At 49.2% G+C, this 118,155-nt stretch overlaps 3 long non-coding RNA genes and 1 pseudogene across 4 annotated transcripts; 2 read left to right on the top strand and 2 right to left on the bottom strand.

Annotated features, from left to right (window-relative positions):
- Nucleotides 1-6,088: 6,088 nt before the first annotated feature.
- LOC139359337 (uncharacterized) lies at nucleotides 6,089-42,063 on the bottom strand. Its single transcript, XR_011615261.1, has 4 exons — nucleotides 41,919-42,063; nucleotides 24,530-24,621; nucleotides 8,385-8,480; nucleotides 6,089-6,230 (listed from the first exon to the last, which is right to left on the bottom strand). It is a non-coding gene; the product is annotated as an uncharacterized lncRNA (long non-coding RNA).
- On the top strand, nucleotides 9,627-12,229 carry LOC139359491 (uncharacterized). The gene is made up of 3 exons (XR_011615529.1): nucleotides 9,627-10,123; nucleotides 11,336-11,413; nucleotides 11,759-12,229. It is a non-coding gene; the product is annotated as an uncharacterized lncRNA (long non-coding RNA).
- A 39,280-nt stretch (nucleotides 42,064-81,343) lies between the features above and the next one.
- On the top strand, nucleotides 81,344-87,851 carry LOC139359492 (uncharacterized). 2 transcript variants are annotated; one of them, XR_011615531.1, is made up of 5 exons: nucleotides 81,344-86,156; nucleotides 86,398-86,579; nucleotides 86,796-86,960; nucleotides 87,365-87,482; nucleotides 87,709-87,851. It is a non-coding gene; the product is annotated as an uncharacterized lncRNA (long non-coding RNA). The 2 variants fall into 2 exon arrangements; XR_011615530.1 differs by lacking the exon at nucleotides 87,365-87,482 and having other exon boundaries at nucleotides 81,346-86,156.
- A 26,897-nt stretch (nucleotides 87,852-114,748) lies between these two features.
- LOC139359338 (coilin pseudogene) lies at nucleotides 114,749-115,626 on the bottom strand (annotated as a pseudogene).
- Between the last annotated feature and the right edge of the window lie 2,529 nt (nucleotides 115,627-118,155).

Consider the following 118,155-nt stretch of genomic DNA (forward strand, 5'->3'; position numbering starts at 1 on the left):
GAGAAGAGTGACAAGGAGAGTGGAATCTAGGATGATGTATATTTTAGCTTGGGCTGTTGAGCTAATGAGGAATGTATACTTTTTGAAATGCAGTATACTGTCACCTTATTTCTAAGTAGGGTCAAGTTTGAAGCCAAATAAAACTTTCCAATATTTGTTCTTCTAGCACATTAATAAAATGTACTTTGTGATTATGGGCAGCTGATTTGAAGATTGATTAATTTCTACTCCTGTTACCTTGATAAATGAGAAATAAATTTCATGGACAAGAACTCATCATTTGAAATAGATGGTAACAGTTGGATTGTCATTGATTACATGAGGTGATTTACAAGGAGGTCCAGCACATGCATGTAGTGTGCTATTCCTTGCTATGTCTGTTTTCTGTTAATTAATACAAATGTTGTTGTGTAGATTTTGGTATTTTGACTCAAATTGAGAAAATGTATACACTTTTATATACACGTATTAGTGTAAAACTTGGACCTGGAAAAGCAGAGGTTTCTAATAAATTAGCTAACATTTTCTTTGAAGAATTCAAGGTACCCTGAAGTACTTTCCTAATGATTGAATTGTTATTGTTAGAGGTCAATTTTCCACAGACTTTTTGTATTTCTGCATCTCTTGTGAGTGAGCAACTAACTGCCCTTCATTCTGAACTATCTTTTCAGGGATATTGGTATTGTGAACAGTCTTGGAACATAGAGACAGTGTCTCTGTCTGGAGCAAAGGCCAGGCATGCTCACTGCCCATTATAAAGGATTCGGGTTCCCTGAAGTCAAGATTCCTCTTCTATAGCACAATCACTGAAGGTATCATCTGGTTCTCTTTGTATCACCTTGCAAAAATGGAGGCCTGGTTAACTGGTACAAAAAAATGCTAATACTTTGGCTACTGCTATTGTCGTGAGCACTAAACTGTTATTTTTCTGTGACCCAGGAGTCTTGCGTCTTCTACCAGCATTCATGAAACTTTTGTCTGGCTAACTGGTTAGTTTGTGAGAAGGGTGAACTCTCAGACCCTTCGCAGTTGTTTGTTTGTTTGTTCGTTTTGTTTTTTGAGATGGAGTATCGCTCTGTCACCCAGGCTGGAGTGCAGCGGCATGATCTCAGCTCACTGCAGCCTCTGCCTCCTGGGTTCAAGCGATTCTCCTGCCTCCTCAGCCTCCCAAGTAGCTGGGACTACAGGTGTGTGCGACCACGCCCGGTTAATTTGTTGTATTTTTAGTAGAGACAGAGTTTCACCGTGTTAGCCAGGATGGTCTCGATCTCCTGACCTCGTGATCCACCTGCCTCGGCCTCCCAAAGTGCTAGGATTACAGGCGTGAGCCATGGTGCCTGGCCTCCTTCACAGTTTTTGATGGTTAATGCACTTCAATGTCTTATCTTCCAATCCGTAGACTTTATCCTACCATAAAATATGAAACATTCCAACTTTTCCAGCACTGAGAGGATGGAACTCTAAGTTGTAGATTGACATGATTTGGCTGTGTCCCCACTGAAATCTCAACTTGAATTGTGTTTTCTAGAATTCCCAAGTGTTGTAGGAGGGACCTACCAGGAGGTAATTGAATCATGGGGACCGGTCTTTCCTGTGCTATTCTTGTGATAGTGAATACATCTCACGAGATCTGATGAGCTTATCAGGGGTTTCTGCTTTTGTTTCTTCCTCATTTTTCTCTTGCTGCCGCCATGTAAGAAGTGCCTTTCGCCTCCTGCCATAATTCTGAAGCCTCCCCAGCCATGTGGAACTGTTAGTCCAATTAAACCTCTTTGTCTTCCCAGTCTTGGATATGTCTTTATCAGCAGTGTGAAAACAGACTGATACAGAAATGAAATGACAAAAAGTCAAAAACTGTTACATCTGCTTTTCCTTGTGATTGCAAATGAATATGGTGCCTGTGATACCTCACATTTATTACATACCATGATTTTTGAAACCTCTCACTGAGAAATATTGGAGTGTAAGTGTACATTTAAAGCAATGACTTCTGTGAAATGTGAATATTTACTATCACTCATAGTTCATTTATTTTCAGTGCACTTTTATCTAGGGATCATAAACAAGTGTTTTGCTTTCTTATTGTAATCAAGTTTATTGAGGTGTAATTTATGTGTAATAGATTGCATCCAGTGTACACTTTGATGAATATTGACTGTTTAATATGCCTGTAAGATCACCATCACCATCAAGATACAAAACACTTCCATCACCCCAAAGGCTTACATGTACGCTTTGACTAAATGAATTTCGATAATGTGTATAAGTCCTTGATATTGAGCAATTTGGGAATAATTTCTGCTGAGGAGTTTTTGCTAGTTTCCTTATTTTATTTACTTTTTAAATTATCATAAGCATTAATATCTTATTTTTTTTCCTTGGTTATTTGCTTTGATTTCTGTTTTCCCGTTAAGGGTCCTCTGTTTGGTCTTTCCTTCTCTTTCATATTTGTTGGAGCAGAAAGACCAAATAATGTTTTCTTGAGCTCACATAAATGAGATAAATAGAATACATTTGAAAAAACATCAAGACTAAGTTGTCTCGAAGGGAAAAAAAAGTCACACCAAAAAGAAGGTGGGAATTAGTGTACTTGAGTATGGAAATTGATTAAGCAATAAAAATATGATGACAATTACTTTTGTAATTCAGTTATGAATTATGCTTAAAATGTGTACTTTATTCACTTTAATTATGACATTTAATTTTAGAGTTTTTCCTTCTCTCAATTATTGATACATTTTCTAGGGAAGACTTTCTCAAATATTTGTTTTTGTCTGACTTTTTATAATCATGGCTCTTAAAATTGAAGGATGGATTTTGAACAGTTAATTTCTCTCAGCCGTGTAAAATGAGTCACATGGGTCACACTTGTCTTGAGTCCCTTCAAAGACTGGAATGTGAGTAGAAATTGCAGTGCAACTTTCCCACGGCACTAATTGCATGTGAAGGACAAGACACTTCCATATTGTAATACCAAATATAAAATAGTGCAAAAAAAAAAAAAGTCTCTGGTTAGAACTGTTCCATTTGTCACATGCCTTCTCATTTATAAAACAAGAATTTTCTCTCTTCTCTCACCCGGTTGGAGGATCAGCTTTATTTTTCAAAATTTGGATGGAAATCAGTCTTCAGTCTGCTGTATCTGAAAAGAGAAAAATGCTTGCAACAGTTTGAAACCCTATAAATTAGAATACTTGATGTCAGTTATCTAGGATTTTTCTATCACTCCTCTTCCAACCTCCCACTTCTCACTGATGAGGGTTTCTCACTTTGGGGGGAAGAATACATAGCAACTGTCAAAATGTAAAATAAAGCGAGTTCATCTGATTAGTCTGCAATCTCTCTCTTTTCGTTTGCATCTGGAAATTCTCAAGTAGACACATGGAAACTTGTAGCATGCATGCTTTCTCCCTGTGTGTCTGCATATTCCATGCCATTTTCCAGCCATGCTTGTCTTTTATTAGGAATTAGATGGTCTGAATGAGAATAATTTAAAACATTTTTCAAAAACTTTATTTTTTTAGGAAGAGTTTTAGGTTCATAGCAAAATTGAGATAAAAAAACAGAGATTTCCCATATATCCCTCCTGTCCCCCTCAGCTGGCCTCCCCTATTTTCAACACCTCTGACCAGAGTGGTACCCTTGTTGCAATCCATGAGCCTATACTGACACATGATTATCACCCAAAGCCCAGAGTTTACTTTAGGGTTCCCTTGGAGTTGTATATCCTAGGGGTTTAGACAAATATGTAATGACATGTAGACAGAAAAATAAAAATTTGAGGTCAACATCTCACCTTTCCTGTTCAGTATTAAACATGAAGCAACTGTTGTGCCTTTTCCAAAAATAGTCTGCCACAAGGAGCAATAAGTAATCAGAATTTAAAGGGGAGGAAAACGGAAAACTCAAGAGGCCTGCTTTACATGAACACACACATATTTTATAACTTCTCTTATACTTTAGAACATTATTCCACTGGATTCTGGATTTCTAGATATCACATGAAAGTTCAACTGTAATTAGGAAGTACTTAGCTTAGGGTGAGGCAGGGTAGCTTGGGTTCTGTTTGATAGAATTGAATTGGGTCAACTTGCGATGCATCAAACACTCAGAGCAAGTATTTTTTTGGGAATCATCCACCTGAACAGGGAAATTTTCTAATTTGCACTAAAGTGCAGTACACGCTCTCAGAACATGAGGAATTGAAGACAATCACACTTCCCCTCTTTTGTAGCAAAAGGATTTTTTTACACCGGAGATCTCTGTTGAATTATGCCTAGTCAGTATTATCCATGCAGGTTATAAGTATGAGATGTTTTGATCCAAGAAGAAAAGCATTTTTTGCCTTTTTCTTGTTTTTGTTTTCTTGCTTATTTTTACTTGCTTGTTTTCACTACTGTACCAGTCCAAGGAATCACTGGCCAAAAAGGAGGACACAGTTATAATTAGGAAATAAAGGAGGCTGGCGGGAACTGGAAAGACGTGAATAAGTGGTTCATTAAACTGAGAAAACTGAGAAAGCAAAGCTCAGGGAAAGCAAAGCTCACTACTGAGAAAGCAAAGTTCACTACTGAGAAATTGTAGTGGGGTTGGGAATGGGGTTGAAAGAGATGCAACTGTATCGTAGACAAGAGAAAGGCCACTTCAGGCACTAACTCATAAAGGCAGTGCATCTGCCCTGGTTTTCCTTTCACGAACAGCTAAAATACTAGGTGGCACTGGACATGGTGAAAGCACATAATAGGATGAGGAGGTTGGTTTTGAAATTTGGACTAGGTCAAGATTTCTGGCTCATAAAAGTTAGTTGATCATGGAGCAGTCAACGTTCACAATGGGTCTCAGCAGCTAAGTCAGGCAACGGGGAAGATATTCTTTACTTCTCTTGGGGAAATATGTAGAGGTGCATTGGCTTGCTTATACGGTTGGCATTTGTTTAAATTTTTCATAAACTTCAATTGTTATTTAAAGTGCTGGCATAATTTGACACTCCTATCAGCAGTGTGTAAGACCTCAAGTTGCTCCATATACTTAATAATACTTGGCATAATCAGTCTTTGATATTTTAAACATTCTAATAAGTATATAGTGGTATTTTACTGACATTTGTTTCTCTCTCACTATTTTCCTCTTGCTTTTTTTTTTTTTTTTTTTTTTTTTTCTTGTGAGACAGAGTCTTGCTCTGTCGCCCAGGCTGGAATGCAATGGCGTGATCTCGGCTCACTGCAACCTCCGCCTCCCAGGTTCAAGTAATTCTCCTGCCTCAGCCTCCCGAGGAACTGGGATTACAGGCCACCACGGCCGGCTAATTTTTTTGTATTTTTAGTAGAGACGGCGTTTCACCGTGTTAGCCAGGATGGTCTCAATCTCCTGAACTCCTGATCCACCTGCCTCGGGTTCCCAAAGACCTGGGATTATAGGAGTGTCCACCGTGCCTAGCGTTTCCTCTGTCTTTCTTTCTTTTTCTTTTTCCAGCACTGGCACAACATGCACAGACTTCGAGGGCACAGGAGGACAAATGCTTAGGGTTCCATTCATATGAAATGCCCAGCACTGGCAAACCCATACAGACGGAAAGCAGCTCAGAGGTTTCCAGGGGCTCGGGGGAGAAGGGCACGTGGGGAGCGAGTGCACCGCATTTTCACAGGGTCTTCTTTTGGAGCGATGGAAGTGTTTTGGAACTAGAGAGCTGTGATGATTGCAAAACATCGTGAGCAGAATGCCACTTTGTACGCTGTAAGAAGGGCAGTTTTAACTTACGTGAATTTTACCTCAATAAAAAGGGGTGAATCCCCCACCAGGGACAAGCAGAAACAGCAGCCCACGCAGAGACACGAGGGAGAGGCCAGGCTCTGGATCTGCCTACCGGGAGGGAGAAGGACACCCATGCCCCTGGGGCTGCTGTGAGGGAGGAGCGCTCAGCACAGGGCCCAGAAACGGGGCAAGTGAAATATTTGCTGCATTCATTACCATCCCCAGACCAGCAGGGCGGCCCATGCAGCTCAGGCTAGCAGCCCTGTCAAGGGAGGCCCCGGGACGACCCAGGCCACGCCTGTGGCCACAGCTCCTGCAGTGGCCAAGAGCAGAGCCAGAGTGGGGAGTCAGGTGGGTTCAGCCCTCCCTCCCTGGCTAGCTCATGTCTCCTCCCTGGGCCTCACCTACCTCTGGGAAGGGGATAGAGACCAGTCCTCTAGGAAGCTTCCAGCACCAGAACCTTTCTGCACCTGGAGTCTCTGGGGAAGACAATCAATCAATCAACCTATGGATCTACCCACAGGACCAGTGGAGAGGGAGGCAGGAGGGTGCATTGGGTAAGCCGTGGTGATTAAGCTGACAGACAGGGGTTCAAATCCCAGCTCCTCCACCTCCCAGCCCCCCACCCTCAGGCCCCAGCTACCCTAGCCAGCCCTTCCGTGCCTCAGTTTACCCACCTGTAAAAGTCAGGTAATAATCGCCACTATCCCGTAGGGTATTGTGACGATGGAATGAGTAGTCTCACTCTGTCGCCCGAGCTGGAGTGCAGTGGCGCGATCTCGGCTCACTGCAAGCTCCGCCTCCCAGGTTCACGCCATTCTCCTGCCTCAGCCTCCCGAGTAACTGGGACTACAGGCGCCCGCCACCTCGCCCGGCTAGTTTTTTTGTATTTTTTTTTTTTTTTTTTTTTTTTAGTAGAGACGGGGTTTCACCGTGTTAGCCAGGATGGTCTCTATCTCCTGACCTCGTGATCCGCCAGTCTCGGCCTCCCAAAGTGCTGGGATTACAGGCTTGAGCCACCGCGCCTGGCCGCCCTCTGTCTTTCTTACTTGATTTTGTCTTTTGTTGATTTTCTATTTAATTTGATTATTTTCTTTCATTTGATTATTTTGGTTTTCTTTTGCTTTAAGTTTCTTTCTAATTTCTTAGTTTGCTTTTCTAGCTTAAGGTGGGAGCCAAGGTGGAAGCTGACTCAGATCTTTCTTCTTTTCTAATGTAGGGTTCAGTACTATAAACCTCCCACTAACTACTGAGTTACCTGCAAAGTACAGATTTTCATTTGTCGTACCTTCATTTTGATCTACATTCAAATGCTTTCAAAAAATTTCACTTTTGAATTCACCTTTGACCCATTGATTATTAAGAAGAGTGTTAGTTTCCAAATATTTGGGAATTATTAATACTTTGTTAATGATTTCTATTTTAATTGCATTGTCATCAGAAATATAATTTCAATGGCTTAAATCTTTTCAGATTTATTGAGAAAGTTTTGATAACTCAGAGTATGATCTATCTTGGTAAATGTTTTATGTACACTTGGAAAAGTTGTAAATCCTGATGCTCTTCTTGTTTGGAATATTCTATAAATACAAAAAATTGGTCTAGTTGGTTGATAGGTTATTCAAGTCTTCTTTATCCTTTTTGATTTTCTATCTCTATTTATACTATTTGGCATGAGAGAGAAGTATTAAAATCTCTAATTATAACTAAAGATTTGTCTACAACAGAATTTTTGCTTGCAGTTCTATCAGATTTTGCTTCAAGTATTTAAAAACTTTCCCTAAGTACATAAATGGAAAGAACTGTTATATCATCTTGATTAACTAACTTTGTTGCCATTGTAAGATTATCCTTTTTATCCCTATTAAAAGACTTTGCTCTTAAGTCTGTCTACTTTATCTGATAATAATATAGTCCCTCTAGCTTTCTTTTTGATCAGCGTTTGCATGATATATCTTTTTACAACCTTTTACTTGTATTGGTGTTTTTATACTTAAAAAACATAATTTTAAAAGCAGTGTATATGAGTCTTGTTATTTTTATCCAATCTGATAATCGCTGCATTCCAACTAAAGTTTTTAGACCACATAAATTTAACGCTATTATTGATGAGATTGGGTTTAAATCTACCTTCAAGCTATTTGCTTTTTATTTATACTATCTGCAGGCAATTATTTTTTTTCTTTTTTCATTCTTCTTTGGTATTGAGTACATTATTCAATTTTTCCCTTTTTTGCTGACTGATTAGTTGCTATTTTTGATGTTTTATTTTAATGGATACTTTAAGGTTTTTAGTACACATTTTTAACTCTTTACCATCTACTTTCAAGCAGTGTTATGTTTTTCCCATAGAGTGTAAGAACTTTAAAATAATGTATAGCTGACCATTGAATAATGTAGGATTTAGGGATGCTGACCGCCTGTGTAGCTGAAACCAAATATAACTTTTGACTTCCCCCAAATTTAACTGCTAATAGCCTACTACTCACCAGAAGCCTTATAGATAATATAAACAGTTGATTAACACTTATTCTATATGTTATATGTGTTAGATACAATATGCTTACAATAAACCAAGCTAGAGAAAAGGTAATGTTATTAGGAAAATTATAAGGAAGAGAAAATATATTTACTCTTTATTAAGTGGGAGTGGATCATGATAGAAGTCTTCATCTTTGTCCTCTTCATGTTTAGTAGGTTGAGTAAAAGGAGGGGTTAGTCATGCTGTCCTAGGGGTGGCAAACGTGGGAGAAAATCCATGTATAAGTAGACCCGCAGAGTTTAAACCCTTGTTGCTCAAGGGTCAACTGTGCTTCTACTCCCCACCCACCAGACCTTTATGCTATTGTCATGTATTTTGTTTCTATATATGTTTGAAACAACACTTAAAGTATTATTATGTTTATTTTAAATGGTTTCTTATTTTTAAAATAAGATTTTAGTAATAAAAGTCACTATATTTATCTACGTAGTTACACTTTCTGTGTTTTTTCATTCCTTTAGGTAGATCCAGGTTTCAACATAGTTTCATTTTCTTCTGCTTGAAGTACTTCTTTTTTTTAAACATTTGTTTATGCCACAAGACAGCTGATGATTATTAGTCTTCGTATGTCTGAGAAACTATTTTACTTAAATATTTGAATGATATTTTTTCTAGGAATAGAATTCTATGTTGACAGTTTCTTTTTTGTCCTTTCAGTACTTTTAAAGACATTACTCTACTGTCTTCTAAGCTAGCTTTCCTAGGAGAAATCTAGAGCTATTACCTTTGATCTTCTGGACATAACATGTCTTTTTTCCCTGAGGTGCTTAAAGTTTTTCTCTTAAACATATATATGGTCACATTCTTCAGAGTACATGATGTTATGTTCATTTTTCCTCAGTCTTTTTTTTTTCCTCTGGCTCTTATTTTGGATATATTTATTGCTATATTTTTAAGTTTACTAGTCTTTTATTCTCCAATATCTAATCTTGTGTTAATCACATTGCATCTTTTTCATCTCAGGGATTGTAATTTGTAATTTTTGACTTAGATCTGAACCTTTCTTATGACTTTTATGTCTCTACTGAATAAGTTCAAGATGACTTTTAGATTTTTGAAAGTATGAAATACAGTCATAATAAATGTTTTAATGTTCTTGTCTATGAATTCAATTATGATAATCATTTGAGTTTGTTTCAGTTTCTTGATTTACTAGTATGAGTTGTATCTTCTTGATTTTTTGCATGGCTGTAATTTCAGACATGAATTTTACCTTGTTTGATATTGGATGTTTTTATATTTCTTTAAATAATTTTGAGGGGCATATGTGTGTGTGGGTGAGAGAGAGAGAGAGAGAGAGAGAGAGAGAGAGAGAGAGAGAGAGAGAAAGAAACAGATTCACTATAGAGAAACCATTGAGTCCTTCATGTCTGGTTTTAAGTTTGTTAGGCAAGACAAGAAATGCATTTATCTGGGTTTAATATATTTTTCTAGCTGGTGAGGCAAGACCTTTCTACTCTACACAATGTCCCCTGAAATAAGATGGTTTGGGTCTGAATAATGATTACAGATGCTGTTTTGGCACTGTGTGGTTTCTGGGCATTTTTTCTTCTAATCCTTTTGGATGGTTCTTCTCCCAGTCTTTGAGTATTTTCTCCCATGCACGTACTGAGCAGTACTTAGTTGAATTCTCTAGGAGATGTTTTTTGCAGTATATGAAATTCTTTCTCTGTGCAGCTCTCATTTTCCAGTGCTTCCGTCTGTCTACTTTAATCTCCTTAGCTTCCCCAGACTTTGGCTCTATTTTTTCAACCCAGGGAGGCTGTGGACTCTGTGTGAGTTTTCCCATCCTGCACTGCTCCTGAAAACTTTTTCAGGCAATTAGCTGCGGTAAGTGTAAAATTTAACTGCTTTCTTTCTGTCTTACTGTCCTTCATTGACTGATGCCTAATGCCTTAAGTGTCATTATTTAATATATTTTGTTTAGTTTTTCTGTCCCTTCTTTGTCTTGTTTTTTAAAATCTTTGTTTTTATAGAATTTGAGTTTTGTCTAAAACACAAAGTGTGATTCCTAAAATCTTCTCAGTTGTTTAACAAACCATGTAAAAATTATGCATTTTTAGCATTTTAAATGTGATGTTCTGTCTTTTGTATTGATAAGTATTTTCATAAGCTCATCTTTTTCCCTTATGTATTCACTCCTAAAAAATGTCTAGTAAAGACTGGTGTCTCCACATGTATGTACCCAATGTATTTTCTTTTTATTTTATTATGGCACACCTGATTGTTGTTATAATTATAATCCTGGACACAGAATGATAGAATCAAAAGCACAGGGTATCTCAATCAGGTGTTTCTCTGCACAGTGGTTTTCTCTATCTTAGGTGAGGCCACTTTACTAAGGCAAGGGTATCTATTTGACACTACCTTTGTGCCAGGGATATCTTACAAATAAGCCCAGATTACTTTTTAGTGCCATTGTCCCCTGCTTCAAAGATAAGCCTATACTGTGTTGACAGGCTTAGATACTGCTGGAGTAGCCAAATAAAGTCCAATTATGATTCTGTCTATATCTCCATTTGTCTTTTTATCCCAATTATTTGAGAGGCATACTCCTGTCTCTTATGAGAGAATATTACATGATGTATGAGAGAATATAGTCTCTCTAACTTTATATATAGAAGAGATTTAGCATTATGCATTGCACATCAGAATCTTCAGAGCTGATACAGGTATTGCTAAATTATTGGTAATTAAATCTGAATCTAAAACAAGGGTGCATATCCAAATACACATCACTTTCTTTTTTAGGAGCTATTTAAAGCTAATTATATTTGAAACTGCAGAGGGAGACAGGCACTCATTTATTTTCTCTCTTTCTCCCTCTCTCTCTCTTTCTAAGATTCTACAAGCTAAGACAGAAAAGGAAAGGACAACAGAAAACAAAATAATTGTTATATCATTAAAACACAAATTTCTATAACAAAAGGAAAATGTTATTATAGAAAAAGCCAGTGGTGCTTTGAAAGAGTACAGTAATTAAAGAATATTAACCTTCAGGCAAATTAGAACAAGAAGTTTTTTCTATTTCCACTCACTCAGAACAAGAACTCTCCTAAGAAGAATGGTATAATTGAGGAGACATGTGAAACAAAAGCATGCTTCCTTAACCAAGAAATGGTAGGTACAGTGTATAGAACCAAACATTACTCTTTTGGCCAAAGGCTGCTTCTAGGGCATTACAGATAATGAATCTACTTCCCACTAATCGACTATGATTCATCAACTTCATAACATAGGGGGACAATATTTTCTTGTTCAAAGAGAGAATCTCTTGAAAGTTTAAGCCAGAAACAATTAAAAGTTACACCAGACACAAGTAAAAGCCAGATATCTCATAAGAAAACCAGAATATGCTCACCATGTTAAGGCATTACTTTGATTTGGATTTCTCCAACTCAGGAAACAACAATCACAACTTGTGGCATATTGGATAAAGTGAAAACTTTCCTTTATGATTTGCAGAGCTCTTCGTAATCCGGCTCCACTTCACCTATCTATTATTCTACCACTGTCAAGCTCTCAAGGAAGAGAAGAATTAACATGAGCTTTGTAGTGTGACCATCCTGGTAATGAATCATGGCAGCCTTTCACTTCAGCCAAGATCTCAGTGACGATGGGTGTCAGGCTATTATCTTCAATGTGAAGACAATGATAGATGACTTTCTAGGTTCTCATCAGCATGTGATTTAGGATACTTTTCGACTACCAAGACAGAGTAGTAGAAAGATAGGATCTCTTTTTCCTGGGGTAAGACATTTGGTATAATCTGGGCATGATCTGGAGAAATAACTAAGAGAGGAATGTCTGGCTTATGGGAAGTAGAATTCAGCTCACGATATTAGAAAATATCAGGGTGAATCCCATGGGCTGAAGGTTGAGGGCTTCGAGTCCGATTGGGAAATATGAGTTAGTGGCAGTGAAATCCAATATAAACACAGTCAGTTGGCCTGTTATACTTGTGTAAAAGAGTAGATAAGAACAAATTATATGGAAAGGCTTCAGCTGCAGATGTCTGGGGATCACTCATTGTGCATAGAGTCACTGGGGCTGACTCGAAGGATGTGCACACCTGAGGTTGCTGATAACCACAATTCTGTCTTTGTCTTTGACTTTCAAACTAAAATAGATTTGGATCCTGTGGGCTGCTTGGGAATAAAGGTGAAAATATAGCTGTGAAAAATAAGTGAAGAAGAAACAAGACAAGCTAAGAGCAGCACATTTTTGGACAGATGATACTCAAAACCTACCTACCAATATATTAATACAATAATTTAGAAAGCGACTTGGGATTTATTTGAGCAGTTGTATGTTTCATAGACAATAGAAATTTTAAAGCTAGCTGCTGATTCACTGACCTTTTATTTTAAAGTCAGGTAGCACTTATTTGTAATGAGAAGCGTATAGATTTAGTCTCTTCTTATCTTCCTATCAGAAAACTTAATGTTGAATCCTTCTAGCTCACAGCTGGACTGTGAACATTGATTACTCTCATGCCCTGCATAGATTTGAGAAATTGTCTTGAATTTTTATTGACTTTATGTGGAATGGTGAGTTACACTAATTAACATGACAAAACTTTGCACTTTGTGGCTTCTTATTTCTGTTTGTTGTAGATCACCTACATTGATACTTCTACAGTTTTCTAGCATTGCATTTGTGTTTTATGGCATTCACTTAGAAAGCCATTAATATAGAGGAAATCCATCTGCCTTTGAAAGGATGTGTCTGTTTTTCTTTTTTTGTTTGCTGTCATTTTTTCCCTCTTTAACTTTTGTGGGTACATAGTAGATGTTTGTATTTATGGGTCACATGAAATATTTTGATATAGGCAAGCCATGCCATCACATAGGGGTCTATTATTCTTAATGTACAGCTTTTAAACATTTTCTTATATAATTTTTTTTTTTTTTTTGAGACGGAGTCTCGCTCTGTCACCCAGACTGGAGTGCTGTGGTGCAGTCTCAGCTCACTGCAAGCTCCGCCTCCTTGGTTCATGCTATTCTCCTGCCTCAGCCTCCCGAGTAGCTGGGACTACAGGTGCCCGCTACCACGCCCGGCTAATTTTTTGTATTTTTAGTAGAGACAGGGTTTCACCATATTAGCCAGGATGGTCTCGATCTCCTGACCTCGTGATCTGCCCACCTTGGCCTCCCAAAGTGCTGGGATTACAGGCGTGAGCCACCGCACCCAGCCATTCTTATATAATTTTAAAGCTGACTGTGGTTTATAGCTTTGTTCTGTTTTTCTTTGTCCTCTCTTAACAAATACCTTCTAGATATTGCTTTAAAATGGAAAGTTCCTGCCCATTACTGACTTAGGTTACCCAAACATTTACTCATACGCTAGTTGGAAAGTTGTCATCATTGTTTCATTTCAGGAAATAGAGGCAAACTTGGCAGATTAGTCATTGCATTAATAAAATGGAAGATTTAGCCAGCTTTTAAAAAACTGCCCTGGAAACTATGGAGCACTGGGCACCCTAACAATGAAAAGTGAGGGCAGGGGAGGTGGAGACATTGAGATTTGTTTTCTCTCTCTGGCTATTTGAAGCTGCATTTTTCTTTGAAATTTTTCTTCTGGAAATTATATTTTGCTTTATTATACTCTCACATTACCAGACTAATTTAAAAAGACTTCTTCTTTTTTTTTTTTTTTTTTTTTTTTGCATTTTACATATTTGCCAGGTATGTTCATGGATTACTTCATAAATTATTCCATGAACATTGCATTTTAAAGCTAATGCTGTTGTTTTAATATTTCATTTTTCTATGTGGAATGCTAAATCCCTTCTGATAATAATGTATATTTTATATATTAAAAATTAGAACATATATATCATATATTTTTAAAATTTTTTATTGTGTCCTCTGTAGAGTAGCTATTTTGATGATCAAAAAACTTGTAAGATTAGCAGGGCAATTATTTTATCTCAGTTATATAGATAAGAAAACAGACACATACACACTACATTAATGACCTGCTGTGTTCATACAGCTATTATCGGATGGAGTCAGAACTCAAACTCAAGGCACAATGCGGTCTGGTAAGTGCCCCCAGTCATAATCCACTTACAAATGCTATGATTAATTTGATTGTGTAAGTTTGTCATATTTGCAAACTGAGACAAAATATGTTGAACATAGCAAATAAAGAATAGTGTAGCTGTTGGAGTATAAAAGATCTGAACATTAACCCTGTCTTTGACACTTGCTAACCAGCTCATTACTAAACTACTTTAAGTGACTCATATCTTTCAAATGAGCATAAAATTCTTTCCAACCTCATAAAATTATTATGAGAATTATAAGAAACAGTGCACATAAGGTGCTTAACGTAAGTACCCAACATTGGTAAACAATTAATTATAGATTTCATTAAAGTTTGAATCTAATATAAATGGGCATGTTATAATTTACTGGTCATTGTAGACTAAGATCTAGTTTTTTCCTTACCTCCACTAAAATCCTCCCAGCTTGGTGGACCACTTTGCGTGTCACATTTCCAGCACTCTCTATGATTGGTAGTCATTTTTTAGGTACCGGCTGTGAACTGTGTGTTATCTTTTCATGTATTCCTCCCTTGTCTCCTCAGTTAAATTTTGCTTTCCGGGCCATGGCTAATTCTGTTTTACTTTCTTTCATTGATTATAGTACAGGGAAGGGACCTTGCCTCCCTGATATTATACCATTCTATGGTAGAAGCATGACAATTTTGTGGATGATAAATGAACAACTAGGCCTTAGGAACCAAGTAGTAAGTGCCAGGCAATGTGTGATTGCATGGTCTCATACCACATGTTTCCATACTACATGTTTTGTCTTTCCTCACAGAGGGTAAAGATGCTAATTTGGCTCGGTTTGAATCTCTAATGTGTAACACAATCTGGAAGTGATTGAGTTTACCTATAATTAATTGATTCTTTTTTTTTCCTACTAGGCAAAATGGCAACTTGAGATAGTATGCAGTTCAGTAATTGAAAAGAAAAAATAAATTTCTCTATAAATAAGCTTTCTGATACGTGCTCTTAGCACACACAGTGTGTATGTGTGTGTGTGTGCACGCGCACGTGCATGTGTTTATTAAGCAATAACTATGGTAATTATGTGCCTGATTGATAAATATTTCTGACCCTCAGTCTTCTGGGAATATAGGATTGTACTTTCTGGCCTTTTAGTGGCTGACTGAGACCGAGAATCATAATTGGAATTGACAGGGTTCCCTTCTGAGACACAAGACTTAATTCGTTGTGTAAGATTTGCACGAGTTCCCTTTTGCCTCCCACCATGACAGCCATTGACACTGAGTAATAGCTTTTCCATTAGCCTGACTCTCTGGGTGTCCCATTCCAGCACAACCTTGCCCACCCTGACTAGTACAAAAACTTAGAGAAGTTGAAATTAAATTTCTCTTCAGAGCAAGGTGTTAATGTGTACAATTAAGTGTATTCTGCCTACATCCCCCGACACAGGGTATAACGACACTGAAGATCAATCCTTCTCAGACATGCGCCACTTACAAATTCTTCCTCAGGGAAAAGTGAAAGCAGAGCTGCCTTGCCTGAACTGAGAGGTGGAAGATGCACTATTCAGATTTGAAAACAATCCTTTTTTTCCTAAAATAATTGAAAAGTGTTGTTCCTGATAGAAACATAAGGATATATATTGCTAGTACTTGAAGGCCACCTTATTAAGCTGTTCACATTATTCTGTCTTTTTATCTGTACTACAGATTTACAAACTATATGTAATTATCATCTTTTCACAAATCAAGAACCTATCGATCTCAAATATGTTAACAATTTTGCTCTTCTCAAATGACCAGTACATTTTTAACCACAATCCCAACACATACCTATCTTTTAAACAAAAGTCTTTGATTTCTCTATCAACTCATTTGGTAACTACTGTCTCCAGCCAGTGGAGGCCCAAAAAAGAAGAGCATCAGCAGGGGATCCATCTGCATTGGGTTCTTTTGAGGCCCTTAACTTCAGCGTTCAGATTGGTTGGCAGGCTTTAATGTTTCACAAACAATGAGAAAGTTTAAGAGTTCTTAGTACTTACAGACCCTGAGGGGGTACACTGTATGCCTGGAGGCCATTCACAGGAGGTCAGGGGGGTGTAAACAGGGGTGAGGGTAGAGCCTAGCAACTAGCAGTATCTATTTGGAATAGGCTGTGGGTCACTTTATGTTCACCAGCAAATGCCAGAATGATCCATTGAAGGGAAGCTGCAGCAAAGCTGGGAGCCCAGTCTGTTAAGCAAGAGAAATGTATTTAAGTTGTGTCTTTGGCCACATCTTGAGTCTTTTGGGTGTGAGGTAGAACTGGAAACTGTGTCAAGGGTCACTGAGCCCTGCCTTTGGCACAAGAAAGCTAACCAGTATTCAAAATGCATGCAGAGGCAACATAGAATTACAAGCATCTGCTACAACTTGTCTGACTCTACATTCAACAGACACATTTTACACCACTCCATGTGGTCTCTCATAGAATGGAAATATTTCTGGAAAGAAGAGATCCAAGGTTAAGTCATTCTCCTAAAATATAAAACATCCTTTGGAGAGAAAATATTTAAAGATTATTAATAATCACCTCCAAGCAACACTCTCATCAGTAGGCAAATTAACTTAATGGAAAAGGGGTGTGGTTAAGAAAATAGAATGCGTCGGTATACCACTGAGTTCTACTACAGGTCCCAGGCTTATGATATTTTCTTTAATTTATTGCCTTGAATGTTTCATTCTCTGAATCCAGATCATTAAATTTTCATTGCACTATGATAATACTAGAGATGAAACAAGGCTCTCTATTTTAAACTCGAGTTGTTTATCTTTGATCAGTTTATCCTTTGCTTAGAACAAACATGGATCTTTCTGTTTTTTTTTGTAGTAGTTGTCAAATAAACTTATTCTGTTATTAAGGTATACTTTATAGTTTACATATCCATGTATGTTTGCTCTTTCAAAAAGTATACATTCTTTAGAAACACACTTTCTAAGTGCTCTTCTGGGCATTTAGTGCTTAGTAGCTGCTTCACTTTCCTGGACTTATAAGTAAACTATGTTATAAAACTTGAGTAATTGCATAAGTTTTTTAAAGGGTAAAAGGGGTACCCATCACCTCAAGCATTTATCAATTCTTTGAGTTACAAATGCTCCAATTATACTCTTTTAATTACTTTAAAATGTACAATAAATTATTGTTGACTCTAGTCACCATGTTGTGCTGTCAAATACTAAGTCTAATTCATTCTAACTGTATTTCTGTACTCATTACCTGTCCCCACTCCCCCCACCGCACCCACCACCCTTCCTAGCTTCTGGTAATCATCATTGTACTCTCTATCTCCATGAGTTCAATTGCTTTAAGTTTTAGTTCTTACAAATAAGTGACAACATGTGAGGTTTGTCTTTATGTGCCTGGTTAATTTCACTTAACACAGTATCCTCCTGTTCCATCCATGTTGTTGCAAATGACAAGATTCCATTCTTTTTTTTATGACTGAATAGTACTCTATAGTGTGTATGTACCACATTTTCAGTATTCATTTATCTGTTGACAGACAAGTAAGTTGCTTCCAAACCTTGGCTATTGTAAATAGTGCTGCAATAAACATGAGAGTGCAGATATCTCTTTGATATACTGATTTCCTTTTGGGGGAGTACTGATAAAAGAAAAGCTTCAGCCAAATTAAATTTAAAGGCATTTAATTGAGCAATGAATGATTTGCAAATCAGGCATCTCCCAGAATCACAGCAGATTCACAGAGACTCAGAGCAGACACATAGTGGAAGAAGATTTATAGACAAAAAAAGGGAAATGACGTACAGAAATTGGAAGTGAGGTACAGAAAAGCTGGATTGGTTACAGCTTGGTGTATGCCTTATTTGAACATACTTTGAACACACAGCAGTGTATGAAAGGTTGAAGTATGGCTGCTGGGATTGGCCAAGAGTTACCTATTGTTACAGGTGCATACTACTAAGTTAGGTTTTCAATTTTGTCTGCCTATTAAGCTAGGTTACAGTTTATCACCAAGGACTCAAATATAGAAGTACAGAGTCCTTTTCAGGCCATATTTAGTTTGTTTTAACAGTATATACCTAGTAGTGAGATTGCTGGATCATGTGGTAGTTCTATTTTTAGTTTTTTGAGAAACCTCCATACTGTTCTCCATAGTGATTTACTAATTTACATTCCCACCAGCAGTGTGCAAGTGTTCCTTTTTTCCCACATTCCTACCAACATTCATTATTGCCTGTCCTTTGCATAAAAGCCATTTTAACTAACATGGAAGTGTAGTTGTGATTTCATTGTAGTTTTGATTTGCATTTCTCTGACAGTCAATGATATTGAGCACCTTTTCATATACCCATTTGCCATTTGTATGTCTCCTTTTGAGAAATGCCTGTACATATCTTTTGCCCATTTTTAAGTCAGATTATTAGGTTTTTTTTCCTATGGAGTTACTTGGACTCCTTATACATTCTGATTATTAATTCTTTATCAGATGGATACAATGTAGATATGTTCTCCCATTCTGTGGGTTGCTTTTTCAGTTTGTTGATTGTTTCCCTTGCTGTGCAGAAGTTTGTTAACTTAATGTGATGCTATTTGTCCATTATCACTTTGATCACCTGGAGTAATCAGTTTTGTTTCTTGGAATTATCCAGATCAGTTATTCATATTTTCTGTATTTATGCTAATTTATAAAATCCCAAACATCTAGATGCTATAAACCATCTTTCATGGAAAGTGAATTGATTTTAGAATTGAATTAATGGGGAATCATTGAAAGGTCTTATGTACCTAAATGATCAATAGTTAAATCTCAATATCCAACCCTTAAAAATGAACATTTTTGTGTATCAGCCGTTACACAGTTTCAGCAATCCTTACTACTATTCGACCCAGCAATCCGATTACTGGATATATACCCAGAGGAATATAAATCATTCTGCCATGAAGACACATGCATGCAAAAATTCTTTGCAGTGCTATTCACAGTAGCAAAGACATAGAATCAACCTAAATGTCCATCAGTGACAGATTAGATTAAGAAAATGTGGTACCTATACACTATGGAATACTATGCAGCCATAATAAAGAATGAGATCATGTCATTTGCAGTATCGTAGATGGAGATGGAGGCTATTTTTCTTAGCAAACTAATGCAGGAAGAGAAAACCAAATACTGCATGTTCTCACTCAGCAGTGAGAGCTAAATGATGAGAACTCACAAACACAAAGAAGGGAACAACAGACACTGGGGCCTACTTCAGGGTGGAGGGTGGAAAGAGGGAGAGGAGCAGAAAAAAAAAATGGATACTAGGCTTAATATCTGGGTGATGAAATAATCTGTACAAAAAACCCTTATAATACAAGTTTACCTACATAACAAACCTGCACACGTACCCCTGAACCTAAAAGTTAAAAAAGAAGACAGTAGCAAAAGGAAAAATAAAGAGTTAAAAAAAAAATACTGAAGCAGCCCTCTAACTGGCCTGTTTTCTTTACTCCCTATGATGCCAAATAAAAGGCATTCATAGGCTGGATCCAAGTGGATAGAATATTGAAATTCATAATTTATCATTCACTTCTGGTGTTTCTCTAAACTTCATGTGATAAACCGTCAGGTATTTTCTCAACCATATTTCTTTCTCTTTGTGTAATACAAGTTATCCAAGTTTCCAAAATCCTGCTTATATCTTTGAAAGTTCACTTACACAATCTCATTAACTCCTCTCTTGTATTCACAAGAATTTAAATGATGATAAGTTCAATTCCTCAACATAATTATAAATGAATTTTTGAATTATAAATATCTTGTTCCCAGACAATTTTAACAAGGACCAACAGAGTCCAAACTTCAATGAACTTGACCTTGTCTTTAGGTTACATTAAGAATAAACATATTCTCTCTCTTATTCATGATCTCAAATCATGTTCGATTTACCATTATATTGTCTCACCAGACAATAATATGGAATGAGCATGAATTGGCAGTATAAACTCGAACAGTCATGACTTCAAAGACATTTTAAATGTCCCATTATGTTATCACTTTTCCTGAAGTAGTAAAGCCTAGGAATATTTCATCTAATGATCTGTTTTGATTACCGTCTATGGTTTTCCTGCACTTTCATGCAGACTTAAGTACGTTTTTAGAACTCTCAACCATCTCTCAAATAAATCTTCCGTCCTTTTTCTCTCATGGAGATAGCATAGTTTTCAGATGAAAGCCCTCATCCACACACAACCCTTTTTTCTTTTGTGTTTTCCATTTTATTTTAAAAATCAAAACCTTGTACTCATGTGTGAGTGTATGTGCTATATTAAAAGTTGATCCAATTTCACTCTTGGAAGCTTGTTTCCTTTCTAGTGAATGCACAATAGTTTTTTCGTCGCATACAAAATTCTGAGACCATCTTACTCTTTCTGTGAGTCAACCTAATTTTCACTATTAGAGTATTCTAGGCACAAGACACTTTTATTTGTTTCAGATTTTTTAGAATTTATGTTTTTTTCTTTTACAAACCAAAAACTGGTCAACCTTTAGAATTACTTCATCAGATTTCAATATGGGGCACTGATATTACTCAAAATACAACAATAGGCCAAGTTGCTTAAGATTTCTATTTAATTTATCTGAAAAGCAGGAGTGGTATTATTATCTACTTTATATTTTTTGTGGAATATTTGGTCTCTTTAGTCTTTTCAGAGGCAATAGAGAAGTACAAGAAAGGTGGAATAAAGCAGAGTAAGAAATTATTGCAAGTATAGAGGTCTGTATTTCTTGTCTCTAGAATCAATTATTAGATTGCCATGGTGGATAATTGTTTTGAATATTATGATTTCAACATCATATCCCTTTCCAGATATGTTTTCATATATAATTTATAAACTACTCAGAAATATATATTTCTATAAAATTAACTTCTGGCTGAACTAGCTGAACACCACTTTGGCGGAAATGAGCTTTGTTTTTTAACATCATTATTCCTATTTTCATCATAGATAATTATCTTTGATTTTTAGCAAAATTCACTGTTTGCTTTAAGTAAAATTAACTATTTCTTACGGCAGTTGATACAAACACTACATTGACAGTTAATATACTTTATTTGTTAGAATTTTTTTTCTCCTTAACATGACACACATGTAACAATTAGTATTGTGATACTGTACCAAGGAAGTTATGATTTGGATTCCAAAGCATTCTTCTACTCAATTCATTATTTAGACCTTTGGAGTATCTGTTCTTTGTTCTTCAATTGGTATTTGTGATGACAAGATAATAATACTCAAAAATTGACCCAGTATTGAACTCAGTAAACTTCGACCTCAATGATATGCCATATGCCTAAAATAGGTAACATTTGACAACCATCGTGTGCTCATAAAAACCACAGAATTTGAAGAAAGAATATCAGGATGACAAAAGCAATTTAGGAAAACATTCAGAACATCATATTTCAAATAAACTAGAAAACCATTTTGAAATATATCAAGTGCAGGCCAGTCATGGTGGCTCACACTTGTAGTCCCAGAATTTTGGGAGGCCGAAGTGGGCTGATCCTTTGAGCCTAGGAGTTTGAGATCAGTGTGGGCTATGTGGTGAAACCCTGTCTCTACCAAAAACAAACAAACGAACAAACAAAATAGCTGGGCCTAGTGGAGCACACCTGCAGTCCCAGTTACTTGGCGGGCTGAGGCAGGAGAATCACTTGAGCCTGGGAGGTAGAGGTTGCAGTGAGCCAAAATCATTCCGTGGCACTTCAGCTTGGTGATGGGAGTAAAACTTTATCTCCAAAAGAAAAAAAAATCTCTCTCTCTCTCTCTGTCTCTCTCTCTCTCTCAGGGGCAATTATGTTGAGAACAAGTTTAATCTTATTGTGTCAAAACTGTGCTTCATTTGTAGTTTTATTTTTTCTGTTTCTTTTGTGTACATTATAATGTAATTCATAAATATACTAAATATATCTTATTAATAAATGTATAAAATTGTCCTGTATATAAGTGAAAAGGCATGTAACTGATTTTCAAATGAATTAAGTAGTGGTCACAATTCTATATCTAATTAGTTGAATCTATGGGAAATAACATAGTTGTGATTCCTTTATATAGAAGATGACAACCTGTCTCCCATGATTGCAGGGAGAGAAAGCCAATGAATGTAAAAATACTATGTGTGTAAATTATTGAACTTAACTCTTCTCTTCAGAACAGTATGCGTCTCTTTTGTCTTTAAGTTCAATTTCAATCACATGACTAAGCAACTTTCTTATAGGTTGTAGGTGCCAAATTGTGGGGAAAAGGCAATGCTTGCCAACTTCTGTGATCAATTCCATATCTTTGATCCTCAGTATATGGCTTGGTGGGGGGAGAATGTTGGATATTTTGACTGTAAAGAGTAATATGAACTGGTTCTAGCTCATAGTAATCCACAGAGGGACCTGATACAACCAGAATTCCAAGATCAACTCTGCTACTTACAAGTCATATGCCCTTGAAAAGCTAACACAACCTTTTTACATTTTTCTTTTCATTTCTTAATAAAAATGGACGAGCTTTGAGGAATAAATAACAAAATAAAAATGTGTATAAAACATTTCATGATACCTGAAATATTATAGCTCTAAGCCAACTAGTAGGTGATTTCTTGTTTTTCTTTATTTCCCTTCCTTTCTTCCTTCCTTCCTCCTTTTTCTTTTTCTTTCTTTCTTTCTTTTCTTTTTCTTTCTTTCTTTCTTTTCTTTTTCTTTCTTTCTTTCTTTTTTCTTTCTTTCTTTCTTTCTTTCTTTCTTTCTTTCTTTCTTTCTTTCTTTCTTTCTTTCTTTCTTTCTTTCTTTCTTTCTTTCTTTCTTCCCTTCCTTCCTTCCTTCCTTCTTTCCTTCCTTCCTTCTTTCCTTTCTTTCCTTCCTTCCTTCCCTTTCTCTTTCTTTCTTTCTTTCTTTCTTTCTTTCTTTCTTTCTTTCTTTCTTTCTTTCTTTCTTTCTTTCTTTCTCTCTCTCTTCCTCTTCCTTTTTCTTTTTCTTTTTCCTTTCTTTCTTTATTTCTTTCCCTCTTTCTTTCCTCAAATTGATATGTTTTTAGGCATTAACCATATTTCATTTTATTGTGATGTCTTAAGACAAGAGGAATATTCTTGTTTGGTCCTTAACTCATTTGAAATGCAGTCCTTATACTTGTACATTCATTGTTCCTCTCTTAAAGTTCTTGAATTTCTATGCTTTATTTTATTCCTTCCTGAAATCTTTGGATTACATAGTTGTTAACACAATCCTTGTCACCTGTGTGTTGCCTGCTGTTGATTATTTCAAAATATATATGTTGCAAGCAGAATACTTACATTCTTCATAAAGGAGAAGATGCATATTATTCATTTTATTCAAATGTCTTATTCCTTTATTCTCTTACAATGGTAATATTTTCCATTCATCTATGACTGTTAGAAAAAAAATTAATACTGAGTTGTAACTGCCCTACCTCTATTTTTAGGACTTAAGTTATGACATCACATTTATTTACTTGATGGTATATTTATACTGCATGGTTTTGAGTCCATCACCGTTTCAAATTCACTATTCAAGTCATATATCAGTTTATATATCAAATTTGCTGTTTGCCACCTGTCACTTAGATAAATGACCTCTCTGTTGTTACCAAAGAGCTATAAAAATAGATTAGGCAGAACAATCTTTATATGGAATCTTGAGATAACCATGAGAAATCACCTAGCCAGTTGATCACAATTCTATTCACATTTAGGTAAAGTCACCCAATTGATTTCTGATTCAATAAATTGCTGTTACATTTCACCTTTAATTTTCTTGTAGCTACAAGTATCTCATAAGAAATATGATCAAATGCCTTTCTGATAAGGATGACTACCACAGTTAGATCTTTTATATCTACCAATTTATTTCCCAAGGAAATGAATGGGTTAATGTGATAGTATGCATTCATACCAACCCAGCTTATGCCTAGTAGTTCTTGATTCTAGAATATTTTCCAGGATCTACATTAAATGATACAATCCCCAGTTTATTTACTTTATTTTTAGTATACACTGTGAAAAATCAAGATTTTGTTTACCAATTTTACAGAGTTTTTTATCCTATTCTCAATAAAAATCAATAGTCATCAACAGCCATAAGAAATCTTGCTTACTAGGTCTTTTGTTCTAGCATCAAATTTGTCGGCTGAGGGACTTGAAACAGTTAGTTACTCACCTTACATCTCCTGACCAATCTTGAGCATGATCTTGGGGCACTTTCTCCTATATTAGTGTTTGCACTACTATTTTAGTCCAGTGGTCACTTCACTTGACAAATAAGACAAAAGCAAAAGATGAGTTAAAGTGTTCTGGTTTTCTATTCAATTCATCATTTAGTAGCTTTAATCCCTCTTTGAAAAAAGCTTGAACATAAATAAAATAAGAAAATCATCACTGCTATGCCCCAAGCTGAAGAACTATATTTTCCTTGATCTTCTTTTGTGCTGAAAATAAAAAAAAGATGGATTTATGTTTAACTAACGATTTTGTGACTTTACTTCATTTTGAAAAATTAGCATTAATGCTGTAATTATTTTTATTTTATAAGTCCTCATTATATTTATCCTTGATTATCTTTCTACCTGTTTAAATATGGTTTTAAAATGTGAACTGATTAACATGCAAAAGCTCCTAGTATGCTGTATATCACATTAGATCTGAAGAATAAATTCAAATTTCCTTCATACTGATTCATTGTCTGGTCCTGGAAAAGTCACTGATTCTCTCAGAGCCTTAGTTTTATTATCCGTGAAATAAGCATAATAAAACATCTACCTCAACTCTTAATTTAAAGTGGCATCTAAGACTTCCTTTCAAAGGCAGACAGAAACCATCAGAAGCTCCTTTCTCCAGCTACCCTGGATAAAGTATAATAATATTTTATATATGTGACTAAACACAAAATCCAGACAGATGAGTTTTACAGTATCTGATATTAAGATCTCAAAACCATACAGTGAGAGTTTTTAAAAGCCCAGCAAAATCACAATGGTAATGAAACAGGGTATATAACATAGAGAATTTTGTTTTATACCACTGAGGAAAATATGGAAAGGGAAGAAATAAAGTGTCTATCCTTTTTTTTTTTAAATAAAGCATGGTAAAATGATTGGGAAAGCTATTTTATTAGATTAAATATTAGCAGTTTAGTCTTATATACTACGGAATATTTTTTCCTAAAATTAAACATTTAATTTGATTTGATCCAATATAATTTCATTGTTTTATTTTGACACTTGATATTTTGATAATGTTTGTATATTACCTATATAAAACTATATGTGCATGGCTGAAATGATGAAATTATTATATTCTCATATGCAATTTTTCATCTATACATATGACAGGGTTGCATTATTTCACTTAGGATTTTCTTAGAGTGTCGAATTGCTTACAACAGGTTTGCAAAATGATTTCTACAGCTTCCACAGTTTTATCTGATTTATATTAGTATGTACAATATTGGGATGATGTGTTCCTTAAAGAGTAAAAAATAGTTACATGAGTTTCCTGATGATGACAGTGATGGGCTGTGATGTTTTAGGAAGATTCCTGGCAGTGATAGTAAATAAAGTGTTTTCCTTAAAGTCACACACCTAGTGATTGTAGAGCCAGAATACAAACCTTTGTGACTCGAAATTCCATGCTTCCAACAAATAAGGTCAAAGAGTAAAAGAAACTAAACTCAGAAAGTAGGATGTATAAATGGAATAAAGAAGACAGGCATGAGAGGTATTATGGTAGCTGTATTTATAAGATACAGAACCTGATTGAATATGATGGCATACAAGGAATTCATAAAATATTGGTTGATGGGAAATTATTCATTACAGAGATAATCAGAAAACTGATAATGTATCCTACATTATTTAAAAGGAAATTTAAGAGAAATGTGACTGAGCAAAAAGGGCACAGAGTAGTGGTCAAACACATCCATAGTTTGTCTTTCTGTATTTTGTCCTGCAACTGACCCTTTGGAAAGAGTTTGGTCTCTACTAAACATTTCATGGCAGAAAGTAGATGTGATTCACCCGTATGTCTTCTTGGTAGTAGAACTCTCATTGAAAAATTTTCAGCTAGTCTGTAATTATTGAGTCTTAAAAACAAAATGGAATAATTTGACAATAGTGTCAAATTTGAGAGGTGCTTTCTTTGAGAAAAATATTAGCTACCATATATCTGTTTCTAATCATTAATCCTTGAATATATGCCTATAGTATCATAAGATGGTGATAGAAACTTCCCCAGAATCTTATACCCACTGAAGTATCAGTAGGATTAAAAAGCATGGCAGCATTTTGAAGGACAGTGAGCAAATTACATGACATTGTGATAAGATTGTCAGGACTACTTGTCCCCAACTTAAGGACATGTAAGAATACCTAATGTATCCAACCAATATTTGACTTAAAGTAAATGAATAAAAGGTTTAGAAAAAAATCTCATGAGATGATCAATTGTATTACTTCTGATCAAGCTACACCATAAACCTTTGTGTTGAGATAATGAACTCCTGTCCAAATGGGCTTGGAGAAGGCATGTCATATGGGCAAGATAAGGGTTGGTTTACTGGAGGAGACAAAGCTTGAGTAAGACTTACTTAAAGGAGGAATCTTTTTTTTCTTCATTTTTTCCCCTTCTTAGATTTTTAAAAATGAGATGTAATTTACATACCATAAAATTCACTCTTTTAAAGTGTGAACTTCAGTGATTTCAGATATTCAAGAGTTGTGTAACCACCACCACTATTTAATTCAAACAAAATTTCACCATCCCAAAAAGAAACCGTGTACTTATTAGCCATCATTTTCCATTCTGCATTCCCCACTCAGTCATTAGAAATTACTGATCTACATTCTAGTTATATGGATTTGGCTATTCTGGATATTCCATATAATTTAAATAATACAATTTGTGATCTTTTGTACCTAATTTCTTTCACTTTCTTTCAAGGTTTGTCCATGTCATAGGTTGTATTAGTAACTCATTCTTTTTATTTCTGAATAACATTTCATTTTATGAATGTACCACATTTTGTTTATTCATTTGTCATTTGAAGGACATTTGGGATATCCACCTTAGGCCAATTATAAATAATACTGTTATGAACATTTATGTCTTTTATATTATTATTTTCAAATACACTTTAACTTTATTTTTTACAGCAATTTTAGGTTCATAGGAATATTGAGTAAAAGATACAGGGATTTCCTATATACTCCCTGCCCCCACGCTTGCATAGCCTTCTCCATTATGAATATTCCTCATCAGGGTGGTACATTTGTTAAAACTGATGAACCTACATTGACATATCATAATTATCCCAAGTCCATACTATAAATTAGGGTTCATTCTTGATGTCATACCTCAATAATTACAGGCTACCTGAAAAATTCTTTGAGTTTAGACAAATGTATAATAATATTTATCCACCATTCTAGCATCCTACCAACCAGTTTCACCATCCTAAAAATCCTCTGTGTCTACCTATTCATTCCTACCTCCTCCTCAACCCCTGACAACCACTGTTTTTCTTTTTTTGTCTCCCTCGTTTTGCCTTTCTAGAATGTCACATAGTTAGAATCATGCAGTATGTAGCCTTTTAAGATTGACTCATTTTACTTAATATACATTTTAAGTTTCCTTCATGTCTTTTCATCCTTCATGAATAGCTCATTTGTTTTTGGTGCTGAACAATATTTCATTGTCCAGAAGTACCACAGTTGATTAATCTCTTCACCTACTGAAGGGCATCTTAGTTGGTTCCAGTTTTTGCAAATATTAATAAAGCTACTATAAGCATCTATGTGTAGATTTTTGTGTGTACATAAGTTTTCAACTTCTTTGGGTAAATTTGAAGGGATGAGATTGTCAGATTATATGGTAAGACTATGTTTAGTTTTGTAAGAAACTGCCAAATTGCTTTCCAAAGGGCTGTTTCAAAGTGATGTTTGGAAAATGGCTTTTTCAAAATTTTGTTCTTACCAGTAATTAATGGAAGTGTATCTTGCTCCACATCCTCTCCAACATTTGGTATTACCAGTAGTTTTGGTTTTGGCCATTCTAATAGGTGTGCAGTGGCATCTCATTGTGCTTAAATGAGAATTCTTGGGTTTTTTTGGTTTTTGTTTTTCAAATATTCTCTCCCATTCTTTGAGTTGTCTTTATACTTTCTTGATGATGTCCTTTGAAGCATTAATATTTTAAATTTTGATAAAATTAATTTATCCTTTTTTTGTACAAAGCTTGTGTTTTGGTATCATATGTAAAAAACTTATTTTAAGGTCATGACATTTTATGCCTATATTTTTAAGAGTTTTATAATTTTAGTTTTTATGTTTATATAAGTGATACATTTTCAGTGAGTTTTTGTGTATAGTGTGAGGTAATGGTCCAGTTTAATTTTTTTCCATGTAAATAGCCAGGTTTTCTAGCACTATTTATTGAAAAAGAATGTTCTTTTCATTTTGAATTGTCTTGGCATCCTTTTGAAAAATCAATTGAATGTAAATATAAAGATTTATTTCTGAACTCTCAATCTTCTGCATGATTTACATATCTATCTTTATGTTAGTACCACCACTGTAGCTTTGCAGTAGGATTTAAAGTTTAAAACTGTAACTCCTCCAAGATTTATTTATTTCATTTATTCAAGATTATTTAGGCTACTCTTGCTTCATTGCATTTCCATATGAATTTTAAGATCAATTTATCAATTTCTGGAAAAAAGTTGAGATTTTAAGAGGGTTTACAGTGAATCTGTAGATTAATTTTTAACATTTTCTAAACAAAATTAAGTCTAGACCATGAACATGGTTTTTCCTTTTAATAATATCATCTTTATTTTCATTAAATTATGTTTTCAAGTTTTCATTGTGTAATATAAGTCTTTCATGTGTGTCAACAAGTTCATTCCAAGGTATTTTATTCTTTTTGATGCTATTTTCTTAATTTCATTATCAGTTTGTTTATTGCTGGTTATAGAAATAGTTTATTTTTATCTTGATATTTTGTCCTGCAACCTTGCTGAAATAATTTTTGTGTTTTATTCCTTGGAATTTTCTACATACAGGATCATGTCATTTTTAAATAGAGGTAGTTTTACTTTTTGCTTTTCAAAATCTGGATTTTTTTATTTTTGCACCTATTTTTTACTGAATGTAGTCTCCCACTACAATGTTAAATAGAAGTGGCAAGTGTGAACGTCTTTAAACTTTTTATTTTTTTTTCCTGTTGTGAGGAGGTAAGCTTTCTGTTTTTTTTGTGTGTGGTGTTTTGTTTTGTTTTGTTTTGAGACGAGTCTCGCTCTGTCGCCCGGACTGGAGTGCAGTGGCGTGATCTTGGCTCACTGTAAGCTCCACCTTGCGGGTTCACGCCATTTTCCTGCCTCAGCCCCCCAAGTAGCTGGGACTACAGGCACCGGCCATCACACCTGGCTAATTTTTTTTTTTTTTGTATTTTTTTTAGTAGAGATGGGGTTTCACCGTGTTAACTAGGATGGTCTCGATCTCCTGACCTCGTGATCCGCCTGTCTCAGCCTCTCAGAATGCTGGGATTACAGGTGTGAGCCACTGAGCCCGGCAAAGTTTATATTATTAATATATTATACTAATATATTTGTCCGCATTGCCTCACCTTTCCGTTTAAGGAATAATGCAAGGGTGATTCAATGGACACATTCAATGTACCCATTTGCTTATAATATGTAACTTCTTCTATGTTGCTGAACTCCCTTGGCTAGCATTTTATTGATTTCAGCATCTATGATCATAATGAATGTTATTCCGTGGTGTTATTTTCTTGTGATGTCCTTTTCTGTTTTTGGTGTTAGGGTAAAACTGGTCTCATAGTTGAAAAGTGCCTCCCTCCTTTCTCGTTTTGGAAGAGTTTGTAAAATATCGGTGTTAATTCTTCTTCAAATGTTTGGTGGAATTCACAAGTGAAGCCATCTGTTCGTGGGTTTTTATTGTGGGAAGTTTTTATTTTAAATTATTTTTTATTACTATTTAAATTGATCTACTTCTCATAAGTCTATACAGACTTTTTTTATTTCCCCTTAATTTAGTTTCAGTGGTTTAAGTCTTTCCAGAATTTTTTGCATTTCATGTAAGTTATCTACTTTGCTGGTACAAAAATGTTCATTTTATTCACTTATACTCCATTTTATTTCATAAGTTTGGAAATGATTTCCTATTTTCCACTCCTGTTTAAAAACTGACTTTTCTGTTTGTTTTCTTTTTCAGACTAGTTAAAAGTTAATGATTTAAAAATAGTTTCACAGAACCAACTTTTATTTTTATTTGTTTTCTCTATACTATCTTTCTATTTTCTATTGTATTAACTCCTACTCTAATTTTCACTAGTTCTTCTACTTGCTTTAAATTTAGTTTTCTCTTATCTAGAAAAAAACTCAAAAGGTTTTGTAGGTAGAGTATTAGGTTATTGATTTAAAATCTTTCTTTAAAAAAAAAAAAAAAGAAAGCTCTAAATTTCTTTCAGCCTTGCTTTAACCACACCAAATAATTTCTTTATGTTGTGTATTTGCTTTCATTCATCTCAAAATATTGTTTTAGCAACCATTTTTGTACTATTTTTTATTTTTAATTTTAGTAGGTACATGGTAGATGTATATATTTATGAGGTACATGAGATAGAGGCATACAATGCATAATAATCATGTCATAAAAATGGGGTATCCATCCCCTCAAGAATTTATTCTTTGTGCTACAAGAAATTCAATTATACTGTTTTAATTATTTTTACATGTACAATTAAATTCTTATCGACTATAGCCACTCTGTTGTGCTATCAAATACTAGGTCTTGTATGTTCTTTCTGTTTTTTCAGGGGTACCCATTAACCATTTCCACCTCACCCCACCCCCCACTACCCTTCCCAGCCTCTGGTTATAATCATTCTACTCTCTGTCTTCATGAGTTCAATTGTTTTGATGTTTAGATCCCACAGTAAGTGAGAACTTGTGATGTTTGTCTTTCTGTGCCTGACTGATTTCACTTAACATAATGACCTCTAATTCCATCTAGGTTGTTGCAAATGACAAGATCTTATTTTTTTAATGAATGTATAGTACTCCACTGTGTTATAAGTACCATATTTTCTTCATCCATCCAACCTTAGGCCACTTAGGTTGGACCCAACTTTTGGCTGTTGTGAATAGTGTTACAATAAACATGGGAGTGCAGATATCTCTTTGATATACTGATTTCTTTTGGGTATAAACATACCAGTTGGATTGCTGGATCATATAGTAGCTGTTTTTAGTTTTTTGAGAATCTCCAAACTGTTTTCCACAGTGGTTGTACTAGTTTATGGTCCCAACAACAGGCTATGAGGGGGTCCCTTTTCTCCACATCCTCACCAGCATTTGGTATTGCCTGTCTTTTGGATAAAAGACATTGTAACTGGAGTAAGATGATATCTCATTTTAGTTTTTATATGCATTTCTCTGATCATCAATGCTTTTGAACACATTTTCATGTTTCTATTTGTCATTTGTACATCTTCTTCTGAGAAACGTCTATTCAAATCTTTTGCCCATTTTTCAATATGATTATTAGATTTTTTCCAGAATTGTGTATTCTGGTTATTAATCCCTTGTCAGGTAGGTAGTTTTCAAATATTTTCTCCCATTCTGTGGGTTGTTTGTTCACTTTGTTGATTGTTTTCATTGCCGTGCAGAGGCTTTTTATCTTGATGTGATTCTGTTTGCCCATGTTTGATTTGGTTGCCTGTGCTTGTGGGGTATTACACAAGATTTGCCTGAAATGATGTCTTGGAAAGTGTTTCTAATTTTTTTGTAGTCCTTTCATAGTTTGAGGTCTTAGACTTAAGTCTTTAAATTACTTTGATTTGATTTTTGTGTATGACAAGAGATAGGGGTCTAGTTTCATTCTTCTGCATATGGAAGTCTAGTTTTCCCAGAGCCGTTTATTAAAGAGGCTATCTTTTCCCCATTGTATGTTCTTGGCACCTTTCTCAAAAATGAGTTCACTGAAGATGTGTGAATTCATTTTTGGGTTTTCTGTTCTGTTCCATTGATGTATATGTCTGTTTTTACGCCAGTACCATGCTGTTTTTATTACTATAATTCTGTAGTATAATTTGAAGTCAGATAATGTTATTTCTCCTGTTTTACTCTTTTTGCTTTAGATAGTTTTGGCTATTCTGGGTCTTTTGTGGTTCCATATCAATTTTAGGATTTTTTTCTATTTCTGTGACCAATGTCATTTGTGTGTTGATAGGGATTATATTAAATCCATAGATATCTTTGGATAGTATGGATATTTTAGCAATATTAATTATTCTAATTTATGAATATGGAATGTCTATTTTTGGTGTCCTCTTCAATCACTTTCATCAATGTTTTACAATTTTTATTGTAGAGATCTTTCACTTTTTTGGTTAAGTAAATTCCTATATACTTATGTATTTAATTTTATTGTGGCTATGGTAAACAGGATGACTTTCTTGATTTCTTTTTCAAATTGTTTCCTGTTGACATATACAGATGCTACTAATTTTTGCATGTTAATTTTTATCCCACAATTGTAATGAATTTGTTTTTCAGTTCTAAATTTTTGGGGGGTATTTATAGGTTTTTCTAAATGTAAAATCATATCGTCTGCAAACAAGGATAATTTGACTTCTTTCTTTCCAGTTGGATGTCCTTTAGTTCTTCCACCTGTGTCATTGCTCTAGCTAGAACTTTTAATACTATGTGGAATAACTATGGTAAAAATGGGCATCCTTGTCATTCTCCAGATCTTAGAGGACAGCATTTCAGTTTTTCCACATTTTGTATGATACTAGTTATGGGTCTGTCCTATATGACTTTTAGTATGTTGATGTATTTCCTTCTATATCCATTGTTTTAAGGGTATTTTTAAATCATGAAAAGATATTGAAAGTTATCAAATGCTTTTCAACATCAATTGATACAATCAAATAGCTTTTGTCATTCATTCTGTAGATATGAGTTATCACTTTGATTGATTTGTGTATGTTAAACCATCCTTGCATCTCTGGGATAAATCCCATTTGGTCATGATGAATAATCTTTTTATTGTATTGTTAAATTCAATTTGCTAGTATTTTATTGAGGATGTTTACATCAATCATCATTAGAGATATTGACCTTTAGTTTTCTTTTTGTGATGTGTCTATGTCTGGTTTTTTTTTTTTTTTTTTTTTAAATCAGGGTTATATCTGGCCTTGTAGGATGAGTTTGGAAGTGTTTTCTCCTCCTTCATTTTTTGGAAACAGTTTGAGTATGAATAGTATCAGCTCTTTTATAAATGTTTGGTAGAGTTTTGCTTGTTTGGGAATGCCTTTATTTCTCTTTCATATTGGAAGGATATTTTCATCAGACATATTAGTGTACGGTGAAAGTTTTTTTTTTTTTTTTTTTTTTTTTCCCCTTCAGCACCTTAAATATGTCATGTTACTCTTTCATGGCCTATAAGATTTATACTGAAAAGTCTGCTGCCAGATGTGTTGGAACTCCATTGTATATTTGTTACTTTGCTCTAGATGCTTTTAGTATCCCTTCTTTACTCTTGACTTTTGAGAGTTTAATTATTAAATGCCTTGAGGTTGTCTTCTTTGGGTTAAATCTGCTTGATGTTTCATAACCTTCCTGCACTTGGACATTGACATATTTCTCTAGGTTTGAAAATTTCTCTGATATAATCATTTCGAATAAACTTTCTACCCCTATCTCTTTCTTTACCTTCTCTTTAAAGCCAATAACTCTTAATTTTCTTTTTTGAGACTGTTTTCTAGATTCTGTAGGCATGCTTAATTGTCTCGTTATTCCTTTTTCTTTTTACGTCCTCTGACCATGTATTTTCAAATGGCCTGTCTTCAAGCTCACTTCTTCTTTCTTCTGCTCAATTAATTCTGCTATTAAAAGATTCTGATGCATCTTTCAGTATGCCAGTTGCATTTTCTATCTCCAGAATTCTGCTTGAATTTTTAAAAATTAATTCAATCTCTTTGTTAAATCTATCTGACCGCATAAGATAAATTTTCTCTGTGTTATGAATGACTCTGAGTTTTCTCAACACAGCTATTTTGAATTCTGTTTCTGAAAGGTCACATATCTCTGTTTTTCCAGAATTGGTCCCTCATGCCTTGTATAGTTCATTTGGCAAAGTCAGAGTTTCCTGGATGGTATTGATGCTAGTAGATGTTCTTTGGGGTCCGAGCATTTAAGAGTTAGGTATTTATTGTAGTCTTTAGGAGTTAGGTATTTATCATAGTCCTGAAAAGAATGCTTTTCAATATCCTTCCTTCTTAGGAAGGCTTTCCAGATTTTTGAAAGGACTTGGGTGTTATGGTCTAAGCTCTGTTGGCCTTATGGGGCACCCCAAGTCCAGTAATGCTGTTGTTCTTGCAGATTTGTAGAGCTACCCCGTTCATGATCTTGGGCTATGTCTGGAAGAATTCTCTGGATTACCAAGTAGACACACTTGTTCTCCTCTCTTACTTTCTCCCAAACAAATGGAGTCTCTCTCTCTCTGTTATGAGCCACCTAAATGTGGGGGTGGAGTGCAACAAGCACTGCTGTAGCTACCACCAGAAGAACTGCACTGGGTCAGGCCTGCTGTCAGTACAGCACGGAGTCTTGCCCAAGGGCTTCTGTAATCACTGCCTGGTTACCACATATGTTTGCTCAAGGTCCTGGAGCTCTACAATCAGCAGGTGGCAAAGCCATCCAGACCTGTGTCCTTCCCATCAGGGCACCCCCACCACAGTCCCATGGGAAGTTCTGCCAGACTACTGCCAATGTTCCCTTGATGGCCAAGGGCTCTTCAGTCATCTTGTGGTAAATGCTGCCTGGCCTGGGACTCACCCTTCAGGGCTGTGGGCTCCCTTCTGATCCATGGCAGGTTCAGAAATGCTTTCCAAGAGCCAACACATGGAATCAGGGACCTCAAGAGCCCACATGGTGCTCTAGCCCCCTATGACTGAGCTGGTGCCTAAGATGCAATGCAAACATATCCTCTATGTTTCACTCCACCTTTCTTAACCAGAAATATCTGAGCCAGCAAGTCTCAGAGTCTCACCGAAGGCTTTCAATGTACCACCTGGGTATACTGCTGGTCATTTAGGCCCCAAGGGCTCTTCAGTTACCAGGTGATGAAGCCTGCTAAGATGGGGTCCTTCCCTTCAAGGCAGCAGGTTCCCTTCGGTCCTGTGCTGTGTCTAGAAATGTTCAGGGCAAGGGCCTAGAAAGGGGGCCTCAGACTCTGACTGGCATTCTATTCCACTGTGGTTGGGCTTGTATCTAAGATGCAAGGCAAAGTCCTCCCCACTCTTCCTTCTTTTCTCCTCAAGTGGAATAAAGGGTTCTCTTTTGGAGCTGCAACTTGTATTAATAAATCCTTGGGTTACAGGAGAAATGATGTCAGCACTCCCTTAGTCACCCCAGCCGGTGTTTAAGTAGCTGTCGGGCCTCCTCAGTGTTCTGGCTTTGGGCCCAGTTCAGCACCAGGATTCACCTAGGCATTGCAGTCCTTGTGGTCTAGACTGCCTTTCAAATTTATTTAAGACTCTAGAGTATTTTCTTTCACAAAAAACAAAGACTGTTTCTCCTATGTCTTTGGTGCATCTATTAGCAATATGACGTTAATGCCAGGTACTGTTAGTTCTCGCTTGATTTTTGGTTCTTATGAAGGTGCTTTTTTTTTTTTTTTTTTTTTTTTTTAATTGAACAAGTTGGGTTTATTGCTCACTACCACAGGGAGAATACACCTCATGGGGAACTGTGAAGTAGCTTAGTCAAAGAGTTTAGGAAAGAACTTACAGAATTTGAGTTAGTGGTTTAGGGAAGGTTTAACAAACAACAGCTTTATTCTGGATTGGAAGTTGTTGAGAGGCCAGGACAATTCTAGGATTGAGTACCTTAAAAAATCTTACCTAGAAGAAAGGGAGAATAGGCCTAGGCTAAAGCTAAAGCTATAATTGGTAAAGAAGCAGCAATCATTCATTTTAATCAGGATAGGGAGATGTTTGGTTATGTTGTGTTTTGGGCAGCATTCATGTTTTTGTCTGGCTCCAGCATGATTATGGAAAGTTTAGTTTTTGTCTTTCTCCATCATGGGGATGGAGTGACCTTGCCTTATGTTAGTATTCTGTGAAAATTTTCTTTGTTTAACAGAAAACACTAAAGTTCAGCTGTGAGTACCAGGCCAATTTCAAGTAGTACAAGGCCAGGCTGATAGCACCAAGTCAGCTCTCAGATGGCAGAGGCTACTTTTTTCTTGCTTAGAGTGCAACCTAGAAATTAAGCTGTTATACTTCAAAAACATCTTCTTAACAATGGGTCAACTTGTTGGCTAAGCAAAGAAAAATCTATTATAACACATCTTGTGTTCAAAGCAACGTATTTCTCAGCTGTCTTATCCAAAGAATGGTACTTAATGTATGCAATGTACATGCATTCCATAAGTTTATTTTTCTCTTTAATTTAACCCCAAATCTGCCTTCTACTTTTCTTTATCTCCCTGATCAGTTAGAGGTAAAATTCCCAGGAGCTCTTTTGAAGACATTCAAGTCTTTGCTCATCTCTCCTACGGAAAGCTTTCCGTAGGAGAGAAGGTGCTTTTTTATGTAGATAGTTGTTGAATTGGGGTTCTTGAAGATGAAAAATATTGGTGAAATCTTCCATTCTGCCTTCTTGCTCTGCCTCCCTGAATCTCAAAATATTTTTAATATCACTTGTGATTTATTCTTTGACTAATTTTTCTTTCAGGAGTGTGTTGTTTAATGGCCACATATCTCTGTATTTCCCAAATTTTCTTATTGTATTTACTTCTAGTTTAATTTCATTATTGCCAGAGAACATATTTGCACAATTTCAGTTCTTTTAAATTTGCTGAAACTTATTTTATAGACTAACATATGGCTAATTCTGGAGACTGTTTTACATGAGTTTATGAGTGTGTATACATTAATGTTGGATGGAGTATTCTATAGATTAGAATTATTAGGTCTAGCAGGTTTCTAGTGTTGATGAAGTTTTCTATTTCCTTGTTAAATTTAAATCAAATTTCTCTATACATTATTGAAAGTGGGGTACTAAAGTCTATGTTATTGTTGAATTGTCTTTTTCTTTAATTTTGTCAATTTTTGCTTTAAGTGCTTTGGTTCTCTGTTTTTAGATGCATAAATATTTATTATTTTATATTTGTCATGGCTTGACTGTTTATGTCTCTGTCTCTTGTTACCTCTTTTTTTTTAAGAAAAAAATTTGTATTAGTATAGTTGATCAGTTATCTTTGGTTACTGTTTGCATGGCCTACGTTTTTTCATTCTTGTTTTTTGAAACTACTGTAGCTTTAAATCTAAAGTTTGCTTTAGTAGACAATATATAGTTGAATTATTTTTTAAAAATCCCTTCTACCAGTTTGGTTTCATTTGAAATCTTAAGTCTATTTACATTTAATGTGACTACAGACAACATAAGATTTACTTCTGCCACTTTGTTATTGTTTTCTATATGTATAATGTCTTTTTAGTTTCTCTTTTTGCCTATTACTGTCTTCTTTTGTATTAAATATATATTTTATAGATGACCATTTAAATTCCTTTTTTCTTTTACTGTAATATTTGAGTGATTTTCTTGTGATTGTCCTGGGAGGATAACAATTAACATCTTAGTTTATAACAGTGATATGTATATTAATACCAGATTTGCTTCTGTCTAGCTTATTTCCCTCTCCCATCTTTATGCTCTTATTGGTATACAAATTCTAGTTTAAGGAGTTTTGGGACTGAGATGACGGGGTTTTGTAAGTATAAAATTATGTCATCTGCAAACAGAGACAACTTGATTTTCTCTCTTCCTATTTGAATACCCTTTATTTCTTTCTCTTGCCTGATTGCCCTGGCCAGAACTTCTAATATTAGGTTGAATAGGAGTGGTGAAAGAGGTCATCTTTGTCTTCTACTGATTCTCAAAGGGAATGATTCCAGTCTTTGCCCATTCAATATGATACTGGCTGTGGGATTGTCATAAACAGCTCTTGTTTTTGAGGTATGTTCCATCAATACCTAGTTTGTTGAGAGTTTTCAACATGTAGGGATGTTGAATTTTATCAAAGGCCTTTTCTGCAACTACTGAGATAATCATGTGGTTTTTGTCCTTGGTTCTGTTTATGTGATGGATTATGTGTATTGATTTATGTATGTTGAGCCAGCCTTGCATCCCAGGGATTAAGCTGACTTGATCATGGTGGATAAATTTTTTGATGTGCTGCTGGATTTGCTTTGCCAGTATTTTATTGAGGATTTTTGGATCATGTTAATCCAGGATATTGGCCTGAAATTTTCTTTTTCTGTTGTGTCTCTTCCTAGTTTTGGTATCAGGATGATACTGACTTCATGAAATGAGTTAGGGAGTAGTTCCTCCTTTTCAATTGTTTGGAATAGTTTCAGAAGGAATAGTACCAGCTCCTATTTGCATTTCTGGTAGAATTCTGCTGTGAATCCATCTGGTCCTGGGCTTATTTTTGTTGGTAGGGTATTAAATACTACCTCAATTTCAGAACTTGTTATTTTCTATTCAGGGATTCAGCTTCTTCCTGGTTTAGTCTTGGGAGGGTGTATGTGTCCAGGAATTTACCTATTTCTTCTGGATTTTCTAGTTTATTTGCAGAGAGGTTTTTATAGTATTCTCTGATGGTAGTTTGTATTTCTGTGGGGTCAGTGGTGATATCTCCTACATCATTTTTTTTATTGTGTCTATTTGATTCTTCTCTCTCTTCGTTTTTATTAGTCAAGCTAGCAGTCTGTCTATTTTGTTATTTTTTTTTCAGAAAACTAGCTCCTGAATTCATTGATTTTTTAGAAAGTTTTTCCTGTCTCTACCTCCTTCAATTCTTCTCTGATCTTAGTTATTTCTTGTCTTCTGCTAGTTTTTGGATTAGTTTTCTCTTGTCTCTGTAGCTCTTTTAAATGCGATGTGAGGGTGTTGATTTGAGATCTTTCTAGCTTCCTGATGTGGGCATTTAGTGCTATAATTTCCCTCTTAACACTGTTTTCACTGTGTCCCAGAGATTCTAGTACATTTTCTCTTTGTTCTCATTGGTTTCAAAGAACTTCCTGATTTCTGCCTTAATTTCATTATTTACCCAGGAGTCATTCAGGAGCAGTTTGTTCAATTTCCATGTAATCATGTGGTTTTGAGTGAGTTTCTTAATCCTGAGTTCTAACTTGACTGCACTGTGGTCTGAGAGATTGTTTCTTATTATTTCAGTTCTTTTGCATTTGCTGAGGAGTGTTTTACTTACAATTATGCGGTCGATTTTAGAATAAGTGCCATGTGGCACTGAGAACAATCTATATTATGTTGATTTGGGGTAGAGAGTTCTGTAGATGTCTACTAAGTCCACTTGATCCAGAGCTGAGTTCAAGTCCTGAATATTCTTGTTAATTTTCTGCCTTGTTGATCTAATACTGACAGTGGGGTGTTAAAGTCTCCCACTATTATTGTGTGGGAGTCTAAGTCTCTTTGTAGGTCTCTAAGAACTTGTTTTATGAATCTGGGTGCTCCTGTATTGGCTGCATATCTATTTATAATAGTTAGCTCTTCTTGTTGAATTGTTCCCTTTACCATTATGTAATGCCCTTCTTTGTCTTTATTGATCTTTGTTGGTTTAAAGTCTGTTTTGTCAGAGGCTAGGATTGCAACCCCTGCTTTTTATTTTTCTTGCTTTCCATTTGCTTGGTAAATTTTTTGTCATCCCTTTATTTTGAGCCTATGTGTGTCTTTGCACATGAGATGGGTCTCCTGAATACCGCGTACCAATGGGTCTTGACTCTTTATCCAATTTGCCAGTCTTTGTCTTTTAACTGGGGGATTTAGCCCATTTACATTTAAGGTTAGTATTGTTATGTGTGAATTTGATCCTGTCTTCAGGATGCTATTTGGTTATTTTGCACACTAGTTGATGCTGTTTTCTCATAGTGTTATTGGTCTTTATATTTTGTTGTGTTTTTGTAGTGGCTGGTACCAGTTTTTCCTTTCCATATTTAGTGCGTCTTTCAGGAGTTCTTGTTGGGCAGGCCTGGTGGTAATGAAGTCCCTCAACATTTGCCTGTCTGGAAAGGATTTTATTTCTCCTTTGTTTATGAAGCTTAGTTTGGCTGGATATGAAATTCTGGGCTGCAATAATTTGAAGTCAGGTAGCATGGCGCCTCCAGCTTTATTCTTTTGACTTAGGATTGTCTTGGCAATGCGGGCTCTTTTTTGGTTCCATATGAACTTTAAAGAATTTTTTTCCAATTCTGTGAAGAAAATCATTGGTAACTTGATGGGGATGACATTGAATCTATAAATTACCTCGGGCAGTATGGCCATTTTCACAATATTGATTCTTTCTGTCCATGAGCATGGTATGTTCTTCCATTTGTTTGTATACTCTTTTATTTCACTGAGCAGTGGTTTGTAGTTCTCCTTGAAGAGATCCTTTACATCCCTTGTAAGTTGGATTCCTAGGTATTTTATTCTCTTTGAAGCTATTGTGAATGGGAGTTCATTCATGATTTGACTGTTTGTCTGTTACTGGTGTATAAGAATGCTTGTGATTTTTGCACATTAACTTTGTATTCACCTATTTCTAAGGCTAAAGTCCATTGCCTTCGTTGCCCTCAATAGACTCTTAAAAAAGGCTAAATTGGGCCACGTGCAGTAGCTCTTGCCTGTAATTCCAGCACTTTGGGAGGCTGAGGCAGGTGGATCACAAGCTTGGGAGTTCAATATCAGCCTGGCCAACATGTGAAACTTCTCTCTATGAAAAATACAAAAATTAGTAGGATGTGGAAGCACACAACTGTAATCCCAGCTACTCGGGAGGCTGAGGCAGGAGAATCACTGGAATCCAGGAGGCAGAGGTTGCAGTGAGTCAAGATCATTTCATTGTACTACAGCCTGGGTGACAGGGTGAAACTCTGTCTCAAAAAGAAAAAAAAGGGGGGGGGGTTGGCGAGCTAACACTTGAAATGGTGGTCCAGAGCTCTTAAATATGTCATCTTTGTAAATCTGAATATATTTACTAAAATATTTTAATCAGATCATTTTCTGATTATAAGGGATAATGCAATTTATGGTAACTCTAATTTATTTTAGCCTATTTTATAAAGTTTATAAAGTTCAACAACCATTTTTATTTCAAATCAAGATGTAGTCTCACCATGTTACCCAGGCTGACCTTGCTCTCTCTTCCCTGTTTCTCAGGGGCCTACATGCTTCTCGGTCTGACTGAATGTCTTCAACACAGATCGCTTCCCAGTCCCTCAGGGAAACACTCCTCGGAGATCCCTGTCCTGAGGGTCTCTCTCTCCAAACCTGTTTCTGCTGGCTTGGGCAGGTTCCATGACCCTGGAGCTGTTGGCTTCCATACGTGTCTCCAACAGGGAAGCTGTCTTGCTCTCCCTGTTTCACCTCAAGGCTGCGTGGCTTGCCTAGCATGAGCGGTAGGCAACCGTGACTGGCCTGGTCTTCGTGGACAGGCGGTGTGGCATTTACCCTCTGCACTTACCGTCTCATTCTTCAGAGCCTCTCCTCTGCTCCTGGGTGGACTGACTCCCTGAATCTTCTGGCCCCCTCGAGGATACCGGGCGTTCTTTGATTTCCCTTGGAATCGATGGACAGGTCCCTTGGGACCCTCTTCACCGGGCACAGGCCTAGACACCGCTGTTGGATTCGCCGTCGCCCCATACGGCCGGGCTGGCACACATTCCCATCGTCGGCTCGAGGACACGCCAGTGCCACGCATGGGGTCACTGGCTCCGCCGCGGAACCGCCCCTGTCCCTGTTTGCACGGGTCCTGGAAGGCAGTAGCACCCTGCAGGAGCCCCGGGGTTTTTGCAAGTGGGGGCAGGCCTCCGCTCTTTCAGAGGGGGAGGGAGGCCGAGGGTTCATGGGTCTGTGAATTTTGAGCTGACACCATGCCTTAAGTCCCAGGGGTTGATTCTGTGCTACAGCGAAGCCCCACCAGCCTGAGCAGATGATGGCGAGCCCATCTTTTCGCACCGGGAGGGGTCCAAATTCCAAGTGAAGAGGAGCCCTGAGAACCCAGCAGAAGCCCTGAAGCTCCCCATCTACTGGTGGAAGTCGGCTCAAGGAGGTCCTGAAGACAAGACTCCGGGGATCTTGGTACTGGGATGCCCGCGGCCGATTCTTCCACGCCACAACCTGCTGGAGCCCGGATCCGGCGGCCGACGGGGCTGCAGGGGCAGGCCCCAGCGACCCCCCCCGCACCCTGGCTCCCCCCCTCCCCAGCGCGTACACGACCCCTCCCACCCCATCGCCGGCCCCGGCGCCCCGCGCAGCCGCCGTTGTTTAAAGGGGCCGCAGCCTGACTTCCAGGTGGGGAGCGCGAGTGGGCCCGGCGCGGCAGGGCCAGGGCGCATGCGCGAGGCGCGAGCGGCCTCTCGCGTCACAGCGGTTCCCACGGTTGTCTTAGAAACAGGCCCCCGAGGCTTGGCAAAGCAGGAGCCCTAAGTGGCGGTGCTTGGGTGTCGGGGCTGCGAGGCTACTGCCTCACCTCTCCACGGGGTCGACAGGAACGTCTCCGGACGGACGCCGGGAGTCGCAACGCGCCGGCCGGGATGACAAAAGCGCAGGCGGAGTCCGGGGGAAGCGGCGCGTCGTCCCAGCCTCAGGCCTGCCCGGACGGTGTTGGGGTGAGTCTCCCCAAAAGTCTTGCCCCCGTGATCTCCACGACAGGTCCGCCCGCCTGTCCGTGGGCTGCTCTCTCCCCCGAGGGGCCTTCACGCGCGGAGCGGGAGCCTGCAGCGTCAGGGGGGCTGTGTGCCCGCGGGGGCTGCGTTTCTGTGCCGCTGCTGCCGTGTGACTGTGTGTGTCTGCGTCTCTCCCATCCTCTCTTGTCTCTCTGGCCCTCACTCTCCGTGTGTGTCTTTCCCTCTTTCTGCCGGTTCGTGTGTGCGTGCCCGTGTGCGTGGGTGCGTTCGGACGAATGCGCCCGGTGCGCCCAAAGGCGACTTCTTGCGCGTCGGCCTGGCTCTGCCGAGCCTCTTTCTTCTGCCTCTGTGCCTGGGTCTTGCGGCGGGCTCGTCAGTGGTTTTCGCCGCCGTTCCACTTGGGGTCCCTGAGGGCCTCGGCCGCGTGAGGAGATGCGTCTTCCCCAGCAGCAGTGGAAATCTCGTTACCCTTGCCGAGCGGACTCTCTCCTGGGATCAAGATAACCCCAGTCCAGCCAGGGCCAAAAGCCCCAGAGGAGCTCGTCGCCCTGCAGGAGAGGAGCAGACCCGCCTCAGAGGAGACGCTTGGACCTTTTCACGGCTCTTCTCTGAGAAATGAAGCCGCACCACGGCAGAAGCTTGAAGAGGAAGCCGGGAAGGGGAGATGCCAGGCCTCCCGGTCCCTGGAAGGCTGGCCTCTCCGGACAAGTCAGCCGTTGGGCAACCCTCCCCTTAGGCCCGCGGCGGTGGCACCGGGCAGTGTCGGGCCTGGGCTCCGGCCTCTGCTCTGTCCTCCCTCTTGCTCTGTCTCCCCTGTCTCTCGGGGGCCTACACGCTTGTCGGTCTGGCCGAACGTCTTGGACGCAGATGGCTTCCCAGTCCGTCAGGGAGACACTCCTCGGAGATCCGTGTGGTGACGGTTTCTCTCTCCAAACCTGTTTCTGCTTGCTTGGGCAGGTTCCATGACCCTGGAGCTCCCGGCTCCCATACGTGTCTCCCACAGGGAAGCTGTCTTGCTCTCCCTGTTTCACCTCATGGCTGGGTGGCCTGCCTAGCACGAGCGCTAGGCGACCGTGACTGGCCTTGTCTTCTTGGACAGGCGGTGCGGCACTTCCCCTCTGCACTTCCCCTCTCGTTCTTGAGGCACAGCCTCTCCTCGGCTCCTCTGAGCAGGTGGACTGACTCCCTGAATCTTCTGGCTCCCTCCTGGATCCCAGGCGTTCTTTGATTTCCCTTGGAATCCACGGGCAGGTCCCTTGGGACCCTCTTCCACCCGGGCACAGGCCTGGACTCCGCTGTTGCTTTCGCCGTCGCCCCGTACGCCCGGGCTGACACGCATTCACATCGTCTGCTCGGGGATCGGCCAGTGCCACGCGTGGGGCCAATGGCTCCGCCTCGGGACCGCCCCTGTCCCTGTTTGCGCGGGTCCTGGAAAGCAGAGGCAGCTTGCGGGAGCCCCGGGGCTTTTGCAAGCGGGGCTAGGCCGCCGCTCTTTCGGAGGGGGAGGGAGGCCGAGGGCTCGTGGGTCAGTGAATTTTCGGCTGGCACCACGCCTTAAGGCCCCAGGGGATGATTCTGTGCCGCAGCGAGGCCCCGCTTGCCTCAGCCGATGATAGCGAGTCCATCCTCTCTCACCCGGAGGGGTCCAAAATCCCATCTCAAGAGGAGTCCTGAGACCCCAGCGGAGGCCCTGAAGCTCCCCCTCCACCGGTGGAAGTCGGCTCAAGGAGGTCCTGAAGACAGGACTCCGGGGGTCTTGGGACTGGGATGCCCGCGGCCCCTTCTCCCACGCCGAACCCCTGCTGGAGCCCGGATCCGGCGGCCGCCCGGGCTGCAGCGGCAGCCCCCATCCGGCCCCATCCCCTCCCCCGCTCCCCTCCGCGTCACCGCGCACACGCCCCCTCCCACCCCATCCCCGGCCCCGGCGCCCCGCGCAGCCGCCGTTGTTTAAAGGGGCCGCAGCCTGACTTCCAGGTGGCGAGCGCGAGTGGGCCCGGCGCGGCAGGGCCAGTGCGCATGCGCGTGGGGCGAGCGGCCTCTCGCGTCACAGCGGTTCCCACGGTTGTCTTAGAAACCGGCCCCCTGAGGCTTGGCAAAGCAGGAGCCCTCCGTGGCGGTGCTTGGGTGCCGGGGCTGCGAGGCTCCTGCCTCACCTCTCCACGGGGTCGACAGGAACGTCTCCGGACGGACGCCGGGAGTCGCAACGCGCCGGCCGGGATGACAAAAGCGCAGGCGGAGTCCGGGGGAAGCGGCGCGTCGTCCCAGCCTCAGGCCTGCCCGGACGGTGTTGGGGTGAGTCTCCCCAAAAGTCTTGCCCCCGTGATCTCCACGACAGGTCCGCCCGCCTGTCCGTGGGCTGCTCTCTCCCCCGAGGGGCCTTCACGCGCGGAGCGGGAGCCTGCAGCGTCAGGGGGGCTGTGTGCCCGCGGGGGCTGCGTTTCTGCGCCGCTGCTGCCGTGTGAGTGTGTGTGTCTGCCTCTCTCCCATCCTCTCTTGTCTCTCTGGCCGTCACTCTCCGTGTGTGTCTTTCCCTCTTTCTGCCGGTTCGTGTGTGCGTGCCCGTGTGCGTGGGTGCGTTCGGACGAATGCGCCCGGTGCGCCCAAAGGCGACTTCTTGCGCGTCGGCCTGGCTCTGCCGAGCCTCTTTCTTCTGCCTCTGTGCCTGGGTCTTGCGGCGGGCTCGTCAGTGGTTTTCGCCGCCGTTCCACTTGGGGTCCCTGAGGGCCTCGGCCGCGTGAGGAGATGCGTCTTCCCCAGCAGCAGTGGAAATCTCGTTACCCTTGCCGAGCGGACTCTCTCCTGGGATCAAGATAACCCCAGTCCAGCCAGGGCCAAAAGCCCCAGAGGAGCTCGTCGCCCTGCAGGAGAGGAGCAGACCCGCCTCAGAGGAGACGCTTGGACCTTTTCACGGCTCTTCTCTGAGAAATGAAGCCGCACCACGGCAGAAGCTTGAAGAGGAAGCCGGGAAGGGGAGATGCCAGGCCTCCCGGTCCCTGGAAGGCTGGCCTCTCCGGACAAGTCAGCCGTTGGGCAACCCTCCCCTTAGGCCCGCGGCGGTGGCACCGGGCAGTGTCGGGCCTGGGCTCCGGCCTCTGCTCTGTCCTCCCTCTTGCTCTGTCTCCCCTGTCTCTCGGGGGCCTACACGCTTGTCGGTCTGGCCGAACGTCTTGGACGCAGATGGCTTCCCAGTCCGTCAGGGAGACACTCCTCGGAGATCCGTGTGGTGACGGTTTCTCTCTCCAAACCTGTTTCTGCTTGCTTGGGCAGGTTCCATGACCCTGGAGCTCCCGGCTCCCATACGTGTCTCCCACAGGGAAGCTGTCTTGCTCTCCCTGTTTCACCTCATGGCTGGGTGGCCTGCCTAGCACGAGCGCTAGGCGACCGTGACTGGCCTTGTCTTCTTGGACAGGCGGTGCGGCACTTCCCCTCTGCACTTCCCCTCTCGTTCTTGAGGCACAGCCTCTCCTCGGCTCCTCTGAGCAGGTGGACTGACTCCCTGAATCTTCTGGCTCCCTCCTGGATCCCAGGCGTTCTTTGATTTCCCTTGGAATCCACGGGCAGGTCCCTTGGGACCCTCTTCCACCCGGGCACAGGCCTGGACTCCGCTGTTGCTTTCGCCGTCGCCCCGTACGCCCGGGCTGACACGCATTCACATCGTCTGCTCGGGGATCGGCCAGTGCCACGCGTGGGGCCAATGGCTCCGCCTCGGGACCGCCCCTGTCCCTGTTTGCGCGGGTCCTGGAAAGCAGAGGCAGCTTGCGGGAGCCCCGGGGCTTTTGCAAGCGGGGCTAGGCCGCCGCTCTTTCGGAGGGGGAGGGAGGCCGAGGGCTCGTGGGTCAGTGAATTTTCGGCTGGCACCACGCCTTAAGGCCCCAGGGGATGATTCTGTGCCGCAGCGAGGCCCCGCTTGCCTCAGCCGATGATGGCGAGTCCATCCTCTCTCACCCGGAGGGGTCCAAAATCCCATCTCAAGAGGAGTCCTGAGACCCCAGCGGAGGCCCTGAAGCTCCCCCTCCACCGGTGGAAGTCGGCTCAAGGAGGTCCTGAAGACAGGACTCCGGGGGTCTTGGGACTGGGATGCCCGCGGCCCCTTCTCCCACGCCGAACCCCTGCTGGAGCCCAGATCCGGCGGCCGCCCGGGCTGCAGCGGCAGCCCCCATCGGGCCCCATCCCCTCCCCCGCTCCCCTCCGCGTCACCGTGCACACGCCCCCTCCCACCCCATCCCCGGCCCCGGCGCCCCGCGCAGCCGCCGTTGTTTAAAGGGGCCGCAGCCTGACTTCCAGGTGGGGAGCGCGAGTGGGCCCGGCGCGGCAGGGCCAGTGCGCATGCGCGTGGGGCGAGCGGCCTCTCGCGTCACAGCGGTTCCCACGGTTGTCTTAGAAACCGGCCCCCTGAGGCTTGGCAAAGCAGGAGCCCTCCGTGGCGGTGCTTTGGTGCCGGGGCTGCGAGGCTCCTGCCTCACCTCTCCACGGGGTCGACAGGAACGTCTGCGGACGGACGCCGGGAGTCGCAACGCGCCGGCCGGGATGACAAAAGCGCAGGCGGAGTCCGGGGGAAGCGGCGCGTCGTCCCAGCCTCAGGCCTGCCCGGACGGTGTTGGGGTGAGTCTCCCCAAAAGTCTTGCCCCCGTGATCTCCACGACAGGTCCGCCCGCCTGTCCGTGGGCTGCTCTCTCCCCCGAGGGGCCTTCACGCGCGGAGCGGGAGCCTGCAGCGTCAGGGGGGCTGTGTGCCCGCGGGGGCTGCGTTTCTGCGCCGCTGCTGCCGTGTGAGTGTGTGTGTCTGCGTCTCTCCCATCCTCTCTTGTCTCTCTGGCCCTCACTCTCCGTGTGTGTCTTTCCCTCTTTCTGCCGGTTCGTGTGTGCGTGCCCGTGTGCGTGGGTGCGTTCGGACGAATGCGCCCGGTGCGCCCAAAGGCGACTTCTTGCGCGTCGGCCTGGCTCTGCCGAGCCTCTTTCTTCTGCCTCTGTGCCTGGGTCTTGCGGCGGGCTCGTCAGTGGTTTTCGCCGCCGTTCCACTTGGGGTCCCTGAGGGCCTCGGCCGCGTGAGGAGATGCGTCTTCCCCAGCAGCAGTGGAAATCTCGTTACCCTTGCCGAGCGGACTCTCTCCTGGGATCAAGATAACCCCAGTCCAGCCAGGGCCAAAAGCCCCAGAGGAGCTCGTCGCCCTGCAGGAGAGGAGCAGACCCGCCTCAGAGGAGACGCTTGGACCTTTTCACGGCTCTTCTCTGAGAAATGAAGCCGCACCACGGCAGAAGCTTGAAGAGGAAGCCGGGAAGGGGAGATGCCAGGCCTCCCGGTCCCTGGAAGGCTGGCCTCTCCGGACAAGTCAGCCGTTGGGCAACCCTCCCCTTAGGCCCGCGGCGGTGGCACCGGGCAGTGTCGGGCCTGGGCTCCGGCCTCTGCTCTGTCCTCCCTCTTGCTCTGTCTCCCCTGTCTCTCGGGGGCCTACACGCTTGTCGGTCTGGCCGAACGTCTTGGACGCAGATGGCTTCCCAGTCCGTCAGGGAGACACTCCTCGGAGATCCGTGTGGTGACGGTTTCTCTCTCCAAACCTGTTTCTGCTTGCTTGGGCAGGTTCCATGACCCTGGAGCTCCCGGCTCCCATACGTGTCTCCCACAGGGAAGCTGTCTTGCTCTCCCTGTTTCACCTCATGGCTGGGTGGCCTGCCTAGCACGAGCGCTAGGCGACCGTGACTGGCCTTGTCTTCTTGGACAGGCGGTGCGGCACTTCCCCTCTGCACTTCCCCTCTCGTTCTTGAGGCACAGCCTCTCCTCGGCTCCTCTGAGCAGGTGGACTGACTCCCTGAATCTTCTGGCTCCCTCCTGGATCCCAGGCGTTCTTTGATTTCCCTTGGAATCCACGGGCAGGTCCCTTGGGACCCTCTTCCACCCGGGCACAGGCCTGGACTCCGCTGTTGCTTTCGCCGTCGCCCCGTACGCCCGGGCTGACACGCATTCACATCGTCTGCTCGGGGATCGGCCAGTGCCACGCGTGGGGCCAATGGCTCCGCCTCGGGACCGCCCCTGTCCCTGTTTGCGCGGGTCCTGGAAAGCAGAGGCAGCTTGCGGGAGCCCCGGGGCTTTTGCAAGCGGGGCTAGGCCGCCGCTCTTTCGGAGGGGGAGGGAGGCCGAGGGCTCGTGGGTCAGTGAATTTTCGGCTGGCACCACGCCTTAAGGCCCCAGGGGATGATTCTGTGCCGCAGCGAGGCCCCGCTTGCCTCAGCCGATGATGGCGAGTCCATCCTCTCTCACCCGGAGGGGTCCAAAATCCCATCTCAAGAGGAGTCCTGAGACCCCAGCGGAGGCCCTGAAGCTCCCCCTCCACCGGTGGAAGTCGGCTCAAGGAGGTCCTGAAGACAGGACTCCGGGGGTCTTGGGACTGGGATGCCCGCGGCCCCTTCTCCCACGCCGAACCCCTGCTGGAGCCCAGATCCGGCGGCCGCCCGGGCTGCAGCGGCAGCCCCCATCGGGCCCCATCCCCTCCCCCGCTCCCCTCCGCGTCACCGTGCACACGCCCCCTCCCACCCCATCCCCGGCCCCGGCGCCCCGCGCAGCCGCCGTTGTTTAAAGGGGCCGCAGCCTGACTTCCAGGTGGGGAGCGCGAGTGGGCCCGGCGCGGCAGGGCCAGTGCGCATGCGCGTGGGGCGAGCGGCCTCTCGCGTCACAGCGGTTCCCACGGTTGTCTTAGAAACCGGCCCCCTGAGGCTTGGCAAAGCAGGAGCCCTCCGTGGCGGTGCTTGGGTGCCGGGGCTGCGAGGCTCCTGCCTCACCTCTCCACGGGGTCGACAGGAACGTCTGCGGACGGACGCCGGGAGTCGCAACGCGCCGGCCGGGATGACAAAAGCGCAGGCGGAGTCCGGGGGAAGCGGCGCGTCGTCCCAGCCTCAGGCCTGCCCGGACGGTGTTGGGGTGAGTCTCCCCAAAAGTCTTGCCCCCGTGATCTCCACGACAGGTCCGCCCGCCTGTCTGTGGGCTGCTCTCTCCCCCGAGGGGCCTTCACGCGCGGAGCGGGAGCCTGCAGCGTCAGGGGGGCTGTGTGCCCGCGGGGGCTGCGTTTCTGCGCCGCTGCTGCCGTGTGACTGTGTGTGTCTGCGTCTCTCCCATCCTCTCTTGTCTCTCTGGCCGTCACTCTCCGTGTGTGTCTTTCCCTCTTTCTGCCGGTTCGTGTGTGCGTGCCCGTGTGCGTGGGTGCGTTCGGACGAATGCGCCCGGTGCGCCCAAAGGCGACTTCTTGCGCGTCGGCCTGGCTCTGCCGAGCCTATTTCTTCGGCCTCTGTGCCTGGGTCTTGCGGCGGGCTCGTCAGTGGTTTTCGCCGCCGTTCCACTTGGGGTCCCTGAGGGCCTCGGCCGCGTGAGGAGATGCGTCTTCCCCAGCAGCAGTGGAAATCTCGTTACCCTTGCCGAGCGGACTCTCTCCTGGGATCAAGATAACCCCAGTCCAGCCAGGGCCAAAAGCCCCAGAGGAGCTCGTCGCCCTGCAGGAGAGGAGCAGACCCGCCTCAGAGGAGACGCTTGGACCTTTTCACGGCTCTTCTCTGAGAAATGAAGCCGCACCACGGCAGAAGCTTGAAGAGGAAGCCGGGAAGGGGAGATGCCAGGCCTCCCGGTCCCTGGAAGGCTGGCCTCTCCGGACAAGTCAGCCGTTGGGCAACCCTCCCCTTAGGCCCGCGGCGGTGGCACCGGGCAGTGTCGGGCCTGGGCTCCGGCCTCTGCTCTGTCCTCCCTCTTGCTCTGTCTCCCCTGTCTCTCGGGGGCCTACACGCTTGTCGGTCTGGCCGAACGTCTTGGACGCAGATGGCTTCCCAGTCCGTCAGGGAGACACTCCTCGGAGATCCGTGTGGTGACGGTTTCTCTCTCCAAACCTGTTTCTGCTTGCTTGGGCAGGTTCCATGACCCTGGAGCTCCCGGCTCCCATACGTGTCTCCCACAGGGAAGCTGTCTTGCTCTCCCTGTTTCACCTCATGGCTGGGTGGCCTGCCTAGCACGAGCGCTAGGCGACCGTGACTGGCCTTGTCTTCTTGGACAGGCGGTGCGGCACTTCCCCTCTGCACTTCCCCTCTCGTTCTTGAGGCACAGCCTCTCCTCGGCTCCTCTGAGCAGGTGGACTGACTCCCTGAATCTTCTGGCTCCCTCCTGGATCCCAGGCGTTCTTTGATTTCCCTTGGAATCCACGGGCAGGTCCCTTGGGACCCTCTTCCACCCGGGCACAGGCCTGGACTCCGCTGTTGCTTTCGCCGTCGCCCCGTACGCCCGGGCTGACACGCATTCACATCGTCTGCTCGGGGATCGGCCAGTGCCACGCGTGGGGCCAATGGCTCCGCCGCGGGACCGCCCCTGTCCCTGTTTGCGCGGGTCCTGGAAAGCAGAGGCAGCTTGCGGGAGCCCCGGGGCTTTTGCAAGCGGGGCTAGGCCGCCGCTCTTTCGGAGGGGGAGGGAGGCCGAGGGCTCGTGGGTCAGTGAATTTTCGGCTGGCACCACGCCTTAAGGCCCCAGGGGATGATTCTGTGCCGCAGCGAGGCCTCAGCCGATGATGGCGAGTCCATCCTCTCTCACCCGGAGGGGTCCAAAATCCCACCTCAAGAGGAGTCCTGAGACCCCAGCGGAGGCCCTGAAGCTCCCCCTCCACCGGTGCAAGTCGGCTCAAGGAGGTCCTGAAGACAGGACTCCGGGGGTCTTGGGACTGGGATGCCCGCGGCCCCTTCTCCCACGCCGAACCCCTGCTGGAGCCCGGATCCGGCGGCCGCCGGGACTGCAGCGGCAGCCCCCAGCGGGCCCCCCCGCACCCCCGCTCCCCCCCTCCCCAGCGCGTACACGCCCCCTCCCACCCCATCCCCGGCCCCGGCGCCCCGCGCAGCCGCCGTTGTTTAAAGGGGCCGCAGCCTGACTTCCAGGTGGCGAGCGCGAGTGGGCCTGGCGCGGCAGGGCCAGTGCGCATGCGCGTGGGGCGAGCGGCCTCTCGCGTCACAGCGGTTCCCACGGTTGTCTTAGAAACCGGCCCCCTGAGGCTTGGCAAAGCAGGAGCCCTCCGTGGCGGTGCTTTGGTGCCGGGGCTGCGAGGCTCCTGCCTCACCTCTCCACGGGGTCGACAGGAACGTCTCCGGACGGACGCCGGGAGTCGCAACGCGCCGGCCGGGATGACAAAAGCGCAGGCGGAGTCCGGGGGAAGCGGCGCGTCGTCCCAGCCTCAGGCCTGCCCGGACGGTGTTGGGGTGAGTCTCCCCAAAAGTCTTGCCCCCGTGATCTCCACGACAGGTCCGCCCGCCTGTCCGTGGGCTGCTCTCTCCCCCGAGGGGCCTTCACGCGCGGAGCGGGAGCCTGCAGCGTCAGGGGGGCTGTGTGCCCGCGGGGGCTGCGTTTCTGCGCCGCTGCTGCCGTGTGAGTGTGTGTGTCTGCCTCTCTCCCATCCTCTCTTGTCTCTCTGGCCGTCACTCTCCGTGTGTGTCTTTCCCTCTTTCTGCCGGTTCGTGTGTGCGTGCCCGTGTGCGTGGGTGCGTTCGGACGAATGCGCCCGGTGCGCCCAAAGGCGACTTCTTGCGCGTCGGCCTGGCTCTGCCGAGCCTCTTTCTTCTGCCTCTGTGCCTGGGTCTTGCGGCGGGCTCGTCAGTGGTTTTCGCCGCCGTTCCACTTGGGGTCCCTGAGGGCCTCGGCCGCGTGAGGAGATGCGTCTTCCCCAGCAGCAGTGGAAATCTCGTTACCCTTGCCGAGCGGACTCTCTCCTGGGATCAAGATAACCCCAGTCCAGCCAGGGCCAAAAGCCCCAGAGGAGCTCGTCGCCCTGCAGGAGAGGAGCAGACCCGCCTCAGAGGAGACGCTTGGACCTTTTCACGGCTCTTCTCTGAGAAATGAAGCCGCACCACGGCAGAAGCTTGAAGAGGAAGCCGGGAAGGGGAGATGCCAGGCCTCCCGGTCCCTGGAAGGCTGGCCTCTCCGGACAAGTCAGCCGTTGGGCAACCCTCCCCTTAGGCCCGCGGCGGTGGCACCGGGCAGTGTCGGGCCTGGGCTCCGGCCTCTGCTCTGTCCTCCCTCTTGCTCTGTCTCCCCTGTCTCTCGGGGGCCTACACGCTTGTCGGTCTGGCCGAACGTCTTGGACGCAGATGGCTTCCCAGTCCGTCAGGGAGACACTCCTCGGAGATCCGTGTGGTGACGGTTTCTCTCTCCAAACCTGTTTCTGCTTGCTTGGGCAGGTTCCATGACCCTGGAGCTCCCGGCTCCCATACGTGTCTCCCACAGGGAAGCTGTCTTGCTCTCCCTGTTTCACCTCATGGCTGGGTGGCCTGCCTAGCACGAGCGCTAGGCGACCGTGACTGGCCTTGTCTTCTTGGACAGGCGGTGCGGCACTTCCCCTCTGCACTTCCCCTCTCGTTCTTGAGGCACAGCCTCTCCTCGGCTCCTCTGAGCAGGTGGACTGACTCCCTGAATCTTCTGGCTCCCTCCTGGATCCCAGGCGTTCTTTGATTTCCCTTGGAATCCACGGGCAGGTCCCTTGGGACCCTCTTCCACCCGGGCACAGGCCTGGACTCCGCTGTTGGTTTCGCCGTCGCCCCGTACGCCCGGGCTGACACGCATTCACATCGTCTGCTCGGGGATCGGCCAGTGCCACGCGTGGGGCCAGTGGCTCCGCCGCGGGACCGCCCCTGTCCCTGTTTGCGCGGGTCCTGGAAAGCAGAGGCAGCTTGCGGGAGCCCCGGGGCTTTTGCAAGCGGGGCTAGGCCGCCGCTCTTTCGGAGGGGGAGGGAGGCCGAGGGCTCGTGGGTCAGTGAATTTTCGGCTGGCACCACGCCTTAAGGCCCCAGGGGATGATTCTGTGCCGCAGCGAGGCCCCGCCTGCCTCAGCCGATGATGGCGAGTCCATCCTCTCTCACCCGGAGGGGTCCAAAATCCCATCTCAAGAGGAGTCCTGAGACCCCAGCGGAGGCCCTGAAGCTCCCCCTCCACCGGTGGAAGTCGGCTCAAGGAGGTCCTGAAGACAGGACTCCGGGGGTCTTGGGACTGGGATGCCCGCGGCCCCTTCTCCCACGCCGAACCCCTGCTGGAGCCCGGATCCGGCGGCCGCCGGGGCTGCAGCGGCAGCCCCCAGCGGGCCCCCCCGCACCCCCGCTCCCCCCCTCCCCAGCGCGTACACGCCCCCTCCCACCCCATCCCCGGCCCCGGCGCCCCGCGCAGCCGCCGTTGTTTAAAGGGGCCGCAGCCTGACTTCCAGGTGGCGAGCGCGAGTGGGCCCGGCGCGGCAGGGCCAGTGCGCATGCGCGAGGCGCGAGCGGCCTCTCGCGTCACAGCGGTTCCCACGGTTGTCTTAGAAACCGGCCCCCTGAGGCTTGGCAAGGCAGGAGCCCTCCGTGGCGGTGCTTTGGTGCCGGGGCTGCGAGGCTCCTGCCTCACCTCTCCACGGGGTCGACAGGAACGTCTCCGGACGGACGCCGGGAGTCGCAACGCGCCGGCCGGGATGACAAAAGCGCAGGCGGAGTCCGGGGGAAGCGGCGCGTCGTCCCAGCCTCAGGCCTGCCCGGACGGTGTTGGGGTGAGTCTCCCCAAAAGTCTTGCCCCCGTGATCTCCACGACAGGTCCGCCCGCCTGTCCGTGGGCTGCTCTCTCCCCCGAGGGGCCTTCACGCGCGGAGCGGGAGCCTGCAGCGTCAGGGGGGCTGTGTGCCCGCGGGGGCTGCGTTTCTGCGCCGCTGCTGCCGTGTGAGTGTGTGTGTCTGCGTCTCTCCCATCCTCTCTTGTCTCTCTGGCCCTCACTCTGTGTGTGTCTTTCCCTCTTTCTGCCGGTTCGTGTGTGCGTGCCCGTGTGCGTGGGTGCGTTCGGACGAATGCGCCCGGTGCGCCCAAAGGCGACTTCTTGCGCGTCGGCCTGGCTCTGCCGAGCCTCTTTCTTCTGCCTCTGTGCCTGGGTCTTGCGGCGGGCTCGTCAGTGGTTTTCGCCGCCGTTCCACTTGGGGTCCCTGAGGGCCTCGGCCGCGTGAGGAGATGCGTCTTCCCCAGCAGCAGTGGAAATCTCGTTACCCTTGCCGAGCGGACTCTCTCCTGGGATCAAGATAACCCCAGTCCAGCCAGGGCCAAAAGCCCCAGAGGAGCTCGTCGCCCTGCAGGAGAGGAGCAGACCCGCCTCAGAGGAGACGCTTGGACCTTTTCACGGCTCTTCTCTGAGAAATGAAGCCGCACCACGGCAGAAGCTTGAAGAGGAAGCCGGGAAGGGGAGATGCCAGGCCTCCCGGTCCCTGGAAGGCTGGCCTCTCCGGACAAGTCAGCCGTTGGGCAACCCTCCCCTTAGGCCCGCGGCGGTGGCACCGGGCAGTGTCGGGCCTGGGCTCCGGCCTCTGCTCTGTCCTCCCTCTTGCTCTGTCTCCCCTGTCTCTCGGGGGCCTACACGCTTGTCGGTCTGGCCGAACGTCTTGGACGCAGATGGCTTCCCAGTCCGTCAGGGAGACACTCCTCGGAGATCCGTGTGGTGACGGTTTCTCTCTCCAAACCTGTTTCTGCTTGCTTGGGCAGGTTCCATGACCCTGGAGCTCCCGGCTCCCATACGTGTCTCCCACAGGGAAGCTGTCTTGCTCTCCCTGTTTCACCTCATGGCTGGGTGGCCTGCCTAGCACGAGCGCTAGGCGACCGTGACTGGCCTTGTCTTCTTGGACAGGCGGTGCGGCACTTCCCCTCTGCACTTCCCCTCTCGTTCTTGAGGCACAGCCTCTCCTCGGCTCCTCTGAGCAGGTGGACTGACTCCCTGAATCTTCTGGCTCCCTCCTGGATCCCAGGCGTTCTTTGATTTCCCTTGGAATCCACGGGCAGGTCCCTTGGGACCCTCTTCCACCCGGGCACAGGCCTGGACTCCGCTGTTGCTTTCGCCGTCGCCCCGTACGCCCGGGCTGACACGCATTCACATCGTCTGCTCGGGGATCGGCCAGTGCCACGCGTGGGGCCAATGGCTCCGCCTCGGGACCGCCCCTGTCCCTGTTTGCGCGGGTCCTGGAAAGCAGAGGCAGCTTGCGGGAGCCCCGGGGCTTTTGCAAGCGGGGCTAGGCCGCCGCTCTTTCGGAGGGGGAGGGAGGCCGAGGGCTCGTGGGTCAGTGAATTTTCGGCTGGCACCACGCCTTAAGGCCCCAGGGGATGATTCTGTGCCGCAGCGAGGCCCCGCTTGCCTCAGCCGATGATAGCGAGTCCATCCTCTCTCACCCGGAGGGGTCCAAAATCCCATCTCAAGAGGAGTCCTGAGACCCCAGCGGAGGCCCTGAAGCTCCCCCTCCACCGGTGGAAGTCGGCTCAAGGAGGTCCTGAAGACAGGACTCCGGGGGTCTTGGGACTGGGATGCCCGCGGCCCCTTCTCCCACGCCGAACCCCTGCTGGAGCCCGGATCCGGCGGCCGCCCGGGCTGCAGCGGCAGCCCCCATCCGGCCCCATCCCCTCCCCCGCTCCCCTCCGCGTCACCGCGCACACGCCCCCTCCCACCCCATCCCCGGCCCCGGCGCCCCGCGCAGCCGCCGTTGTTTAAAGGGGCCGCAGCCTGACTTCCAGGTGGCGAGCGCGAGTGGGCCCGGCGCGGCAGGGCCAGTGCGCATGCGCGTGGGGCGAGCGGCCTCTCGCGTCACAGCGGTTCCCACGGTTGTCTTAGAAACCGGCCCCCTGAGGCTTGGCAAAGCAGGAGCCCTCCGTGGCGGTGCTTGGGTGCCGGGGCTGCGAGGCTCCTGCCTCACCTCTCCACGGGGTCGACAGGAACGTCTCCGGACGGACGCCGGGAGTCGCAACGCGCCGGCCGGGATGACAAAAGCGCAGGCGGAGTCCGGGGGAAGCGGCGCGTCGTCCCAGCCTCAGGCCTGCCCGGACGGTGTTGGGGTGAGTCTCCCCAAAAGTCTTGCCCCCGTGATCTCCACGACAGGTCCGCCCGCCTGTCCGTGGGCTGCTCTCTCCCCCGAGGGGCCTTCACGCGCGGAGCGGGAGCCTGCAGCGTCAGGGGGGCTGTGTGCCCGCGGGGGCTGCGTTTCTGCGCCGCTGCTGCCGTGTGAGTGTGTGTGTCTGCCTCTCTCCCATCCTCTCTTGTCTCTCTGGCCGTCACTCTCCGTGTGTGTCTTTCCCTCTTTCTGCCGGTTCGTGTGTGCGTGCCCGTGTGCGTGGGTGCGTTCGGACGAATGCGCCCGGTGCGCCCAAAGGCGACTTCTTGCGCGTCGGCCTGGCTCTGCCGAGCCTCTTTCTTCTGCCTCTGTGCCTGGGTCTTGCGGCGGGCTCGTCAGTGGTTTTCGCCGCCGTTCCACTTGGGGTCCCTGAGGGCCTCGGCCGCGTGAGGAGATGCGTCTTCCCCAGCAGCAGTGGAAATCTCGTTACCCTTGCCGAGCGGACTCTCTCCTGGGATCAAGATAACCCCAGTCCAGCCAGGGCCAAAAGCCCCAGAGGAGCTCGTCGCCCTGCAGGAGAGGAGCAGACCCGCCTCAGAGGAGACGCTTGGACCTTTTCACGGCTCTTCTCTGAGAAATGAAGCCGCACCACGGCAGAAGCTTGAAGAGGAAGCCGGGAAGGGGAGATGCCAGGCCTCCCGGTCCCTGGAAGGCTGGCCTCTCCGGACAAGTCAGCCGTTGGGCAACCCTCCCCTTAGGCCCGCGGCGGTGGCACCGGGCAGTGTCGGGCCTGGGCTCCGGCCTCTGCTCTGTCCTCCCTCTTGCTCTGTCTCCCCTGTCTCTCGGGGGCCTACACGCTTGTCGGTCTGGCCGAACGTCTTGGACGCAGATGGCTTCCCAGTCCGTCAGGGAGACACTCCTCGGAGATCCGTGTGGTGACGGTTTCTCTCTCCAAACCTGTTTCTGCTTGCTTGGGCAGGTTCCATGACCCTGGAGCTCCCGGCTCCCATACGTGTCTCCCACAGGGAAGCTGTCTTGCTCTCCCTGTTTCACCTCATGGCTGGGTGGCCTGCCTAGCACGAGCGCTAGGCGACCGTGACTGGCCTTGTCTTCTTGGACAGGCGGTGCGGCACTTCCCCTCTGCACTTCCCCTCTGGTTCTTGAGGCACAGCCTCTCCTCGGCTCCTCTGAGCAGGTGGACTGACTCCCTGAATCTTCTGGCTCCCTCCTGGATCCCAGGCGTTCTTTGATTTCCCTTGGAATCCACGGGCAGGTCCCTTGGGACCCTCTTCCACCCGGGCACAGGCCTGGACTCCGCTGTTGCTTTCGCCGTCGCCCCGTACGCCCGGGCTGACACGCATTCACATCGTCTGCTCGGGGATCGGCCAGTGCCACGCGTGGGGCCAGTGGCTCCGCCGCGGGACCGCCCCTGTCCCTGTTTGCGCGGGTCCTGGAAAGCAGAGGCAGCTTGCGGGAGCCCCGGGGCTTTTGCAAGCGGGGCTAGGCCGCCGCTCTTTCGGAGGGGGAGGGAGGCCGAGGGCTCGTGGGTCAGTGAATTTTCGGCTGGCACCACGCCTTAAGGCCCCAGGGGATGATTCTGTGCCGCAGCGAGGCCCCGCCTGCCTCAGCCGATGATGGCGAGTCCATCCTCTCTCACCCGGAGGGGTCCAAAATCCCATCTCAAGAGGAGTCCTGAGACCCCAGCGGAGGCCCTGAAGCTCCCCCTCCACCGGTGGAAGTCGGCTCAAGGAGGTCCTGAAGACAGGACTCCGGGGGTCTTGGGACTGGGATGCCCGCGGCCCCTTCTCCCACGCCGAACCCCTGCTGGAGCCCGGATCCGGCGGCCGCCGGGGCTGCAGCGGCAGCCCCCAGCGGGCCCCCCCGCACCCCCGCTCCCCCACTCCCCAGCGCGTACACGCCCCCTCCCACCCCATCCCCGGCCCCGGCGCCCCGCGCAGCCGCCGTTGTTTAAAGGGGCCGCAGCCTGACTTCCAGGTGGCGAGCGCGAGTGGGCTTGGCGCGGCAGGGCCAGTGCGCATGCGCGAGGCGCGAGCGGCCTCTCGCGTCACAGCGGTTCCCACGGTTGTCTTAGAAACCGGCCCCCTGAGGCTTGGCAAAGCAGGAGCCCTCCGTGGCGGTGCTTTGGTGCCGGGGCTGCGAGGCTCCTGCCTCACCTCTCCACGGGGTCGACAGGAACGTCTCCGGACGGACGCCGGGAGTCGCAACGCGCCGGCCGGGATGACAAAAGCGCAGGCGGAGTCCGGGGGAAGCGGCGCGTCGTCCCAGCCTCAGGCCTGCCCGGACGGTGTTGGGGTGAGTCTCCCCAAAAGTCTTGCCCCCGTGATCTCCACGACAGGTCCGCCCGCCTGTCCGTGGGCTGCTCTCTCCCCCGAGGGGCCTTCACGCGCGGAGCGGGAGCCTGCAGCGTCAGGGGGGCTGTGTGCCCGCGGGGGCTGCGTTTCTGCGCCGCTGCTGCCGTGTGAGTGTGTGTGTCTGCCTCTCTCCCATCCTCTCTTGTCTCTCTGGCCGTCACTCTCCGTGTGTGTCTTTCCCTCTTTCTGCCGGTTCGTGTGTGCGTGCCCGTGTGCGTGGGTGCGTTCGGACGAATGCGCCCGGTGCGCCCAAAGGCGACTTCTTGCGCGTCGGCCTGGCTCTGCCGAGCCTCTTTCTTCTGCCTCTGTGCCTGGGTCTTGCGGCGGGCTCGTCAGTGGTTTTCGCCGCCGTTCCACTTGGGGTCCCTGAGGGCCTCGGCCGCGTGAGGAGATGCGTCTTCCCCAGCAGCAGTGGAAATCTCGTTACCCTTGCCGAGCGGACTCTCTCCTGGGATCAAGATAACCCCAGTCCAGCCAGGGCCAAAAGCCCCAGAGGAGCTCGTCGCCCTGCAGGAGAGGAGCAGACCCGCCTCAGAGGAGACGCTTGGACCTTTTCACGGCTCTTCTCTGAGAAATGAAGCCGCACCACGGCAGAAGCTTGAAGAGGAAGCCGGGAAGGGGAGATGCCAGGCCTCCCGGTCCCTGGAAGGCTGGCCTCTCCGGACAAGTCAGCCGTTGGGCAACCCTCCCCTTAGGCCCGCGGCGGTGGCACCGGGCAGTGTCGGGCCTGGGCTCCGGCCTCTGCTCTGTCCTCCCTCTTGCTCTGTCTCCCCTGTCTCTCGGGGGCCTACACGCTTGTCGGTCTGGCCGAACGTCTTGGACGCAGATGGCTTCCCAGTCCGTCAGGGAGACACTCCTCGGAGATCCGTGTGGTGACGGTTTCTCTCTCCAAACCTGTTTCTGCTTGCTTGGGCAGGTTCCATGACCCTGGAGCTCCCGGCTCCCATACGTGTCTCCCACAGGGAAGCTGTCTTGCTCTCCCTGTTTCACCTCATGGCTGGGTGGCCTGCCTAGCACGAGCGCTAGGCGACCGTGACTGGCCTTGTCTTCTTGGACAGGCGGTGCGGCACTTCCCCTCTGCACTTCCCCTCTCGTTCTTGAGGCACAGCCTCTCCTCGGCTCCTCTGAGCAGGTGGACTGACTCCCTGAATCTTCTGGCTCCCTCCTGGATCCCAGGCGTTCTTTTGATTTCCCTTGGAATCCACGGGCAGGTCCCTTGGGACCCTCTTCCACCCGGGCACAGGCCTGGACTCCGCTGTTGGTTTCGCCGTCGCCCCGTACGCCCGGGCTGACACGCATTCACATCGTCTGCTCGGGGATCGGCCAGTGCCACGCGTGGGGCCAGTGGCTCCGCCGCGGGACCGCCCCTGTCCCTGTTTGCGCGGGTCCTGGAAAGCAGAGGCAGCTTGCGGGAGCCCCGGGGCTTTTGCAAGCGGGGCTAGGCCGCCGCTCTTTCGGAGGGGGAGGGAGGCCGAGGGCTCGTGGGTCAGTGAATTTTCGGCTGGCACCACGCCTTAAGGCCCCAGGGGATGATTCTGTGCCGCAGCGAGGCCCCGCCTGCCTCAGCCGATGATGGCGAGTCCATCCTCTCTCACCCGGAGGGGTCCAAAATCCCATCTCAAGAGGAGTCCTGAGACCCCAGCGGAGGCCCTGAAGCTCCCCCTCCACCGGTGGAAGTCGGCTCAAGGAGGTCCTGAAGACAGGACTCCGGGGGTCTTGGGACTGGGATGCCCGCGGCCCCTTCTCCCACGCCGAACCCCTGCTGGAGCCCGGATCCGGCGGCCGCCGGGGCTGCAGCGGCAGCCCCCAGCGGCCCCCCCCGCACCCCCGCTCCCCCCCTCCCCAGCGCGTACACGCCCCCTCCCACCCCATCCCCGGCCCCGGCGCCCCGCGCAGCCGCCGTTGTTTAAAGGGGCCGCAGCCTGACTTCCAGGTGGCGAGCGCGAGTGGGCCCGGCGCGGCAGGGCCAGTGCGCATGCGCGAGGCGCGAGCGGCCTCTCGCCTCACAGCGGTTCCCACGGTTGTCTTAGAAACCGGCCCCCTGAGGCTTGGCAAGGCAGGAGCCCTCCGTGGCGGTGCTTTGGTGCCGGGGCTGCGAGGCTCCTGCCTCACCTCTCCACGGGGTCGACAGGAACGTCTCCGGACGGAAGCCGGGAGTCGCAACGCGCCGGCCGGGATGACAAAAGCGCAGGCGGAGTCCGGGGGAAGCGGCGCGTCGTCCCAGCCTCAGGCCTGCCCGGACGGTGTTGGGGTGAGTCTCCCCAAAAGTCTTGCCCCCGTGATCTCCACGACAGGTCCGCCCGCCTGTCCGTGGGCTGCTCTCTCCCCCGAGGGGCCTTCACGCGCGGAGCGGGAGCCTGCAGCGTCAGGGGGGCTGTGTGCCCGCGGGGGCTGCGTTTCTGCGCCGCTGCTGCCGTGTGAGTGTGTGTGTCTGCGTCTCTCCCATCCTCTCTTGTCTCTCTGGCCCTCACTCTGTGTGTGTCTTTCCCTCTTTCTGCCGGTTCGTGTGTGCGTGCCCGTGTGCGTGGGTGCGTTCGGACGAATGCGCCCGGTGCGCCCAAAGGCGACTTCTTGCGCGTCGGCCTGGCTCTGCCGAGCCTCTTTCTTCTGCCTCTGTGCCTGGGTCTTGCGGCGGGCTCGTCAGTGGTTTTCGCCGCCGTTCCACTTGGGGTCCCTGAGGGCCTCGGCCGCGTGAGGAGATGCGTCTTCCCCAGCAGCAGTGGAAATCTCGTTACCCTTGCCGAGCGGACTCTCTCCTGGGATCAAGATAACCCCAGTCCAGCCAGGGCCAAAAGCCCCAGAGGAGCTCGTCGCCCTGCAGGAGAGGAGCAGACCCGCCTCAGAGGAGACGCTTGGACCTTTTCACGGCTCTTCTCTGAGAAATGAAGCCGCACCACGGCAGAAGCTTGAAGAGGAAGCCGGGAAGGGGAGATGCCAGGCCTCCCGGTCCCTGGAAGGCTGGCCTCTCCGGACAAGTCAGCCGTTGGGCAACCCTCCCCTTAGGCCCGCGGCGGTGGCACCGGGCAGTGTCGGGCCTGGGCTCCGGCCTCTGCTCTGTCCTCCCTCTTGCTCTGTCTCCCCTGTCTCTCGGGGGCCTACACGCTTGTCGGTCTGGCCGAACGTCTTGGACGCAGATGGCTTCCCAGTCCGTCAGGGAGACACTCCTCGGAGATCCGTGTGGTGACGGTTTCTCTCTCCAAACCTGTTTCTGCTTGCTTGGGCAGGTTCCATGACCCTGGAGCTCCCGGCTCCCATACGTGTCTCCCACAGGGAAGCTGTCTTGCTCTCCCTGTTTCACCTCATGGCTGGGTGGCCTGCCTAGCACGAGCGCTAGGCGACCGTGACTGGCCTTGTCTTCTTGGACAGGCGGTGCGGCACTTCCCCTCTGCACTTCCCCTCTGGTTCTTGAGGCACAGCCTCTCCTCGGCTCCTCTGAGCAGGTGGACTGACTCCCTGAATCTTCTGGCTCCCTCCTGGATCCCAGGCGTTCTTTGATTTCCCTTGGAATCCACGGGCAGGTCCCTTGGGACCCTCTTCCACCCGGGCACAGGCCTGGACTCCGCTGTTGCTTTCGCCGTCGCCCCGTACGCCCGGGCTGACACGCATTCACATCGTCTGCTCGGGGATCGGCCAGTGCCACGCGTGGGGCCAGTGGCTCCGCCGCGGGACCGCCCCTGTCCCTGTTTGCGCGGGTCCTGGAAAGCAGAGGCAGCTTGCGGGAGCCCCGGGGCTTTTGCAAGCGGGGCTAGGCCGCCGCTCTTTCGGAGGGGGAGGGAGGCCGAGGGCTCGTGGGTCAGTGAATTTTCGGCTGGCACCACGCCTTAAGGCCCCAGGGGATGATTCTGTGCCGCAGCGAGGCCCCGCCTGCCTCAGCCGATGATGGCGAGTCCATCCTCTCTCACCCGGAGGGGTCCAAAATCCCATCTCAAGAGGAGTCCTGAGACCCCAGCGGAGGCCCTGAAGCTCCCCCTCCACCGGTGGAAGTCGGCTCAAGGAGGTCCTGAAGACAGGACTCCGGGGGTCTTGGGACTGGGATGCCCGCGGCCCCTTCTCCCACGCCGAACCCCTGCTGGAGCCCGGATCCGGCGGCCGCCGGGGCTGCAGCGGCAGCCCCCAGCGGGCCCCCCCGCACCCCCGCTCCCCCCCTCCCCAGCGCGTACACGCCCCCTCCCACCCCATCCCCGGCCCCGGCGCCCCGCGCAGCCGCCGTTGTTTAAAGGGGCCGCAGCCTGACTTCCGGGTGGCGAGCGCGAGTGGGCCCGGCGCGGCAGGGCCAGTGCGCATGCGCGAGGCGCGAGCGGCCTCTCGCGTCACAGCGGTTCCCACGGTTGTCTTAGAAACCGGCCCCCTGAGGCTTGGCAAAGCAGGAGCCCTCCGTGGCGGTGCTTTGGTGCCGGGGCTGCGAGGCTCCTGCCTCACCTCTCCACGGGGTCGACAGGAACGTCTCCGGACGGACGCCGGGAGTCGCAACGCGCCGGCCGGGATGACAAAAGCGCAGGCGGAGTCCGGGGGAAGCGGCGCGTCGTCCCAGCCTCAGGCCTGCCCGGACGGTGTTGGGGTGAGTCTCCCCAAAAGTCTTGCCCCCGTGATCTCCACGACAGGTCCGCCCGCCTGTCCGTGGGCTGCTCTCTCCCCCGAGGGGCCTTCACGCGCGGAGCGGGAGCCTGCAGCGTCAGGGGGGCTGTGTGCCCGCGGGGGCTGCGTTTCTGCGCCGCTGCTGCCGTGTGAGTGTGTGTGTCTGCCTCTCTCCCATCCTCTCTTGTCTCTCTGGCCGTCACTCTCCGTGTGTGTCTTTCCCTCTTTCTGCCGGTTCGTGTGTGCGTGCCCGTGTGCGTGGGTGCGTTCGGACGAATGCGCCCGGTGCGCCCAAAGGCGACTTCTTGCGCGTCGGCCTGGCTCTGCCGAGCCTCTTTCTTCTGCCTCTGTGCCTGGGTCTTGCGGCGGGCTCGTCAGTGGTTTTCGCCGCCGTTCCACTTGGGGTCCCTGAGGGCCTCGGCCGCGTGAGGAGATGCGTCTTCCCCAGCAGCAGTGGAAATCTCGTTACCCTTGCCGAGCGGACTCTCTCCTGGGATCAAGATAACCCCAGTCCAGCCAGGGCCAAAAGCCCCAGAGGAGCTCGTCGCCCTGCAGGAGAGGAGCAGACCCGCCTCAGAGGAGACGCTTGGACCTTTTCACGGCTCTTCTCTGAGAAATGAAGCCGCACCACGGCAGAAGCTTGAAGAGGAAGCCGGGAAGGGGAGATGCCAGGCCTCCCGGTCCCTGGAAGGCTGGCCTCTCCGGACAAGTCAGCCGTTGGGCAACCCTCCCCTTAGGCCCGCGGCGGTGGCACCGGGCAGTGTCGGGCCTGGGCTCCGGCCTCTGCTCTGTCCTCCCTCTTGCTCTGTCTCCCCTGTCTCTCGGGGGCCTACACGCTTGTCGGTCTGGCCGAACGTCTTGGACGCAGATGGCTTCCCAGTCCGTCAGGGAGACACTCCTCGGAGATCCGTGTGGTGACGGTTTCTCTCTCCAAACCTGTTTCTGCTTGCTTGGGCAGGTTCCATGACCCTGGAGCTCCCGGCTCCCATACGTGTCTCCCACAGGGAAGCTGTCTTGCTCTCCCTGTTTCACCTCATGGCTGGGTGGCCTGCCTAGCACGAGCGCTAGGCGACCGTGACTGGCCTTGTCTTCTTGGACAGGCGGTGCGGCACTTCCCCTCTGCACTTCCCCTCTCGTTCTTGAGGCACAGCCTCTCCTCGGCTCCTCTGAGCAGGTGGACTGACTCCCTGAATCTTCTGGCTCCCTCCTGGATCCCAGGCGTTCTTTGATTTCCCTTGGAATCCACGGGCAGGTCCCTTGGGACCCTCTTCCACCCGGGCACAGGCCTGGACTCCGCTGTTGCTTTCGCCGTCGCCCCGTACGCCCGGGCTGACACGCATTCACATCGTCTGCTCGGGGATCGGCCAGTGCCACGCGTGGGGCCAGTGGCTCCGCCGCGGGACCGCCCCTGTCCCTGTTTGCGCGGGTCCTGGAAAGCAGAGGCAGCTTGCGGGAGCCCCGGGGCTTTTGCAAGCGGGGCTAGGCCGCCGCTCTTTCGGAGGGGGAGGGAGGCCGAGGGCTCGTGGGTCAGTGAATTTTCGGCTGGCACCACGCCTTAAGGCCCCAGGGGATGATTCTGTGCCGCAGCGAGGCCCCGCCTGCCTCAGCCGATGATGGCGAGTCCATCCTCTCTCACCCGGAGGGGTCCAAAATCCCATCTCAAGAGGAGTCCTGAGACCCCAGCGGAGGCCCTGAAGCTCCCCCTCCACCGGTGGAAGTCGGCTCAAGGAGGTCCTGAAGACAGGACTCCGGGGGTCTTGGGACTGGGATGCCCGCGGCCCCTTCTCCCACGCCGAACCCCTGCTGGAGCCCGGATCCGGCGGCCGCCGGGGCTGCAGCGGCAGCCCCCAGCGGCCCCCCCCGCACCCCCGCTCCCCCCCTCCCCAGCGCGTACACGCCCCCTCCCACCCCATCCCCGGCCCCGGCGCCCCGCGCAGCCGCCGTTGTTTAAAGGGGCCGCAGCCTGACTTCCAGGTGGCGAGCGCGAGTGGGCCCGGCGCGGCAGGGCCAGTGCGCATGCGCGAGGCGCGAGCGGCCTCTCGCCTCACAGCGGTTCCCACGGTTGTCTTAGAAACCGGCCCCCTGAGGCTTGGCAAGGCAGGAGCCCTCCGTGGCGGTGCTTTGGTGCCGGGGCTGCGAGGCTCCTGCCTCACCTCTCCACGGGGTCGACAGGAACGTCTCCGGACGGAAGCCGGGAGTCGCAACGCGCCGGCCGGGATGACAAAAGCGCAGGCGGAGTCCGGGGGAAGCGGCGCGTCGTCCCAGCCTCAGGCCTGCCCGGACGGTGTTGGGGTGAGTCTCCCCAAAAGTCTTGCCCCCGTGATCTCCACGACAGGTCCGCCCGCCTGTCCGTGGGCTGCTCTCTCCCCCGAGGGGCCTTCACGCGCGGAGCGGGAGCCTGCAGCGTCAGGGGGGCTGTGTGCCCGCGGGGGCTGCGTTTCTGCGCCGCTGCTGCCGTGTGAGTGTGTGTGTCTGCGTCTCTCCCATCCTCTCTTGTCTCTCTGGCCCTCACTCTGTGTGTGTCTTTCCCTCTTTCTGCCGGTTCGTGTGTGCGTGCCCGTGTGCGTGGGTGCGTTCGGACGAATGCGCCCGGTGCGCCCAAAGGCGACTTCTTGCGCGTCGGCCTGGCTCTGCCGAGCCTCTTTCTTCTGCCTCTGTGCCTGGGTCTTGCGGCGGGCTCGTCAGTGGTTTTCGCCGCCGTTCCACTTGGGGTCCCTGAGGGCCTCGGCCGCGTGAGGAGATGCGTCTTCCCCAGCAGCAGTGGAAATCTCGTTACCCTTGCCGAGCGGACTCTCTCCTGGGATCAAGATAACCCCAGTCCAGCCAGGGCCAAAAGCCCCAGAGGAGCTCGTCGCCCTGCAGGAGAGGAGCAGACCCGCCTCAGAGGAGACGCTTGGACCTTTTCACGGCTCTTCTCTGAGAAATGAAGCCGCACCACGGCAGAAGCTTGAAGAGGAAGCCGGGAAGGGGAGATGCCAGGCCTCCCGGTCCCTGGAAGGCTGGCCTCTCCGGACAAGTCAGCCGTTGGGCAACCCTCCCCTTAGGCCCGCGGCGGTGGCACCGGGCAGTGTCGGGCCTGGGCTCCGGCCTCTGCTCTGTCCTCCCTCTTGCTCTGTCTCCCCTGTCTCTCGGGGGCCTACACGCTTGTCGGTCTGGCCGAACGTCTTGGACGCAGATGGCTTCCCAGTCCGTCAGGGAGACACTCCTCGGAGATCCGTGTGGTGACGGTTTCTCTCTCCAAACCTGTTTCTGCTTGCTTGGGCAGGTTCCATGACCCTGGAGCTCCCGGCTCCCATACGTGTCTCCCACAGGGAAGCTGTCTTGCTCTCCCTGTTTCACCTCATGGCTGGGTGGCCTGCCTAGCACGAGCGCTAGGCGACCGTGACTGGCCTTGTCTTCTTGGACAGGCGGTGCGGCACTTCCCCTCTGCACTTCCCCTCTGGTTCTTGAGGCACAGCCTCTCCTCGGCTCCTCTGAGCAGGTGGACTGACTCCCTGAATCTTCTGGCTCCCTCCTGGATCCCAGGCGTTCTTTGATTTCCCTTGGAATCCACGGGCAGGTCCCTTGGGACCCTCTTCCACCCGGGCACAGGCCTGGACTCCGCTGTTGCTTTCGCCGTCGCCCCGTACGCCCGGGCTGACACGCATTCACATCGTCTGCTCGGGGATCGGCCAGTGCCACGCGTGGGGCCAGTGGCTCCGCCGCGGGACCGCCCCTGTCCCTGTTTGCGCGGGTCCTGGAAAGCAGAGGCAGCTTGCGGGAGCCCCGGGGCTTTTGCAAGCGGGGCTAGGCCGCCGCTCTTTCGGAGGGGGAGGGAGGCCGAGGGCTCGTGGGTCAGTGAATTTTCGGCTGGCACCACGCCTTAAGGCCCCAGGGGATGATTCTGTGCCGCAGCGAGGCCCCGCCTGCCTCAGCCGATGATGGCGAGTCCATCCTCTCTCACCCGGAGGGGTCCAAAATCCCATCTCAAGAGGAGTCCTGAGACCCCAGCGGAGGCCCTGAAGCTCCCCCTCCACCGGTGGAAGTCGGCTCAAGGAGGTCCTGAAGACAGGACTCCGGGGGTCTTGGGACTGGGATGCCCGCGGCCCCTTCTCCCACGCCGAACCCCTGCTGGAGCCCGGATCCGGCGGCCGCCGGGGCTGCAGCGGCAGCCCCCAGCGGGCCCCCCCGCACCCCCGCTCCCCCCCTCCCCAGCGCGTACACGCCCCCTCCCACCCCATCCCCGGCCCCGGCGCCCCGCGCAGCCGCCGTTGTTTAAAGGGGCCGCAGCCTGACTTCCGGGTGGCGAGCGCGAGTGGGCCCGGCGCGGCAGGGCCAGTGCGCATGCGCGAGGCGCGAGCGGCCTCTCGCGTCACAGCGGTTCCCACGGTTGTCTTAGAAACCGGCCCCCTGAGGCTTGGCAAAGCAGGAGCCCTCCGTGGCGGTGCTTTGGTGCCGGGGCTGCGAGGCTCCTGCCTCACCTCTCCACGGGGTCGACAGGAACGTCTCCGGACGGACGCCGGGAGTCGCAACGCGCCGGCCGGGATGACAAAAGCGCAGGCGGAGTCCGGGGGAAGCGGCGCGTCGTCCCAGCCTCAGGCCTGCCCGGACGGTGTTGGGGTGAGTCTCCCCAAAAGTCTTGCCCCCGTGATCTCCACGACAGGTCCGCCCGCCTGTCCGTGGGCTGCTCTCTCCCCCGAGGGGCCTTCACGCGCGGAGCGGGAGCCTGCAGCGTCAGGGGGGCTGTGTGCCCGCGGGGGCTGCGTTTCTGCGCCGCTGCTGCCGTGTGAGTGTGTGTGTCTGCCTCTCTCCCATCCTCTCTTGTCTCTCTGGCCGTCACTCTCCGTGTGTGTCTTTCCCTCTTTCTGCCGGTTCGTGTGTGCGTGCCCGTGTGCGTGGGTGCGTTCGGACGAATGCGCCCGGTGCGCCCAAAGGCGACTTCTTGCGCGTCGGCCTGGCTCTGCCGAGCCTCTTTCTTCTGCCTCTGTGCCTGGGTCTTGCGGCGGGCTCGTCAGTGGTTTTCGCCGCCGTTCCACTTGGGGTCCCTGAGGGCCTCGGCCGCGTGAGGAGATGCGTCTTCCCCAGCAGCAGTGGAAATCTCGTTACCCTTGCCGAGCGGACTCTCTCCTGGGATCAAGATAACCCCAGTCCAGCCAGGGCCAAAAGCCCCAGAGGAGCTCGTCGCCCTGCAGGAGAGGAGCAGACCCGCCTCAGAGGAGACGCTTGGACCTTTTCACGGCTCTTCTCTGAGAAATGAAGCCGCACCACGGCAGAAGCTTGAAGAGGAAGCCGGGAAGGGGAGATGCCAGGCCTCCCGGTCCCTGGAAGGCTGGCCTCTCCGGACAAGTCAGCCGTTGGGCAACCCTCCCCTTAGGCCCGCGGCGGTGGCACCGGGCAGTGTCGGGCCTGGGCTCCGGCCTCTGCTCTGTCCTCCCTCTTGCTCTGTCTCCCCTGTCTCTCGGGGGCCTACACGCTTGTCGGTCTGGCCGAACGTCTTGGACGCAGATGGCTTCCCAGTCCGTCAGGGAGACACTCCTCGGAGATCCGTGTGGTGACGGTTTCTCTCTCCAAACCTGTTTCTGCTTGCTTGGGCAGGTTCCATGACCCTGGAGCTCCCGGCTCCCATACGTGTCTCCCACAGGGAAGCTGTCTTGCTCTCCCTGTTTCACCTCATGGCTGGGTGGCCTGCCTAGCACGAGCGCTAGGCGACCGTGACTGGCCTTGTCTTCTTGGACAGGCGGTGCGGCACTTCCCCTCTGCACTTCCCCTCTCGTTCTTGAGGCACAGCCTCTCCTCGGCTCCTCTGAGCAGGTGGACTGACTCCCTGAATCTTCTGGCTCCCTCCTGGATCCCAGGCGTTCTTTGATTTCCCTTGGAATCCACGGGCAGGTCCCTTGGGACCCTCTTCCACCCGGGCACAGGCCTGGACTCCGCTGTTGCTTTCGCCGTCGCCCCGTACGCCCGGGCTGACACGCATTCACATCGTCTGCTCGGGGATCGGCCAGTGCCACGCGTGGGGCCAGTGGCTCCGCCGCGGGACCGCCCCTGTCCCTGTTTGCGCGGGTCCTGGAAAGCAGAGGCAGCTTGCGGGAGCCCCGGGGCTTTTGCAAGCGGGGCTAGGCCGCCGCTCTTTCGGAGGGGGAGGGAGGCCGAGGGCTCGTGGGTCAGTGAATTTTCGGCTGGCACCACGCCTTAAGGCCCCAGGGGATGATTCTGTGCCGCAGCGAGGCCCCGCCTGCCTCAGCCGATGATGGCGAGTCCATCCTCTCTCACCCGGAGGGGTCCAAAATCCCATCTCAAGAGGAGTCCTGAGACCCCAGCGGAGGCCCTGAAGCTCCCCCTCCACCGGTGGAAGTCGGCTCAAGGAGGTCCTGAAGACAGGACTCCGGGGGTCTTGGGACTGGGATGCCCGCGGCCCCTTCTCCCACGCCGAACCCCTGCTGGAGCCCGGATCCGGCGGCCGCCGGGGCTGCAGCGGCAGCCCCCAGCGGCCCCCCCCGCACCCCCGCTCCCCCCCTCCCCAGCGCGTACACGCCCCCTCCCACCCCATCCCCGGCCCCGGCGCCCCGCGCAGCCGCCGTTGTTTAAAGGGGCCGCAGCCTGACTTCCAGGTGGCGAGCGCGAGTGGGCCCGGCGCGGCAGGGCCAGTGCGCATGCGCGAGGCGCGAGCGGCCTCTCGCCTCACAGCGGTTCCCACGGTTGTCTTAGAAACCGGCCCCCTGAGGCTTGGCAAGGCAGGAGCCCTCCGTGGCGGTGCTTTGGTGCCGGGGCTGCGAGGCTCCTGCCTCACCTCTCCACGGGGTCGACAGGAACGTCTCCGGACGGAAGCCGGGAGTCGCAACGCGCCGGCCGGGATGACAAAAGCGCAGGCGGAGTCCGGGGGAAGCGGCGCGTCGTCCCAGCCTCAGGCCTGCCCGGACGGTGTTGGGGTGAGTCTCCCCAAAAGTCTTGCCCCCGTGATCTCCACGACAGGTCCGCCCGCCTGTCCGTGGGCTGCTCTCTCCCCCGAGGGGCCTTCACGCGCGGAGCGGGAGCCTGCAGCGTCAGGGGGGCTGTGTGCCCGCGGGGGCTGCGTTTCTGCGCCGCTGCTGCCGTGTGAGTGTGTGTGTCTGCGTCTCTCCCATCCTCTCTTGTCTCTCTGGCCCTCACTCTGTGTGTGTCTTTCCCTCTTTCTGCCGGTTCGTGTGTGCGTGCCCGTGTGCGTGGGTGCGTTCGGACGAATGCGCCCGGTGCGCCCAAAGGCGACTTCTTGCGCGTCGGCCTGGCTCTGCCGAGCCTCTTTCTTCTGCCTCTGTGCCTGGGTCTTGCGGCGGGCTCGTCAGTGGTTTTCGCCGCCGTTCCACTTGGGGTCCCTGAGGGCCTCGGCCGCGTGAGGAGATGCGTCTTCCCCAGCAGCAGTGGAAATCTCGTTACCCTTGCCGAGCGGACTCTCTCCTGGGATCAAGATAACCCCAGTCCAGCCAGGGCCAAAAGCCCCAGAGGAGCTCGTCGCCCTGCAGGAGAGGAGCAGACCCGCCTCAGAGGAGACGCTTGGACCTTTTCACGGCTCTTCTCTGAGAAATGAAGCCGCACCACGGCAGAAGCTTGAAGAGGAAGCCGGGAAGGGGAGATGCCAGGCCTCCCGGTCCCTGGAAGGCTGGCCTCTCCGGACAAGTCAGCCGTTGGGCAACCCTCCCCTTAGGCCCGCGGCGGTGGCACCGGGCAGTGTCGGGCCTGGGCTCCGGCCTCTGCTCTGTCCTCCCTCTTGCTCTGTCTCCCCTGTCTCTCGGGGGCCTACACGCTTGTCGGTCTGGCCGAACGTCTTGGACGCAGATGGCTTCCCAGTCCGTCAGGGAGACACTCCTCGGAGATCCGTGTGGTGACGGTTTCTCTCTCCAAACCTGTTTCTGCTTGCTTGGGCAGGTTCCATGACCCTGGAGCTCCCGGCTCCCATACGTGTCTCCCACAGGGAAGCTGTCTTGCTCTCCCTGTTTCACCTCATGGCTGGGTGGCCTGCCTAGCACGAGCGCTAGGCGACCGTGACTGGCCTTGTCTTCTTGGACAGGCGGTGCGGCACTTCCCCTCTGCACTTCCCCTCTGGTTCTTGAGGCACAGCCTCTCCTCGGCTCCTCTGAGCAGGTGGACTGACTCCCTGAATCTTCTGGCTCCCTCCTGGATCCCAGGCGTTCTTTGATTTCCCTTGGAATCCACGGGCAGGTCCCTTGGGACCCTCTTCCACCCGGGCACAGGCCTGGACTCCGCTGTTGCTTTCGCCGTCGCCCCGTACGCCCGGGCTGACACGCATTCACATCGTCTGCTCGGGGATCGGCCAGTGCCACGCGTGGGGCCAGTGGCTCCGCCGCGGGACCGCCCCTGTCCCTGTTTGCGCGGGTCCTGGAAAGCAGAGGCAGCTTGCGGGAGCCCCGGGGCTTTTGCAAGCGGGGCTAGGCCGCCGCTCTTTCGGAGGGGGAGGGAGGCCGAGGGCTCGTGGGTCAGTGAATTTTCGGCTGGCACCACGCCTTAAGGCCCCAGGGGATGATTCTGTGCCGCAGCGAGGCCCCGCCTGCCTCAGCCGATGATGGCGAGTCCATCCTCTCTCACCCGGAGGGGTCCAAAATCCCATCTCAAGAGGAGTCCTGAGACCCCAGCGGAGGCCCTGAAGCTCCCCCTCCACCGGTGGAAGTCGGCTCAAGGAGGTCCTGAAGACAGGACTCCGGGGGTCTTGGGACTGGGATGCCCGCGGCCCCTTCTCCCACGCCGAACCCCTGCTGGAGCCCGGATCCGGCGGCCGCCGGGGCTGCAGCGGCAGCCCCCAGCGGCCCCCCCCGCACCCCCGCTCCCCCCCTCCCCAGCGCGTACACGCCCCCTCCCACCCCATCCCCGGCCCCGGCGCCCCGCGCAGCCGCCGTTGTTTAAAGGGGCCGCAGCCTGACTTCCAGGTGGCGAGCGCGAGTGGGCCCGGCGCGGCAGGGCCAGTGCGCATGCGCGAGGCGCGAGCGGCCTCTCGCCTCACAGCGGTTCCCACGGTTGTCTTAGAAACCGGCCCCCTGAGGCTTGGCAAGGCAGGAGCCCTCCGTGGCGGTGCTTTGGTGCCGGGGCTGCGAGGCTCCTGCCTCACCTCTCCACGGGGTCGACAGGAACGTCTCCGGACGGAAGCCGGGAGTCGCAACGCGCCGGCCGGGATGACAAAAGCGCAGGCGGAGTCCGGGGGAAGCGGCGCGTCGTCCCAGCCTCAGGCCTGCCCGGACGGTGTTGGGGTGAGTCTCCCCAAAAGTCTTGCCCCCGTGATCTCCACGACAGGTCCGCCCGCCTGTCCGTGGGCTGCTCTCTCCCCCGAGGGGCCTTCACGCGCGGAGCGGGAGCCTGCAGCGTCAGGGGGGCTGTGTGCCCGCGGGGGCTGCGTTTCTGCGCCGCTGCTGCCGTGTGAGTGTGTGTGTCTGCGTCTCTCCCATCCTCTCTTGTCTCTCTGGCCCTCACTCTGTGTGTGTCTTTCCCTCTTTCTGCCGGTTCGTGTGTGCGTGCCCGTGTGCGTGGGTGCGTTCGGACGAATGCGCCCGGTGCGCCCAAAGGCGACTTCTTGCGCGTCGGCCTGGCTCTGCCGAGCCTCTTTCTTCTGCCTCTGTGCCTGGGTCTTGCGGCGGGCTCGTCAGTGGTTTTCGCCGCCGTTCCACTTGGGGTCCCTGAGGGCCTCGGCCGCGTGAGGAGATGCGTCTTCCCCAGCAGCAGTGGAAATCTCGTTACCCTTGCCGAGCGGACTCTCTCCTGGGATCAAGATAACCCCAGTCCAGCCAGGGCCAAAAGCCCCAGAGGAGCTCGTCGCCCTGCAGGAGAGGAGCAGACCCGCCTCAGAGGAGACGCTTGGACCTTTTCACGGCTCTTCTCTGAGAAATGAAGCCGCACCACGGCAGAAGCTTGAAGAGGAAGCCGGGAAGGGGAGATGCCAGGCCTCCCGGTCCCTGGAAGGCTGGCCTCTCCGGACAAGTCAGCCGTTGGGCAACCCTCCCCTTAGGCCCGCGGCGGTGGCACCGGGCAGTGTCGGGCCTGGGCTCCGGCCTCTGCTCTGTCCTCCCTCTTGCTCTGTCTCCCCTGTCTCTCGGGGGCCTACACGCTTGTCGGTCTGGCCGAACGTCTTGGACGCAGATGGCTTCCCAGTCCGTCAGGGAGACACTCCTCGGAGATCCGTGTGGTGACGGTTTCTCTCTCCAAACCTGTTTCTGCTTGCTTGGGCAGGTTCCATGACCCTGGAGCTCCCGGCTCCCATACGTGTCTCCCACAGGGAAGCTGTCTTGCTCTCCCTGTTTCACCTCATGGCTGGGTGGCCTGCCTAGCACGAGCGCTAGGCGACCGTGACTGGCCTTGTCTTCTTGGACAGGCGGTGCGGCACTTCCCCTCTGCACTTCCCCTCTGGTTCTTGAGGCACAGCCTCTCCTCGGCTCCTCTGAGCAGGTGGACTGACTCCCTGAATCTTCTGGCTCCCTCCTGGATCCCAGGCGTTCTTTGATTTCCCTTGGAATCCACGGGCAGGTCCCTTGGGACCCTCTTCCACCCGGGCACAGGCCTGGACTCCGCTGTTGCTTTCGCCGTCGCCCCGTACGCCCGGGCTGACACGCATTCACATCGTCTGCTCGGGGATCGGCCAGTGCCACGCGTGGGGCCAGTGGCTCCGCCGCGGGACCGCCCCTGTCCCTGTTTGCGCGGGTCCTGGAAAGCAGAGGCAGCTTGCGGGAGCCCCGGGGCTTTTGCAAGCGGGGCTAGGCCGCCGCTCTTTCGGAGGGGGAGGGAGGCCGAGGGCTCGTGGGTCAGTGAATTTTCGGCTGGCACCACGCCTTAAGGCCCCAGGGGATGATTCTGTGCCGCAGCGAGGCCCCGCCTGCCTCAGCCGATGATGGCGAGTCCATCCTCTCTCACCCGGAGGGGTCCAAAATCCCATCTCAAGAGGAGTCCTGAGACCCCAGCGGAGGCCCTGAAGCTCCCCCTCCACCGGTGGAAGTCGGCTCAAGGAGGTCCTGAAGACAGGACTCCGGGGGTCTTGGGACTGGGATGCCCGCGGCCCCTTCTCCCACGCCGAACCCCTGCTGGAGCCCGGATCCGGCGGCCGCCGGGGCTGCAGCGGCAGCCCCCAGCGGGCCCCCCCGCACCCCCGCTCCCCCCCTCCCCAGCGCGTACACGCCCCCTCCCACCCCATCCCCGGCCCCGGCGCCCCGCGCAGCCGCCGTTGTTTAAAGGGGCCGCAGCCTGACTTCCGGGTGGCGAGCGCGAGTGGGCCCGGCGCGGCAGGGCCAGTGCGCATGCGCGAGGCGCGAGCGGCCTCTCGCGTCACAGCGGTTCCCACGGTTGTCTTAGAAACCGGCCCCCTGAGGCTTGGCAAAGCAGGAGCCCTCCGTGGCGGTGCTTTGGTGCCGGGGCTGCGAGGCTCCTGCCTCACCTCTCCACGGGGTCGACAGGAACGTCTCCGGACGGACGCCGGGAGTCGCAACGCGCCGGCCGGGATGACAAAAGCGCAGGCGGAGTCCGGGGGAAGCGGCGCGTCGTCCCAGCCTCAGGCCTGCCCGGACGGTGTTGGGGTGAGTCTCCCCAAAAGTCTTGCCCCCGTGATCTCCACGACAGGTCCGCCCGCCTGTCCGTGGGCTGCTCTCTCCCCCGAGGGGCCTTCACGCGCGGAGCGGGAGCCTGCAGCGTCAGGGGGGCTGTGTGCCCGCGGGGGCTGCGTTTCTGCGCCGCTGCTGCCGTGTGAGTGTGTGTGTCTGCGTCTCTCCCATCCTCTCTTGTCTCTCTGGCCCTCAATCTCTGTGTGTGTCTTTCCCTCTTTCTGCCGGTTCGTGTGTGCGTGCCCGTGTGCGTGGGTGCGTTCGGACGAATGCGCCCGGTGCGCCCAAAGGCGACTTCTTGCGCGTCGGCCTGGCTCTGCCGAGCCTCTTTCTTCTGCCTCTGTGCCTGGGTCTTGCGGCGGGCTCGTCAGTGGTTTTCGCCGCCGTTCCACTTGGGGTCCCTGAGGGCCTCGGCCGCGTGAGGAGATGCGTCTTCCCCAGCAGCAGTGGAAATCTCGTTACCCTTGCCGAGCGGACTCTCTCCTGGGATCAAGATAACCCCAGTCCAGCCAGGGCCAAAAGCCCCAGAGGAGCTCGTCGCCCTGCAGGAGAGGAGCAGACCCGCCTCAGAGGAGACGCTTGGACCTTTTCACGGCTCTTCTCTGAGAAATGAAGCCGCACCACGGCAGAAGCTTGAAGAGGAAGCCGGGAAGGGGAGATGCCAGGCCTCCCGGTCCCTGGAAGGCTGGCCTCTCCGGACAAGTCAGCCGTTGGGCAACCCTCCCCTTAGGCCCGCGGCGGTGGCACCGGGCAGTGTCGGGCCTGGGCTCCGGCCTCTGCTCTGTCCTCCCTCTTGCTCTGTCTCCCCTGTCTCTCGGGGGCCTACACGCTTGTCGGTCTGGCCGAACGTCTTGGACGCAGATGGCTTCCCAGTCCGTCAGGGAGACACTCCTCGGAGATCCGTGTGGTGACGGTTTCTCTCTCCAAACCTGTTTCTGCTTGCTTGGGCAGGTTCCATGACCCTGGAGCTCCCGGCTCCCATACGTGTCTCCCACAGGGAAGCTGTCTTGCTCTCCCTGTTTCACCTCATGGCTGGGTGGCCTGCCTAGCACGAGCGCTAGGCGACCGTGACTGGCCTTGTCTTCTTGGACAGGCGGTGCGGCACTTCCCCTCTGCACTTCCCCTCTGGTTCTTGAGGCACAGCCTCTCCTCGGCTCCTCTGAGCAGGTGGACTGACTCCCTGAATCTTCTGGCTCCCTCCTGGATCCCAGGCGTTCTTTGATTTCCCTTGGAATCCACGGGCAGGTCCCTTGGGACCCTCTTCCACCCGGGCACAGGCCTGGACCCCGCTGTTGGTTTCGCCGTCGCCCCGTACGCCCGGGCTGACACGCATTCACATCGTCTGCTCGGGGATCGGCCAGTGCCACGCGTGGGGCCAATGGCTCCGCCGCGGGACCGCCCCTGTCCCTGTTTGCGCGGGTCCTGGAAAGCAGAGGCAGCTTGCGAGAGCCCCGGGGCTTTTGCAAGCGGGGCTAGGCCGCCGCTCTTTCGGAGGGGGAGGGAGGCCGAGGGCTCGTGGGTCAGTGAATTTTCGGCTGGCACCACGCCTTAAGGCCCAGGGGATGATTCTGTGCCGCAGCGAGGCCCCGCCTGCCTCAGCCGATGATGGCGAGTCCATCCTCTCTCACCCGGAGGGGTCCAAAATCCCATCTCAAGAGGAGTCCTGAGACCCCAGCGGAGGCCCTGAAGCTCCCCCTCCACCGGTGGAAGTCGGCTCAAGGAGGTCCTGAAGACAGGACTCCGGGGGTCTTGGGACTGGGATGCCCGCGGCCCCTTCTCCCACGCCGAACCCCTGCTGGAGCCCGGATCCGGCGGCCGCCGGGGCTGCAGCGGCAGCCCCCAGCGGCCCCCCCCGCACCCCCGCTCCCCCCCTCCCCAGCGCGTACACGCCCCCTCCCACCCCATCCCCGGCCCCGGCGCCCCGCGCAGCCGCCGTTGTTTAAAGGGGCCGCAGCCTGACTTCCAGGTGGCGAGCGCGAGTGGGCCCGGCGCGGCAGGGCCAGTGCGCATGCGCGAGGCGCGAGCGGCCTCTCGCGTCACAGCGGTTCCCACGGTTGTCTTAGAAACCGGCCCCCTGAGGCTTGGCAAGGCAGGAGCCCTCCGTGGCGGTGCTTTGGTGCCGGGGCTGCGAGGCTCCTGCCTCACCTCTCCACGGGGTCGACAGGAACGTCTCCGGACGGACGCCGGGAGTCGCAACGCGCCGGCCGGGATGACAAAAGCGCAGGCGGAGTCCGGGGGAAGCGGCGCGTCGTCCCAGCCTCAGGCCTGCCCGGACGGTGTTGGGGTGAGTCTCCCCAAAAGTCTTGCCCCCGTGATCTCCACGACAGGTCCGCCCGCCTGTCCGTGGGCTGCTCTCTCCCCCGAGGGGCCTTCACGCGCGGAGCGGGAGCCTGCAGCGTCAGGGGGGCTGTGTGCCCGCGGGGGCTGCGTTTCTGCGCCGCTGCTGCCGTGTGAGTGTGTGTGTCTGCGTCTCTCCCATCCTCTCTTGTCTCTCTGGCCCTCACTCTCTGTGTGTGTCTTTCCCTCTTTCTGCCGGTTCGTGTGTGCGTGCCCGTGTGCGTGGGTGCGTTCGGACGAATGCGCCCGGTGCGCCCAAAGGCGACTTCTTGCGCGTCGGCCTGGCTCTGCCGAGCCTCTTTCTTCTGCCTCTGTGCCTGGGTCTTGCGGCGGGCTCGTCAGTGGTTTTCGCCGCCGTTCCACTTGGGGTCCCTGAGGGCCTCGGCCGCGTGAGGAGATGCGTCTTCCCCAGCAGCAGTGGAAATCTCGTTACCCTTGCCGAGCGGACTCTCTCCTGGGATCAAGATAACCCCAGTCCAGCCAGGGCCAAAAGCCCCAGAGGAGCTCGTCGCCCTGCAGGAGAGGAGCAGACCCGCCTCAGAGGAGACGCTTGGACCTTTTCACGGCTCTTCTCTGAGAAATGAAGCCGCACCACGGCAGAAGCTTGAAGAGGAAGCCGGGAAGGGGAGATGCCAGGCCTCCCGGTCCCTGGAAGGCTGGCCTCTCCGGACAAGTCAGCCGTTGGGCAACCCTCCCCTTAGGCCCGCGGCGGTGGCACCGGGCAGTGTCGGGCCTGGGCTCCGGCCTCTGCTCTGTCCTCCCTCTTGCTCTGTCTCCCCTGTCTCTCGGGGGCCTACACGCTTGTCGGTCTGGCCGAACGTCTTGGACGCAGATGGCTTCCCAGTCCGTCAGGGAGACACTCCTCGGAGATCCGTGTGGTGACGGTTTCTCTCTCCAAACCTGTTTCTGCTTGCTTGGGCAGGTTCCATGACCCTGGAGCTCCCGGCTCCCATACGTGTCTCCCACAGGGAAGCTGTCTTGCTCTCCCTGTTTCACCTCATGGCTGGGTGGCCTGCCTAGCACGAGCGCTAGGCGACCGTGACTGGCCTTGTCTTCTTGGACAGGCGGTGCGGCACTTCCCCTCTGCACTTCCCCTCTGGTTCTTGAGGCACAGCCTCTCCTCGGCTCCTCTGAGCAGGTGGACTGACTCCCTGAATCTTCTGGCTCCCTCCTGGATCCCAGGCGTTCTTTGATTTCCCTTGGAATCCACGGGCAGGTCCCTTGGGACCCTCTTCCACCCGGGCACAGGCCTGGACTCCGCTGTTGCTTTCGCCGTCGCCCCGTACGCCCGGGCTGACACGCATTCACATCGTCTGCTCGGGGATCGGCCAGTGCCACGCGTGGGGCCAGTGGCTCCGCCGCGGGACCGCCCCTGTCCCTGTTTGCGCGGGTCCTGGAAAGCAGAGGCAGCTTGCGGGAGCCCCGGGGCTTTTGCAAGCGGGGCTAGGCCGCCGCTCTTTCGGAGGGGGAGGGAGGCCGAGGGCTCGTGGGTCAGTGAATTTTCGGCTGGCACCACGCCTTAAGGCCCCAGGGGATGATTCTGTGCCGCAGCGAGGCCCCGCCTGCCTCAGCCGATGATGGCGAGTCCATCCTCTCTCACCCGGAGGGGTCCAAAATCCCATCTCAAGAGGAGTCCTGAGACCCCAGCGGAGGCCCTGAAGCTCCCCCTCCACCGGTGGAAGTCGGCTCAAGGAGGTCCTGAAGACAGGACTCCGGGGGTCTTGGGACTGGGATGCCCGCGGCCCCTTCTCCCACGCCGAACCCCTGCTGGAGCCCGGATCCGGCGGCCGCCGGGGCTGCAGCGGCAGCCCCCAGCGGGCCCCCCCGCACCCCCGCTCCCCCCCTCCCCAGCGCGTACACGCCCCCTCCCACCCCATCCCCGGCCCCGGCGCCCCGCGCAGCCGCCGTTGTTTAAAGGGGCCGCAGCCTGACTTCCGGGTGGCGAGCGCGAGTGGGCCCGGCGCGGCAGGGCCAGTGCGCATGCGCGAGGCGCGAGCGGCCTCTCGCGTCACAGCGGTTCCCACGGTTGTCTTAGAAACCGGCCCCCTGAGGCTTGGCAAAGCAGGAGCCCTCCGTGGCGGTGCTTTGGTGCCGGGGCTGCGAGGCTCCTGCCTCACCTCTCCACGGGGTCGACAGGAACGTCTCCGGACGGACGCCGGGAGTCGCAACGCGCCGGCCGGGATGACAAAAGCGCAGGCGGAGTCCGGGGGAAGCGGCGCGTCGTCCCAGCCTCAGGCCTGCCCGGACGGTGTTGGGGTGAGTCTCCCCAAAAGTCTTGCCCCCGTGATCTCCACGACAGGTCCGCCCGCCTGTCCGTGGGCTGCTCTCTCCCCCGAGGGGCCTTCACGCGCGGAGCGGGAGCCTGCAGCGTCAGGGGGGCTGTGTGCCCGCGGGGGCTGCGTTTCTGCGCCGCTGCTGCCGTGTGAGTGTGTGTGTCTGCGTCTCTCCCATCCTCTCTTGTCTCTCTGGCCCTCACTCTCTGTGTGTGTCTTTCCCTCTTTCTGCCGGTTCGTGTGTGCGTGCCCGTGTGCGTGGGTGCGTTCGGACGAATGCGCCCGGTGCGCCCAAAGGCGACTTCTTGCGCGTCGGCCTGGCTCTGCCGAGCCTCTTTCTTCTGCCTCTGTGCCTGGGTCTTGCGGCGGGCTCGTCAGTGGTTTTCGCCGCCGTTCCACTTGGGGTCCCTGAGGGCCTCGGCCGCGTGAGGAGATGCGTCTTCCCCAGCAGCAGTGGAAATCTCGTTACCCTTGCCGAGCGGACTCTCTCCTGGGATCAAGATAACCCCAGTCCAGCCAGGGCCAAAAGCCCCAGAGGAGCTCGTCGCCCTGCAGGAGAGGAGCAGACCCGCCTCAGAGGAGACGCTTGGACCTTTTCACGGCTCTTCTCTGAGAAATGAAGCCGCACCACGGCAGAAGCTTGAAGAGGAAGCCGGGAAGGGGAGATGCCAGGCCTCCCGGTCCCTGGAAGGCTGGCCTCTCCGGACAAGTCAGCCGTTGGGCAACCCTCCCCTTAGGCCCGCGGCGGTGGCACCGGGCAGTGTCGGGCCTGGGCTCCGGCCTCTGCTCTGTCCTCCCTCTTGCTCTGTCTCCCCTGTCTCTCGGGGGCCTACACGCTTGTCGGTCTGGCCGAACGTCTTGGACGCAGATGGCTTCCCAGTCCGTCAGGGAGACACTCCTCGGAGATCCGTGTGGTGACGGTTTCTCTCTCCAAACCTGTTTCTGCTTGCTTGGGCAGGTTCCATGACCCTGGAGCTCCCGGCTCCCATACGTGTCTCCCACAGGGAAGCTGTCTTGCTCTCCCTGTTTCACCTCATGGCTGGGTGGCCTGCCTAGCACGAGCGCTAGGCGACCGTGACTGGCCTTGTCTTCTTGGACAGGCGGTGCGGCACTTCCCCTCTGCACTTCCCCTCTGGTTCTTGAGGCACAGCCTCTCCTCGGCTCCTCTGAGCAGGTGGACTGACTCCCTGAATCTTCTGGCTCCCTCCTGGATCCCAGGCGTTCTTTGATTTCCCTTGGAATCCACGGGCAGGTCCCTTGGGACCCTCTTCCACCCGGGCACAGGCCTGGACTCCGCTGTTGCTTTCGCCGTCGCCCCGTACGCCCGGGCTGACACGCATTCACATCGTCTGCTCGGGGATCGGCCAGTGCCACGCGTGGGGCCAGTGGCTCCGCCGCGGGACCGCCCCTGTCCCTGTTTGCGCGGGTCCTGGAAAGCAGAGGCAGCTTGCGGGAGCCCCGGGGCTTTTGCAAGCGGGGCTAGGCCGCCGCTCTTTCGGAGGGGGAGGGAGGCCGAGGGTCCTGCATGCTTCTCGGTCTGTCTGAATGTCTTCAACATGGGACAGTTTCCATTTCATCAGGAGATAGTTCCTAGGGGTCCAGATCTTGATTGCTTTCGTCTTCTGTGGTATTTCTTATTGTTTGGACCGGTTGTATTACTCTGGAGCTCTCATACCTATCTGGGAGGGGGCACTTCCATTGATCTCCATGTCTCAAGTGTTTGCTGCCTGGTTTGTCCGAGACCACTGTGTTACGACCCCTCCGTGCCTGACCTTTGCCTGCCAGGAAAGGCAGTGTTGCATCCGGCCTGTAATTTTTCGCTTATTTCTGAAATCCCTTCGGTTCCCCTGCTCCTGGGCAAAATGCCTTCAAGCACTGAATGTTTTGACTGCCACGGATTTCAAGTCTCCCAAGGGATTGGGTTTTGCTAGTTGTCAGGGGAGGTGGTGTCAGGGGAACCACCTGGTGGTGGGCTCTTGGTGGGGTATACTTTTTCAAAACGTCTCGGCCCCTCTGGCAGGCATCCCTGCATGTAGCTTGGACTCTAGCACAGGTCCTGTCTCACAGGTTTTCAGGTGTGCTTGGCTTTTCCTTAACTTTGTGTGGGAAATCCCAGTGGCCCCCGGGCACATGCCTGGACCTCACTATCTGCCTCAGTATCGTCCCAGATGACCTCAAAGACACACGCTCACTCCATCTGCTCTTGGGGGAAGTCAATGCCATGTGTGGTCACATTGGCTCTATCTTGGCCTCGCCTTTGTCTCTTGTTGCATGTGTTGGGGAAAGCTGTGTCGGGATTTCGGAGTCCCCGGGCCTTGGAGACGAAGGTAAACCCCTACCCTACTCAGGAAGGAGGGAGGCAATGGACTCATGGGCCAGTTTATTCAGCCCACAGCAGGCCATGCAACTCTTGGGATCTTTATGTGCCCCAGCGAGGCCCTTCCTGCCTCACTACATTGTAACCCCATTCCTGATCACCCGGTCGGATCCATTATTGGATTCGAAGGGGTGTCCAGAGAGCCCAGCGGGCACCCTGAAGCTCCTCCTCCACCGGGAACCAAAGCAGAAAACCAATCAAGAAGGTCGTGACGATAGGACTCCTATGGGTCTGACCCTGGCTCTCGCGCAGGCCCCTCTCCTAGTCCTCTTCCCACCCGCCGCCTCGGACTGCTCCACTGCTGCCACTGCCGCCCCAGTCCCCGCGTCGCGTCGCCACCATTTTTTAAGGGGTCCCCAGCCTGACTCTCTGGAGCAAAGGGGGAGTCAGCCTTGCCAGTGCTCATGCGCGAGGCCTGAGCTGCGGTTTTGGTCACAGCGATTGATACCATTTCCTGGGGATGGGTCCCTGAGACTTGGCAAAGTAGGAGCCCTGTGTGATAGTGCGTCAGAGTCGGGGCTGAGAGCAGTCCTGGCCAGGGCGTTAACAGGATGGTCTCCAGAGGCGGGGATTCACGGAGATCCGACCAGCAGGAAGAAACCTCAGGAGGAAGAAACCTCAGGCTGATCTCCGGGGAGGCAGCGCGAGATCCCAGCCTCAGGCCAGGATTCGTGGAGCGTCAAGGAGGCCTCTTTCCCAATCTTCACTTCACCTGCCACCGCCTCAGTCCCCACAGCCCCCGCTCCACCATATTTTTTTTTATGTAGTCAGTGTCTCACTGTCACCCAGTCTGGAGTGCAGTGGCGAGATCTCAGCTCACTGCAAAGTCTTCCGCCCGGATTCAAGTGATTCTCTTCCCTCCGCCTCCCGAGTACCTGGGATTAGAGGGATTAGTCAGAGTCAGGGCTAAGACCAGCTCTCGCCAGGGGCATAGACGGGATGGTCTTGGAGGCCAGGATCCACGGAGGGTCGTCCAGGAGGAAGAAACCACGGGCAGAGGGCCGGAGAAGCAGCGCGGGATCCCAGGCTCAGGCCTGCACCGACTGATGGTGTGCCAGTGAGTCTCTTCAAAAGAGGAGAGGTTTGCTTGTGTGCCTGTGGGCTGCTCTCTTACCCACGGGTCATAGTCACAGACAGCAGAACCCGGCAGCTTCAGGGGCTGCCTGGGAGTGGGTGTTACCCTGCCACTGCCATACGTCTTTGTGCATTTGTGTGTGTGCCTGCGTCTCTTCTTTCTCTCTCCTTTCTCTCTCATTCGCTCTGTGTCCGTGTGTGTGTGTGTGTGTGTGTGTTGGGACACATGTGCCCTGTGTGCCGGAGGGTGGTATCTTGTACGTTGACCTTCCCTCTGGTCAGCCTCTCCCTGCGTCTCTGCCTGGGGCATGTGGCCGGTTGTCAGTCGTTTTCCGCTGTTCCAGTTTGGGTTTGTGAAAGTCTGGAGGAGTTGGGGAGCTGTGTCTATCTGGTAAGGATTTAAATCACCTCTCCACCCTGAGAGGCCTCTTTTCTAGGATTAAGACCTCTACCCCCTAGCCAAGGATAATAGTCTCACCTGAGAAGTCATCGTCTACCTGCAGGAGCGGAGCAGAGCGACCTCAAAGAAGATGGTTCTCATTCCTCTCTCTCTTTCATCTCATTGAGAAATCTAGCCACAGGGTAACACAGGTTTTGAAAAGAAGGGAACGGGACCATGGCAAGGATCTGTGAGTGTGCAGGCTGTGTTTCACATATCATGAAACATAGTCTAGTGAGTGTTTTGCAGATAGCTGGCATTTAACTTTGTTTTATTGAATCAAAGAAAGAAAAAATGCCGAGAAAAAAATGACACAACTTGCCTGCCAGTCCGTCTGATTGTTACAAATTTAATAGTAATTTTAATTTATCTCATGTAAAGGTCCTTGGCAGTGATACCTAATTTCCTAAGATAGCCTTGCTTTATTCGGTATGATTAAGATGTCATGCATATCAGAGTATCTGGAAATTCTTCCCAACTCCCTTGACATAATGATTAATCACATTTCCAAAATAACATAACAAAACAAACAACAGAAAATCATTTGTTACTTAGTTCCTTCAAAATTTGTTTATTTAAGTTGTGGTTCCTTCATGTGCGAAACATTTTTATGCGTCTGGCACTCTTCCAGCCACAGATTTCATCTTAAACAACCTAAGTATTGAAATGCTTGTGCCCTTTGATTAATTTTTCCTACATAAATACTTTGATATAAAAGCTACATTGAGGCTGGGTGCAGTGGCTCACACCTCTAATCCCAGCTCTTTGGGAGGCGGAGGCCAGCAGATCACAGGGTCAGGAGATCAAGACCATCCTGGCCAACATGGTGAAACCCCATCTCTTCAAACATACAAAGAATTAGCCAGTGGAGGCCAGGCGTTGCTTCATGCCTGTTATCCCACACTTTGGGAGGCTGCGGCAGGCAGATTAAGGAAGGTCAGGAGTTCGAGATGAGACCAGTCTGCCCAACCTGGCAAAACCTGTGTCTATTAAAACTATAAAAAATTAGCCAGGTGTGGTGGCAGGCGCCTGTAATCCCAGCTACTCAGGAGGCTGAGGAAGGAGAATTGCTTGAACCCAGGAGGCGGAGGTTGCAGTGAGCTGAGATCATGCCACTGCACTCCAGCCTGGGTGACAAGAGTGAAAATTTACCTGAAAAAAGAAAGAAAGAAAGAAACCTTGTCTATACCAAAAATACAAAAATTAAACCCTGAAGGTCACGTCCGAATGAGAAAGACATTGTTTGGATCAAATTGTCTGACACTAAGGAATAGTGCAGACTGGCCAAGTGAGGTGACTCACACCTATAATCCCAGCACTTTGGGAGGCCAAGGCAGGTGGATCACCTGAGGTCAGGAGTTCAAGACCTGCCTGACCAACATGGTGAAACTCCATCTCTACTAAAAAAAAAAGTACAAGAAAATTAGCCAGGTGTGGTGGCACGTGCCTGTAAATCCCGGCTACTCAGGAGGCTGAGGCAGAAGAATTGCTTGAATCCAGGTGGCAGAGGTTGTGGTGGGTGGAGATCATGCCACTACACCTTAGCCTGGGCAACAAGAGTGAAAATCTGTCTCAAAAAAAAAAAAAAAAAAAAAAAGAATAGTGAAGAGTTAGGGCAGATTTATTTTCAGAGAAGCAGGGAATCTGGAATTTTTGGTGAAATGTCCCTATTTCCAGAAGCTGAAAATGCTCTCAAAGGTAAAATTCAAGTTAGCCTATATCAAGCTTCTCCTTGTTCTATGTGTGAATAGCTAGTCTGTATCTTCACCTATGTATATTTAAAAATCAACCTTAAGAAGGCCCTTGGCCACCATAATCCTTCCACATGGTAGCAAGAGCCCAGCCTCTGAGACTGTGCTTCCTTCCCGCCTCCCACTGGAATGCCTTCCACCTAATCTCCAAGGTATCAAACCGGTCAGGGACAGCTGAGACAACCCTACTTCTGGGAGTCCCCCCCAACCCCTTGAAGTCACAGGCATCTCTGATGTCCCTGCCCTTCATCCACATCACTGAACAATTAAGTGCACACATCTCTGTACTTCTATTTAAACCATTCCATATGTGTTTACAATTAACGACTTCATGAATGACTGCGGTATGGATGGAGCAGAAAGGAATGCTGAGGGAGGACTCCGGTTAGAATGAGCTGCTCTTCCAGGACTAGGAATGAACTTTCCCCAGTACCAACCAGGCAGCCTCCAGGGCAAGAAAAGGTAAGGGGATCCATCCTGTTGACAGCCAAGATGGAATTACAGGTAATTCTCACCTCTTTTTCGACTCTCAGGTGGAAACCCCCAGCCACAAGGTGAAGCACAGTCCACTCCAGAGCCCCACAGTTGGGGCCGGGGATGTCACAGAAATCACTAGGGCAGCCAGTTCCCATCTGGGGGGGGCCCAGACTGACCCAGCACCCTCAAGCTTTGCTCCAAACTCAGGCCAGGGAGTGAAGCCCTTGTCCCCAAGCCACAGAGTGAGGGTTTGTCTCTAACCCTGTAGGCTCCAGTGAAAGGAAAATGGCCTGCAGGTGCCCACAGGAGAGCACCTGAGTTCTGAGACAGCTCTACAGCTCCCAGCCTTCATTCCCATGAGTAACACAGGGACACACAGAGGGGCATGCTGACTGCCTATAGGGCACCCATGGAACATGGATGCACCCAGCAGATCCTGAAACCGGTCAGGTAATGAGGTGCAGAGGTGTGGGGAAGACCTGGAGGGAGGCCTTACTGGGTGCCAACCAGCCTAACCAGCCGGGGCCACAGACCAGAAGTGCTTCTGACATTAACCAGACACAGGGAAGGTGTGTAGGATGGGTAGTAGAAGTGACTGCAGAGGCCTCTGGGGATTGTAGTTTTGGAGCTAGAGAGGCAGGAAAGCAGTTGGTTTTGCCCACACAGGGTGCCTCTGACATCTGCACAGCACATACAACCAAGTTTAGGAGCCTACTGTTAAGATGCCCAAGTGACATTGACAAGTTTCGCTGGGAGCCAATGAGGTCTGCTGACCACAAAAGCATCGCAGTACTGCTGAAGGATTCTGGAAAATGTGGTGCAGGTTGGCCGGTATGCACTGACCTTCCCCTGAAGGTGACCTGAGCTCACCACGCAAGTCTCCTCCCTGGTGTGCCCTTCCCCGAGCAGATGCCAGATTGGGACAGAAGCAGCTCAGGGAGAGGTGATGCTTTGCCATGACTCCTGGTTTGCAGGTGACACTAGCCCTGTGTTGCCTACAGTAGGAGGGTGTACCAGGACAGGGAACCCCAAGGCTGTTTTCAGGAAGAGCAAGATTGGCTTGCAGCAAACTCCCGGAATGGAGATGGGGAGAGTCTTGTAGCATTTCCCTGGCATTTTAGGGGGTGGAGCCTGGACCTGGGTGAACAGCAAAAGATCGCCTGGTGGTAGTGGTGGTGAGGCTGGGAGACTTGAGCCAGAAATTCCTGAGGATCTTTTTTTTTTTTTTTTGACAGAATCTCGCTCTGTCACCCAGACTGGAGTGCAATGGTGTGATCTCGGCTCATTACAACCTCTGCCTCCCAGGTTCAAGAGATTCTCCTGCCTCAGCCTCCTAAGTGGCTGGGATTACAGGTGCCTGCCACCATGCCCAGCTAATGTTTTTATATATTTTTTTAGTAGCAATGGCGTTTTGCCATGCTGCCCAGCCTGGTCTTGAATACTCGACCTGAAGTGATCCACCTGCCTCGGCCTCCCAATGTGCTGGGATTACAGGCATGAGCCCCCAGGCCGATCTCATTTTTATCTTTTCTCTTACAGGTTTTTATTTTGTCTTTTTTTTTTTTTTTTAATCTTACAGGTGCGGCTTGGAGGAAACTTCTGGAGGGTGGGGTGGTGCTGAAGAGGAGGCAACATTGTAACTGTTTTGTTCAACATGGGTGTTTTCTTTATGCATCAATTTGTATTTTTAAAGATATTACATTAAAATTTTGTTTATCTTGATTACTGAGTTTTTTTGGTGCCCCATAATTTCTCTATCCATAGTCCTGAGCCTTGATACAAAGTGAGGACCTGGCCTCTGGGCATCAAGCAGCCAGAAATTCCCTTAGGAGCTTTCTCTGAATTGTTGAATTGTGAGTGATTATTTTCCTTTCCTGACTTCCCTAATATCCACAATTTCCTCGTAATCATCCTCCAAAGCCACACCCACAAGGCACCTCTGAGACCTATCATGAAGCAGATATTCAAAAATTATTTGTAAATCTTCACACACCACCCCTGCCACAATGTCTTCCAACATCACTTTGCCTGGAGAATTAAAAAACAAGGTTTGCATGTTGAGTATCAGCCTCTCCCATTGGGTGGGTGTTTAGGAAGGAGGATCAGCCAAGAGTCTTATTCCAGCCCAGGTAAATGACCTTGCCAAAGATTTGATATCCACAAATGTGGAATCCTTGTAACAGAACTCAGTGGGAACCAAAGTCAGGCATGGGGCTGGGCTTTAAGGAGCACAAACGAAAAGGAAGGACTAGAAAACTTCAGAAAGGTACTGATGGGGGATGGCGGGGTAGGGGGGATGGGGGACAGTGAGGATGTGGGATCCTGAGATAATCCGAATCCCTATGTGTAGATGTATGTGTACAAAGGCTGTAAAGAGAGACCCAGGCTGATGGGGTATCTGTAATCAAACATAATGTGGCAGCAGGTCAAGTGATACGGGGACTCTGGAAAAACAGAACAAGCAGCAAAATGAGCAGTATCAAACTCCACAGAACTTAACCAACACCAAGACACTAAGAAAGGTATTCCAGGAGGATCCAGGTGCCTGTGCAAAGACCAAGCAGTGAGCAGACGTGTGTGTTAGTGATTCCATTAGCATGAACTGAACATCATCTAATACAGCATCTCACAGTTCTGTGTGCATCAGACTCACCTGGGGGACTTGTTAAATACAGATTGTTGGGTCTCACTCCTAGAGTTTCTGGTTCAGAGTTTTGCGGTGCAGCCTGTGAGTCTGTACTTCCAGCATGTTTTTCAGGTACTGCTAATACTGTTGGTCCAAGGACTTTACTATGATCTAATTTAATACTAGGTTTGGGGAGGTACTAAAGAGCAAAGAAACAACAGAGGAAGGGACCTGAAGCCTGTAGGGGCTTTTCTGTAAACTCCTCAAACATAAAAGCCTTCAAGGCACTCAAAGAGCATTTACAGCATCATGTCTACAAATACAAGATACCACGCAGAGAGTGCTCCATCAAGTAGAGAGATAAGCCCACTGAGTGTCCCTGTCTCAGTCTGTTTGTGTTGCTATAACAGAATACCACAGACTGAGTGATTTATAAGCAAGAGTTCACTTGGTTTACGGTTCTGGACACTGGAAAAGTGAGGGGCCTGCATCTGGTGAAGGTCTTGCTGTGCCGTCCTATGGTGGAAGGTGGAAGGTGGAAGGGCAAGAGAGTGACCACATGTGAGAAGAGGGAGGGGAAAAGGGAGAAAGGAAAGGAAGCCATCCTCATTCTTTTATCAAGAACCCACTCCCAAGACAACTAACCCCCTCCGCCTTCATCCATTCCTGAGGGCAGAACCTTTATGACCTAATCACCTCTTAATGGTCCCACTGGGCAGCACTGTTGCATTATGGGTTGAGTTTCCAACACGTGAACTTCAGGAAACACCTTCAAACCACAGCAGTCCTCATGCAAGCCTTCCAGAAAACCTGCATGCCTGGCACTCTGGAATCCCTCTTTTCCACCCCTTCTCACTGCAACTCTAACATCATGTTCCCTCATCATTTTCCATTCAAGCACAGGAAAGAACATAATCACTACACCCATTTTTTATGAACCATTCCTAAATTAAAATAATTCTATCACTCAAATAGAAATTTGCAAAAATAAATTTTCATTTTTGATATGAGTGAATATGAATTTGAATTTTTTTTCTTTTTTTTTTTTTTTTTGAGAAGGAGTTTTGCTCTGTGGCCCAGGCTGGAGTGAAGTCATGAGATCTTGGCTCACTGCAACCTCTGCCCCCGGGTTCAAGCAATTCTCCTGCCTCAGCCTACCGAGTAGCTGGGATTATCAGCACCCGCCAACACGTCCAGCTAATTTTTGGGTTTTTTTTGTTTTGTTTTGTTTTTGTTTTTTTTGAGATGGAGTTTCACTATTGTTGCCCAGACTGGAGTGCAATGGCGTGATGTTGGCTCACCGCAAACTCCGCCTCGCAGGTTCAATCGATTCTCCTGCTCAGTGTCCCAAGTAGTTGGGATCACAGGCATGCACCACCACACCTGGCTAATTTTGTATTTTTAGTAGAGACGGGGTGTTGCCATGTTGGCCAGGCTGGTCTCGAACCCCTGACCTCAGGTGATCCGCCCATCTCGGCTTTCCAAAGTGCTGGATTACAGGCATGAGCCTCTGTGCCCGGCCCTGAATATGAAATTCTGTATTAGTTTAATGAAAATTCTAAAATATATAGAAAGTAAAAATAATTATCAAAAGTGTTCAATGATGCAAAGCAACACATACCGTGAGATCTTATATCCTAAAATATATAGACCTAAATATGTTATTTTAAAAATCAGGCAGAAACATAAGGGGCTGTATAGACACCTTCCAAATAAGCTTTCTGGCCGGGAGCGGTGGCTCATGCTGTAATCTCAGCACTCTGGGAAGCCGAGGTGGGGAGATCACCTGAGGTCAGGAGTTCAGGACCAGCCTGGCCAACATGGTGAAACCCCATCTCTACTAAAAATACAAAAATTAGCTGGGCATGATGGTGGGCACCTGTAATCCCAACTACTCAAGAGGCTGAGGCAGGGAGAACTGCTTGAACCTGTGAGGCGGAGGTTGTAGGGAGCTGAAACATGCCATTGTACTCCACTCTGGGCGACAAAGCAAGACTCCATCTCAAGAAAAAAAATAATAATATTAAATAAAATAAAATAAGCTTTCTAGGTTGGGCACAGTGGAAGGTGGAAGGGCAAAAGACTCACCACATGTGAGAGGAGGGAAGGGGAAAGGGAGAAAGGGAAGGAAGCCTTTCTTTGGGAGGCTGAGGCGGGCACATCACTTGAGGTCAGGAGTTCGAGACCAGCCTAGCCAAAATGGCAAAACTCTGTCTCTACTAAAAAGACAAAAATTAGCCAGACTTGGTGGTGCACATCTGTAATCCCAGCTACTTGGGAAGCTGAGGCAGGAGAATCACTTGAACCTGGAAGGCAGAGGTTGTACTGAGCCGAGATCGCACCACTGCACTGCAATCTGGGTGACAGAGCGAGACTCCATTTCAAACAAACAAACAAAAAAACATAAAACACGTTTTGCAGGGGTGTGGGGTAGACAGGAATCAAGGTAGAGAGAGCAGTGGGGATATACATAAAATCACCCTCCACAGCTGTGCTGTCCAATAAGACTCCACTACTTGGGAGGCTGAGGTGGGAGGATCATTTGAGCCCTGAAGGTCGAGGCTGCAGTGAGCTGAGATTGTGCCACTGCACTCCAGTCTAGGTGACAGAGTGAGACCCTATCTTCAAAAAAAAAATTAGATGGGCATGGTGGTGGTCAGGACCAGTCTGACCAACATGGAGAAACCCTGTTTCTACTAAAAATACAAAAGTAGCCAGGTGTGGTAGCACATGATTGTAATCCCACCTACTCGGGAGGCTGAGGCAGAAGAATCCTTTGAACCCAGGAGGTGGAGGTTGCAGTGAGCTGAGATCATGCCACGGCACTTCAGCCTGGCAACAGAGCGAGACTCTGTCTCAAAAAAAAAAAAAGAAAATATACAATTTTGGAGGGAAGTTTCAAAATCAATCAGTGAGCACCCCCCAGGTTTATCCTTATGTAACGTGCCCCCTCTGCACATGTAGGATTAAATAAACCTTGAAAATATTATGCTACGTGGAAGAAGCCAGTCACAAAATACCACATGTTATGTAATTCCATTTAAATAAAATGTCCAAAATACAACAATACGTTGAGACAGAAAGTAGATTAGTGGTGGCCCAGGGTTAGGGGAGTTGGGGGGGAAATGGAGGGTTACAGGGTTTACTTTGGGTCATGAAAATGATCTAAAATTTATTGTGGTGATGTTTGCACAACAGTGCAAATATACTGAAAACTGTTGAATTTTGCACTTTAAATGGGTGGCTTCTGTGGTATGTTATTAATATTTCTCAATAAAACTTCAAAAAAGTATATAGCGCTTGTGTGTCTTTTAATGTATTATTCCTCCAGAGTTCAGTCCACAGTTTTACACTTGATGAAGAAATTAAGAGTTTGTTTCTTCTTCTTTTTTTATTTTTTGAGACCGAGTCTCCCTCTGTTGCCCAGATTGGAGTGCATTGGCATGATCTCGGCTCACTGCAACCTCCAGGCTAATTTTTGTATTTGTAGTAGAGACAGTGTTTCACCATGTTGGCTAGGCTGGTCTGGAACTTCTGATCTCAAGTGAGTCCCCCACCTTGGCCTCCCAAAGTGCTAGGATTACAGGCATGAGCCACCGCGGCTGGCCCAAGATTAGTTTCCGTTGTTTCAGATGCCCTAGGATCATTTTATTCTACCTTAATTTCTGACGCATCATCTCAGTGGAAATTTTACATTAGGTCCCAAAGTATTTCACTCTTTTTAAGTTTTTATCAGCTGGATACAGTGGCTCACACCTGTAATCTCAACACTTTGGGAGTCCAAGGTGGGAGTATCAGTTGAGCCCAGGAGTTCAAGACCAGTCTCTGCAACATAGTCACACACACATATCTACAAAATAAATTTTTTTAAGTAGGGGACATATTGGTGCATGCCTGTGGTCTCAGCTACTACATAGGCTGAGGTAGGAGGATCACTTGAGCCCAGGAGGTGGAGGCTGTGGTGGCCATGATTATACCACTGCACTCCAGCCTGGGTGACAGAGCAATACCTTGTCTAAAAAAAAATTACTTTTAGTTAGAATTTTTTTTTAGAAAACAAAGTATACACTTAGTGACTTGATACAAATGAATGACTTTGATAATCTAAAGAAACCAAAATAAATAAATAAAAACCCACAGCCATTCTTCTTACGTGAGTCTCTGGTGTCTCTGAGTTGTAAGAATTATGAATTATGATTAATAACAAATACGCATGACAAGGATTCAATAAGGGATACGCATTAATAAATTGCAATGCATACTTACTGGAGTAAGGCCTTTAAAGATGTACAAGAAAAAGAAAGAGAAAAGGCATTGAAAAACTGTATTGCCTACCAAAACGCTAAAGTTTACCTAAGTCCATTAATCAGCACACACACACATGCGCAATGGGTGTGTAAAATGGTCAACACAGTCTCCCATGAATGTATCCTCTTATTAATAGGTCTGTGGGGGTAAGAGATGAGGTTCTATAGATCCTGGTATCAGGGATGGGGAATCTGTGAGGTCCCTGGGGTGAGAGATGAGGGTCTGTAGATTAGGGGTGGGTGGTCTTTGGGATAGTGATGAGGTCCATGGAGTCAATGATTGTGGGTATGTAGGGTCAGTGATGAGGGAATCTGGTGTCAGTGATGGGATGTGTGTGGAATCAATGAGAGAGTGTGGAATCAATCTGTGAAAACCAGACTCGTGGTGTCATCTCTCAGGCTGATGCGTCCTGATCTGTGTGTCAGTGGTGGAAATTCTATGGGGTCAGAGTGTGGCTGGCAGGTTCCTGCCACTGGGTGTTCTGGGTCTGGCCAAGTGCACAGATTCCCTTACCTGGTCCTGGCTGGAGAGGCCCTTCTCAAGGACTCCTCATGTGAAAGGTGGGTTGGTGGTGGATTTTTTTTTTTTTTAAGGGACATTTGGCTTTTTCTTTTGGGTTTTGTTTTTACATTTGGAGACCACAGACACATGCAGCTTTTAGGAAGAAATTTTTGTCTGGGAGGTCGCTAGGTCCTTTGGGCCAAGCTGTCTAATGAGAGAGAAGCTGGCCATTCCCTCAGCACAGTTCAGGTCTAGACGGTCGCTTTAAGGTGCCCCCACAGTGGCATGCAAGTGGCTTGTGGCTTTGGGTGGCAAGAAACAACTAAGAAAGTCCCAGGAGCGCTCCTCAGGCTGGATCTGTCACAGCTGGAAGAAAAGCCTCCCTAACCCATCAGGCACCAATGGGAGATGCCTCTGGGCTGTGAGAGGCTGGCAGAGATGGGACCTGCAGACCCAGAGAGTTCGGGTACAGAAGCCTGTTGCTGCCAGATACTGAGGTGTTGTCATGGGAACCAAGAGCCTTTCGGGTCAGATCAGAGCCTTTCTCAGACAATTCTTTCGGTAACTGGGGAGCTCCTGTGCAGCACACACCCCTATGAAGGCCTAGTGCTGTCTCCTGCAGAGTCTTCTTTGGTCTGACAGCCACTTGTTTCTTACATCCCTGCACTAATCTCGCCATCTGCTCCTATGTGCCCAGGCATTTGTCCTACGCTGATCCTCTCTTTCCTGACAGGCGGGCTGTCTCTCCAGCTTCTGTGAGGACAGTTCAAATTATGGAGGAGAGGGCAGGTGCAGGGCAGCAGTGCCAAGGGAAGTATGGGTGAGTTGGGGGAGCAGGGGCTCATTTTTCTTTGTAGCTCAGATTCCTAAGCCTGTGACTTTGAGAATCGGTGTCTTCCTTGCAACATTTCAATCTGAGGCTCTTGGGGAGAGGGCAGAGTTGGAGCTGGATGGAAGCGTGGTAGGGAGAGGGGTGGGTGTAGGGAACATGGAGAATGTATCAGGTGGTGTCTTTATTCCTGGCACCTTACTTTACCTGCTGGAGTTTCCTAGTCTGTTCCAGATGTACTCTCTTGACCCTGAAGGGGCCTGAGGGGAGATGTTGGTTGCCAGTATGGGTGATCTTGGCTCACTGCAACCTCTGCCTCCTGGGTTCAAGGGAGTCTCCTGCCTCAGCCTCTCTAGTAGCTGGGACTACAGGTGTCCGCCACCACACCTGACTAAATTTTTTATATTTAGTAGAGACGGCATTTCACAATGTTGGTCAGGCTGGTCTCGAACTCCTGACCTCAGATGATCTACCCACCTTGGCCTCTCAAAGTGCTGGGATTACAGGCAGGAGCCATCACGCTCCATCAATCCCACAAATTTAGGCATTATGATATATTGGAGCCACCACGCCCCACCAATTACTCAAATTGAGGCCTTATGATACATTGCTACTTTTGAATTACTTGTTTTTTACTTGTGTTTTCCCCCCTCCTTTTATTGACTGATTGATTGAGACAGAGTCTTGCTGTGTCACCCAGGCTGGAATGCAGTGGCACAATCTCAGCTCACTGCAACCTCTGCCTCCCGGATTCAAGCGATTCTCCTGTCTCTGCCTTCCCAGTAGCTGGGATTACATGCCCATGCCATTATGCCTGGCTAATTTTTGTATTTTTGGTAGAGACAGGGTTTCACCATGTTGACCAAGCTGGTCTCAAACTTCTGACCCCTGGTGATCTGCACACCTTGGCCTCCCAAAGTGCTGGGATTATAGGTGTGAGCCACCGCACCCAGACTCCCCTCCTTTTCCTTCAGGGATTTTAAATGCTTTATCTGCTCTATCTATTTAATTATATATTATTGCCTTGATGATTTCAGCTTGAATTAAAATTACATACTTTTTTTTACCTGTCTTTATTAATATTTAAGCATATTAAAATAATACATGTGCATAATGAAAATGAAACATTACAAATAAATATAAAGGAAAAGTTCCACTCTTAAAATAACCAGTTAACAAGATGATAAGCATCTTTCCATGATGTTCTCCAAGATTCATGTAAGTATTTGCAAGCATACAACAGCATATACAGGCCAGGCGTGGTGGCTCACACCTGTAATCCCAGCACTCTGGGAGACTGAACCGGGTGGATCATTTGAGGTCGGGAGTTCGAGACTAGCCTGGCCGACATGATGAAACATCATCACTACAAAAAATACAAAAATCATTTGGGCGTGGTGGCAGGTGCCCTAATCCCAGCTACTTGGGAGGCAGAGGCACGAGAATTGCTTGAACCTGGGAGGCGAAGGTTGCAGTGAGCTGATATCACATTGCTGCACTCCCACCTGTGTGACAGAGTGAGATTCCATCTCAATAAATAAGTAAACAAATAAAGAGAAAGGCAGGAAAAAAAAGATGAAAGAAAGAAAAAAGAGAAAGAAAGAAAGCAAGAAAGAAAAGAAAGAAGAAAGAAAGAAAGAAAGAAAGAAAGAAAGAAAGAAAGAAAGAAAGAAAGAAAGAAGAAAGAAAGAAAGAAAGAAGGAAAGAAAAAAAAGGAAGGAAGAAAAAAGGAAGGAAGGAAGGAAGGAAGGAAGGAAGAAAGGAAGGGAAGTCGTGTGCTCGCGTTGCTAAGATCGATGGTGAGAGCAAATTCTCTAGCGATGAAAATACAAGGAAAAAGAAATTTCTGTCAGTCTTTTTTGTTGCACCCCCAAGCTCTAAAATGTACAGCCACATGTATGATAAGTGCTTAGTTAAGATGAAAAAGGCATTAAATTTGTGCATGGAAATCATAAACAGAAATGCATTTTGATTGACAGCAATTGGGTCAATGCTATCCAAGGTTCAGGCATCCACCACGGGTCTTAGAACACATCTCCGCAAGGCACAGCGGCCCACACCTGTAATCCCAGCACTTCAGGAGGCCGAGGTGGGTGGATCACGAGATCAGGAGCTCAGGGCCATCCTGGCCAACATGGTGAAACCCAATCTCTACTAAAAATAAAAAATAATAATAATAAAAAAAAAGCTGGGAGCGGTGGCATGCACCTGTAATCCTAGCTACTTGGGATACTAAGGCAGGAGAATTGCTTTAACTGGGGAGGCGAAGGTTGCAGTGAGCCAGGATCATGCCACTGCACTCCAGCCTGGGTGACAGAGTGAGATTCTGTCTCAAAAGAAAACAAAAAAAAAAAGAAAGAAAGAAGGAAAGAGAAAGAGAGGAAGGAAGGAAGGAAGGAAAGAAGGAAGGAAGGAAGGAAGGAAGGAAGGAAGGAAGGAAGGAAGGAAGGAAGGAAGGAAGGAAGGAAGGAAGGAAGGAAGGAAGGAAGGAAATGGTCACAGTAACTTATGACACAGGAACTTTGCATTTATGTTAGTGGGGTAGTGGCAGTATATGGGGCAGGAACATTTTGTTGTAGATGAAGATGTTAAATTCGATTGTGGAAGAAAGATGTATGTTACTGATGAGATGTCAAAAAATAGAAGATAGGAGGCATTTGTTCTGTTTTTCTGGCCACTCAGTACCTTTTGAACATTTAAAAATTATTTTTGAGACAGAGGCTCACTCTGTTGCCCAGGCTTGAGTGTAGCGGTGCTGTCACAGCTCACTGCAGCCTCAGACTCCAGGGCTCAAGCAATCATCCCACCTTATCCTCTCGAAATGTTGGGATCATGGGCATGAGCCACCACTCCCTGTCCATTTTGAACAATTTTGCAGCTCTAGGAAATTTCTTCAGTTCCTTGGGCTCTTTTGAAGTAGGGCATGTGACTAAGTCTTGTGTCTAAGCTTCGCCAATGAAACTCATATCAAGATATTTCAAAATTGATCAACTTAAGGTTTTACATGGAATTCGTTTTGTGGGTAAGGGTGGAGGTAGAGGTTCCGACTTTCACAGGCAAGAGTAGTTGCTCATGTATCATGTGTCAGGTGCAGACAGCACATCAGTGTGGCAACAGTGGCAATTCCCATAGTTCTTGTGCCAGCAGGAGAGGCAGGTGACTTACTCACTATACCTGTCCCATGGCATAATTTTGGGCATAGTTTCTAGAAGCCTAACTGTGAGCCTGGATTTCTATCCCTCCCAATCATTCTGTGAGCTGCCTACCTTTTTGGCTTAATTACCAAAGGCTGGGACTGTTGCTTGGAATTGGAAGCCTTGAATGTTAAAGCATTAAACAATAAAACAGGCCAGGCCCGGTGACTCATGCCTGTAATCTCAGCACTTCACAAGGCTGGATCAGGTGGATCATTTCAGCCCTGGAGTTTGAAACCAGCCTGGGCAACATGGCAGAGCCCAGTCTCTACAAAGAAATACAAAAATTAGCCGGGCATGGTGGTGTGCGCCTGTAATCCCATCTATTTTGGAATCTGGGAGGGAGGATCATCTGAGCCCGGGTAGGTCGAGGCTGCAGTGCCATGATTGCATCACTGCACTCCAGCCAGGGTGACAGAGTGACACCGTCTCAAAAAAAAAAAAAAAAAAAACTAAAAATCATATGTTTCGTTCCTTTAATCCCCAGTCCCCAGCTTTTGGTTGTTTTAGAGGTATTTCATTATTGGATGATGATATTCACTTGGGTAACTAGTAGGGTAGGATATGAATACAATTGGCATCTTAATTGAATTTGAGGAGCTATTTCATTAAAACTACATACAAGTGGCTCAGGTAGTAAAAGCCCATGTCCCACAGATGGAAGGAGGTCACATTTCTTCTTCTTTGCCACTCTCCCATCTTCCAACTTGCCCCCTACCCTGCTTCCTCATTCAACTACCAGCCCACCTCTCCCCTTACCTTGTTCAGTGACGTTTATTCAGTGTCTACACTGTCTACACTCACCTGCCACTTAATCCCTCCTCAACCAATCCGCCCACTCACCCACCCCTCTAAGGCTGCCCTTGCCAAAGTCACACAGGGACCCACAGCCTCTCCATACATACTTCTTAACTTCCCTGGCCTGGGCAGCATTTCTAATCAGTTCAGAAAACATTTATTATATACCTGCATTGTTTAGGGCACAGAAAATTCTCAAGTGACCGTGATATAGTCAACCACTTCCTCTTTCTTTCTTTCTTTTTTTTTTTTTTTTTTTTTTTTAGACAGAGTCTTGCTCTGTCACCCAGGCTGGAGTACAGTGGCATGATCTCAGCTCATTGCAACCTCCACCTCCTGGGGTTCAAGTGATTCTCCTGCCTCAGCCTCCAGAGTAGCTGGGATCACAGGCACCCACCATCATGCCTTTCTAATTTTTCTATTCTTTTTGAAGAGACTGGGTTTCACCATGTCAGCTATGCTGGTCTTGAACTCCTGACCTCAGGGGATCCACCCGCCTCAGCCTCCCAAAGTGCTAGGATTATAGGCGTGAGCCAACGTGCCTGGTCCACTTCCTTTTTCTTAAAATTCCCTTTGCTCTTGAGTTTTACAGCACGTTCCTTTCTTCCTCCTGTCTCTTCTGCAGGTTCATCGTGCGCAGTCACACTTTAAGTGGACTTCCATCTTGACTCCCTTCTCATCCCAATTAACAGACTCTTTCCAAGAAAGTTCACCATCAAATCCAGCTCAGATCCCTCTCCTCAGCTTCTGACCCTCATTTCCTGCTTCCAAGTGATATTTTCAACCGAGATGCAGGGCACCTCAGATTCCACTTGTCTGATTCCACATGCCTGCTGGTCTCACCACACTCTCTCATGGGTTTGGTGGGTTTTAGAGCTGTTTTCCTAAGGCCTGGGAGACCCAGGGTGATCTGCTCTCTGTTCCCCGCTCCCCAACCTCCCAGCCCCCTTGCCTGCTGCCCCTGCTGTCTGGAACAGGCTTTCTCCCTCTTAAACTGGCTCTTATTTTCCATCCTCTCAGGCCTCCTTGTGGAAGGCCCCTCAAAATTAGCTGGTTGCCTTGTTAGAAATGAAGGTTTCTTAGGACCCACTTCAAACATCTTTTCAAATTTTGAGGGGAAGGTCCTGTTTGTACATTTTTATGAAGCTCCCCAGGTGATGACAGTGCCTTCTCAAGTTGAGAACAAGAGAAAAAAGAGAGGATACATTCTAGATGAATTAAAGCACCAGTGGGCAGGGTTTAACAATTGTCTGGATACAGAATGTGAGGGAGAGGGAAGAAAGAGGAGCCCTCCGGAATTTGAGGCTTGGAGAATGACATACCGGTGAGTGAACTAAAGAGCCCTAAAATGATTTTTTTGTGGGTCAAGAAATAAAATTCTGTTGTTTTACCTTCAGTTTGCCATGCTAAGGAGACCTGAGTAGAAAATGAATGAAAAACATTGCCGAGGTCCTTTCTGAAATTACTTGTGTAAATTCAAAACTATCTTTTACTGTTTTCCTTCACTTAATGTTAAAACCCAAGTTGTGAACCCAATTGAAGGGATAATACAAATGATCTTAAAGTAGACAGATCTGTGTCAGTGTTGACTAGCAAAAGGGGAGAATACCTGGAATTGAATTAAAGCATGAGCTGTAGAAACTGCTTAATTAGAGCTCAAACTTACCAGCACATCTCTTTCTGTAAGTATTTTCTAAAACAATTATCCTAATTTATGTTTTTGAATTGCAAAAGGAAAAGGTACCCCTGAACTCTCACCTGCCACTTACCAAAAATATTTAAGTCTTCTTGGAGAGGCTTTTGAAAATGGTCTCTTGTATTGGCACAGATGTTTATTTGTATATTAAAATAAGACAACACAATATATTGATAAAGTCTACCTCTACAGAATCAATGTCATGGTCATTGAAATGCAAGATTAGAGAAAAAGTGTGTTTCCTAATTGTTTGTACTACAAAGTTAATCCATTGAAATCCGAACCCTAAAATTATAGTTCAGCCTTAACATGACTAGCATTACAGAAAACTGTAACTGAATACAAGGTTTAAAGTTACAAAAGAGAATTAGAAATAAATAGCAACTGAACCACTGATGATTAAAGAAAACTGTATTATAAAGACCCAACACTGAGTGGTCTATGTTAACATTTGTTATTTCAAGACTCGTGCTTTTATAGATATGAAGGTGTTTAAATTTGCTGTTATATTCGTTACGGCCTTAAATCAGCAAAGCCCAAGCTTCTCCATGACCAGAACCAAATGTTATTTTCTAAAGAAAAGAGCTGCAGGATCAGGGAGGTGTCAAACAATTCATCAGGAAGAAGGAGGACAAGAAGCCAAGACAAGCCTTGACTGTAGGGCGTAGTGGGTATTTAACCCTTTGTCATAAAATATAAACACTTTTTTTAATGGAAAGAGCATTTCTGAATTCATGTTTTCTTCTCAGTTTAAAGAGAATTTGAAGTCCTAAACTCAAGTTTAATAACCAGAGATAGAACAGATCATGAGAGCCAGCAATCCACTGCAGGGTCATCCTTTACTGATGAGTGTGGGATGGGGCAACAGTGAGCCCAGGTCAGTGGCAGAGCTAGGAGCACCTCCCTGGGGTCCCAGCGCCCTCCCCTCTGTGAGCTCCCCCATGTGAGGCCATCATCTGGAGCCTTCTACTTCCATGTGTACTTTTTTTTTTTTTTTTTTTTTTTTGAGACAGAGTCTCCCTCCTTTGCCCAGGCTGGTGTGCAGTGGCACGATCTTGCAATCTCGGCTCACTGCAACCTTTGCCTCCCGGATTCAAGGGATTCTTCTACCTCAGCCTCCCAAGTAGCTGAGATTACAGGCATGTACCACCACGCCCAGGTAATTTTTGTATTTTTAGTAGAGATGGGGTTTCACCATGTTGGTCAGACTGATCTTGAACTCCTGAGCTCAGGCAATCTGCCCGCCTTGGCCTCCCAAAGTGCTAGGGTTACAGGAATGAGTGACTGTGCCTGGCCTCCACATATACATTTAAAGTGAAAAAAATCAGTGCTTCTCATTCTCAAGGTTTCCAATGGACACCATCAGAATTAAATTTTAACATGTGCCCAAATCCTGGAAATATAGATGGTAAATTTTATAATACTCAATCAACATTTTAATTTTTTAAAGCTAAAACAGTCATCTCATGATTGAATAATTTTCATTTTGAAAAGTTCAGTTGTGTGTGTGGGTGTGAGTTCGTGATGTCATAATGGAGATTGGATTCAATTCAATAAAAAGATATGAAAGACCTTTGTATTGGCCCCATTCTAGAGATGGTGGAGGGCAGAGAGAAATGACATGGAACTAACCTTAAGGAATGCACCATCTATCCAGGAGGCAGACATACAGCCAAATATGTAAGACAGTAGGATAATTGTGTGGAATAGTTGTGTGCTGGAACCAGCTAGCCAAAGCCCGTCTCTGTAGTGAGTGTGCATCTCTTCCCAACTCTGCTTTCAGCATCTTCACATTCATAGCTTGAAGGTGGCCATGGTGGGAGTATTTACACCACAGAAATCAGCAAATGCTATGCATCAGCCTCTAGGAAGGCCAATTATGAAACACCAGCATACTACTGGATAGAAGGCGTCAGAGAAAAGGTGAGTTTTGCAGAATGGAAATCTCAGTTTGATGAGAGCTTTGCATGGAGGGGTAGGCAGTAAGAAGAAGGGATGCCAGCTAGAAGGACTACATATATATAGAGGCATAGCATGCTTAGGGAAAAAAAGTAGATCAGTGGCTCTCAAACGTAAATGTCCATCAACATCACCTGCAGGGCTTGTTAAAACACAAACTGCTGCGCACTGACCCCCCAGAGTTTCTGATTTAGTGAATCTGGGGTAGGGCCTGAGGATGTGCATTTCTAACAAGTTCTCAGGTGATACTAATGCTGCTGGTTTGGGGGCCCCACTTTAAGAACTAACCAAAGTAAGTGATGGAATACTCCATGCCATGCCACACACACACGAAAAAACCTGGATTTCCTCTAGCTCCTCAGCTTTTGAGACTGGTTTCAGGGGCCAGCAACATCAGCATTTCTGGGAGCTTATTATAAAAGCAGACTCTCAGGCTCCCACCTCAGACCTATTGACTCAGAATCTACAGTTTTTTTTTTTTTTTTTTTTTTTTTGTGTGTGTGTGTGTTTTGAGCTGGAGTCTCACTCTGTTGCCCAGGCTGGAGTGCAGAGGTGCTATCTTGGCTCACTGCAAGCTCCGCCTCCCAGGTTCACACCATTCTCCTTCCTCAGTCTCCTGAGTAGCTGGGACTACAGGTGCCTGCCACCATGCCTGGCTAATTTACTGTATTTTAGTAGAGATGGGTTTTCACTGTGTTAGCCAGGATGGTCTCGATCTCCTGACCTCGTGATCCACCTGCCTTAGCCTCCCAAAGTGCTGGGATTACAGGTGTGAGCTATCGTTCCTGGCCCAGACTCTACAGTTTAACAAGATTTCCAGGTGATCCTTATGTGTGTAAAAGTTTGATAAGCACTGCTCTATCTAGCCCACTGGTTCCCAGCCCAGGCCTGCACATGAGAATCCCCTGGAGAGGCTTTTCAAAAGTACTTGTGCCCACGTCCCACTGTAATGCACTTGATTTAGGAATGAGCCAGGGCATGGGTTTGGTTTCAGAGCTCTCCAGGTGATTGTAATGTGCAACCAGGGCTGAGAACCACCGCTATGGGTATCACCCTCAGTTAAGAGAAGAGTTCCCCATCAGGGCACGGTTTTGAACATTCTGTCATGGAAGTTTGAAAGAGCAGCCAAAAGCTGCAAAGCCATAACTACCTGCTGAGAACAGAACTGGAGCAGGCACAGGCAGATTACTCTCTTTCATGCTTCTCCCCTCTCGCCTCACAAATCTCTCTTCCTTTTGCTTGCCTTTGACCTCCCATTCTTTTAGTTTCTTTTTTGCTCTCCCTTAATGATATATAATATTAGTTAATTAAAAAATTTGTTATAATTATATAACTATATAGCTAATTATATAACTATATATTAATTATATAGTCATTAATAAAAATCACTTTCCACATGAACATATCATTTTAGCATGTAAAACACTGAAATGTATATAGACGACCCTTGAACAACATGTCCACTTCTAGGCAGATTTTCTTCTGCTTCTGCCACCCCGAGACAGCAAGGCCAACCCCTCCTCTTCTTCCTCCTCCTCAGCCTACTCAAGGTGAAGATGACGATGAAGGCCTGCCGTTATGATGATCCACTTACACTTGATGAACAGTAAATATCTTTTCTCTTCCTTATGATTTTTTAAATAACATTTTATTTTCTCTAGCTTACTTTATTGTAAGAATATGGTATATAATACATATAACATACATCATATGTGTTCATCAACTGTTTCTGGTTTCAGGCTTCAGGTCAACAGTAGTTAAGTTTTGGGAGAGTCAAAGATTAAACCCGAATTTTCAACTGCATGGGAGTAGGTGTCCCTAACCCACACGTTGTTCAAGGGTCAACTGTGTTTAGTTTTAACATATGGAATCTTATTAGATAATATGAAAAGGACATAGCTTAAAAGCCCTTGTATTCTGAAAGCTACGTGATTTTGATGCGCCATTTTAAAAACAGGTGAATTGAATGTTTTGGATTTCTGTCTGTAAAACAAAACCAATGCAACTACTAGTTGAGATGCTTTGTATTTGCATATGGCCCTTGACAGACCTGCCACCCCCTCATCCCCAGACACACTCCTCAGAATTTGACCTAATCGAAGTTTTCACCCTATTTTAGGACACATGTTTACGCAGTGTGTACCGTGAGAGTGCACTTAGTGCAGTTAGATTATGTAGTCTTCTGGGACAGTTTGGCCATTCCAAGGGGCTTTGCCATATAATAAAAGCCATTAGCACTGAACTTCAAAGACATTAGGCGAAATGAAAGAAGCCAGACACAAAAGACTATGGTGTGATTCCATTTTTATAAAATGCCCAGAAAAGACATATCTATAGAGAGAAGGTAAATTAGCAGTTACCTGGGGTGGGAGAGAGAAATAACTGCAAATGGACACTGCGGGGTTTTCGTGGGGGGAGGGGATAGAAATGTTCCAAAATTAGATTATTCCTATTGTGGCACAATTCTATAAATAGATTCAAAAACTATCTAATTGTACTGGTAAAATAGCTGCATTCATTGATGTGTAAATTATACCTCAATAAAGCTACTAAAAAATAGCAAATCACCAATTAGCACTAAATATTTCTCCACCTTAAAATAAGTTATTTCACCCTCGTCCTTTACTAGTAATACCCGGTGAAGAGGAAGGAGCAAAATGGTTTTAAGGCAGACTCACTTATTAAAGAGAAGTATATATTCCCATTGCCGGTGGTTTGATACCATTTTTATTTCCTTTCAAGTACTCTGAGATCTGGCAAGGCGAGGAAAGGAGGGAGCGGGGCAAAAGGAGGAAAATTTGAAAAGAAAGAAAAGCTATCGGATTTTTTTTTTTTTTTTTTTTGAGACGCAGTTTCGCTTTTGAACCTGGGAGGCAGAGGTTTTTAAAACAGCTGCCTGGGGAAGTGGCGGGACTGAGGGGATGGCGGCGCTGCCAGAAAGTGTTAACCCCACAGGCCCCCACATCTGGCGGGAGCGAGGGCTTTGGCAGAGTCCGGTCCGCCCATACTAGTCTGTACAAGGGAGCTGTCGCACCCGCTGATTTATCATTCCCTGATGTCACGGGGATGGGATGCTGAAATTGTGGCTAGAATGTGAAATACGAAAAACACGAAGACTATGGTTTAGCATCCGGGGGAGATCAGCACTAGCCTGCAGAAGAGCTTGTGAACGGGAGGCATCCTCGGCCCTCGCCTGTAGGTTTTTTACTCCAACGCTCAAGCTGGGGATCTGGGCGGGCAGAGAGTTCTTGGGTTAGAGCAGACAGAGGCAAAAGTGGAATTAGTAAGAGCAAAACCACTGCTGTGCCGCTATGGGGATAGTGCGGGTGAGCGCCGGGAGGACCAAAGTAAGTTTTAATTAAACAGAGACCTGATGTTGAAGGATAAATAAAACAACGTGGGGTGTAAACAGCTTAAATCAGGGATTCAAGTACACCTGCGGGCGACTAGACCTGATAATTTGTAGTCTCGGAGAAGATGCAGATGAGCAGGATAATATCCGCAAATTTTGCTCCTTAAAAGAAATAATAGCTTGAATTTACTAAATAAGAGAACTAAGTGGGAGAATGATTTTAACAGTTATTTGTGGAGAAAAAGGTGAGTTAGCAAAGGAAACACAAAACTACATGTATGTAAATCTTTCATCAAAAAAAGTAAAAGATCAATGCTTTGTGTGATTTCTTTTTTCCCTCCTAGGATTTACATAGTGTGTTGAAGTTTTCCTTTTCTTTTTTTTTTTTTTCCTTTTTTTTTTGCATTTCCACCTTTCAGCATGCCCCTATTTACAGGGAAAAATGCAGTTTCCACATTTTGGTTATCAAAATAAGCGCTGACAACCGTTCCCTCAATATTTACAGTTTGTTTTAATTACTTCCTGTCATACCAAATGCATCTACCATATGGATTTTAACAACTGGCCTCAAGACATGGGCGTGCTGCGTTGAAAGTTAAATAGGACAGCTTGACTACTGAATCCTGAGGTTCATTCATTTGTTTGTTTATTCATTCATCCAGAAAAACTACTGCCCCAGGCACTGTACAGAAATGAACAAGTCTGCCTGCCTTTACAAAGCACGCTATCTGCTCAATGGGATGATACAAAAAGTGTGTGTGTGTGTGTGTGTGTGTGTGTGTGTGTGTGTAGCTGGTACCCAGCTAGAGTACTGAGTCCATTTTGCAACAATAGGTGGAAATATATATAAAGGAGTTCTTTTTCTGTCCAGCAATATCGGGCAGTGGAACTTTGCCAGAAGTCAGTACTTCAGGTAGCTGAGGATAATCATTCTCAAGAACCGATTAAAAAATTGTAAAAGAATCACTCTAAAATGTTTGCTGGGAATCACTCTAAAATGTAGTACTTACTCCTCTGCCTTCCTTTCATTTGGTCATGATGACCCTTGACTACAGTTGCTTTAATACAGGGAGTCAGGGGCCTGGGAGGTTTTTGTTTACTTGTGTATTTATTGTATGTCACAGTTTCATCCTTATTGCTGTGTGATTTGGGGCCATTAACCTTACTAATTGTGCTTCATCTGTAAAAGGAGGGGGTGACTTCAGTAGAAGTTCTTTAAAGGCCTGTTCTAGTTTTGATGTTTGTTGCTTACATTGTGCCATCAGTAAAGTCTCAGTGCCTTTACAATGTGGAAGGACGCGTGCCCCCTTGGGAAATGCCCCTAGTATGTGAGGACTTGGGACCCTTGTTAGGATCAAGGCTGTGCTTGTTAGAATTGTGTCCAAGGTACCTGTAGACATGTTCTGAGGGAGGCTGTGCAAAGCTCTTGGAGGTTTCCAGGTCATGAACTTGACAGCCTCTGTGAACTTGTCAGGATGCTCACAGGCTTCTTTTTGTTTTGTTTCTCTCTTGCTCCTATTTATTTATTTGGCTTGTTTTTCCTTTCAGTCATAGTCTGGAAAATTGAGGTCACTTTAAACCTTATCTCTAGATAAATGGAGTATAACTACACATACAAACCTTCCAATCGTGCTATTCGAGGCAGAGGGGAATTTTTCCTACTGTGCATCTCTAAATTTCCAGAACAATGGCACAAAATACATTCCACTTTTCTGTTCATCAATTAAGTTAGCTTCTTCTCTGAAACTGCTATCAAGGAATTCAGCAAACATTTAGTAAGTAGGCACCTTCTCTACTCCAGCCCTGGAAGAGTTGCTGAAAATAGAGAGATGAAAAGCCTGATCCCTAACAGGGCGAAGTTCCCTGGTATGTGCAGCTCACTGGCATAATGTCATGACACAGCCCTGCATGGCCCACTGGTCTCACCACACTCTCTCATGGGTTTGTAATTCAGATGCGTTTTTATGTTTTGCCCCAGATAAAGACCTAAAAAGTGCAAGTGAAATCCGACTGTTCTGTTAAAATAGAAAACGTATTTGATGTTGCCTATATTTATGCCTTCTCCACATATTTGATAATTAAAGGGTCATTGTTATTTGCGGTCATAACAATATGATGTAATACATGATTATTGTGGAAATCTTGGAAAATAAAGAAAACTTGGAAAAAGGGAATAAAAATCTGCATGAGTTGCTCCACTTAGAGGCAACTACTGCCAACATTATGGGCTATTTCCTTCAGGTCTATATTTTTACTTACTGACACTTTGCCAGGCACTGTGCTAGTGACACTGTAATGAATGACTGCATCCTCCCCTCAGAGCTCACGGCTTAGAGACCTTGTGTTAAGTGTGATGACCTGGAAGTACAAAAAGAAAGTAGGAGGGGCTTGACCTCGGGGCACTTCCATGGACTCTGGGTTTATGAAAGGGTTTCCAGAGGGAGAGGCATTTAAGTTGAGACCTCATAGCACTTCCATGGACTCTGGGTTTAGGGAAGGGTTTCCAGAGGGAGAGATATTTAAGTTAAGACCTAAAAAATCAGGGGAAGTTGTCCAGGAGATGGGAAAGATGCCAATGGGGGGAAGGCGTAAGTGAAACATGGCTTTGGGGTGACTGGAGGGCAGAGGGCTGAGGCCTCCAGGAGGAGGAGTGATAAGAGATGGTGCTGTGGAGGTAAGCCACGCCCCAGGCAGGGAGCTTATCAACCCAGTTATTACTATTCTGTAGCAACAACTTTGGGTCCTGAGTCTTTCTGGTTTTATTTCATTTTAGATTCTGCACTTAATACCATAGCATAATCTTGTTTTATATTAATATAAATTATTTTAATGGATATATAATAGACCTCCTATGGATGAGGCATCGTTGACTTAACTGTGCTCCTTTTGTTGAAGATGAATCTACCAAGAATTTAAAACAAAAAATAGCCTTTTTTTTTTTTTTGCTTCACATTCCACTTCCCTTATGGTTCTCCGTGGTCTCCAGGTAACAGTAAAACTGGAACATTCTAAGCAAGATAGATACATTCATGTTCTTTTACCCCAAATCAGAATTTGGACCATCAACCAGAATCCACTGCCTCATGACTCCTGGCAGCAGCTGTTAAATTCCCTTCCAGAAGCAGAATCAACACAGCTTTCATTTCTTCCTCTAAGCAGCCCACTCCTGCATCCGAAGAAAGATCAATGCACAGAACCTGTTTCTAGGTAGTACCAAATCCCCTCTTCCTTCCTCCACTGGTCTCCCCCTCCTCCCCCTATTCTAAAAAAAAACTAGGATCAGAATCGGTTGACAAAATATCAACCTTTCATTAAAGAAAACAGTTTAGAAGAAACAATCATTGCAGACAAAAACCGTGTATGACGAAACACACCCTTTCATCCCTCTTAACCCAGGAAAGTTACGAGCACTCATTCATACCTTCATTCATTGGTTTATTCAACAAGTACTAATTTGGTGTTAGGCCACCCTCTGAGTATAGAGTAAGGGCCAAAACCAACCTAGCTGCTGCCTTGCAGACCCTACAGCTGAGAAAAGAGTCTGACATTCCACAAACAAACATATCAAGTATTTTATGACCTATGGTGGTAGGTGGTGCTATGAAAGTAAACAGATGTGAAGGAAAAAGCACAGCAAATCTAAGGAATTGGAAGGAGGCTGTGGCTGTGTACAATGAGAGCGTGGGAGAATGTTGTCAAATGAGCAAAAGAAGTTTTCTCATTTTTTTTCCTCTTTCTCCTTAACATAGCCATAGAAAGTCTTGTGGGAGATGGAGTATATCTGCCCATTTGGAAACCAAAAGGCTCATCTTCAGATTGGGAGGCTTGGCAGTGGGGCAGGGGAACACTTCCTGTCACCTTCAATTCCTTCAGCCTCCTATTTCCTTTGGTCTTTGAGGCCCTCAGGGCCAGTAACCTGGATATGAAGGCAGCTCTTGAGAAAATTAAAATACTAAAAGCACACATGAATGAAGAAATTCTGTTTATGTAGGTGCCATTTCTGTACAGCTCATTGATTTCCCTTCTGTTGGTTGTTCTTAAAAAGTATCTTGTGAAGATAGAATGTTATTGTGAGCACAGTTGTTAATATTAATGTTATATTTCTATTAGTTCATTCTCATGCTGCTGTAAGAAGAGGCCAGAGACAAACCCAGGTAATTTACAAAGAAAAGAGGTTTAATTGACTCACAGTTCTGCATGACTGGGGAAGCCCCAGGAAACTTGCAGTCCTGGCAGAATACACCTCTTCATAGGGCAGCAGGAGAGGGAAGGAAGCATCTCTTCACAGAACAGCAGGAGAGAGAATGAGAGCCAAGTGAAGGAGGAAGCCCCTTATAAAACCATTGGATCTCATGAGAACTCGATTACTATCATGAGAACAGCATCAGGGAAACTGCCCCCATGATTCAATTACCTCCTACCGGGTCCCTCCCATGACATGTGGGGATTATGGGATTACAATTCAAGATGAGATTTGGATGGGGACACAAAGCTAAACCATATCAATATCCAACACCCACAGATTCTCAGAGAAGTAAGATTACCTTTAGACTATATTATTGATGTACTCTGCCTAACCAAATCAGTTGGAACTCTTTCGGTTACAAGTGACAGAAAACCCAACTCAAGTTGGATTAAGCAAAGAGGGAATTTGCTGGCTTATGTGACTCAATAGTCCTGGGCTAGGGTTAAGTGTCAGGCGCAACGTAATGTGGGGGTTAAACAATATTATTAGTATTCAGCACAGCTCTGTTCTTCCCATGTGTTGACTTTGTTCTCAGACAGTATCTCCCTTCGGGGTCAGAAGGCAGCTGCTGCATCTCAGCTTAAAATCACGTAGTGAAAAGGGAGCTGAATACAACCAGTGCCCACCCCGGGAGCTGGGAGGTGAGGGGTGGAAGGAAATCCACGCAGTGCATATGGCTGAGGGTGAGGGAGGCATGGACCCTGAAGAAAATGCAAGGTATTAAACTTTTCTCTTTTAGAAGAAAGGTAAATCCTCTAACAGTCCTGCCCCCTAAAAAAAAATCACTATATCTCAAACTTAACTTTTGATAGGACCCACTTATGTTACTTGATAGAAGAGAAACTCAGAGAACAGGCCTTTGTTACTTTCTCAGGAAGCCGAGTTACAAGTTGAACGTGGACATCCTCCTTTGTTTTTATACCATTTATTTTCAACCTAACAGAATTTCCTTGAAATATTCTGGTATTTGCTGGGCACCCTTACCCAGCTACCAGTACCAATCCAGACTTACCCTATTTTTATGGATGTTCTATCATTTCATTGAGATTGGGAGGAAGGGCCATGTCACCCTAAAAACTGAGTCTACCGTTTTTCACTCATTCAACTTTGAAACACAGCTTGTCTTGCTGTTTGCAGTTGTGAGGGAGTGAGAAATGTAACATTTTTTTGCAAAACGTTTCAAATACTGGAGACTCAGTAACATCCCATTTCTGGCAACCCCTAGGGGAAAGGAGGAAGCAGTAATGAGCAAAACCCTCCTGGGGAAAAGAGCACAGGAGATGGAGTGTGAGTGGTTACTCCTCAGTGACGCAGGGTCCGAGCAAGTCAGGGTTTCTGAGGGAGGCTGCTGCCAAGGGCTCTGACTTGCCTGCCCCATGGCCCAAGGCTTGCCTTAGCCACAATAGTTTACTATGCCCAGACAAAAAGGAAATACACGAACAGAGAGCGTGTCAAGTTTATGGCCACCGCCAAGAATAAGAGCCAGAATCCCCCAGTCAGGCTTCTCCTTGACCTTTCAGCTTTCATGAGGGTGGAGCCAGGCCAGGTGAACCAACCTGAGCACCTCTGTGTACAAGCCTGTGGTTTGCTTGGGAAAGTGAGTGCTTGCAAGGGCTGCTTATGGCTCCTCAGCCTGAATGAGGATGCCCATTGTAAGAGAGCTGTGTGTTTGCTGTGAGTCTGCCCATCCAGGTTTGCAGGCAGAAGATATGTATGCCTTCTTTGGAGGAGGTGGAGGCTGGACATGGCTTTCTCCAAACTGTTTTACTTTATTTTTTCCTGTGATGTCCGTCCAGCCAGTCTGCATAGCATCTGCCCTTTCCAGTCAAGAGGCTTGCCGGAGAAGATACTGAGGGGCCACATAATGAGAGCGGAGCCACACAGTATCACTTAGAGCTTAAGGACAGTCAGCACCTCTGGGCTTAGGCTAGATAGAACGCATTACCTGATACAACAGAAGAGAAACTCGTGGAAGTTTCATAAATTAAGTTGAAATTCATAAATTAAGTTGAATTTGGCACAAAAGGAAAGGAAGTTGAGCATCTTCCTTTCCTTTTGTGCCAAATTCTACTTAATTTATGAATTTGACTGAGCCTAACCCCTTACCATACCTTGCCCACTTTCAGGCAGACCATGCACCAACATGGGGAGGCAGGCACTGGAATACAGAATGGTTTGCTGAGGCCGTTTGATGTGCAGAACATCCAAAGGATAAGCTTTGGGCCCTGATTCCTTTGCTAACTAGGTGGGTGGCATTGGGTAACTTTCTTTCTCTCTATGGGCCACATTCTCCTCAATAGTAAAATAGGTAATGGTCAAAATGATTTTCATGGCCTTGTATAATTCTCACACTAAGATAGGACAGTGCATAAAAACTCATAGTTACCTAAATCACCATTCTATGAGGAAACAGGAAAATGTGGCACCATTGCAAGTTCTCTTTCTCCCCCTAGGACCATTGCACAATGCTAGAAGTGATGTCTGCCTCCCGTGATAGAGTGAGCACCTCCCTGATGGGGCTGGGCATGGCATGGGGCTGTACATCAGCATGGAGGCCTGGGCTCCCTTTGTACTGGCAAAACACCCGAGGTTCACTTGGATTCAGGGACCATCCCTAACCTGTCACCATGTGGGAGGTACCACATGGAAGACACAGACATATAGAAAATATAGTCTCCACCCTCAGTATTTCTAGCTAATCTGAGCTTCTTCTAGTTACTCAATGTTTCTCCTTTTTCTTGTTTACTTCTAAACTTTGCACATGCTGTGGCCTCAGCCTGAAATGCTCTCTTTGTCGCCCTGTTATGAGGACTGCTGTGTACAGCTGTGGAAATTTCATGCTGCATAATTCTAGGTCTATTTACATAAATGTATATGGTGCCCTCAGAGATGTGCAGTGTACAACTTATACAACTGCACAGCATGGCTCTAACTGCCACCTCCACCCCATTTCCCTTTTGTGGGTGTAGCTCATACTCATCTCAGTCTTCAGCTTAGTCATTACATTTCCTTTCCTTCTGACCATCTTTGTTTCTTCCTTCTTTCCCTCTCTTTCTTCCTGTCTCTCACATTTATTGACCACCTACTTTGTGCCAGGACCTGTGCTAGGAGCTGTGTATACAACTGTAACAAAAGAGAGTCCCTGCTCTTGTGAAACATTTATATTGTTCTTCCTCCAGGAAGCCTTCCCTGACTGCACCATAATTGTATCAGGTGCCTGCTGACCCATGAACAGCTCTCACCTGGGGACCTTGTGCCCTAGAATATAGGGCCTCTGGTGTGAAGGAAATCTGAGGGTAGGAGGGGCTGGGGGAGACTGAGTTGGCGCTCCATTCTTTCCAATTTCCTGTACTTACGAGTGCCCTGGGGCATTTACGAAACTCATTAGTAAAGCAGCAATTAATGTGGGACCCAGAGTGTGGCTTCTTCCTGCCAGGGAGGCCACAAAGTTCCAGAACGTCCCAGGGAGGAATGGGGCACAACCCAGGCCTGCCTCCTGGGGCTGCAAAACAATCCCCGATGAGTCCTCTCCAGGGGAGGGTGCAGTCACCTGCAAGGAGGCAGCTGAGCTGAGGGTGTTCTCCAGGAGGCTTAAAATTGCCGGGCTCCTTCCACAAATGCCTTCCCAACACTGTTTAGGGTGGTGAATGCCAGGAAACTAATGAATCTGAGCTTAGGGAATTAATCGTTGATGAAATAATGTGAACAGTGTGCTTCCTGTTCATCGGTCTCTATGGAAATTAATTAGCCCCACTTGGCAGCAAATAGGATTGAATTTTCAACTTAATTTACGAATTTGGGAAAACTATCTCTGGGAAGTCTTGCCTGGAGGACCTTCCATGGCTGCTTCATGTCCCAACAGGCCTTGCCTTTCATAGAAGACATGATTGCTTTAAGAGAGTCCCAACCAGAGAAGAGGATGATGGAGGAGGCAAGAGGGGAAGGTACGATTGAACACAGGCTTTGATTGTGAGGCTCCAGCCAGACCCATGCTTCCTCCTGCCTTCCTGCCTCAACCCTCCCTGGTGGACCCCTCACCAGATGAAGGTTTGTTAGCTGAGCTGGGAAATGATGACTCAGAGCAACGGGGCTGACTTTCAGGCAAGGCCTGAGTTTGGTTTTAGTTATGCTGTCCTGTGTGCATGAACTAAAATTGCGGGATGATGTGAAAGAAAAATACATCTAATGAGAAGTGTGCTTTTTGGATTTTATTTTTAGTTCAATATGATTTTATTTAAATATGTGTATAGCTGAAGGAGGGATGTGATCTTTTTGTTAAATGAAACCAATTTTCACAGTATATATTTGGCCATTTTAACTTTGTAGTGAATAATAACAGAAAAGGAAGTTTCTGCTCAAGATCCTCACTCCAGCATACTCAACCAGATTCCTGGCAAGATGACACATTTCCTGGTCTGAGGCTCACAGCCAATCCTCTCACCCAAGTGGAACACCAACTCTCCTCCAGGCACACACACACACACACATCTTATTTTCACTACTCTACACAGGGCCCTGAGAATCCTTAATTTTAAAGTTGGGAAAAACGTGAAAGGATTCCTTAACTCATTGTCTGCGACAAATCCAACTACCTGTTAACTCTTAACAATTGGAAGTATAAAATACTTGAAATTTACAAGATGCTCCATTTAATGGAACAACTCAAATGCTAAAAAGTTAGGTCAAGTAACATGCTTTAATATTTTTAAATGTTACTTAAAACTTATTGAGACAAGATAGCAGCACATTCTTGGTACTATAAACTCCTACTGATGACTGCTGCTTGATGGCCAAAAACATTTGAAACAGAGAAAAAACCACACTGGATACAATAATGTCTGCAGGGAATGTCATGTTTTACATTTTGTTAACTGAAATTAAACCTGACAACAAACCAAAGATCTATACAACCGACACCCATGTCATTTTAAATGATGAGGTAGATTGTTTCCTATTCAGTAAAGTGAAGATAACAAAAAAATCCATACAACTTCCAAATCCTCTTAAAAAAAAGTTTGGCTCCGTCTAAAAAAAAAAAAAGAAAAAAAGTTTGGGTTATAGTTACTTTCACAAACAGACATTCATAAACTATAAGGTGGAGATGTCATACTCAGGCAGGTTCTGTACTTGATGTATTCATCAGTCTTGGGTCAATCAACTCTCTCCAAAATACAGTGATCTTGCTCTCCTGTGTCAGTGTACTCCACTACCTCAGTTCCATTTTCATTGTGATAACCCAAATCAAATTGCCCAGGTTCTCTCAAGGCAGGTAAGGATGAAAGAATCTCTATATCTACTTGATGGGTCTCTGAATTGTGGCTTAATATTCTTCCTTCCTTGCAGTCAGAGACATCAGGAGGGTAACTGGATGTTAGTTCCAAAAGCTTAAATGCAATCTTTTCTCCAACTTGAGGGGCAGCTGCTAACAGTGGTAACAGACTATAGTCCTTCTTGTGTGTCTCTACCAGATTCTGGATAAAAGCAGATGAATTTGTTACCACGTCATTTAATTGCTGTTGCCTCTGGTTATCAGTGCTTCTATTTACAACACAGGAAACAGGATGCCCTCATCCTCAACCTCTCCCCAGTATGCCCCGTCCCTTAGCTCCCTTCCAAGAAAAAAGTGTTCTCTCCTCTACATCATCCTCTTCCTAAACTACTGGGGAGAGACACACTGGGAGAAGGACCAGGAGCCTGTCCACCACTATTTGGGCCAGAACGCCTCTATCCAGAAGCACCTGCAGTCTGTAATGACAGCCCTGGGCCTGGACAACCTCTTCCTGCAAAAAGGCCTGCTGTCTTTAAGAAACTCGCAGCACACTCCAGGGTGCTCGATGACATCAAGCATTGGTCATCTGACTCTGAACTAGAGTCTGAACTAGAAGATGTTGTTCCAGAGGTCTTGCCCTTGCTAGGGGTAAGGCAAAAGCCAGGTTTTATACCAGTTTGTCTGCAGTTGTATTTTTGGTAGAGGGTCCTTCCTTCGATAACTCAGTTGGTAATTTCTCTGAGGAATTTCTAGCCTCCAAAGTGACTTTACTGGGACCATCACTATAGATTCATCACAAGACTCAGATGCCAAGGAGGAAATGGGACTCTCTTTTGAGCAAACGCTTACAATACCTTTCCTTTTGGCTTTAACAAGGCTGTTTCTAGCAGAACTTTTTGGAGAACTACATCTCTGATTGGCCCAGTCTTTTACTGCCTGTATTTTAGGAGACTTGAGATTCTTGGCCTTTTTTTTATATTCACATTTCTCCTTTTTCTTTGGGGATTTTCTTTTGGTCTCTTCGTTATCATCACCCACGGTGCCACAGGTTGTTTTCTTTTTTCTTTCTTTTCTTTTTTTTTTTTTTTTTTTGCTGACAGTCTGATCTGTGACAGCTTCTGGTTCCAGATCCAAGACCTTCTCATTATTGTTATTGTTCTCTTGCCTCTTCCAATGCTTCTTTGAATATTTGTAATCTGGTTCAGTTTCTTCATCTTCCTCTAACTGAAATGCCCCTTCTTTGCTTTTCTAAGAGATAAATTAGTCTCCCATTACTGATGACTACAGGATTCTCAGCGGCTCCTCTCTCTTCTAATTTAACTCTGAGGCAGTCATTGTCTCTCACCAGGCGCGTGCTCTCGGTGGCGGGCAGGAGGCCCCCCTCCAGGTAGAGGCTTAGGAGGGCCCCAGAACTGAAGCCGAAGCGCTGGTGGATGAGACTAATGAGATCTGTGATGACTCCGCATCTGTTCAAGTCGACCAGAAGCCAGAAGGCCGTACAGTGCGGGGTAACTGGCAGTGGATAATCAGATTGAAACCGTAGCCTAACGATCTTGGAAGCTGCTATCTTGCTTGGTGCTCAGCGGAAGTCGAGAGATATTTTGGACTATTTTTAAATTGAGTTTGGAGGCTGGGGTCATCTTCTTGAGTCTGGAGAGACTAATGTGAGGAATCGGCTCCTATGGGGCATGAATTAGAGCCTCGATCCTATATGCCCCTGAGTGGAACCCAGAATAGCTGCTGGCTCTCGCGAGTGAGCAGTCAGCCCTTGTCACCATGCGGGTCAGGCTCTCTGATTGGAGCTAGTATGTTCAGGAATCCCAATCAGGCATCCCTGCTGGGCAGTCAAAAATCCTGTGTAGGCCGAGTGCAGTGGCTCATGCCTGTTATCCCAGCACTTTGGGAGGCCGAGGCGGGTGGATTGCCTGAGGTCAGGGGCTCGAGACCAGCCTGGCCAACGTGGTGAAATTCCATCTCTACTGAAAATACAAACATTAGCCGGGCGTGGTGGCAGGTGCCTGTAATCCCAGCTACTCAGGGGGGCCAAGGCAGGAGATTTGCTTGAACCCAGGAGGCAGAGGTTACAGTGAGCTGAGATCGTGCCATCGCACTCCAGCTTGGGGAACAAGAGCGAGACTTTGTCTCAAAAAAAAAAAAAATCCTATGTAGACCACCACTAAGCAGTGACTCCAACTTCTCCAGTCTTGGCTTATGTGACAGAGTGTGTGAATGCCTATCTGTGTGGTGTACATGCCTTTTTTTACAGCCCCTCAGTCTAGGCCAACCCCACTCCACTCATCGGCACATTCTCAGGCCTCCCTGGAGGCCACTGGGGAACTGTCCAGCCTCCTCCCCACCCCAGTGAGTCATGAGTGACCTCCACCCGCATCCCCACTTGGGAAATTTTCTAAATTGCCTCCTCTCTCAGCTCTCATCATACGTTAGTTTTTCTTCCTTCTCAAAGCTTCTCTGAAAGCAATTTTCACCTCCTGTCTCATTTTCCTTCTCCTGACTAGCATTGGTATGTTCTGTGTCCCCAGCCCCATCTCCAAGAGGATTGTCCAGCCCAACTGTGGTCGTTGGCGGGGGCCAGGGTTCAGCCCTGATGTCCTGCCCCATCCCCCTGGCTCCCCACCCAGTTTGGGGGCCCCCTGGTCCCCCTCTCCACTGTTCCTCCCCCAGGGCACTAAGGCACAGTACCTGGCAGCCAAGGCCCTAAAGAAGCAGTCGTGGCAATTCTACACCAAGTACATGATGTGGTTCTAGAGGCACAAGGAGCCCAAGACCATCACTGACCAGTTCGAGCAGGTGACGGCCCCGCCCCCTCTCTTCCCGCTGCTAGGGTTGGGGTAGAGTCCCCAGGCTCCAGGCAGCCCTGGCTGGCCTCTGCGCCCTCGCCTCCACCTTTCAGCCGGCGCAGTCCCTCAGCCTGACCATGTTCTCCTCCCTCGGGCTGTCTGCTCAGCCTGGAACACTGCCCTCTCATCCTCCATTTGGCCAGCTCCTAGGCCTCCTGTGGGTCTTAACCCGAATGTCCCTTCCTCAAAGACACCTTCCTGGTGCCGCCCAGCCTGGTGCCTCCCCCTTGCAGTGCTGGGCACACTCGCTTGGGTGTGGGATTTTCCCGGTATGTCTCCCTGTACCAGGCTGTGGGCTCTGCTGCCCAGGGACCTTGATGGCCCCCCTTTCACCTCCAGGTCCCAGCACCCAGCAGGGCAGGGGGTCAGTGGGGAAACTATTTTTTTTTT

Source organism: Macaca nemestrina, chromosome 17 (genome assembly GCF_043159975.1).
Source record: "Macaca nemestrina isolate mMacNem1 chromosome 17, mMacNem.hap1, whole genome shotgun sequence".
Classification (NCBI taxonomy): Eukaryota; Metazoa; Chordata; class Mammalia; order Primates; family Cercopithecidae; genus Macaca; species Macaca nemestrina.